This window comes from Panthera onca, chromosome D4, assembly GCF_046562875.1.
Source record: "Panthera onca isolate mPanOnc1 chromosome D4, mPanOnc1 haplotype 2, whole genome shotgun sequence".
Classification (NCBI taxonomy): Eukaryota; Metazoa; Chordata; class Mammalia; order Carnivora; family Felidae; genus Panthera; species Panthera onca.
The window spans coordinates 66,076,546-66,220,724 of record NC_138351.1 but is presented as its reverse complement, the minus strand read 5'-3'; the positions used below and the strand labels follow the sequence as shown (position 1 = coordinate 66,220,724).

The 144,179-nt window shown below is 36.8% G+C and overlaps 1 protein-coding gene and 1 long non-coding RNA gene across 4 annotated transcripts; both read right to left on the bottom strand.

The window, feature by feature from the left end:
- Positions 1–34,287: 34,287 nt before the first annotated feature.
- Positions 34,288–103,709, bottom strand: SMC2 (structural maintenance of chromosomes 2). 3 transcript variants are annotated; one of them, XM_060609144.3, is made up of 26 exons: positions 103,511–103,708; positions 102,088–102,313; positions 100,995–101,144; positions 98,926–99,048; positions 97,649–97,687; positions 94,524–94,634; positions 94,301–94,345; positions 92,974–93,207; positions 92,614–92,763; positions 89,739–89,972; positions 88,179–88,338; positions 80,451–80,568; positions 79,632–79,770; positions 79,156–79,275; positions 76,990–77,194; positions 67,362–67,497; positions 64,944–65,068; positions 60,967–61,160; positions 59,856–59,999; positions 56,419–56,613; positions 53,756–53,956; positions 51,462–51,578; positions 45,251–45,411; positions 41,396–41,543; positions 40,209–40,385; positions 34,288–37,542 (listed from the first exon to the last, which is right to left on the bottom strand). In XM_060609144.3, exons 2-25 carry the CDS (start codon positions 102,253–102,255, stop codon positions 40,227–40,229), a joined length of 3,576 nt encoding a protein of 1,191 aa, XP_060465127.1. In that variant the 5' UTR covers positions 102,256–102,313; positions 103,511–103,708; the 3' UTR covers positions 34,288–37,542; positions 40,209–40,226. The 3 variants fall into 3 exon arrangements, with proteins under 3 accessions (XP_060465127.1, XP_060465126.1, XP_060465128.1); XM_060609143.3 differs by having other exon boundaries at positions 34,288–40,385; XM_060609145.3 differs by lacking the exon at positions 51,462–51,578 and having other exon boundaries at positions 34,288–40,385; positions 103,511–103,709.
- A 2,164-nt stretch (positions 103,710–105,873) lies between these two features.
- Positions 105,874–121,324, bottom strand: LOC132663131 (uncharacterized). Its single transcript, XR_009602926.3, has 3 exons — positions 121,151–121,324; positions 108,780–108,870; positions 105,874–106,313 (listed from the first exon to the last, which is right to left on the bottom strand). It is a non-coding gene; the product is annotated as an uncharacterized LOC132663131 (long non-coding RNA).
- Between the last annotated feature and the right edge of the window lie 22,855 nt (positions 121,325–144,179).

Sequence of the window (144,179 nt, the reverse complement as noted above, 5' to 3'; positions counted from 1 at the left end):
GAATCTAGTCTAACATTAGGTCAATTATCTTTCTATCTCTAGAGGTATTAACCTCAAATTTCCAGTTAGCAAATGATTCTAAACAAAATAAGGCTGTTATGGAGGTAAACCACTCAATTTGTGCCTAAATGTTTAATAAGCTCTTTTTTAAAATATTATTTTAGGTAATGCTCAAATGCATATTAACAAATTCACAACAAAAGATTTTATATTAATAAACTCTTAGCTCAGAGGTGAGAATAACACCTCCAATAATTTTGTGAAAATCACAGGGCATAGAGACTGATAATAAGATATCAATAACTTTATCCTCTAAACTTCTGGTGAAACTAAGACAGTAATTATTTGAGTTGTTTATCTCTTCTGTACATATTTCCAAATTAAGATATAAAGATAAACTTTTTATGCATATACAGTATATACGTATATAGCCATTTAAATCAAAAGTCTTGTGAGATTATGGGTAATCTCTATTATCTTCTTAATCCTTTGCTTTTTTTTCAAAATATTTAATAACAAATTGGATTATTTTTGTAATCAGAGAAATGCATTTTTCAAAATATATGAATTCAAACACTTTGGTATTTTGATGCAGCTTTTTCTCAAGACTACCCACCCACCCACACTTCCTCATTCACATCCTTCAACTGTAGTTTCTTTAAAGATGGGGATCATATCATACTTACCATTTATTACCCTGTTACTACCTCTATCATTGAGAGCTTCTTTGAGGACAGAAATTCTTATTATAAATAAGCCTGATAGGTGTATGAACTACAAAAGCCTCTGCATTCCCGCTGGCAAAATTCATAGAGAAGCCCACTCCTAGTTTACTTTAGATACCCCTGCTTCAGCTAATGTGCACCAGGGTCTCATCCTCAATAATGCAATGTTCTTGTTTATTTAATATGATCTTGGGTTGTTATGTTGTCTCTTTTCTCAAAGCCAAAATCATTCAAACACTTTCTTTTTATGCACTTTTTATCCATTATTGTAAGCACACTACTCATTTCCAGAAATGCACATCCAGTTTTTATTATTCTATCCAAAGCAGATGTCATCTCTGCACAGCAGTTCACTTCTCATACAAAGCTTTAATAAAGTGGAAAGAAGGAAAAATAGGATTGGGTTTTTTTTTCACATTAATCTAAAATCTGGAACACCAATCTTTTCACTTGGTGTTCAATAAACAATTATAAAATGAGTCAATAAATTATACCATATTGCAATAATATCTTTATCTAAAATTTAGTAAAGGAAGGGGCGCCTGGGTGGCTCAGTCAGTTAAGCATCCGACTTTGGCTCAGGTCATGATCTCGCGTTTCATCAGTTCTAGCTGGCAGCTGATGGCTGGGAGCCTGGAGCCTGCTTCAGATTCTGTGTCGCCCTCTCTCTCTGCCCCATCCCTGCTTTTGCTCTGTCTCTCTCTTTCAAAAACGAATAAACATTAAAACAAAATTTTAATTTATGAAAAGAAACTTAGGAAAATGAAAGGAATACTTCTCTATTCAAACCATTGAACCCTCCATGTTTTGAGTACGCAGCATTTTGTGCACACACACACACACACACACACACACACAAACACATACATGTTCACACAACTCTCCAGGTAGGGCTGAGTGGCTCACCAAAGTCCTCATTTTGTTCTCCCAAATCTTTAGATTCAGGTCCTCCTTAAGTATAGTTCTCACAAATAATCCAAAATAATGTCATTATATTCCCCAAATTCAGGTGCTTTTGTTTCTATTACTCCTGGGACCAAGTTTATCTCCACCACAAAGGAGCTACCTGGTTTTTTCCTGAAGAAATGCAAAAAAATACATCATTAATACTTTGACAGAGCTGGTAGGAATATTTAATTCACACAGTCTTTTGGAGGGCAGTCTTGCAATATATCCAAAATGTTAAATGTCTACCTAAACTGTGACCCCAAATTTTTATTTCTAATCATTTATCCGAAGGAAATAATAATGGATGTATGCAAAGTTTAAAAGAATATTTATCATAGGGCGCCTCAGGGGCTCAGTTGTTAAGCATCTGACTTCGGCTCAGGTCATGATCTCACAGTTGGTGAGTCTGAGTCCCACATTGGTGAGCAGAGCCTCGCTTTGTGTAAAAACATGAGCCCTGGGTGAGCCCTGCTTCTCTCTCTCTCTCTCTCTCTCTCTCTCTCTCTCTCTCTTTCTCTCTCTTTCTCCCTCCCTCCCTCCACCCCTTGCTCACTTGCATCCTCTCTCTCTCTAAAAAAAACAAAAAACAAAAACACCTTATGTTGTTCCTGGAAAAAAGATCAACAGCTTTTATTTCAAGATATTGTGACTATGTCTTTTGTTTTCTTCTGGATGATTTTTTTATGTATTTAAATTTTCTTGAAAAAATTAATCAGACATAAGAATTCCAGTTCCTGATCTGAGGACAGGCCTTGCCTACAGGCAATCAGCAAACTGAGATGACTGACATGAGTAATTTCACCTTTCATGGAAGACTCCTTCCTCCAGAATCAGGAGGGCCTTGTCAAAGCCAACATTCAAGAGTGTTCATCTAAAGTAAAATGAGGGCCACTTACCCACATTGCCAAACAGGTTTTCAAATTCCCATTTGAACTATCTGAAGCAATTTCTACTAAAGTCCTTTTTTAGCTACTCAGTTTAATAATCCATATTTGCTTTCTTATACAGGTATAAGTCATCAGCCCCCTGGCTTAGTTTGAATTATTGAAAATGCCTCAGTAGCAGTGCAAATATAGAAATATTGCTTCCATGTATTAATGTTCCAGGGAATAATCCTGGCCAAAGGCTGTAGCTGACACCCAATAGCTAGTTGATGCCAGACATTTGCTGACAAATGTCTGAAACACTTGCCTCAATTTATAAAAATCTCTGAATTGCTATTTAAACCTCAGAGTTCCCTATGAAACTGACTGGGGCAGCAGTATGCTGGAGCCAGGTCATAGCTACTCAAAAACCCAATTTTTAAATATTCAGGGAAAGCACCCTGGACTTGGTGACCAAAAAACATGGGGGCTGGAACCTGGCTGGGTCATTACCTTATCCTCTTGAGTAAAGTTATTTAACCTCTTAGAGCCTTAGTGTCATTATTCAAGAATTCAATAATTGCTGCCTCATAAGAATATAGCAAGGATTAAATATAAAAATGCCTGGATCATAGTAAATATTTGCTGAAATAAGAATATGCTAGCAAATTAAACCTGACCACAGGAAAATTCTCCAGCATGTCCAGTGAGATCCTGGCCATTTTCCTTTACAGTGTCCCCCACCCCTCTTTTTTTTTTTTTTAATTTTCTCTCTATTTTTTTTTTAATTTTCTCTTTTTTTAATTTCTCTTTTTTAATTTTTTTTTTAATTTTCTCTTGACTGGAAAAAAAATGTTGCAGTAGAAATTAAAAAGACTTGTGTTTCAGTTCAAGCTCTGAACCTGTGGTATGGAGTAAAACTTTCTGGGTTACAATGATTATAACTAATATGAGGCAGGATGGTTATTTAAGGTACCTTCAAGTTACAAAATTGTATGTTCTCATTTTTTCAACTTTTCCATACAAACTTTCCTTGTGACTTGAGCTCAAACCCCTCTGGCTCTCCAATTTCTCATAAAACAGCATCCTTTTCCAAGTAGCTTTAAATATTGTAGTCCCAGCTCAGCTGTGATATAGGTTCAAAGAGAGACAAAGGGGAGCCTGGCTACCTCAGTTGGTAGAGCATATGACTCTTGATCTCAGGGTTGTGAGTTCAAGCCCCACATTGGGCATGGAGCTTCCTTAAAAAAAATTTTTTTTAATTAAAAAAAAGATAAAGAGACCAAGAACATTGTGATGCAACTTAGCTTAAGTTGCTTTCAAGGAAGTTGTTGCCAAATGGAACTTGCTCGTCTTAGTATTGCAGTTATGCATTGGGACTCACTGTATGTGATTACCGCAGGTCTCCACTGACCTTCTAGCCCACTGGCTAAGCTCAGGTTTGCCTTGAAATTGGTAAACCTTGGGTTCCTCTTGTTTCCAGTCTAGACCTTGGGCATCACACAAACATCTATTCACTCACCTTGATTGCCTTAGTAACCTTTCCCTTTCACTCACTGGAGCCTCCGGGATGTTTTCTTTTTATCCTCCACAGTAAAATATCTTTCACAATTGAGATCTCATGAGTCTCAGATAAGAAACCAATTAAGGTATGTTGGGTCATTTTCTCTGCACCTTGAAAAGATATTATTGCCATAATATGTTGTTGGCTAGTTTTTTCAACAGACTTTCCCTTCTGAGATCCCTGAGTGTCTCTTAGTGCCTCTAATTAATTACTCCTGACTTCGAATGGCAGCATTACAGATTTAATACAAAAGATAATACTGCCAAAAGTCCAAATTGCTTTAAAGACCATGTTTATAAATGTAACTGGCACCTAAAATGTATAAAATGTTATCTTTTAATTATGAGATCAATATTTTATTTTCAATATTTATTTCACAGCAGAATTTTTACAATTCACTTAAGAAGTAACTTGGTAAGGGGGAAATAATCTATTAGGCTTTTGAACTATAGTTTAGATCAGTTCCTATAGGTGCTAGAGAGTCTCCATGAGAGAAACCCCTATGTGAACCATGTAACAGCCCAAAGCTTCTCATTTTGGGGGAAGCTTGCAGGGTATGTATTTGAAGAGAAAAATCCAAGACAACTGTTGAACTTCCACCTGAGGAACAGGCACCTGAATGTATCATAAGATATAGTTTCTGCTCCATAGTATAAGCGCTCTCCAGCTATTCTCTGGGGGCAAAGCTCTTGCTAGCCAAGGAAGATTTTTACGGATACCAGAGCACTCAGTAAGCCTGGTGGCTCCCTGGAAGCAGCTGAGATTGTAGCAGTGACTGGGACAACCTTGGTGCCCTGGGCTACAGCAACAGAGGTATTAAGTGTAGGCCTAAGTGGACTACATAACTATGTGGTAGGTGAGTGATGTCCAACAGACACTGAACAAAATTCAAGAGGATTGTAAAATCATGGAGATGGTCCTGACAACTATTGGTGTTTAGCTTGGAGCTCACCGGGTCCCTCACTCTGGGCCCTGCAATGCTTATCCAAAGGTTACGCCTTTAGAAGACAATACAAAGTGTATGAGAGGATCTTATGTTGATGCAGCCCAAAGAAAAGCAAACTGAAAAAGAACAGTCACTGCTTCTTTTTTGGTCCTTGTGGGATAGAAGTGGGTTCCAATTCTAACACCGACATTCACCAGCAATATGATTTGGGACAAGTTCCTTCAACTTTCTAAGCCTTGCTTTCCTCATCAATAAATTAGATAAAATAACATATACCTTATAAGGTCATTGTAGGAATTAAACTTAATGGCATATGTAAAGTACTTACTATATAATAAGTCCTTAATTATGGCAGCTGTCATTACTGCCATCCTGATGATGAGATGGTGATGGTGATACTGATTTTTCAACAAATACTTATCACAGAGTTTGGCATACAGTAAAAAATCAATTACATTTTCCTTCCTTCTCATTTTGAGATTTCTTTATGTCAGATATTTATAGTGTAGTCTTCCTATAGCTTTCTCCCTGGTGCCCTAAAGAAAAACGTACTGCATCTTTCTCTCAAAAGTTATCACTAACCTCTCCATAAGACAGTCTATTGTAGTTGCTGCTAAGATGTGGGAACAATGGCCTTTGGAGGCAGAATACTTGAATTTCTCCTCTTTATTCTCCAAGTATTAATGGACATTTGTGTTAGAGTCATTTTTCTCTTATTAATATAGAAAACAATTAATTAAGTTAGATCATAGAAGGCATTAATTGCACCAAAGCTCCTGAATCTTACTACATCCAAAATATAATGACCATTTGAGAGCATCTACAGTGTATAGGTATACCACCTCATTTAATGCTTATAATTCTATTAAGTGATTATTACTGCCATTCTGAAGAGAAAAAATTGACAGATAAAGGTAAAATAAAACTGGACCAAGGTCACATAACTAATAGGCAGTACAGTTGGGATTTAAAACTTCTGTCTGACTCTAAATTCCATGCTTGTATCCGCTATGCCATTTATCTCCTTGTCAAAGATGAAAACTCTTAGAAAGCTTATTCTCTTAGCGAACTATGAAATAATAAAAATCGAGTGAACAAAATGTCAACTTGTTCATTAAGATAGGAAGTACACACAATATAAAAATGATAAATCAGTTGACTTTTTTTTATAACCTCAGTGTTCCGTGAAAAAACTAAACTCACCAATCTTCCTCCCAACTAATCTTTTCAACATTAATAATTTCCTAAAGTAAATTAGGAACCGGGAATTAATTTAATGAGTTTTTCTTCCTAATGACATAAGCCTCATATCATTGTAGTTTCCAAAGCAAATCACCATTTAAGTTATCAAAAGCTGTGGATTGCAGCCCTCTATGGAACTCAGAGTTAAAAACAGAATTTAATAATTAGAATTTCTCATTGAAGTGGACACTTTTCATTCTCAGAAAGAAATTATGTGTGTTAACTATGACAGCAGCCTGATTTCTGTAGCAACTTAAGGATGTTTGTTTCTTGTCATGTGTTACTGCTCTGCAAAACACATGCTGCTGATATAAAATACGGCTTGTATACATTTTTAAATACACAATTATAATTTTCAATGCGCCACGTACAAGAGATATATTGGTTCATGTCACTTGCATAAAATGTCAGTCAAGTTGGCAGCTAGTTCATCCTTTCACTGTCCTTGAGGCAGAGCACAGAATGCTGAATCTCACACTGTCATTAGTGATGCCAATCGTAATAAGAATCAGTCGCTCACTTTTAACTAAAAGAATGAAAAACTGAATTACCTCTGATTTGTCAAATCATTTCATGGAGTAACGATACTATTAATAAATCATATTAGTCCAACAAAAGGACCAGAATTCCCACCATAACATTCATGAGCCAATCATTATATTTGTGGATTAGGAGGATTAAATTGAAAGGTTTGGACATTTCTTTAAGTATATTAATACTTGAAAAGGATTAATTAACTTGAAGTATTTATCTGTCCAGTCAATCTACATTGGTTTGTTTGTTTGTTTGTTTGTTTGAATGTCCACCCTGGACAAGATGCTTTTGATAAGGGGATGACAGAACAGTACAAAAAGTTGAGTTGGGTTTATACCAAAGAATGAGAAGTTTACAAAGTTTAGAGGAGAGGTGGATCTATGATGGTAAGGAGTCTTGAAACATATTAGGAGTGGTTGATGAAATTGGATTTATTTAACCTCAAGAAGATTCAGCAGAGGACATGCGAGGTGCTTTCATTTATTTGAGACTGTCCTATGGAAGTTGATTAATAAACAAAAACAAAGGCAAATTGGTAGACACAAGAAGGCAGATTTCTACTCATCATGGCAGGAGACTTTGTAAACATCAGAGCTGTGCATTACTGTGTAATCCAGATACCGTTGAAAATATTCAAACAGGTGGAGGTTGAGAACATTATGGGGGGGGGGGATGTACACAAGAAAACTAATGTTTTCTTTCAGTAATGTTTCCTTCAAACCTAAACTTCTCTGGTCTGGAGAATAAGACACAGACAAGAAATTACCCAATACATTTTTTAAAAAGTGTTCCTTTATTTTGAGAGAGAAGGAGAGAAAATGTGAGTAGGGGAGGGGCTCAGAGAGAGGGAGAATCTTAGGCAGGCTCCAATCTCAGCTCAGAGCCCAGTGCAGGACTCAATCCCACAACCCTGGGATCATGACCTGAGCTGAAATCAGGAATCAGATGCTTAACTGACTAAGCCACCCAGGTGCCCCTACCCAGTAATAATTTTAAAAGAAAATGACAGAAATTAACAAATACAAAACAGAAAAATTCAAATTGAGTGTGAAATATTGTTACAGGTTGGGTTCTTCCAGAAGCTGACCCTAAGACTGGGTTTAGTTTGCTGAATGTTTATTAAGGGACCCCCTTGGAGACAATCACTGTGAAAGGGAGGAGAAGGAAGTAGGACTGAGCAGAGAGAGAAGTCCAGCGATGAGGCAGCCAGGGTGAATGGCATCCTCAACCTATTCCCAGAGTTGCTCTGGAGCTAGAATATCCCTTAGCAGTTGTCCTGAGTTGGGTCAAGATGGCCAGGCTTTATAGACTTATACCAATCGTTCATTAGACGTAGACTCCCGCAGCAAGGAGTTCAACCTTGGGCAAGGTGACTCACTGCAGCTGAGGTAGACCCTGAGATAGCTGGCAGCTGAAGGCTGTCAATCTGCGTCACTCCCAACACTTGGGGCAATAAGTTCTTCACCGAAGGGAGATCTGGGTGATATATCGTAGTGTCTACAAATCACCCCTTGTGCAAGTTGAATCTGCTTCAGATACAATTTGGGAGCAACTTCTATAGGATTCTCGTAGACCTCTCTTTTTGAATGAACTTTGCAGGAGAGGAAATTTGTTGGGACAACTGTAGCCACTTCAGCTGGTTTCAGAGCCACAACTGATACTCATTGTCTCCCTCCACCAATAGACCAGCACTCTCCATTCTAGATACCCCTCCCTAGCAATATTAGCTCAATCAGCAATGGTAACAGAAAATCTGTACTACTGGGCATAAGCATGGAGCCCTCTGTACTATGTTCTATTGTGTCAAGTGGCAGGAACGAGACTTAAAGGAGGAGTCTGGGATGAGAGACATCTGGCATCTAGAGCAACCAAGTGTTTCTCATCCCAGAACTCCCTTGCCACCCTCTCCCAATTCCCTTATATTTCCCGAGATTCCACAAGAGCAGGCTTCCTCTGTGAAGAGTGGTCATGGCACAGATTCCACCATTCTCTGAGCTGACGCTCAGCACATCCCAGACCATCCTCTCCCTGTGCCTCCACTGGACCCACGCTTACTCCCCCACACACCCAATACCACATAGTCCACCTTTTGGGCTCCTGTTTGCCTTCCTGGGAAGCTTCACATTCCCCTCCTCTCCCTGGTTCTGGCTTTCCGGTGTCACTCTTGGTGTTCAAAGGAGAACCTTTCCTGATGGAAGCACTTGGGTGGAGGGGCCAGCTCCTCCATATCAGGCTGCTGGCAATTGGGCTGGGTAGAAAGAGGACTGTGCTGAGGCTGTTCTGGGGAGGGCCAGAGATAGCAAACAGCGACGATCTCCTGTGATGAATTCAAGACAACTTTCAGCTGTTGGGAGGAAAAACTGAAGCCAAGGATAGTATAACCGAGTGATCAGGTTGAAGCAGACTTTGACTTTGCCGGAGGTAAGTCTTTCATCCCTGGAGCATGTGCTGTATCCTCAGACCTGGGCATCCTGGAAGGTAATAGACTTTAGGTATTTGCATGTGTCTCTCACTCCTTGCCAGCCACTGGGATGAGCCACCATCACAGTGTGACTCAGACCATTGGGCCGGGGTAGGTTTGGTGTAGGGCAATCGTTTTGACATGGTCTCCTGAGATTGAACAGGTGTGGATAAGATTAACCAGATGTGTAGGAGGATGGGAGTATAACTGGTGAATTACATGGAGGTTGTGTGCTAGATGATAAGGGATTTGTGATTGATTTTTGATGTTGCAATTTTATCTTAAGATGGATTGTTGCTGGGCCCACCTGACTTAATGACTTGTTGAGTCTGACAGAATCTAGCTAATGATGGGTGATTAGGGCCAAATGGTCACTTGGTAACCCATGGTTTGATACTCCATTCTCTGTAAGGGGTCAGTAGCACACCAGAAGTTGTTTTTCTACAGATATTGGGGTCTCTGCTGCAGGTGACTTGGCCCTGCCCCATGGGTCTGCGTCATGAATATCTCATTGGGGCTTGTGGTGGGTTCCAACATGTCATTTTCCCCCATAGCTTGTAATACCACATGTTCCAAATGGCAAAGCTGCTTCCATCATAGCCTGGGTTTGCTAAAGAGCTTTTACTGTTTTGGGGCCCACTCAGAGCTTCTATGTCATTTGGTATCTGGGTCAATACAGTACACCCAGTTGCTGAATACATTGCCTTTAGAATCTGAAGAGGCCTATTGGTCATCATTTTTCTTGCTTTGTATTGGAAGGTGAAGATGCATTAATTTATCTTTTACTTAGTACAGAATGTCCTGGAATACCTATGATCACTAAATTACTAAAATTTTCCTAATGCAGCATACCAGAGTCATCATAGGGTTTATCTTCCATCCTCTGGAGCACATGTGTCTTAGCAAGGTCCCTAAGATACTAGCCCTTCTTGCTCCTCTAGCATAATTCACATGATGTCATTGATATAGTAGATCGATGTGGTATTTTGTGAGATGTTTAGTTTGTCCAGACCTCTTCGTAATATATTATGATAGCAGAAGGAAAACTTAACATAATCCTGAGCTAAATTGTAAATATATCCTGTTGTCTGTTATGTAAATTCAAACTTTCTGATTCTTTAATTTGATAGTGATGGAAAAGAATACATTTGATAAATCAGTAGCTACATTTTCTGTACCTAGGGCTGTTTTAATCTTCTCAAGCAAAGATCTCCCACTTGGTGTGGTGGCTGTAATTAGGACTACTCTTTGGTTGAGTTTGCCATAGTCTAATGGTAGTTTCTAGAATCCATCTGGTTTTTGGCAGGAACTAGTGAAGTAATACTAGTGAAGTAAGTGGAGAAATGGCTAGACCACCAACCCTACACTCTGTAGATTACGATTGGCACTAATATCTACAAATCCCATGAGATATGGGATTTTTTATTTGCTGTATGGGAAGGGAGTTTTGCAGTGTCAGAAGCTTCCACTTAGAATTTCACATTAGAATGGTTTTTAGATGGTATGCCATTAGCAAGGATGTCTATTCTGAATACATTTGGAACCAGGAAAAGGACTGCTAGGTGGGTCCATGTACCCAGTGTCCCCCTGTGAGCCAGTTTTCATTTATTACCTAGCCTCCATATGTCTCCACTCTAACAGATCATGATGATACTTGAGGCCTCCAGGTATCACTTTAACTCAGATTATTTACTCATCGTTCCACAAAATGTTTGGCTATTTACTTTTCCCAAGGGCACAATTATCCTAGCATATAATTAGGTCATCTTTGTTTACTTAATCTGAAAAATATGTCCTTTAATTGGTGTGTTTGCATTATTTTCATTTAATGTTGTTATTAGTAGACTTGGATTTTGGCTTACCACATTATTACTAGTTTTCCCTTTGTCCTTCTGTTTTTCACTTTTCTGTTTCTTCTACTAAAAATTTGAGTATGTTTTAGTATTTCACTTTAATGTGGCTGTTTGGTTTATGTCTTAGGTTTTGTTAGTGATTGCTGTAGGGATTACTGTATATATGTATATAGTAGGATGAGAGAAGGGGGGGGGGGTGGTGAAGAGGGAAGAGGACATGAACCAGAAAGTAATGAACTAAAGAAAAAAGACCCTGCAAAAAGGAGCAGTGAAAAAGTACCTAGCCTCTAAATATTTGTGTCCTATTAACAAAAAAGACACCTTCAACTATTAGGTTTTTTTTAGTAATTAAAAAAAAAAAATTTTATCCCAAGAAGGCTCCACACTCAGCAAGTAGGGCTAGATCCCATGACCTTGGGATCATGACCTGAGCTGAGATCAAGAGTCAGACACTCAACTGAGTGAACCACCAGGCTCAGTTTTTTTTTTTTTTTAAACACCGAGATTTTAAGTGACATTTAAAATTCTTATTTTCATTCCTCCTATCAAATGTAACAATATCCCAACTATGCATGTTCCTTATTTCACTTACCTATATGCCTCTTTTATAATTTTGGCCATGGCTAAGAAAGGCTTAAAGGCTGCCAAGGTGGGGTGCAGGGGTGATGCTTTGGAGAAAATCTGTATATTTAAGATCAAGCAGACGCAATGAAAACCCCTGAAAGGAATTTATAAGCTTTCATACATATTTTAGAGAATTAAAAAGTTTATCTATTTACTATTTCTCTGTTTCTTCATTCTTAAATTCCAAGTTTCCCTCTCGTGTCATTCTTCTGTCTACACAACTTTCTTCTTTTGGAAAAGATGAGCTAAAGATAAATTCTCTTCATTTTATTTCATCTTAGAATGTCCTTATTTTTTCCTCATTTCTGAAGGCTGTTTTCTCTGGATAGAAAGTTTTCTCTCTTAGCCCTTCAAAAATACTTTTCCACTGTTTTCTGTCCCTCATGGTTTTATGATAAAAAACAAATGAGGTGATTTAAATTGGCATTTGCCTGTATGTTGTGTGTTTTACTCCTTGGATTGATTTTCAAGACTTTTCCCTCTTCATTTTCAGGTTTTAGTAGTTTGTTACATATTGTGATGTAGTTTGTTTTTGTTTGTTTGCTTTTTGTTTTTGCATTTCTCCTGGTTGTATGTCACCAAATTTCTTCTATCTGCTCAATAAGTCTTTCACCACTTTTAACTTATTGTTTCTTTCTCTTTTTTTTAAGTTTATTTATTTATTTGGAGAGAGACAAAGACTGTGAGAGCAGGGAAGGGCCAGAGAGAGAGGGAGATAAAGAATCCCAAACAGGCTCTGCACTGTCAGCACAGAGCCCTACGTAGGGCTCTATCCCACAAACCATGAGATCATGACCTGAGCTGAAACCAAGAGTCAGATGTTTAACCAACTGAGCCACGTGGGTGCTCCTAAATCACTGTTTCTTAAAACAAATTTTCTGCTTTGATTTTCTGCTTCTCTCTTGCTGGGACTCCAGTGACATGAATACTTACTTTTTAAATATTGTTCCACAAGATCCTTGAGGCTTTGTCCATTTTTTCCAGACTTCTTCTTTTTTCAGACTGGAAAATTTCCATTGGCCTGTCTTCAAGTTAGTTGATTCTTTCCTCTGTCATATCCAGTTTGCAAGTGAGCTATTTAAGCAATATTTTTAAATTCCATTGTATTTTTTAATTCTAAAATGTCCATATTTTTTCTATAAAGCTTCTACTTCCTTATTGAGAAATTTTATCTTCTATTCATTTTAATAATATTTGTCCTTACTTCATAAAACATGGTTAATTCTCTTCTAAATTGTTTCATAACCCCAGCATGTGGGTCATTTCAGGGTTAGCATCTGTGAGTTTTATTGAGATTTTACTGGTACTTCTCATCAAGTACTTTTCAAGTGTATCCAAAATTTTTTAGATGTTATGTTGTGAGCTTGTTAAATTCTTCAGAGAATGTTGATATTTTATTTTAGTAGCAACCAACCCCATTAGGTTCAGATGCATATCTTAACCTGTCTTTTGTGGGCCTTGTTTAGATGTCCATTTAGTTTTCAAAGTTTACACAGTGCTGTTTGTGCCAGTCTGGGAACTGGTCAGTTCCTGAGGTGTGACAGCACACCTCAGGTCAGATTTTTGTTTGTGCAATTCAGAGGGTGAGTGTTGGACATGATATACAGACAAATATCTTACTATAAATTGCTCCTTTATGTGATCTCCACAACACCCAACTTGATCTTCAGGAGATCCTTTTTGCTGATTCTATGGCCATGAAGCTAAAATATTAGTGTCCTATGATATCATATACTTCCTAGGATTGTGTCTACCTCAGCAGCAAAGTTGTGGGAGAAAAAAAGAAAAATAACCTGAATCCCACACTCTTTGGATAATAGAGACTTCTTTTCTGGGTTCTTCTGGTCAGAAAGAAAGATTTTATCTCACAGTTTTAGGTGCCTGAGTGGTCACCACTGCTATCCTTGCTAAGCAAGGGCAACTTCATGACTGGGGCTTGCATAAGGCTAGTCCGGGAGATTCTTTTGTTTTTGTTTATTTGTTTTTAACTGGAATTTCCTTTACAGCTGTTGTACAGGGCTCCCTTTCCTCATCCTTTGGCCATCCTTTCCTCTCTCCTTTGGGGAGAGAGTTTCTTGGTGGCTTTTCTGTCTATACCCACACATTTGGGATGCCCTAAAACGTAAGGTAGGAGTCATGGGAGGAAAAAAAAAAAACAACAACAGGATACTCAAGGCTGTATTGGTTATTCTTTAAGTTCGTAATTCTCTCTCAACTCTGCTTGCTATTATTTACTTTTCAGACTTCTCAGTGTCTTTATGTATTTGGTGGAGAGTTCTTAATAAGTTTTAATAAGTGGGAGCAATAAGGTAGAGTGTGTTCACTCCATCCTAGTTGGAATTTGAACCCCCAAAACTGGTTTTAAAAACTAGGAAATAAATTATTGTAAATCTCACAAACATTGTTAAGCATTACTAAGTCATTTCTATTTTGATTAAATTAGGGTCATGCCATTTAAGAAACCTAAAAAATATCAGGAACAGTCAGGTACTCTTTTCCTATTAGACCATTTTTACTTAGTTGGTTGGGTTTTGAATTATCTTATAGCTTCAGTTCTTCTCATGCATTAAATGATTTCACCACTCCTTGACATAATACTTTAAGTGTTTTGTTTGACAAATGGCTCATTTTGACCTATTTATGAATAAATGCAGCTGTTTCACATTTCTACTACAAAGAGTAAAGATTTCTTAATTTTTCTTCCTAAGCGAAATGACTCCTTAAATGTTAAGGGTTATAGTCATTTTTGAGTATAAATTGCTTTGTAGCAAAAATGATTTTAACATCTGCATCACAATAAATTATATAATAGCATCTATATGCTCTGTGTGCAGCTAAATATTTTCTAAAGGTACCATCACAAGCAAGAACATTGACAGTAATACTATGCCTTGATGATGCACTAAATTAGTTTTCATAATAAAAAGGGACAACTTCGCTTCTAATAATTGTGATGCCTTCTATAATTTCCTACCTTTTCAAATTCCCATAAATATTTTAGTCTCGATCATGACATTTAAATTAAAAAATAAAAAACTTTCTCTATTCTGCCTCTTACTAACCATTTTGAGCAAGTTGCTTCATCTGTTTATGCTGTGGCTTCTCTAAATGGTGGTGTCAGTGCAATGTATTCTTTCTTCAGTGCCTCCCATTTTCTCTTCGGTAAAAAATCTTGCCAGAACAACACACTATCATTACACTGAGCAAAAATCACAAATCCTATTCTTTGTTACATTTTCATTAAAATAGTGAGAGTCAGAGGCCTGCCTTGTAACAAGAAAAGAATTAAGGATGCTATCTGCCCTGAAAGCAGATGAGGTCCTAGCAGCTCCTATGAAGTCTCATGGACCACAGAGAAGGATACACTTCCATGGCAGATTTGCTTAAGCCTCACTGCTTGCTTATGGTTTCTCTAAGTGTGTTTCAGTGAGATACTGTAAATCCCAGTCACATCTATTCTGTCTCCAATTATTCATTTTAATCCATATAGCTCAGAATTCTCCTCTCTAAGTGCTCGATGGGAACAAATACACATATAGAGTGAGAGCAAGTTAAGCCTGTTTTCTAAGGGGATAGTGGGAAATAATTGAGTTTGAAATAATAAGAATGTTGATGGGAATATATTAAATGCTTAAGTGGGTTACAAACTGCTGAACATAGCCTCCAGCTCTAGCTGACCAGACAGCCTGGTCAGACACTCCAGGCAAAATCCATCAGTCCTACAGCCCTGCCACTGCATGAACCAGGGCAGAAGTCCTGCCCAACTGGAGTATAGACTCCAGCTCCACCTGACCACGGAGCCTGAAAAAGGACTCCAGGCAGCCAAGGGGCCCAGACTGTGGTACCAGTTCAATGTGTACTTTTTTTCCCCCACACCACTAAGAAACTCAATTCTCTATGGACACTGACCCCATGTCCCCCAAATTTAACCCCATTCTGACACTGTCTACCTGGGGGTGGTGTCCGATTCCACAGGTTAAGGACTCAGTTCCACAAGACTGCCCCCACTTTGGGTATCAATTTCAGGTCCAGACTGTTACCTAGGTTTTTGACCCTGGTTATAAAGGTCCCACAATCTTCTTGTGTTTCATTAATTTGCTCGAACGGCTCACCACTTTACTTACTTACCAGTTTCCTTACTTATGGGTTCATTATGGAGGATTTTAAAGGGTATGAATGAACAGCCATATGGAGACATCATAGGACAAGGTGTGGGTAAGGGGCCTGGAGCTTCCATGCCCACCCCACTGCATCACTCATTCCCCCAGCACCTCCACAATTCCTCATGCTGGAAGCCTGCCCAAGCCTAGCCTTTGGGGTTTTTATGGAGGCTTCATGATTAATTAAATCATTGGTCACTGGCAATTGAACTCACTCTCTATCCCCTCTCCCTTCCTCTGAGGTGGGGGAAGTAGTGGGGTTTGCAGGCTGAAAAGTTCCCACCCTTCCCTGGAATGGAACAGTTGGCTCCCCAGGCAACCAGCCCCAACCCCTTAGGTTGCCAGAGGCAGTTCAAAAGGCATGTCGTTAACATAACAAAAGACACCTTTATCATTCTCAACATTGAGCAAATTTTAGAGTTTTAGGAGCTCAGTGCCAATAATGGGGACCTGGCCAAATACAGGTGTCCTATAATCACAACATGATAAAAACCCACTCTGTAGAGAGCCCAGCCTACAGCTCCCTCAGCAGCCAGTCCAGGATAAGCCTCTACCCAAATGCTAAGCCCAGCCACTGACCCCACCCAAGAATAGCCTCCAGCCGCACTAAACTGCAGGTTGTAGCTAGAGGCCCCATCTGAATAGAGAGCCCAAGCAGAAACCTTCTCTAAATGCAGAGCATAGATAGCCAGCTGTCTGCCCCTTCAATAAGCCCAGCCTGTGGCTCTACCCAAGTGCTACAGCCTTCCTGTGGCCCTGTCTGATCTCAGAGCACAGCCTGTGTCCCTGTCCAATTGGGAAGCCCTGCCTCCTCAGTGATTGAGGAGTGCAGCGAGGGTCCCCGGCTGCCTCCCCACCTCAGAGCGTGGGCAGCAGCCTCACCTGACTAGAGACCCCAACAGCAAGCCCTGCCTGTTTGTGGATGCCCCCCAGGTGACCCAGCACCCCAAGCTGAGCTGACTGGAGGTCTTTCCCTAACAAAGCAAACCTGTGAAAACTGGTAGAGCAGATCGAGTGCAACAAGATGTTGTTCAAAGGGTACAAACTTCCAGCTACAAGAGGAGTAAGTTCTGGGGATCTAATATATAGCACGGTGTACTTGATAGTTGCTAACAGAGTAGATCTTAAATGTTCTCACCACACCCACACAAAGGGTAATCACGTGGTATGATGGATGTGTTAACTAACCTTATCATGATTAATGATTTTGCAATATGTATCAAATCATCACGTTGTATACTTTAAACTTCTACAATGTTGTATGCCAATTATATCTCAATAAGCCTGAAAAAGTAAAGTGTTGTAACTTTTTTATTCTCTCCATACGAGATTGGCAGTAAGACCGGTGTAGAAATAGAGAAAACTTAGTATTTGCCTTTTGTAACTCATTTTAGCATTTCCTTTTCTCTTTGCTCCTGTGTCTCTTCAATCCCCACTTCCCAGAACTTCCTTCTCCACTATTGTTTCCCCTCTACCCCCATCCCACCTCCCAACAACTCCTAGCATTAGTCTCTTAGGCTTCATTGGTAGCCAGAATACCTTAGCACATCAGTGATAAGCCCTGGGTCCCTCAGACTGAATCATAACACTCTTTATTCACTCCCTCCTTGGCCCAGTTCTTAGGACTGAGTTTCTTTCTTATTTACTATTCATGTTCTACTTTCCTTCAAGTCATGGCCCCAGGACTACCTCCCTCTCCGATAATATTTTCAGTCCCAACTGCCCTTGTACAGGTATTCTGGAGCCAACATGTCCCCAACCACTTGGGTAAACGCATTCATTCCAATTCATCAAGCTATACCCTTATGACTTGTGTGCTTTTCTTTAGCATGTTACATTTAACAAGATGTTTATTAGAGTAAAACATAGAAGCAAATAACAAGAGGGCTGAGTACAAAACACCAAGGTTGTGGAAAAGGTGATTTTATATCTTAAAGGAAATAAGATTTGGGAAGACAAAGTCTAGATGGTTGAAGGGACTAATAAAAGCTGCTTAGAGGGGTTGGATACACTGATCTCTGGCGTAGAGAGGTGTGTGTGTGTGTGTGTGTGTGTGTGTGTGTGTGTGTGTGTGCGTGTGTGTACAAAGGCAAACGGATAGAAAAGCCCCCAGAGATGATGAATCTTGCCTTTAGTTAACCCAGCAATGGTTTTTACAAAATGGCTACCTGATACTTTTCTAATGAGATGCTTCCATAGCCTTTTTGTGACCCCAGGTATTCCATCATGCCTAGATTTTCTTTACTATGTCCATAACTGCCTAATTGGCATCTCCAGGTGACAGAATAAGGACTCTTCAACCCTGGTGCCTTCTTAAGAATCAGCTTGCATCAGGGTCAGTTTTTGTAGGCCCTGCCCCACTTCCTGTGCCCTCTTGAACACCCAATCTTGTATTGACCCCAATATGACTAAATCAGCAGCCTTTTATAGCCATGTCAAACGTTTTCTCACATAATATAAATGTTTCCGTTCTCTACTGTTGAGGCAGGTCATAAAACATATTCACTACTGTTATTTAAAGTTCATCTTGACCTGACTCCCTTGTTGGCTGGGGTGAGCAAATGCTGAGTGTGAAAAGGTTACTAGTTCCCATGAATCAGGAAAGCTCATTTAAGGGATAAATCTGGAGGACAAGAGTAAAAATTGTCTATAGATAAATTATATCACAAGAAGACCGAATAACCCTAATCTACATAAACCACGCTATCTTAGATAAAACTTTAATTCTCTTTCCTTTAGGATGCTCTGAGGTTACTATGAACCATACTTTCTAAATATTGTAGAGATGTTGGTTTTTGGTTTTTGGTTTTTGGTTTTGGTGTGTGTGTGTGTGTGTGTGTGTGTGTGTGTGTGTGTGTGTATTTATCTCCTATTCACACAGAGGAATACAGAGCTCGATCAAAGAAAAAAAAATGAAACCATATTACAGAGGCTACATTTTAAATTCATTTTGTTTGAAACTGGAGATAGGTGAACTATGGAAGTCAGTTGTAGTGTCCTATCTCTTTGCCCAAAAAATGGACTTTGTAAATGCCAAGTTCCTGAGACTACCAGTTCTGCTCTGTAAAATGTAATGGGTTTGGTCACTTCGATTACTGAAAACGGGGTACAAAAATCATCAGAAGTGTGTGAAACATTGTAGTTACTATTTATTCTGAATACACAGTGAAGAAAATGATTATTCACTAACTGTCATGAAGGTGCTAGGGAAGCATAGGTGAATAGACTGTTCTTGAACTCAAGCAGTTGACAGTCTAGTTTAGGATATAGAAATATAAACAAATAGATACTGTTTAGAGTCATAAGGGCTGTAATAGAAGAACTAGCTTCTTGGAAGCCTAGCTGTATGGAGAAATGCATGATGCAAAGAAAGGCATGCTTACATTAGGCTTTCAAGAATAAGTGATCGGCAGGAAGAAATGCTGCCTGGCGTGTGGGGCAAGAATGAGTGTGTGCATGACACTGAACCTGGAGCAAGGTTTGCAGGAGCACAGGAGCCTGTGACGGAGGCTGGCCTGGCAGTGCAGACCACAGCTTAAATATGATTGCCTTGTATACTCAGTTTGTGGACATTAGGGAATGAATAGAGAGTTTTAAGGGAATAAGATAATCAGTTCTGCATTTTAGAAGGATACTGGAAGTAGAGTGAGCAATGGACTCATGAAGAAATCAAAGATGAGACTGTTACAAGGCCATAGCAAAAAATCTCAGAAATAGAAATACTATCATATTTAACATATTTTCAGTGTTGGAAAGATCTTATCAAAGGCAGAATGATGTTTGAAATTACATCTATAAAGGCTTTGAAAAATAATTCATTTAATAAACACCTGTTACATATGTATCATCTACCAAGCAGTGAAAAAAAAAAACAGATATATAGGATGAGTGCAAAGATTTAATTATAGCACTGTTCATTGCAAAGTTACTTAGAACTAAAAAATCTGCAAGTAATCAAAGGACCCACAATTATTAGGTTGCCTAAAAGAATCTATTTTTCTATTTTATACATACACACTATACATATAGTATGTATACATAGAATTTCTTTTTTAAAAGGCATAGGACTTTTATACATTCTTTTCTTTTCTTTTTTTTTTTTTTTACAAAATACGAACAATTTCCATAATTATTTGTCATTTAAATGTAAATGCATTCCATCATGTTACCAGATAGAGAACGATCTGGTTCCAAACTCAGGTTCAGCTGCTCACTGCTTAAAAGTCAATACTCAAGAGACAAGTGATAGTGGGAAAGAAAAGTTTGTTTTATTCAGGAAGTTAGCAATCTGGGAAGATGGTGGACTAATGTCTCAAAGTCCATCTTCTCCATCCAGGCAAAGCCAGAGGGTTTTAAAGGGGAAGGCATGAGAAAAATGGAGGGGGCTGGTGCAGAAAAAGCAGGTGCACAGGTAGTGACTCATATGTGGGCATGACCCTGAACAGACCTGCTGGCATCTTCAGCAGCTGTTTGAGAAGGTAGTCAGACTTTATCTTCTGGGGAAGTCTCTTACTTCACTCTTCAGAGGCCATTTGTCTGCAGATCTCAAAGTTCTGCTACAAACCAAGAGACTTAAGTCAACAAGCAAGGAGTGCATAAACTTGAAGCAAGTTAACCCTTAAGACCAGTTGGAGTGCTGTTATAATAGTTACAGCATGTATATATACTGAAACATATATGTGTATATTAAAATGTTGCATATAAAAATAAAGGCTATAACTGATGTATATGTATAATTATACATATAATTCTAAATTGCATAGTAAAAGAACATTGAAAGATATCAAGTTTTTATTTACGTGTTGTTAAAGAAAAAATAATGTAAAAATATGCACTAAAAAAAAAAAGAATGTATATACCATACATAAAAGAGAAGTACGAAAACATGACCATATGGAGTGGTTATAACTGGGTAATGATATTGCAAGTGATTTTTATTGTCTTCAATATGTTTTCTATAGTGAACCACATATTTTTGTACAGAGAAAAATATTGTTGAAAAATATATAGTCAAAAGTTTTCCCTCTTTTTATGAAGTTGCAAAGGCCAATAAAAATTTGTATCATCTATTTTATGACCTATGTATGGAAGATGAAGTGTGAATGTTTGCCTGTGTTTGAATTGGTGACTATTTGTGATGGTTACTTACAAATCTTTTCAACTTTATAGTATCAATATCTGAATCTTGGTTCCATCCATGCTTTTCCTGAATTTCTGAATGTTACTTTAGCTTTAGACCAGAGTGATTTATGCCAGACAATGACTGTCTCCAAGTTCATACCATTGAAGTATTCATTCTAAATCCAGATCCACAGGCACCAGTCTAAACCACATGCACTTAATTAATACTTAAATGCACACATGGAGTTAATTTGGCCTGCGAAGTCCACTTTTTCTTTTAACAGTATGTCAGTATATTGGGAGCTAAATTGTTTCTAATTTCACTTTAATGCTTCTAATAAAATTTAAAGCCCCAATATATTTAAGGTAGCATAATTATGATTATGATATTAACAAATTTTTATTTTGCATGAAACAGAGATTTGTGACCACTTAATAATTAGAATGTAGACTTCTAATGGAAATGTAGTAAACATTACTATGCTATATAGGTTCTCTGTTTTATGAAACTCAGTTGCGCATTGTAAATCTAGCCTGTTTGAATTCTTTTCAGGTAGTATGTCAAATTTAAAAATCAGAAGGAAAAGCATTTAAATTGGGCACCACTTGCATATAATAAGGACTATATACAATTAAAATTTTTTTAATTCCAATATAGTTGACATACTGTGCTATATTGGTTTCAGGTGTACAATACAGTGATTCAACAACTCTATACATTACTCAGTACTCATCATGTTAAGTGTACTCTTAATCCCTTTTACCTATTTCACCCATCCCCCCACCTACCTCCCCTCTGGTAACCATCACTTTGTTTCCTAAAGTTGAAAATCTGTTTTTTAGTTTGTCCTTTTTCCTTTGTTCATCTGTTTCTTAAATTCCATATATGAGTGAAACCATGTGTTATTTGTCTTTCTCTGACTTATTTCACTTAGCATTATACTCTCTAGATCCATCCATGTTGTTGCAAATAGCAAGATCTCATTTTGTTTTTTTATGGCTGAGTAATATTCTGTTGTGTATCTATACAACATCTTTATCCATTCATCTATTGATGGACACTTGGGTTGCTTCCATAATTTGATTACTGTAAATAATGCTGCAATAAAGACAAGCGTGCATGTCTTTCCAAATTAGTGCTTTCATATTCTTTGGGTAAATACCCAGTAATGGAATTACTGGATCATGTGATAGTTGTATTTTTAAATTTTTTGAGGAACCTCCATACTGTTTTTTCCATAGTGGCGACACCAGCTTGCATTCCTACCAACAGTGTACGAAGTTCATTTTCCATCCTCGCCAATACTTGCTGTCTCTTGTGTTTTGATTTTAGCTATTCTGACTGCTGTGAGGTGACCTCTCATTGTGGCTTTGATTTGCATTTCAAATGCAGTGATGAGTGATGTTGAGCATCTCTTCATGTGTCTGTTGGCCATCTGGATGTCTTCTTGGGAGAAATGTCTGTTCATTTCTTCCCATTTTTTTCAAGTTTATTTTGGAGAGAGAGCACATACAAGTGGGTGAGGGGCAGGGGGGTGGAGAGAATCCCAAGCAGGCTCTGTACTCACATTGCAGAGCCCAGTGTGGGGCTCAAACTCATGAACCATCAGATAATGACCTGAGCTGAAGTTGCACGTTTAACCAACTGAGCCCCATTTTTAATTGGATTATTTGTGGGGTTTTTTTTCTTGGTGTTGACTTGTATAAATTGTTTATATTTTGGACACTTTTTATCAAATATGTTGTTTGCAAATATTTTCTCCCATTCCATAGGTTAGCTTTTAGTTTTGTTGATTGTTTCCTTCTATCTGCACAAGGTTTTTATTTTGATGTAGTCCCAGTAGTTTATTTTTGCTTTTGTTTAATTTGCCTTGGGAGACATGTCTAGAAAATGTTGCTACGACCAATGTCAGAGGAATTACTGCCTGTGCTCTTTTTTTTAATTTTTAATTTTAATTTTTATTATTATTCTTGTGTGTGTGTGTGTGTCAGATCTCACATTTAGGTCCTTAATCTCTTTTGAATTTATTTTTGTGTATGATGTAAGAAAGTGTGCCAGTTTCATTCTTTTGCATGTAACTAGCTGTCCAGTCTTCCCAACAGTGTTGAACAGACTATCTTTTTCCCATCATATGTTCTTACCTCCTTAACTGAAGATGAATTTGCGACATAATCTATCTCTTGGCTCTCCATTTTGTTCTATTGATCTATTTTTGTGCCAGTACCATACTGTTTTGATTACTACAGCTTTATAGTATATGTTGAATCTGGCATTGTGATGCCTTCAGTTTTGTTCTTCTTTTTCAAATTTGCTTTATTTGGGATCTTTTGTGGTTCCATACAAATTTTAGGATTCTTTGTTCTAGTTCTGTGAAAAATGCAATTTTGATAGGGATTGCATTAAGTCTATAGATTGTAGACTATATGCAATTTTAAATGGCAACTTTGCTTTGGAATTATTTTGCTGTGTGAAATCACAAATAGGACTGTCTGTTTTAAAGGTGATATATATAGTGTATGGTTCTCTGTGATGATTTTTGGTAACAATCATCATGCATTTTAAAACTGGTCAAATAGGTATAACCTTGGAATGACTTATAAATTACACACTGTATATGGGGAAAAACTGAGTCCTCTCAATGTTAAACTGCTAAGCTTAGCCTAGGATGAGCTGAAGATAAAAAGTTTCCATCTTGAGTGATTGGTGAAATTATTTACTTGGACTTTGATGGGAATGGTATAATGTGGACAGGGAGTACCCAGGTTTTGGAATGACATGAACTGTATTCAAATCTCAGTTCTATCATTTATTATCCATACAACCTTGGGTACATTATTTAAACAACCTGATTCTTAAAAAAAAAAAAAAAAAAAAAAAAAAAAAAAGTTTTTTTTTAATGTTTATTTATTTTTCAGAGAGAGACAGACTGTGAGTGGGGGATGGGGGCATAGAGAGAAACAGAGACACAGAATCCAAAGTAGGTTCCAGACTCTGAGCTGTTGTCTACTTCTGTATAACAGACCTGATGATGCTACCTTTCAAGGATGTTGTCAGACTTAAGCACGCAAAAATAGCACCCAGTAGAGAGTAAAGTGCCTAGTAGAGATATTACACAAATATGAACTAAAAAATTTTTCTATCCACTTTATCCCATTTCCTGTGGACAAATAGGACATCAGTACTTGTTAGCATACATATATGGAAGCAGAATTAAAGCCCTTCCCTGCAACATCCAATTAACATTCCTGATAAATAATTCTTTAATAAAATTATGTGCTATTTTGGCACACATCAAAGATCGATTCTGCCTACAGTGCTCCCTTTGTTGGCCAGGTACATCTCATGGTCAATTGATTGCCTTCTTTCAGTAATTATTTTTACATTTGTATTGTAATTTTATTTTAGAATAATTTCAATGATGATTTCAGTGGTCACCATTAAAATCTTAAACTGTATCTTCCCTATTTGATACTGTATTTTGGCTTCTGTTTTTAATTTTTTTAATGTTTATTTACTTTGGAGAAAGACAGAGAGACAGAGTGTGAGTGGGAGAGGGGCAGAGGGGGACACAGAATCCAAATCAGGCTCCAACTTCTGACAGTATAGAGCCAATATAGGGCTCAAACTCAGGAACCATGAGATCATGACCTGAGATGAAGTCTGACACTTAACCCTACTGAGCCACTCAGGTACTCCTGATTCTGTATTGTAGCTAGACTATTTATTGGAGGCGTTTCATTGTTGGTTTGTTTTACTTTCCCAGGAAGACTAAGTAGGTGCCGTGTGTGTGTGTGTGTGTGTGTGTGTGTGTGTGTATACACACATGTATGTATGTATGCGTGTATATATATATATAAATATATAATTTTATAGGTGCCATATAATAATTTTGTAGGTGTCATATGTGTGTATATATATATATACACATATATGTACATGTGTGTGTATATATATATATATATGTATATATATATATATAAAACTTTTAACTTTGCACACCTCAGGTACTATTCTATTGCTTTCTCACCTGATTAACAAATTGGCTGAATATACAATTCATCTGTTACAACTTTGTCCCATGTAGATTCTAAATATCTTCTGATACATACTATTGTGAAGGGGATATCAAGGCCAGTCAAGAGGTTTTCCCCTTTGTACAACATCTTTGCCAAAATGCATATAAATTCTTTATTTATATTTTAAATAAGGTAATATTTCTATATTATCTATTTACATTTAAATTTTATATATTATTTATATATTTAAAGGATTTATCCATGTGTTTTTATTAAGCATTAAACATTCAGTTAGACATTTTCAGCTCAAATTTTTCTTCACCTCAGGAAAATATTCTTTTATATCTTTATTTTTTTGGTCCATGTGTTCTGGACTCTTCTTCAGGAACTAATTATTTTGTATTAAGTCTCTTTTGGCTAAACTCTACGTTATTATTTTAATTTTCTTTTTCTCTGTTCTTTTTCTGTGAGTAAAAGAGTACCTTACATTTTCTTTTTGTCCTATTCATTTGATTTTTCAGACTGACCTTAACTGCTTGTAATGGAAATTTTAATTCTATTTGCTTTTTAGTGTCACTATAACTTATCTTATGCAGTTTCTTTTAATTTGTCTGCCTCTCAGCACTATTTTATTTCAGTTTCTTGTTTCATTTAATAAAATTTTGTTTTATAATTTTTTTCTTGTTTCATATATATTGGGAAAAGGAATTACCTAATTCCTCAATTTAGTACTGTTTTAAAATTTTTGAAGCATTTTTCTCTGTATTATAAGTACTTTACTATTTTTATATTACATATTATGTTTATATTGTATATCATGTCATACACAATATTCTAAGTGATTTTTTGTTGTTAATTTTTTTACTAGAAGCTTCTGACAGCCTAGTGCTACTCATATGTAGGTGATTATTTCTTAGACATTCTATCCACTTTCATTGCTGTTAGAATCTTCCTTCAGATGATTGCTAATAAATTGCTACGACTATGATCAGCTCAGACTAGGCTGATTTGGAAAAAGAGTTAAGGATAGTTCAAGCAGAGAAATTTCATATTAGTCACTAGGCAGCTTCTATATTTAAATCAGTTTTCTTTAACTTGTTTTGTGTCCCAGCATCCAATTCAGATATAAACTATCATTGTTCCTAGACTTCTTAACAATGTTATCCTCAGTACCATAATTTTTGGGGCATCTGGGTGGCTCAGTTGGTTAAGTGTATGACTTTGGCTCAGGTCATGATCTCCCTGTTTGTGAATTTGAGCCCTGTGTCAGGCTCTGTGGTGAGAGCCTGCTTCAGATTCTGTGTCTCCCTCTCTCTCAAAAATAAACAAACATTAAAAAAAAACATTATTTTTGGGGGTCCCTGGGTGGTTAGGTCAGTTAAGTGTCCGACTTTAGCTCAGGTCATGATCTCGCAGTTGTGAGTTGGAGCCCCGCATTGAGCTCTGTGCTGATAGCTCAGAGCCCGGAGCCTGCTTCGGATTCTGTCTTCCTCTCTCTCTAACCCTCCCCTGCTCACACTCTGTCTCTCTCAAAAATAAATAAACATTTAAAAAATGGTTTTAAACCAAAAAAATTAATAAAAAAGAGAAACTTGCTCAAATAAAACCTTGGAACGTTGTGATACTGACACATAATACTAACACAGTAAGGGAATATTAATTAGGAAAGAAAGACTAAAACAGAAATGATCTCAAGTGGTGAGTATGGAAATAGGAATGTGGGTGGAGACGGGGAGAAAGAATTTTCTTTTCAATTTATAGATATAAATTTTACATTTCTTTTGCTATGCACATACATTTTTCTTATAACTTAGAATAAATTTTTAAAATTGTAATGATTTTAATGATGCAATTTAAAATAAAAAAAAATAGGAATACTCCAGAATAATTCTAAAATCCTAGCACTACTATTAGTACTTTTTTCATTTCATATATAAATGGAATGGAAAAACTATGTTTGGGGCTATTTTGCTTTCTTATGACATGGCAGATAGCATAAGTATTCAGCATATAGCTTGCCTCCATATTTTCTAACAGAATCGATGCACAAAGTGATGCCACTCCCTCTCAAAATAATTGCTGCCTACTTATTTTGTATCCTTTATCATGATGATCAAAATGAAGGTGTAGGTTTTAATAAAAATTCATTTTGAAACCTTTTAACATTGAGTAATATATACATGCTATGAGAAAATACAAATTGAAATGGGGTGTTTTCTGCAAATAGGAATTTGGATTAAGAATGGTAATTTGGGGGGCACCTGGGTGGCTCAGCCCGTTGAGCAAGTGACTCTTGATTTTGGCTCAGGTCATGATCTTGGGGTTCATGAGACTGAGCCCTGCATTGGGTTCCATGTTGCCAGTGCTTGGGATTCTCTCTCTTTATCTCTCACCCCTCCCACACCCCCTCCCACACCCGCTCCCTGCCCTCTCCATGCACACACACATGTGGTCTCTCTCTCAAAATAAACATAAAAAAAGAGAAAGAAATGGCAATTTGGGTGAGAAGTCAAAAATTAGGACTGCAAAGCTATGATGAGCATGTGTTCTCAGGAAAGATGTACATGAAGACTGCTAACTGCGTTTCAGTGGAATATGTAAAAACTGCACATGAATAAACGGGCCTTTGTACCAACACATTAATCTGATATTTTTCATCCTGAATGATTCTGTGCTAAGAAATTGCTCCATTTGTGGCAGTTGCTAAATAATATAAACGTAATGTGCAACAAGCATTTGTATCTGGATTATTTGCTAATGTTTCCAGTGATAGAGGGCATGATTTAAGGGATTCTGTAATAACTATGTTTGCTTAGATTAGTTGGCACTACTCTTTCAAACTTTGGATGTTCTTTTAGAGAAAGAAAAAACTTTATGACTCAAATTGCTTTTTAGGTAACTGTTGCTAAAAATATTTACAAGGGTCCATATTTCTTTCCCAGACAAGCAGGGGATCCAAGGCTTAGCCTAGCCGGTATTTTTGTTCTAGAAGCTAAGGTTGGACCTGGGAGTCTGGTAGGAGCAGAGCTTTGGGGAAAAAACTGGTTGTGGAAAAAAAAAAAAAGAAATGACCTGCAGAAATAGTGGCATGGGACCTACAAGAGCTTGGCAGTGTTGAAAGACCAAAAGGAGGCCCGGTGAAAATGTGAGATCAGGTTTGTCAGCAAGACTTGCCTGGACAGGCTCAGGAGGAAGGAAAAGAGGAGGGTACCTGAACCGGATGAAACAGAGAGGCAACTTAAAGCCACTTGTTGACTCTGATAGTGTGTCACCGTCTCCAGGGGTTAAGCACCTAATTTCGGCCAAACTTTATTCCTATAGTGGGTAACTGAGTTGGTCTGTTGTCATGTCTGTAGTTTAGACAAAGCAGGAGGCATCCAAAAAAGTGTCGTAGATTTTCAGTGTGTTGGGAGTTGAAGAGTTAGTGAGTTGACAATTGACATACATGAATTCGAGTTTGAATATATCAAACTTCAATTTAGTTGTGGATGATGCCTTTATGACAAAAAGAAAATTGGAAGTAGAAAAAGTGTGTTTTCTTTTCCACCAATTTTGCCCAAAATCCATGAATTATCTTTCACCTGCCTTTGCAGTATTTTTCTCCCCACTCAGGAAGATTTTAACCATGTCCCTAGTTACTATTTTTGTTAGAATTGTGTAAATTTCAAGGTTGGATCTTGGGTCCATATCCACATATTAATTATTTTTTTCACATTGTTTTTCTCCTGTTTGACTATTTTCCTTTTATATTTTAGGAGGGCGTTTCAATTTTATTTTCCTGATTTCTGATGAGGTTTTCTAGCATCAATTTTCCATTCAAACCAGAATTTGGTTAAGAGGACAGTTTAAAGTCAAATAGACTTCTGAGTCCAGTCCTTGACTGCTTTTCCAGCTTCTTACTGACATTTAACATTGTATTAGCTTCTGGTATACAACATAATGGTTCAATATTTGTATATATTGCACAATGATCACCACAATAAGCCTAATTAGTGATTCAATATTTTTATATAATGCAAAATGATCACCACAATAAGTCTTGTTAACATTGTCACTATACGTAGTTACAAATTGTGATGGGAACTTTTAAGATACCTCATAAGAACTTTAAAATATAGAATACAGTATTATTAACTATAGTCACTATGCTATACAACCCCATGACTAGATGTTTGTACCTTTTGACCCATTTCACACACACACACACGCACGCACACCCTGACAACCGCCAATCTCACACACACACACACAAACCCCTCCTTCCCCCCCCCCCCCCCCCCCCCCCCGCCAACCACCAATCTGCTCTATCTATGAGGTCGGGATTTTGTGTTGGTTTATTTTACATTCTACATATGAGATTATACAGTATTTCTCTTTCCCTGACTTATTTCTCTTTGCAAAATGCAAAGTCTATCCATATTGTCATAAATAGCAAGATTTCCTTTTTTATTGGCTGGGTAATATTCCACTGTATATACGCACACCACATTCTTTATCCATTCATCCATCGATGGACACATAGGTTGTTTTATTTTGGATATTGTAAATAACGCTGCAATGAACATGGGGATGCATGTATCTTTTTAAGTTGGTGTTTTTGTTTTCTTCAGCTAAAAACCCAGAAGTAGAATTGCTGGGTCATATGGCAGTTTTAATTTTTTAGAGACCTCCAAACTATGTTTTCCTTAGTTTCTGCACCAATTTATATTTCCACTAACAGGGCCCAAGGTTCATTTTTCCTCCTTACTCTTCAGCTTCATTTCTTGATTCTATTTATACAATCTAAATATAACCCAGGCATATAGAAACATTTTCATTTCTCCAACATTCAGTGTCCTGTTTTCATGCGTTATGCATGCTCTTCCCTTTTGCCTGGAATGGCATTGCCTTGTGATTTCAGTCTGGTTTTGCTCATGCTCTTCTCAATGTGAAGAAATCACCCTGGGTATGCTGTTGGAAAGAATGGTATATTCAAGGTTCTATTCAACAGACACCTCTATGATTCCTCTCTATTCCCATCCCCCCCCCTTTAAAAAAAATTTTTTTTTTAATGTTTATTTATTTCTGAGACAGAAACGGAGCATGAGTGGGGGAGGGGCATAGGGAGAGGGGGACACAGAATCCGAAGCAGGCTCCAGGCTCTGAGCTGTCAGCACAGAGCCCGACGCCGAGCTCGAACTCACAGACTGCGAGATCATGACCTGAGCCGAAGATGGACGCTCAACCGACTGAGCCACCCAGGCGCCCCTCCCATCCCCCTTTTGTAAGGCATCAAAAAAATTCCATAATAGTAACTGAACACATCTATCTTCTTGCATTAGTGTTTTTGTTTTCTTTGGGTAAATACCTAGCAGTGGGATGTTGGATCATATAATAATTCTATTTTTAATTCTGTGAGGAACCTCCCTGATATTTTCCACAGTGGCTGCACCAATCTACATTCCCACCAGAGTGCATGAGGATTCCCTTTTCTCCACATCCTCACCAACACTGTCTTTTTGACTTCAGCCATTCTGACAGGAGTAAGGTGAACTCATTGTTTTGATTTGCATTTCCTTGATGATTAGTGATGTTGAACATCTTTTCATTGTCTGTTTGCCATCTATATTGCCTTCTTGAAAAAAATGTCTATTGAGGTCTTCCGCCCATTTTCAATAGGATTATTTGTTATTTTTTGTTTTTGGTGTTGAGTTGCCTAGGTTCTTTACATATTTTGGATATTAACCCCTTACTGGATATGTCATTTGCAAACATCTCTTCCCATTCAGGAGGTTACCTTTTTGTTTCGCTGATGGTTTCATTCACTGTGCCCAAGCTTCTTATTTTGGTGTTGTCTCAATAGTTTATTTTTGCTTTTGTTTCCCTTGCTCAAGAGAACAGAGTTGTTAATATATACATGGGTAGGTGATGACTAAATGCCTTTATGATACACTGTACAAGGTTTTATTGTGGTGCATAGTGAGGGAAGTGTTGGGGAAAATTAATTGTGGTTCACATTAATGTGCTAAAATTAAAAGAATTTGCTCTTTAGAAGGTAGCATTATAGTCTCATTCAAAGCAACAACTTTATTTCACCCTTCATCTGCATAAGTAGATAAATGTTGAGCTAAATTTTGGTTTTGTGGTTTCTACTTATATTTTGTATTTTCCATTTATTTTGGTTTTATAAGAATACAAGTGAAAGGAATTCATTGTAAAGTTTATGCTCACACATGTCTAAATTTTGTATGAAAAGTTTCTCCCTTTAAATGGTTTTTACATTATTAAATAATGTATTGGAAACAACTGTGTAGTTGAAAGACCTGGATCCTTGGAATTAGATACATAATCAAATTATGACCAGCTGCACCTAACTGAGCAAGTAACTTCTCTGAGCCAGTGTTTTCTCATTCTGTGAAAATAACAGCAACTTTGTTGAGCTGTTAAAATCAGGTCATAGATGAAACTAGGTGCAGTAACTGTAGGCTTGTTTTCTTTTCTCCTTATCCTGAACCTAAAATTTTCAGCAGCAAGCAGGGAATAACACAGGCTATGGATTAGCATCACAGTGCATTTTTGGTTCATTTAACCCTGATAAAAATGATGGGAGAGGGAGTGGAAAATAAAGCTTAAAGTATTGGAATTAATAAAATACTCATGTTTTTCCTGGTCCCCAAAAGCCGTGGTACTCAGGATGTTTAACACCTGCTTCCTTTACCCCCGAAACCAAGAACACACTGTATACACTGTATGTTAGCTAACTGGAAAATATATTAAAAAAATAATACCTTATTCCTTTTACTGAGCTGGAAGCAATCTCAGGTAATAATTTTCAGATTTTTTTTCTCTCTTCTTCAAACATGCCTTGAAGTTTTAATCCCAAGTAATTAGCACAAAAGCAAACTTCTTTACCTAAATTACAAAGGGATTTAAAGTTCTGTATATTCTTGCCTCCTTTGTGTCAGATGAATTAACTAGATAAGTATGAGTTTTATTTCTAGGCGCTCTTTATCATTGCATTGATCTATGGGTCTACTTTTGTGCCAGTGACACACTGTTTTGATTACTACAGCTTTGTAATGTATCTTGACACTGGGGATTGTGATACTACCAGCTTTGTAAAGATTGCTCTGGCTATTTTGTAGTGCCATACAAGTTTCAATATCATTTGTTCTAGTTCTGTGAAAAATGCTGTATTGGTAATTTGATAGAAATTGCATTGGATCTGTAGATTGTTTTGTGTAGTATGGACATTTTAACAACATGCATTCTTCTCATCCAGGGGCATGAAACATATTTCTATTTGTGTCATACTCAATTTTTATTAAAGTTGACAAATGTGAAATAAAAACCTTTCAACTTTGGGACACAATAGTTCAGACTTTCCACACCTACGAAAATAGAGTAGGACACAACATATAAAAGGGCTGTTATAGATTCTATTAATTCTTTGGAGGAAAAGTCTGTTGCTTATAGAATTTTATTGGGAGACTTCCTTACAAGTATGATAGTATGACAAAACCCTAATAGGAACTTCTCAGAGTGAATATGGGTCTGATAATCTCATTCTAGTTAGTTTACTAATCCATAGTGTGGTACATGAGCTAAATACCATGGTCTATTTCATCTTGAACTTTTATGAGTTCTTACACTCTCATTAAGAAAATCACCTTTGGGGCGCCTGGGTGGCTCAGTCGGTTAAGTGTCCGACTTCAGCTCAGGTCATGGTCTCGCAGTCTGTGAGTTTGAGCCCCGTGTGGGGCTCTGTGCTGACAGCTCAGAGCCTGGAGCCTGCTTCAGATTCTGTCTCTCTCTCTCTGACCCTCCCCCATTCATACTCTTTCTCTGTCTCAAAAATAAATAAACGTTAAAAAAAAATTAAAATCATCTTTGAGCTCAAGCCATTAATAGGTTATGGGCTCTAAAGAGTTGCACTCAGGTGTTTACAATCTACTAGAACTAAGATGTGTTCATTTACTACTATTATCCAATACTCTTCGATGCCTTATGAAAGGGGGATGGGAATAGAGAATGATCTGTAGAGATGGTGGTTTCTAAGTACAACTTGGGAGGTTGACACAGCATTAAGAACATGAGCAAACACAAGAAAGCTGTATTCAGGAGTGGCAACTGTTGCAGACTGGGTGGCATGTAGGGTTCACAAAGGCAGTTAGTTTAGGATAAGCTGAAACTCCATAAAGTGGGCTGTTAGAGGCTTAGAATGCCAAACTGTTAAATGTGTAGTAATGTACGTGAGGAGCAAGATGCAGAAAGGAGTAATGAGACTTACACTAAACTCGAGAAGATGCTTATGACCATCAATAAGAGCCCATCCTACAAACCACATCAGAAAAGTTGTGTAAAGGATAATATGTAAAGCTTTAACCTATCAAAGAAAACTCTGGCCCTTAACTGATGGCAAGAAAAGGGGCAGCTTATGCCTACTGTTCTGTCATACAATTAAGGGATTATTAGCCACATTTCACTAGATTGGTATAAAATGACCAGTGGCATGAGCTTTAGGATTAAATCACAATCTTTGTTCTCTACAATGGATGTAAGTGTATCTCTCCTTGCTCCCACCCATGCATGACAAGTGTTTTGTCTATTAAAGGCAGAATGTGAATGTTAGCTGAGCTCCAGGCACAAACACAGGAGTATACCTAACACAGTTTGTTATAAGGACTAAGAGTATGGGCTCTTTATCTGGACAGTCTTGAGTTTAAATCCTGGCTCCCCTCTCCCACCCCTTATTTTCTAGCTGTGGAAGTTTAGACAAGTTATTCAAGTTTCATACCTAGAGTTATATGTACTAGGAAACCCCCCCAAATTTTTTTTGCTTTGTTTTACTTGCTTTATTGTGGTAGTATAAGACTGAACCCAAAATGTCCCCAGGGTATGCCTGGTTTATAGGATTCTGTTTGCTACAGTTGAGAATAAATATGTAGTTGGAGTATTACATAATGTAGATAATCCTTTCTTGATACAAATAACACAATGCAACAAGGGATCGCTTCTTAGTTGCCATGTGGAATCTGAAACTCCATTAATAAAAATATTGCCCCTTATACCATTAAAATTAACTGGTGATTCCTGTACTTAGAACGGCTATTTTACTTACCCATGCAGGATTTTGTAGCATCACATATTAGTCAAGGGAAACCACCATTGATTGGGTTATGCAGATCTTCAAAATGTTAACACATTTCACAATACAATATAAAAAAAATCCTGTTAATATGACCACCAGTATTATCAGAACAGTCTTTATTGAGATGTCCAGCTCACAATGACAAATACAAGTTTGCCAGAATTCTAATTTTCATTTGAAAGCTACAATTTTAGTATTTGCAACAAATGTCAGGTTAATATGACAGGTTCATTCTGTTCATTTTTAAGAAATGTCTAACCAAATGCCATAGACTTAATAACCATAGTTTGTCTTAGTCACCTGTCCAAGTAAAAATGCTTTTCCATGAAAAGTTATTTCAGACTACAACAGAAATAAGAGCATTTCTGCAAAAGAACCATGTTTTGGTATGCAGAAATGCTTTATAATATAACTCCCATTTTATCAGATTATTAAAGACGTACTCAGGAGGGGGGGGATAAAAAAATTTTATAGCTTCATTAAAGACACTTTTAAGTGAGACCACCATTAAAAAAACAACAAAAACATTCAAATGCATGGAGGTGAAAATGCTATCAGTATTGCTAGCACAGAGTGCTGCCCCACCCTGGTTTATGCCTAGGTGACAGTTCTGCCCACCATTCATGCCAACGTCAACATGTGAGTTGACACATTCTGCACCCAACTCTGTCAGCTCCGAACATTCCAAATTTCTCCTATTCTGTGCTTTGACTTTTCATTTTCTTAAGACTGTCTTTTGAAAATATTCTTAAAATTTTAATGTTGCTTGATACTTTTCTTCTTCTTTTGAGGTTTGTGTTTTTTTGGTGTGTCCTAGGAAATCTTTGCCTAATCTAAGGTCGCAAAAATTTTGTTTTCTTCTAGAAGTGTTATAACTACTACTTTTAGGCCTATGTCTCATCTTTAGTTATTTTTTTGTGTATGTTGTGAAGGGCAATTTTTTTTTTTTTTTGTATAAATACCTAGCTGTTGGTACCATTTATTGAAAAAAAACTGAAAATGGCTTATTATCGCCTGTAAATGTTATCAGATTCAGTTTGCTAATATTTTCAGGGTTTTTGCTCTTAAGACCATGAGGGCTACCAGGCTGTAATTTTCTTGTTTTATGTCTTTGTCAAGTTTTAGTATTAGAACCCTGGCCTTATAACAGGTTGGAAGTGTTCCCCTCCCCCCCCCCCCCCCCCCCCCGTCTTTGAATAGTAATATTTACAAATAAAACCACATGGAACTAAAGTTTTCCTTGTGAGAAGATATTTAATCATTTCAATTGCATGAACAGATGTGAAGCTATTCAAGTTCTGTCTACTCTTGTCAATTTTAGTGAGTTTTATTTTTCCAATTTTCCATTTTGTCTAAGTTATTGAATTTACTGGCATGAAAAGCATCACAATTTTGCATCCTTTTAATTTAGGTAAAAGCCACAGTGGCAACTCTTCTTTCATTCCTGATATTAGTGACTTGTAATTTCTCTGGTTTGCCTGAATGGTCTAATTACAGATACCTGGTTCTCAAAACAACAAAATCAATATGTCAGCTTAATTTTCTCCATTGTTTTTCTGTCCTGTATATGTTGACTTCTACCTTTTATTATTTCCACCTTTCTATTTAATTTGGGTTTACTTTTTATTTATCTAGAATATAGATTAAGGTAGAACCTTAGACCACTGAATTTGTACCTATTTTGTTTTCTAAATCTATCCTTTTTTAACAATTAAAACAAACGGATTCCTGACATAACAGAACAAACTAGAAATCAGTAAGAGAATGCTACCTGGAAAATCCCGAACTATCTGGAAACTTAAATAGATTCCAAAAGAATTCAATAGAAGAAATGTCAAAGCAAATTAGAATATATTTTGAAGTTAAAGTTGAAAATGCAACATATCAAAATCTGTGAGATGAAGCTAAAAGATTACTACCTAAGAGGGCCAATGATAGCATTAATTGCTTGCTACAAAAAGAAGAGATCTCAAATCAACAATCTAAACCTCTACCATAAAACTAGAAAAGAGCAAAATAAGCCCAAAGCAGAAAAAAGGAAATGAGACAAAATCAGTAAATGAAAACAGAAAGACAATAAAGTAAATGAAATAAAAAACTGGTTCTTCGAAAGACAATAAAATTGACAAACTTCCATCACGACTGACAGAAAAAAACAAAAATTACCAATATCTGGAATGAAACAAGTGATAACTTCAGAGCTTGAAGACATCAAAAGGATAATGAGGAAATACCATGACTGCTGCACACAAATTTGACAGTTTAGATGAAATGGAACAATTCAGCAAAAAACACACACTATCACAAATCACTTGTTGTAAAACAGATAATTTAAACATTCCCATAACTATTAAAGAAATTGTATTTCTATTCCCCCCATCCCGCCCCCTAATCTCCAGGCCTAGAGAGTTTCATAGGAGGATTCTATCTAATATTTGAAGAATTGTTAACACAAATTCTATATAATTATACAGAAAATAGAAGAGGTAACATTTCCCAATTAATTTTATGTAGTATTACCCCAAAAGCAAACAAAGCCAGTAAAAACAAAACAAAACAAAACCCATACAGACGAAAGCCCTTAATGAACACACACAAAAATCACAACCAAGCTATTAGCAAACAGAATCCTATAAAACAGGCATAACCTGGAAACATTTTGGGTTCAGTTTGATACTACAATACAGCAAGCAAAACAAGGCAAAAAAATTTTTTTGGCTTTCCCAGTGCATATAAAAGTTCTATTTATACCCCCCTTTACCATATATTCATCTGTTTTGATTTCTTAAAATCAGATGCTATTTGTCTTTCTCTGATGGACTTATTTCACTTAGCATAATACATTCTAGCTCCATCCACATTGTTGCAAGTGGCAACATTTGATTTTTGATGGCTGAGTAATATTCAAAAAGAGATCAAACCACAAAAGACTTACTGATAGAGAACAAACTGAGGGTTGATGGAGGGCCATGGGTTGGGGGATGGGTTATGGGTACTAAGGCAGACACTTGTGATGAGAACTGGATGTTGTATGTAAGTGATGAATCACTGAGTTCTACTCCTGAAACCAATATTTAAATTTAAAAGTTATATTTACACTGTAATCCATTAAGTGGGCAACAGCATTAGGTCTAAAAAAAGTATGTATCTTAAAAATAGCTTATTGCTAAAAAATGCTAACCATCATCAGAGATTTCAGTGAGTCATAATCACTGATCACCATAACAAATATAACAAGGAGAAAGTTTGAAAGTATGTGAGATCAAACTGTGACAGACTCAAAGTGAACCAATGCTGTGGGGAAAAAGGGTGCTGGCAGACTTGGTGGGTGCAGGGTGGCCACAAACCTTCAATCTGTAAAAAAAAAAACGCAGTTACCCGTGAAGCATAATAAAACAAGGTATGCCTCTACATAAAGAGAATTATAGACCATGACCAAGCAGGGTTTAATTCAGGAATACCAGGCTGGTTTAATATTCACAAATTAAGCAATGTAATTCATTCTCTTAACAGGCTAAAGCACTTACATGATCATATCAATCAATGCAGAAAAAGCAATGAACAACATTCAATAACCCATCCATGATAAAAGTGACCAAACTAGGAACAGAAGGAAACTTCTTTAACTAGATAAAGAATATAAACCAAAAAGCCTATGGCTAACATTATACTTAGGTGGTGAGAGACTGAATGCTTTCCTCAGAATTTTGGGGAAGAGGAAGATATGCCAGCTCTCATTATTTATACCACACAGTGCTGGAACTTCAAGCCAGTACAGGAAGAAAGGGGAATAAAGGCCCACAGATCAAAAAGGAAGAAAACCTGTCCTGATTTGCAGACGACATGATTGCGGGAGTGGTTGGCCTATTTGATTACCTCACTGTATCAGAAGAGAATGGATTCTCAAGTTTTTGCTTTTGCATTTGTTAGGGTACATGAAATGCCAAAACAAACCCCCCCCCCCGCCCCCCCGGCCCAAACCCAGAAGGAATCCTTTTCAAATGTTTGACATTCTTCCTAGAAATAATTTTCTCATGTTGTGCATACTGCTCACCCAGGTGTGTCTTAAATTTATTATGTACAATGAACACAAATGTTCAAACTGTCAGAAAGGTAATATTCTGGAACCCAACTGCCAAGACTGGTATCTTGGCTCTGCCTCTAACTACTATCACCACAGACAAGTCTGTTAACTTTTGTGCTCAATTCAATTTCCTCAATTATGTAATGCCGATCAACAGTACTTACTCAAATGTGAAAACAGATGCAAATACGAATAGCCTCTGATGTCTAGAAAGAGCTCTGTAAAGGTTACTTATGTTATTGCAGAACTTTAAAGGTCCCCGACTCTCCCCTTCATGTCGTCTTCTAATCACAATATACTGACATTACTCATAAAAATTTAATATGTTTGAGGATTATCATCAAAAAGCATGATATATAGGAGACAAAAATTAAGGAAGCAAATAGAAAATCTGAGGTAAATAAAATTAGTTCAGATGTCAAAATATTCAACCTCACAAGTTACTTATCAAATGTTAGTTAAAACAGCAATGAACTACCATTTTATAACTAGTAAATCAGAAATAATAAAACTAACAGCCAGTGCTGACTGGGTTGTGGTCAACAGATATGTGATCTTACTGCAAGTGTGAACCGACCGAACTGTTTTGGCAAATAATATTCAATACATTTGAAAGGAAATAAAAAACTCCTGTCTGTTATAGGTGAAATTAGACTTCCTGTAACTCAGCATTTATAACTTTGTCTCCCTCTCCTCCCATAGTGGACAGAATGAATTTCAGATTCAGTCCTTTCCAGTGTGTCCCATTGTATCAGTTACCTGGATGTTATCTGACATCCTCAGTTGTGTATGAGAAGGATGAGGAATGTTAAAGCCAAAGCCAAGAACCATAAGCATATATTAGGGAAAGGGTAACATAAAGGAACTGAGTATCAAGAAGGGATACAGGGCCAAAATAATATACTCAAGATCAGATTAGATCATGTGAGCGCTTTCAAAATTCAGAGTTTGGAGACACTCTGGTGATGCAGAACTACACATAGTAACCAAATGGTGTTTGTTAGCGCTTCTTTTGAGTTCTTAAAGGAACTTCAACCTTTTGACCTGGAAAGCAGAAATCACTAAGATATATAATAATCATCAAATTTTGAGTTCTTTCAGTAGAATGGGTGGATCTATTTATATATGCATCAGACTTCAAGGAAAAAGATATATTTGGTTTAGTCTGCTGGCTTCTACATTCTCATTCACCAAAAGACTGTTATTAATTGGATTATGAAAAGGCTAATAACAAAAATCTTTGAAAACATGAGGAGACTTAATGCAACATAACTTCTCCCAGGCTTCTATTAAAATACTAGTGAAGATTTTTTAAAAACTTAAGATTGCACAGACCAATTACTAAGCATACAGAAACATGATCTCCAAACATCATTAAAGTGAGAGAATCTTTCAAAAGGTTTCCCATCTGGGTCTCAATCAGGGCTCTGCCATTGTATCTTCACAGAACTAACAACAAATAGCTTGGTGCATGCCTAACAGCTTCCTGTGTGTTCCCTTTGTTGGTCCAGACACTTGCTTTATAATTCTTACCTAAATGACATTCTTAACAACAGAAAACACATTAATATTACCTTAGGAATTAAACTAATTAAAAGCTGACTATCAGCTATATTTATCTTATAACTTAATTCCATCTGTTTCTTTTTATTTTTAGCTTTTACAAACAATGCACCACCAACCAGGTATCTCCGGCTCCCTAGTATAAAGAATTGTGTAAGAAAAAACATTTGAGGACATGCATAAAATCACAATCACAGTAACTGGACCATAGTTACACTGATTAAGAGGCATCTATGTTCATTTATAAGTGATTACATAAAGGAAGAGAAAATACAGGTTAAGTAACAAAACAACATTACATTTTACATAAATAAGTAAATCCCAAGGTCTTTATGTTTAAAAAACAGGTCAAGGTAAAGGAGTAAATCTGTACTTTTAGCTTCAAAGGTGGTCATTTGGGTCCTTTTGCCTTGGATGTAGTTTCCTTAGGAATCTTTCCATTTTGACACTGAGTAAATCTGGCTACTGTAGAAACACCATCCACAAACTTGGTTTTGAATAGGACATTCGCATTGTTGAACATACCCTCCTTTAGGGACACCACAATGAACTTGAGGGAAAAAGAAAAAAAGCATAAAAGGTATTTTGTAATTTGAAGAAAAGCACTCCTGTTTTTATTCTGGAACTAAGAATTGTCTAGAGATATTTTGATTTTATTTCTTTCAATGTGTGGCTCAAAGCAAATGCAAGTAACAAATAGTTATAATATTAGGCACCTAAATGAATTCTAGCTTTCTATATTTGGGTTTTAGGAGTCTTAATTTTACCTTGAGTGCTTCATTACCCAAGTTTACTATTTCCTGCTGGTTGACTGCTTGTTGCTATCCTCTGCAGCTGGCATCACTGTTTTGTTGCTAGCTCTAAATGCTCTGGTGAAATATTTTTCTTTGTGATATTGCAAAAATATCAAAGGCTACAAGTTCCCACAGCACTACCACTAGTCAAATGGAACACTTATAGAATTCAAAATAGGTACCACTTCACTGTTACCTGGTAAAAATGGACCATAATAAATAAGTCTATGCTAACTACAATTAAGTGAAACCCCCGAGTTGTACACTGCATTATCTATATAACCATACTTGGCAGCCCCAGCTCCTGCAGCAACAGTTCAATAAAAACTAACTGTTCTTAAAGGGGCTTTTCTCTACTTCCGACCCAGGAAAAATGACGGGTACCCCATCAAGTACCACATGATTTTCTGATGCCTAGGTATGTTCCTAAGCCAGTCTTGCTTTGATTGTGTATCCTTTGGCAGCAAGCTAGAGAAAATAATGACATTAACCATATTTAATTTCTAATTATGAAAAACTTAGACTCTCCCTCATGATACAACCAACAATTGTCATGCCTGGCTCTTTCTGTAACAGTAAACCAAACCTTCTTTCCTTATTTGAATGTGCATACGTGTAAATAATCACTGTATACTTAAAGAGATACAATGCTTTCATATTCTTCAATCCTAAATATCTTCGTATTGGCCATTACTAAAGAATAGTTTTTGAATAAACACATACTATACGAAAACTATCATGGAGACATTGTCTTCCTGGTTCTCACCTGAGAATGCGTGAAATGAGTCCGCAGCATTTGTCCGATGTTTTGGGTGTGAGAAAGGTCCAAGGCTGCATCTACCTCATCCAGGATATAAATTGGAGCAGGTTTGAAGAGGAGCATGGACAATATTAATGACAAAGCCACTAAAGACCTAAGAAAAGACCAGAAGAAAAGTTATCAAAATTTGATTTTATCATTTTTTACCAAAATACTGAAGCAAATCTGCTGTCCTTTTACGGATAGTGCAGATTTAGCTGAAAGACTGCCATGGAAATAATTTAAAGTTTCAAAGTTCAACACTTTTGTTGGTATTAAAATGTTTATTTCAGCTTTTCAGTTTTTCTCTTCAAGTTTTATTTTGAAACTTATTTATCTTGAAACAGGTTTACATTCTTTCCTGTCAAATAATCAGGATATTATAATTGGCACTTATCCTTAAGGAAAGAGCATGTTAATTTTTTTCTTTCCTTCCCCAGTTGCTATTAGATGCCTTGGTAGCAGGCGAGTGAAGTCTTAACAAGTAAGTATACAGTCAACAGCTACTATCTTTGTAATAGAACTGGTTTAGGTACCCTCTTTCAAACTTTTACTATGTCTGCATGTGTGTGCACGTGTGTGCGTGTGTGTGTGTGTGTGCACGTGCGCGCACACACACACACTTTATTGGCACCATTTAAGAGTAAATTGTATAGATTATGACCCAGTAAGTAATTCCCAGTGTCAGAAATTCAAACAATTGTATGATGGTTAATCTTGTGTGTCAACTTAACTGGATCACAGAGCACTCAGATATTAGGCTAAACTTTATTTCTGGGTCTGAGAATGTTTCCGGGTGAAATTAGCATTTGAATTGGAAGACTGTATAGCAGTTTGCTCTCTCCAATGTGGTTGGACATCACATAATCTGCTGAAGGCCTGAATCGTAAGAAAGGTAGAGAAATAATTTGTTTTTTCCTGCCTCATTACTCAAGTTGGGACATGGATATTCAGCCTCAGTGTTCCTGGTTCTTAGGACTTCAGACTCGGACTGAATTATACCACTGGCCTGCCTAGGTTTCCAGCTTGCAGACAACAAACTGTGGGCCTTCTCAGCCTCCACGATAAGATGAAAATTCCTTTTATACACACAAACATACCCTACTAGTTCTGTTTCTCTGGAGAATCCTAATACACCTTATTTAAAATTTGCAGTTACACATCTGAGTTTCTATAGCTCTTTTTCAGTTCTCTTCTAGCTAACCATCCCCATTACTGTAGCTGTTTTTTTTTCTAATCGGGTATCATGATAATTCTTAGATTTTTTTCTTTACCATAAAAAACAACAGTGAGATTGATATCTACTTCTATAAAGGGCAGCTGAGGTCTCTCAAGCAACCTAAAGTTATTTTTTATTGGCTTTCTCTGTACCAAATGTTTAAGGCATTGCGCTTTCTTTCAACTTAATTTTGCAGGGGGGAAAAAAAAAAAACCTCACCAAGAAAAAAAAATTCTCATCAAGAGTTAAACTAGTATGCTGGGTATGTATGTAAAATAATGGTATTTATGTGAAAATTGTATCATCTTAATTATAGAAATAATTTTCAGGTCTCAAAAAGAAAGTAAGCATATATTTTCTGTTCTCCTCAAAACATTATCTAGGACTTTGGCAAAAAAGTTAGATGTTGGGATTTGAACTGTAGAATTCAACTTTGGTTAACGGGCACCAGAAGGTGTCTTAGACTGTTAAAATATTTAGGAATTTTATCATAATGAAATACAATCAGGGGAGTACTATTCTCATAAAAATGGCAAAGGCCTTCCTTAGGGAAATTAACAGGTCTTGGTATTTTCTACATACATAAAAGTTACATGATGGCATCATAGGGCACATGAGAACAATTTAAGAATTACAGATTGCACATCCTACAGGGGACAAAATACAAAATTAACAACTGTCTTTAATTATGTGAATATTCACAATTTTCTCTCAGTAGGCTTTAATTATTTGGCTCTATGCAGGTAAGGAGTTAGTCCACATGACCTCTTAAGTTTTTCCTTAGTATGCCGATTGTCTGAATCACCATGTAAGGCTGGGGAAAAACTTCCCTGAAGTCTACAGCATGCTATTTCCAACATTATTCATTCCTTTATGCAGATCTGAGTTTTTTCATCTGGTATCATTTGCCCTTCATCCAAAAACTTCGTTTAACTTGTACGGTTCTGCTGAGAGCAAATTCCTCCAGCTGTTGTTTTTCTGAAAAAATATTTACGTTGACTTCCATTTGAAGAATATTTTGATTAGACACAGAATTCTAGGTTGCCACGTTTTTCTTTTAGCACTTACTAGATGTTGTTCCAGATACCTAGCTTGCATAGTTTTTGACAATAATCCTAAAGTCATTTTTATATTTGTTCCTTGGTATGTAATACTATGCCTCTGGCTGCCTGAAGACAAATTACAATTTCATATAACATGGCTTGCTGTGTTACTGTATGTATGTCACGGGAGAGGTTGTGTGGTGTTTATCCTACCAAGGGTTCATAGACATTAAGTCTGTGGGTTTATAGAACTCATCAAAACGGGAAAATTTGGGGCCATTATTTCAAGTATTTTTCTTTATCTCTTCCTCTCTTTGGAACTTCAATCACATATATGTCAGATGGCTTAATATTGCCCCACAGGTCACTGTTTACAGTTCTGTGCTTCTCACTTTAGCTTTAACTTTCTATTGCTGTGTCTTCAAATTCACTCACGTTTCTACACTGTTTAATCTGCTAATGTCATGTGAGCTTTTCCTTTTGGGCATATTTTTTATCTCTAGCAATTCTACTAGATTCTTTAAAAAAATTTTTTTTAAACATTTATTTTGGGAGAGAGAGTACATGTGAGCAGGGGCACAGGGGAGGCAGAGAGGATAGAGAATTCCAAGCAGGCTCCGCGTTGTCAGTGCAGAGTCCAACACTGGGCTCAAACCTGCAACCCGTGAGATCATGACTTAAGACGAAATCAAGAGTTGGACGCTTAACTGACCAAGCCACCCAGGTGCCCCCTAAATTCTTTTTTTTTTTTTTTTTATAGCTTACATTTCTCATCACATTCTTTTCTCCTTGTAATTCTTAGATCTAATTAATGTAATACTATAACTTCCTTGTCTGCTATTTTCATCACCTGTCATTTCTGGGTCTGTTTCCATTGAATAATTTTTCTCTAAGTTACACGTCATTTTCTTGATTTCTGTCCAGTACTTTTTATCAGATACCAGACACTGTGTTCCATTACAGTCTCAAATTTTGTTGTCTTTCTTTAAAAGCATTAGGCTTTGTTCTGAGAAACACTTTAGTTACATGAGGATCAGCTTGACTTCTTCAAGGCTTACAATGAACTTTTGCTGTGTGTAAAGACTAGCCTTCACTTCAGGGACATTACAGACTGAATGCTAGGGTGCAGCTTACTGGGGCCTCCCAAAATTCTAATCTGTTTCTTTAATTTAGTGAAACTACTATGATTTGTGTTGATTCCCCCTCCCTGCATCTGCAATCCAGAAATTCTATGGAGAAAGGCAGACATGAACCCTGAGCTTAGCACTTTTGTTTTATTGCTCACAGGTTTCATACTCTTGGGCTACTAATTTCCCAATGTCTGAAATCAATTGTTTTTCATACATTTCATCTCATTTTCTAGCTGCTTACCCTTATTTCCTTTGTTGCCTACTATTTTAATCACAAGTTCTAACCACAATCTGCAGTCTTACATATTAACCTCCTTAAATTCTACATTTAAGATAGCTAAGCAAAACAAAACAGCAAATAGGTCGGCAATGAGATGATGGATTGTAAAAGAGGATTGAGAAATTCTAAATCTGTAAAGGGATTACTCACCTCTGACCACCACTAAGTTCAGTTAGGTTTTCTTTCCAAGTATTTCCTAAAGCAACCTTGAATTCCAGACCATCCAATACAGTTTGCCCCTCTGGTGGTGCAAGCATAGCATTAGCACCAGGCAAAAGAGTAGAAAAAATAGACCCAAAGTCCTTGTTAACCTGGATTAAATAAATAAATAAAATATTATAGAAGGCTTTCAAAGACTCAAATTTTGATATGTGTATATTCAATCCAGCAGATGCATTTTGTTGTCTGTTACTAACTCAGGTGTTGGCGAATTATGGCCTATGTGACAAATCTGGCCATGCCCATTCTTTTATGTTTTGTCTATGGCTGCTAGCACTAAAACAACAATCTAGTAACTGCAGCAGAGACTATATGGCTCACAAAGCCAGAAATGTTTATTACCTGTTCCTTTGCAGAAATAATTTACTGAGCTCTGCTCTAACTTTTGATACCTTTGTAGGCCATACTGTAGGAATCTTGAGAGACATACAACTGTATAAGACACTGAGCTTGGAGTTGGAGAAGCAGAAACAAACTTTTTGGCATAACATATTCTCTTCTAAATCTTGTTCTCGTTTGACTGCTTTGATAGGCCAGTGGTTATCAGCTAACCTTAAAAAGCCCAAGATGAGGGTAAAGTCTAGGAAAAAAAGAGTCATGAAATCAAACAACCAGATCTGTTCAAGGTGTTGACTGGTCCTTTTCTATAGGCTGTGTCTCAGCCAAAGAAGTTGTCAAAAGACAGGAAAAGGATTGGACCCCAACAGAAAAAGACTAAAGAAGCTGTTTGGCTTATCCCATCAAGCCCCAGTAGATTACAGAGAGACTTAGGGTCAATATTTTAGTTTGAAACTGGGTAATTTTTGTGCATACGCACTTGATTTGAGAATTTGGCCACCTGTCTTCAAATACGTGACTAATAACCTTAGTTCAGGAAATCTGAGAGTGTATACATACACATGCACAACCATGAGGATCTGACAGTCATGTTCTCTAGAGAAATCTCTAAATTCAAGTGCAAATAAACAGTTCATGAATATTTGTAGTAATAAGGACCTCTACATACCAACAATCAGTGCTACTGAATACAGATTTATCAAGGAATACAGTTTTAAGAGCAACTGAATACATGCTGGGCAGTACCCTACACAGAGGAAACAGGTTTTAGTTTTATCTGGGATACATTTCTACAGCTAAGTGAGGTTCACCACAATGGGAGAGGACCGCTGTCTTTTTTTGAGAATGATGAAGATAGCAGAGTATTCATAAACAGTTTTGGTTCTTTTGCTTTTCTTTAATTTTTTGGCCAGGCAGGAGAAAGACACTAAAGAGAGGATTAAAATAGTGGAATGCTACTCAACCCTGAACCCAAGTGAAAACTCCTCCAAAGAAGAAAAGAGAAACTTATTTATAGGCAAAATATAGCTCTATTCAAGATAGAAAATGCATTATATTCACGGATAGATGAAAGATGAAATGCAATCAAATTCTGGAAATCTAATATGGTTAAGAAGGAAATAGAAAAATAAAAGACACAGCCAGTGCTGAAAATACTCTGGCTCTGTGAATTGAGTATGCTAGAAGCCAGAAGGAAGTATATAATACTGATAACACTATTACCTCAATAGGTTATTATGAGGATTAAGTGAGAAAATTACTATGAGAATAGTCCCTGACATATAATAAGTACTCAATAAATTTACCTGCTTTGAGACAACTCTGGAAATTGGGGGAACATCAATTTAAAGGATAAATTTGTACTTGCATTAATCCAGGAATCATGTGGAAAACAAGAGACAAAACCTCTCAGACCTAGTGTTATATCCACACTTATACAAGAGTAATGGGGCCAACTTTATGCATCCATTTAAAAAGAGACAAACACCACAGGGAGATGGAACACTGACAATAAGTCCTAGGGTACTAAAAACCAGGTGACTGAAAGGGATAATTGTACTACCATTACTAAAAATGAAGTTTTCAGAATTCAGAATAATTACAGAATTAAAAAGCAAAAAAGAGGCAAGGTGCCCAATTAAATCCCAGAGGCATGGGACTGTTAAAGTACCAAACAGCATAGTAACTATGTTTGGAATCTTCTGAATGAGAGTCTTTTGCTAGGATGGATACAGGAAAACTTCCACATAAGTGGATAGGGAATTATCCTAAAGGAGACAAACATATGCAACTAGGGAAGCAGAAATAAAAGTAAAGAACTGTGAAATTTGCCAAAGTTGTCCTAAAACAAAACAAACGTACTTGGGATTTTGTTGAATGAGAATCTAGTGAAAAACAATTCTAAACCTCTTTGCTTACTGCCCCAAATTTAGAGCAACAAGGGTGACAGGAGTTGGCAACTAAAGACAATTTTAACTGGTCTTAATTTAGGAAAAGAGAATCCCAGTTTTTCCACCTCTGGCTATCTGATCTTAGGCTAGATCATCTATGTATGTATGCATTATCTACCCACTCATCCATCTGCCTTCCTACCTACCTATTCATTTTTAAATTTACATCCAAATTAGCATATAGTACAATGATATCAAGAGTAGATTCCAGTGATTCACCCCCTATGTATAACACCCAGTGCTCATCCCAACAAGTGTCTTCCTTAATGCCCCTTACCCATTTAGCCCATTCCCCCACCCCCAACTCCTCCAGCAACCCTGTTTGTTCTCTATACTTAAGAGTTTCTTATGGTTTGTCTCCCTCCCTGTTTTTATATCATTTTTGCTTCCCTTATGTTAATCTGTTTTGTATCTTAAATTCCTCACAAGTCATATATTTGTCTTTCTCTAATTTCACTTAGCATAATACCCTCCAGTTCTATCCACGTAGTCGCAAATGGCAAGATTTCATTCTTTCTGATTGTCAAGTAATATCCAGTGTGTGTGTGTGTGTGTGTGTGTGTGTGTGTGTGTGTGTGTGTATACCACATCTTCTTGATCCATTCATGGACACTGGGGCTCTTTCCATACTTGGGCTATTGTTGATAGTGCTGCTATAAACATGGGGTGCAGGTGTCTCTTTGAAACAGCACACCTGTATCCCCTGGATAAATGCCTAGTAGTGCAATTGCTGGGTTGTAGGGTAGTTCTATTTTTAATTTTCTGAGGAAACTCCATACTGTTTTCCGGAGTGGCTGTACCAGTTTGCATTCCCACCAGCAGTGCAAGAGATCCTCTTTCTCTGCATCTTCTCCAACATCTGTTGTTGCGTGAGTTGCTAATTTTAGCCATTCTGACAGGTGTGAGGTGGTATATCTCATTGTGGTTTTAATTTGTATTTCCCTGATGATGAGTGATATTAAGCATTTTTTCATGTGTCAGTTGGCCATCTGGATGTCTTCTGTGGAGAAGTGTCTATTCATGCCTTTTGCCCATTTCTTCACTGGATTATTTTTCAGGTGTGGAGTTTGATAAATTCCTTGTAGATTTTGGATACTAACCCTTTATCTGATATGTCATTTGCAAATATCTTCTCCCATTCTGCTGGTGCCTTTTTTGGAAAAAAAAAAATTTTTTTTTTTTACATTTATTTATTTTTGAGAGATAGAGCACAAGTGGGGGAGAGGCAGAGAAAGAAAGAGACACAGAATCCGAAGCAGCCTCCAGGCGCTGAGCGGTCAGCACAGAGCCCAATGCGGGGCTGGAACTCACAAACTGTGAAATCATGACCTGAGCTGAAGTTGGACGCTTGACCGACTGAGCCCCCCAGGCGCCCCAGTGTTGGTTGCCTTTTATTTTCTTATTTTTTACTGTTTACTCAGAGAGAGAGAGAAAGAAAGAGAGAGAAAGCACAGCTGGGGAGGGGCAGAGAGAGAGAGGGAGACACAGAATCCAAAGCAGGCTCCAGGCTCTGAGCTGTTAGCACAGAGCCTGACACAGAGTTGGAACTCACAAACTGTGAGATCATGACTTGAGTCAAAATCTGAAGCTTAACCGACTGAACTGCCCAGGAGCACCCCCACTGTTGGTTGCCCTTTAGTTTTACTGACTGTTTCCTTTGCTGTGCAGAAGCTTTTTATTTTGATGAGGTCTCAGTTTTCTTTTTGTTTCCCTTATCTCCGGAGATGTGTTGACTAAGCAGTTGCTGCGGCTGAGGTCAAATAGGTTTTTGCCTGCTTTCTCCCCTAGGGCTTTGATGGTTTCCTGTTTTACATTTAGGTCTTTCATCCATTTTGAGTTTAGTTGTGTGTATGCTGTAATAAAATGGTCCAGGTTCATTCTTCTGCATGTCGCTGTCCAATTTTCCCACCACCACTTGCTGAAGAGACAGTCTTTATTCCATTGGACATTCTCTCCTGCTTTGTCAAAGATTAGTTGGCCATACATTTGAGGGTCCATTTCTGTCTGGGTTATTATGTTCTATTAAACTGAGTGTCTTGTTTTTGTGCCAGTACTATACCATCTTGATGATTACAGCTTTGTAATACAGCTTGAAGTCTGGGATTGTGATGCCTCCTGCTTTGGTTTTCTTTTTCAAGATTGCTTTGGCTATTCAGGCTCTTTTCTGGTTCCATACAAATTTTAGGATTGTTTGTTCTAGCTCTGTGAAGAATGTTGGTGCTGTTTTGATAGGGATTGTATTGAATATGTACTGATTTGGGTAATACCAACATTTTAACAGTATTTGTTCTTCCAATCCATGGGCATGGAATCTTTTTCCATTTTTTTGTATCTTCTTCAATATCTTTCATAGGCTTTCTATAGTTTCCAGTGCACAGATTTTTCACCTCTTTGGTTACGTTTTTTTCCTCAGTAGTTTATGGTTTTTTGTGCAACTGTAAATGAGATCGATTCCTTGACTTCTCTTTCTGTTGCTTCATTACTGGTGTACAGGAATGCAACCTATACCGATTTCTTTGCACTGACTTTATATTGTGCGACTTTGCTGAACTCATGGATCAGTTATAGCAGTTTTTTGTGGAATCTTTTGGGTTTTCCATATAGAGTATCATGTTTCCATATAGAGTATCAAAGAGTGAAAGTTAGACTTCCTCCTCACCGATATGGATGCCTTTTATTTCTTTGTTATCTGATTGTTGAGGCAAGGACTTCCAATACTAGGTTGGATAACAGTGGCAAGAGTGGACGACATCCCTGTCATGTGCCTGACCTTAGGGGTAAAGCTCTCAGTTTTTCCCCATTGAGGATGGGGTGGGGTGGGTCTTTCATATACGACTTTCATGATCTTGAGATATGATCCTTCTATCCCTACTTTCTTGAGGGTTTTTATCAAGAAAGGATACTGTGTTTTGACAAATGTTTTTTCTGCATCTATTGAGAGGATCATGTGGTTCTTGTCCTTTCTTTAATTGATGTGATGTATCATTCTGATTGTTTTGTGGATATTGAACCAGTCCTGCATCCCAGGTATAAATCCCACTTGGTCATGGTGGATAATTCTTTTAATGTATTGTTGGATCTGGTTGGCTAGTATCTTGTTAAGGATCGATTTAACCTTTCTAAGCTTTGATTTCTTCATCTATAAAATATGGATGGTTAACTATCAGTTATGGAATTGTTTTAAGAGAAAACAGAGTATCTGCTTCATATGTGTTAACTAATAACATGTACAAAATGCTCTGCCAGAAATCTACACAATTCTTAATGATTTCTGAAATGCCATGAATAACTTGTAAGTGGTAAGGAATATGCCAATCTTGTTAGAAAAATGTCCTGATAACAAATATTTGAGCTCTGTTGAGTCTGGGTAAGAAAAACCAAGGAAGTTAGAACAGAACGGATCATTGGGAAGTTTCCAACAATCAGAACTTTCCCAGTGCAAAACCGAGCTTGCTTCCAGCTTCAAGCAGAGGGAGTGGGGTATGGCACATATTGGACAGACTCCAAGGTTTCAGACAAATAGCATCTCCCTTAAAGGTAACACAGACCTGGAAACAAGGTAAGAATGAAAAATAAAGAAAACTAGAAGGTCAGAAATTTAATATAACTTAAGGACCAGAGAAGTAGACTGTCAGACTATGATGTAGAGACACAAACTTAGCTTTGCATTATCAGTAGTACTCAAGTCCAAAAGTACAAAATGCATTTAAAAGTCAGGAGGTTTTAATTAAGGCGTGTGCCTCATTCAAACACAAATCAGCCATTTCAAATTCATCTTAGAGTATAAATCTATTGACAGTATTCTTCATCTTTGCCTCACAAAGAATAAATGATAATATTTTGGGTTCAAATACCTTTTGCCACGCAATATTTAGGGCTTGGTTTTTCTTCTGGTCAAGGTCTTCTATAGTTGCAAGGATTTTGGATTTATCATTTTCTACAATTCTCTTCTTCTTCATCAAGTCATTATACTGGTAAGATAAAAAGCATGCTTAATTGAAAAAATGTAAAATTTTCTATTCTAGAATTCAGTCAGGAATAGAGGTTTAGTTTGTATGTAGAATATATACACTTCTGTTTACCAGAAAGATACACTTCATTAAGAGTCATAACGTGAACCAAGTTATGAGAAAGGTAAATATATCGCCTATATGTAAAATTTAGCTGCCATAATTAAGAATTTATAGGACAAGCTCCTGGGGTACTTTGATACTGATATTCTCATATCCTTCTAGCAGTCAAGGCAAAAAGGAAAATGTATGTAAACTCAAAAGTAGCCTTGCATGCTTTCTTCTTGAGGTCAGTCTTAGCAGTAACACAAAGTTTCAGTTCTTCACCATGATGTCCAAGTCCTACATAATTGGGCCCTTATTTATCTCTGACTTTTTGACATCCCAATCCTCCCCAGGGGCCAGCCATGTGGTCTTTTTTCAGTTCCTTGAACATAAGAAGCTCATTATATAGCCTTATAGCCCTTGCATTGTTCTCTCTTCCCTGAATGCTCTTTTTCTGTATACGACAGAATTGGTGCTTCAAGTTTCAGCTCAAACATCACATCTTCAGAATGGGCTTTTCCTGGTTAATGTAGAAACTCTGGGAAAAAAATTTAAAGGAGGCTGCAAAGGGAGAATTATTACACCATAAGTAGCAACAGAACTTTATGAAAATCTTAACTCATTTCTCCTCAAAGCCTCACATTTCAAGTAGTCTTCAAATTCTCCCTTAAATTGTAACCAGTCCTGTTAGCTTCCTTGCTGTCTCCCTCCTTTATAGCAAAGCTCCTAAAACTTCCTCTACATTTTTCTCTTATTCCTTGCATAATTCAATTTCTTATGTGTACAGACACAAAATATAACAAAACAAAACAAGGGTCACCTGGGTGGCTCAGACGATTAAGCGTCGAACTCTTGATTTCAGCTCAGGTCATGATCTCACAGTTTGTGAGTTCAAGCCCCATATCAGGCTCTGCGCTGACAGTGAGGAGCCTGCTTACAATTCTGTCTCCTGCTCTCTGCCCCTCCCCCATGCGCTCTCACTCTCTCAAATAAACATTAAAAAAAAAAAAAAAGGCCATCTTGCTTATCAACAATAGAGCCTTCCCTTTGGGTAAGAAAGCGAGTTGGTGAATTCTTTAAAACAAACAAACAAAAAAAGACCCAATTATTATTATCTAATAAAACCAAACAAGTGAACAAGTTTCACGATACACAGTTCAAATTCAGACCAAAGATTTTCTTCCACAAAACATATATTGCAAAGCTTTAATGGAGAAATAAAAACCAGCGGGAACATTTATAGAGAGATCACAACACGGGCATTATTAGCCTGTTTGGTATCTAACATAATACAGGTTCTTTGTAGATAGTAATGTCAATAACAATTTAAAAAAACCCAGTACAGCAAAACTTTTTAGAAGTAATGGAGCTCATAAGTATTGCCACTTTTAGAGAGTTCTCATAACTCTCTGATACAAATTCAAACAGAATCTTAGAAAAAATAAAGTATAGGGCATTATATAAAATTAGACTGCTATCTCCTATGGAGCTGTTGAGAATATGGATTGCTTTTCCCTGTGGATTTTTCTAGTGACACAGCGGATTCAAAGTTCTGTCAGGGTTGGGGAGATGATAACATTGCGTAAGTGAACATTAAAACAGAAGATGATGCTGGATTTACAGATTAGGAAAGGAGTGGTTATGCATATAACAATTTTAGTCATTACTTATGTAATTACGGTTCTAGTATACCCTAGAGTCAAAAGGAACACCATATTTATGGAATGACTGGTAAGGAGGCAGACAGCAGAGTAGCCTTATTTTTCAAGGCCTTTTCAAGGCAACTGAAAGAAATTATAGAAATGGGAGGAGTAATCATGAAAAAATGTTTTTATTTATACCAAGAATAAGAAAAGGATAGATGGTATTCTGGGCAAAGCCAGGAGAAAAGCTTTTCAAGGGACAATGGACTATATAAATATTTGATGCAAAAACAAATAAGAGAGAACTGAAAAGGGAGAACAAGAAAACAAATCCAGTATCAAGAGCATCAAGCCAAAGATTGACTCTAGTAATTGCCACAAGGGTCACAGAGAGCTATTAGTGCTGCTCATGCCCTAAGGAGGCCAGAGAGTCCAAGGAAAAGGACTTACCCGCTCTTCAGCTTCTGTCAGTACATTCATAGCTCTCATGTTGACATTTCTTCCTAGTTTCTCCTTCATTTCTTGCAACTTCTGAAGTCTCTGACCAGCTTCTTTTGGGTTGTTGGTTTTGAAATCATAGGCACTATTAGGTTGCCCAAAGAGGTGTTTCTCTGCATTAATCCAGTCATAGTCCTTCAACATTTTGGAGACCTAGCCACGGAGGATAATGGAGGAATCTATCATTGTTTACAAACCGACATTTAAAAACTAGTTTCTGGGGCACCTGGGTGGCTCGGTCAGTTAAGCATCCGACTTCGGCTCAGGTCATGATCTCACAGTCCGTGAGTTCGAGCCCCACGTCAGGCTCTGTGCTGACAGCATGGAGCCTGGAGCCTGTTTCAGATTCTGTGTCTCCCTCTCTCTCTGCCCCTCCCCTGTTCATGCTCTCTGTCTCAAAAATAAACATTAAAAAAAAATTTGTAAACATTTAAGAAACTAGTTTTTGTTTTTGTTTTTTAATTTTTTTAAGTATTTAGGAGAAAACCCCACAATGACTCATCTGCAAAAATGAGGTTCACTGTTAGTATAGGTTTACTATTAAGTATGAATATTTTTACCTAGAGAATAGGCTAAAAAAAATTGTATAGGAAAAAGATTACTTAAGCATTAAAAGAAAAGCTAGCTCAGAGAAATTTATACATGTAAATCATTTCCATTAGAATAAATATAAGCCTCCTTCAGATTTTACCAAACTCAATCTATTGCTTCAAAAATAATTTGTGAAAATTAAAATTCTCCTAAGAATACTGAAGTCATAGATTTGGTAAACTTGTGGAAGCCTAATTCCGACTGATTATAATTCTTTTAATTTTTAATGTTTTATTTTATTTTTGAGACAGAGACAGAGCATGAACGGGGGAGGGTCAGAGAGAGGGAGACACAGAATCTGAAGCAGGCTCCAGGCTCTGAGCTGTCAGCACAGAGCCTGACGTGGGGCTCGAACTCACAGACTGTGAGATCATGACCTGAGCCAAAGTCAGAAGCTCAACCAACTGAGCCACCCAGGCGCCCCTGACTAATTATAATTCTAAATATACTAGGTAAATAAAAAGCTGCTCTAAACTTTGACTCCATTGCCTCGTCACCCTCTTTTGACAAGGCACAGTAATGTATTTCTTTATATGGTAAAAAGAGTTAAAAAAAAATTTTAGATTATAGTGCTTAAAGAAGACTTTCTTCTACTAAAATCGTTCAAGGTTGGTTCTGACTGATAGAGTCTAATCCTTGTCAGTCTGTTTATCCTCATTAATTCCAGGGGAACGGTCTCACCTCCAGGCTCCAAAGATGATCATTTCCAATCTACCTTCCCTGCTGATCCATAGGCTCAATGAAAGCATTCTGGGTACATGTTGCTCATCCTTATCATTAGTGCCTGGCCTACTACTATCTGATACTAGTTGGTATGTAATTAATATTTGACCAACTATAGACTTCAAAGAATCCTGGACTTTTTAGCAGTTCCACTTTTAACTCTCCTTTTCACCTTAACCGTAAATAAAATCCCCTAGCAATCACCACTACTAGCACTTTCAATTACCAAAAACCTATTAACAGTAATATTAACATTGGTAACATTTCAGTGAATCCACTAATACTAGGCTACCAGGCTAATGGAAAATCAATACAAAAAAATATTAGGAAATTAATGATGTGGCTATGAAAAAATATTTTCTTTAAGTGTGAGCCTGAACAGGCACACAGGGCTCTTTCAGAGGGTGGGGTGACTATTTTGTATGTTCTGACTTTTTTGAAGTTAAATCTCATACTTTTAAGATGCTAAACAAGATTTAAAAGGCATCAAACGGTTACACACTCGTAAGAAAACATGATGGGCAAATTACTAAGATTTCATGAGTGCAGCCTCTTAACCAAGCAGCGAATTTCTGCAAAAGCATGTATTCTCTTTAATGTTTACTTATTTATTTTTGAGGGGGATGGGAGGGATAGAGAGAGGTGGTGAAAGAGAATCCTAAGCAGACTCCCCATTGTCAGCAGAGAGCCCGATGGGGGGCTCGAACTCATGAACTGTGAGATCATGACCTGAGAGGAAACCAAGAGTCAGACGCTTAACCGACTGAGTCACCCAGGTGCCCCAGAAAGAAACTTTCAGGAGTGAACAAAAAACTGAGATAACTTCAAAAAAGACGGCTGCTAGCACAACATCAGATTTCAGATGAGGCTGCAAAACTGACTATACTGATCCTCTTAAGGACATCTGGAAGCCAATTAAGTCCAGGTTTTGGAAGTTGCCTGTAAATATATATCGTTTACCTTATTTCAAAATAAATTGAAAACTCACAGGCAACAAAATATATAATCACAACTAATATATTAATCTGAATATCTGGGGATTAAAAAATGGCTAGTTCTATGGGAGACCACTGAAACATCTTATACATAGGAATAAATACTTGAAATTTAGAAAGATTTATGCCAGGTGGTAAAAATAAGCATTGCTGAGAAGCCATTAAAATAGCAGTAAGCCTCAAAATTCTGTTATACCACATTTCTGCCATTTATACTGAATTCTCCATTGAGCACTTTACCAGAATATCTCAACAACTCAGAAGCAAAAATCTGATTACGAGTAGAAATAAGCAACACAAACGTGCCTTTGCAGCAGCATCTTCAGCTTCCCGTTTATGTTTGCTGATGTTGTGGTCCAGTTCCTTAATTTTAAGCTGAGAATCATTGTTTTGTTCCTTGTGTGTTGCAACTTCAGCATATTTAGCTTTAATTACATTGTCTTGGGCTGTTATCACTTCTTTTTGCTTGGTCACCTCTTCTTGAGCTTTATTTACGGACTCCTGGAACAAATAGAAGATGATATATAGCAAAGTAATGTGGGCATATTTTTAGTTTATTAAAAGATCATCTAAAAAGCGTCTGGGCAAGATGGCAATGTGATTACAGGCAGATGGTCACCTAACCCTCTACATTGTATATCCCCATTAAAATGACTAATTAATTGGCATACAGGAGAAAACTTGTTCTATCACTAGAAAAAAGATGGGATACAGTGTTCGTGCTGGAAGCAACAAAGTTTCTGGGGATACAGTGAACTACAGGAAACTGACTTGTGAGGTCTCAGTAAAGTGGCATTTCTGGGTAGTTAACAAGAAGATACTATGCCAGATCCCCACATGTCATTTATCAGGAAGGGAAGGATGTAGGCCAGGTTTTCTGCTCTTCCCTTTGTAGATATAAGCCATATTTATCGGTGCAACAGAAGGTCATAATGTTTGGTTCTAGCACAAGGGTCAAAACAGAAAAATACAAGAAACTTTTTTCAATAAATAGATTTGTGGCACAAAGAAAAACTTTCTTGCTTTGACTTTGAATATCCCCCAACCTCCCAAGGTTGGAGCTACTCAATGTCAGAAGTGGTAATTGTAACTGCAATTCAGTCTATCACCAACCTGCCCTGCAAATCCCATTGCTTCACCCAAATCTTGAAAGAACTCACACAAATATCTAAACCAAAAAAACCTAGTTCAACCCATATTTAGGTAGGGGGAAAACCAAAGTAGGACAACCTGCTTTAAGTTTCTGAGGAAGAATGGATCTTCATGATGCAAACCACAAGGAAAAATTTAGGAATGTTTTTAGGCATGCTCATTAGGAAACAAGATGAGCAACAAAGAATACCTGATGTTATGGTTAGGGTACTCAAAGTGCCTTAATTTCCCTATAATGTTTAATCTGTGTCATCAGAGGTCTTTTGAGGAAAGAAAATAAAACATGACATTCATATAAAAACCTGAAGATATTTTAGCTTTTTGAAACCTGTGAAGAGAAACTGAAAAATACTCTGCTTAAGATATTAACCAAAGGGAAATATAAGTTTATTAACTAACACTGTATCTTTAAAAAAAAAAAAAAAGTGTTTATGAAGAAGATTCTCTCATGCCTACAGGTTAAAAACTGCAATGCAATTTTCACTGTTTTAACCTTTTTTTACAATGATAGGAAATCTGTTACTTAAGATTGAACAGAAATGAAATTTTAGTTTTGTTTGTCTAATTAGTAGATAGTTTCTTTTCTTAGTTCCCTGGGAGTTTCCTTTGATATTCTTATCTGCAAAGGAAACAATTTAGAATGCAGAGCCCAAAAAAACAACCTTTAACAACCAAGTGATCTATTTTATACTTCTCCATAAAGAGAAATGAAGTATGTACATGTTCGGACTTTATTTAGATCAGGAAAGGAGTAGCTTATTTATTTTCACAATTATCTTTAAAAACATATCTAACTTTTAAAATTCTACAACATGATGTCCATGAAAGACAGCAAAAATATGCACGGGAAAAATGAGATTAAGACAACAAATCAGAAGGGAGCTAAAAATATTTTTAAAAACTAAAATTTACTTTGGAGGCAAAATAAAAACTGAACAGAAATTAAAAAATTTAATCAGTAACACAACACACAGCTGAAAAGCATTTTGATCTTAACTTCAAAAAAAGTAGTTAAAAACTGTTCTATTGATTTGATAAATAATGGGTTAAAAACAAAAAACTTGAATTTATCCATGAAGAGAATCAAGAGGAAAGACCTACTTTCCAAAAACACCATAGGCCACAACAATTACAACAATCATATCAAAGGAAAACATAAAAGCATGTAGAGGACACAAACAAGACAAAAATACCACACTGAAAACTGAATGGAACTACGCTGTTGAAAGCTATTACATTCAGTTAACATAAAAATCAATGTTAGTTACAAACGGTATCAATTAGCAACACAAAACAAAACTTAAAAAACATGATGAGTGTAGTCAGTGGTACTGTATATTTAAAAGTTGCTGAGACAGTAGATCTTAAAAGTTCACATCACAAAAAATATTTGTAACTGTGTGGTGAGGGATTAACTAGATTTATGGGTTGGTCTTTTTGCAACATATACAAATAACAAATCATTATGTTGTATACTTGAAATTAATATAGATCAATTATACCTCAATATGAAACAAAGCAATTCAAAGACAAAATCAAAGAAAGGGGCAAGAGAATTTCCAATATTCATTAGGGACAATCTCTAATAAAGATATACCACAGTATGAATTTGCAGGTGACAGAATGTCTTCATAACATTTGAAATACCCTCAGTCCTAAATCCATCCTTCACTTCCCTGCTTCTGATAGAACATTTCTCCCCAACCAGCTGCAACTATAGTCAGCCTCAACAGTAAAGGATGCTGTAAGGAAACTGTAGAAAGAAGAGGCTTTACTTCCCAGTTCTGGTGTGCTTTTCTCAAAGGCAAGTTTGTCATGTGCAAGGGCCAGCAACCTACATGGCTTCCCTGACATCCAGCAGATGGGGAGAGGGGAACAGGGCTTTGCAACATGTTCACATGGACTAATTTCCCCTACATCCCACGTGGCACTTCCCTATGGATGACTACCCATGGCACTCCAGCAAACTTCACAACCAGGGGGCCACAGTTACATCTTCAACTAGATCTGGTTTTCAGCCTATAGTTGCTATGGCTCTTTTCCAATTTGTTCCTTCCATGGGTGCACTCCCTCAGCCCTAAGGGTGGTAGTGGCTATTCCCTGTAAGGGCTGTTCCTATATAATTTAGAATTCTCTTTATTCTTTAGTGATCATCCATTATCATTCCAAACTCCTACTGTAGTTAAATTTTTTATTTAAACTCTGCCTGTTCAAATTACTGTGTAGTTTTCGTCTTCTGAGTAGACCCAGATTAAAACAATTAGTAATATTATTTCAGGACTCTTTCTGGATCAGGAATCATCATTTTTGCCTCTCATCAAGACAAGAATGAAGAGGGGCACCTGGGTGGTTCAGTCGGTTAAGCGTCCGACTCTTCATTTCTGCTCAGGTCATGATCTCAGGGTTTGTGAGTTTGAGCCCCACATCGGACTCTGCTTGAGATTCTCACTCTCTGCCCCTCCCCCACTCATGCTCTTTCTCTCTCTCAATAAGTAAAGAATGAAGAGATCAAGACTTCGAAAGTCAAACATCTTCAAGCCAACATTTCATAAGTGGATTAACATTTGTAATTTCTCCAGCACGGTAAGTACCTTATTTTTAGCCACCTCAGCTGCCATTACTTCAATCTGACCTTCATAGGATTTGATAGCTTCATTTACAGCTTCAAGCTGTTGTTTATAGGATGCATGCTCTCTCTTGAGCTCTTCCAGCTCCAGAGTGATAGCTTCAACTTCCTAAAAGAATGTTATTCAGACATTCAACAGACTATTAACTACTGAAAAATAGATACATGTCAACAAAATTATTAAGATTCCCATGCAAGTAACACCCACAGCTTATTCAACTACCAAAAACACATGTAAGCTGCTTCTCCAGAAGAAGTGAGGAGAAAGGAAATTTATTTTCCTTTAGTTAAACATTACAAATGTATGTACAGTTTTTACAGGTTCAAAGAACTGGGCATAAACTGTTTGTTTTTCCCTGGACAAATAACAAAATAATCTAGAATTCTACGTAACAGATAAATTAGCAAAGGAAAAGCCTTTTTTAAATGTCAAAAAAACCCAGCTGCTCAATTTTCTTCTTTCCCTCTATAGCCTTTAGTTTGTTAGAAAATACTTTGTGCAGCTATTTAGTGACAGAATATGAAGAAAAGCAGATTTAAATAGAATCATATAGAAAAGTGATGTAGAACAAAGCCTTTGGAGGCAGACAAGGCTAGGTTCAAATTCCATCTGTGGCACTATCGAAAGATAAAATCAGGTATCACCAGTCTACAACTGAATGGTACTTTGTAAATATAACATGCTTTGTCATGTATCAATCTTTCACAGGATCCATTCATAGATGATCACCAAACAGAAATGTCAACACTTGGAGCTGATAGGACATACCTCCACCACATGACATAAGCTTTGGTCTACTCTTAAGTGCAGCATTTACCAAAAGGCAATTTGGCTCTTTCTCTAAAATTAGAAAGACAATGCAACCTATCCTTACCATTATGACACTCCATTACAGGGTTTTCAGAACGGAATGTTTTAATTTGACTCATACGACGCATAATTATTTCCTAAAGAAGCATACTGTTGCTTTTAGATTTTGTGATGAACACTGATGAGTGAGGCTAACCCAAGATGCTCTACCACCTTCAGCTCTATACTGATGTTAAGATTGGTTCCATTTCAAGAAAGGTATTACCTGTTGTTTTTCTTTCATTTTCTTGCTAGAAGCATCTGCTTTTGTTTTGGCAAAATCCAGTTTTTTCTGAGCATCCTTCAGTTCTCTCTCTCTTTCAGCTTCTGCATTTTTCATTTTATTCTCCAATACTTCATATTTTTCTTCTGCTTTTTTCTGAATTTCTTTGGTGTTTTTTAAAGTCTCCTCACTTTCCTCTGCATCATAAAGCAGGCAAATGTAGCTAAATGAGGTCCTTGAACTATTAGCAGTTATAGGCAATGGTTTATGAGTGCCTTATGAATTCACCTTTTAATAGAAGATATGATCTAAAGAATTTAGGCTAAAATTTAAAAAAACTGTTCTAACCTTATTCCAGAAATGCTACGTTGAAACATAAACCCTGCCTAAGAACCACACTTGAATTACCTAAAGACTATGAGGAAATTATTTCCCAGCCTATGAAACTGAGTAACAAATTTTGTCTTTAACTTACTAAAAAGATCACAGACCACCTTTTAATATACTTGTAATATGCTTCCTAAGCCAGAATCAAGAGTATAACTATGGTATTTCTCCTTTACTTAGTGGACAAAAAGCTTAATTTCATAAACAAACTTACATTGTATTCTTTGCCTATTTAGCTCTAATTTGTACAGGAAAAAAAGCAAGATAAAATGAGATTAGTGTCACAATTGCCATACACTGTGTTAGAATGCAGATACAAATACAACCCTGGAGACCATTAACTACATAATATCCTATGCTACTTTTCAGTGCACAATATCACTGCAAATAAAAATCAAAGAAAAAATTTAAAAAGTACCTTCAAACAAATTAACATGGAAATACAACATACCAAAACTTAATGGGATGCAGCAAATGCAGTTCTAAGAGTGAAGTTTATAGTGCTGCCTCCATCAAGGAAGGAGAAAAATCTCAAAAAACCTGACACATAAAGGAACTACAAAGCAAAAAACAAAGCTCAAGGTTGGTAGAAGGAAGGAAATAAAGATCAGAGCAAAAGTAAAATGAAAGAGACTAAAAGATAATAGAAAAGATTAATGAAAGTGAAAGCTACTTCTCAGAAAGAATTGATACACCTCATGCCAGCCTAAGAACAAGAGAGGAATCAAGTAAAATCAGAAAAACGAGGGAGACACTACAACTGCTACCACAGAAACAAAGGATCCCAAGAGAGTATTATAAACAATTATATGCCAACAAATTGGACAACCTAGAAGAAACAATAATTCCCAGAAATATACAACCTATGAAGACAATCATGAGAAACAGAAAATCTGAACAGACCAATTATTAACAAGGAGACGGAATCAGTAATCAAAAATCTCTGAATTTTTGATTGAATTCATTTGAGTGAATTCATAAGAGAAAAAAAAAAAGAAAGAAAAGAGAAAGGCATCCAAATTCGAAAGGAGTAAAACTTTCTCTAGATGATCTATTATATATAGAAAACCCTAAAGATTTCACTAAAAAACTGTTAGAATAGACAAATTCTGTAAAGTTGCAGGATATGAAATCAATGTAAAAAAATCTGTTGCATTTCTATACAATAATAACTATCAGAGAAAGTAAGAAAATAATCCTATTTATAATTACATCAAAAAGAATAAAATACCTAGGAATAAATTTAACCAAGAAGGTAGAAAGAACTGTACACATAAAGCTATAATGCACTTATTGATAAAACAAACTGAAAAAGACAAATAAATGGAAAGATATTCAGTGCTCATGGACTGGAAGAATACTGTCATGTCCATACTATCCAAAGCAATCTACAGATCTGTTAAAAATCCCTATCAAAATTCTAATGGCATTTTTTCAGAAACAAACGAATCCTAAAATCTGTATGGAATAGCCAAAGCCATCTTAAGAATAACAAAGGCAGAGGCATCACACTCCTTATTTTAAATTATATTACAAAGCTATAGTAATCAAAACAGTATGGAATTGGCATTAAAAATAGACAAACCAGGAGGGGTTGTGGGAGAGGGGATGGGCTAGATGGGTAGGGGCATTAAGGAATCTACTCCTGAAATCATTGTTGCACTATATGCTAACTAATTTGGATGTAAATTAAAAAAAAATAAAATTATAAAAAAAAGACACACCAATCAATGGAACAAAACAGAGCCCAGAAATAAATTGTCATAAACCCATGCATGAATGGTCAAAGGAGCCAAGAACATACAATGAAGAAGGAACAGTTTCTTCAATTAATGGTGCTTAGAAAACTGGACAGCCACATGCCAAAGAATGCAACTGCACCATTATCTTATACTACATATCAAAATTAACTCAATAGGTTAAAGACCTGAATGTAAGTCCTGAAACCATAAAACTCCTAGAAGAAAACATAAGTGATAAACTCCTTGACACTGGTTTTAACAGTGATTTTTTTTGGACTTCACACCAAAAGCAAACACAACAAAAGCAAAAATAACTGGGACAATTATCAAACTAAAAAGTTTCTATAGAGCAACAAATTGAAAAGACAACATAATTAATGGGAGAAAATATTTGCAAATCATATCGATGAGAGGTTAACACCCAAAATATGTAAGAAACTCCTACAACTCAAAAGAAAAAGCCAAACAGTCTGATTAAAAAACGGGTAGAGTATCTGAATAGACCTTTTTCTACAGAAGATACATAGTCACCCAGTACATGAAAAGATGCTCAACATCACTAAGCATCAGGGAAATGCAAATCAAAATCACAGTAAGATAGATACACGTTAGAAGGGCTATTATCAAAAAAAAACCAAGAAATAACAAGTGTCAGAGATGATGTGGAGAAAAGGGAATCCCTCATGCACTGTTGGGAGGAATGCAAATTACTGCAGCAACTATGTTAAACAGTATGGAGGTTCCACAAAAAATTAAAAATAGATATGATGTAAAAGTTCTACTCCTGGGTATTTGAAGAAAACAAAACAGTAACTCAAAAATATATACACACCACAATGTTCACTGCAGCATTATTTACAATAGCCAAGATATGGAAACAACTTAGGTAAGCATCTACTCATGGATAATGGGTAAAGAAAATGTGTGTGTATATATACTGGAATATTACTCAGCTATAAAAAAAAGAATGAGATCTTGCCATTTGCAAAAACATGGATGGAACTCAAAGCCATTATACTAAATGGAAAAAAGAGAAAGATAAATACCATATAATATCACTTACATGTGGAATCTTAACCAATTAAAAAAATCTTAGTACAGAGAACAGATTGGTGGTTGCCAGAGGTAGGGGGTAAACAAAATGGGTAAATTTTTTAAATTTTATAAAAAGGAAAGAAAATATTAGTGGGTAATAGGTAGGTGGATATTGTCCTATGGAATGAGAAAAACTAAAACTACTCTATACAATTAAATTCTAATTAAAAGTGTAAGACAAGTTCTTAAAATGAGGGTTCTGTAGAAGCAGCTATAAATTGAATTAAACATTAAAAGTTTCTGTTTAACAAAAATCCTATGAACAAAATTAAAAGACAAGCACATAAACCAAAAGATATTCATAATGCAGATAATCTATAAGAAATCGTAACTCTTAAGTATGAGAATAGAAACAAACCATAAGCAAGTCAATAGGAAAAATGGTTGAAAGAAGTAGAATATTCACAGAAGTAGAAACCAAAAGGTCTGAGGAACAGATCAAATAGATTCTAGGCTTCCCCTGCAATATCTGCAGGTGAAAACAGTAATGTGCTACCTCTTTCTAACAATCACATTGGAGATATTTTAAAGACTTTCTAGAAAAGAAAGGATTTAGAGAACTGACAACTTTCATATGCCACTGGTGAAATGTATACTGCTCCAAATGGGCAGAACTTGGCAATATAATAATAGTATCTAATAATTAAAATATTTAAGGTAACTAATTCAAACAAATATATAATAAAGATGAGATCTAAATATCTAAAGTAAGGTTATCAGTATAAACAGAGGACGCACAGAATGTTTTTATCTTACCAATGGTTTTTTTAAGGGCATCTAATTCTTCTTGTTGCTTGTGATAGGAGCTTTGCTGGAGCTTGGTTTGTAATAAATCTGCCTCCTCAGTTTTCATCTCCCACTGTTGTTTTAGTTGGCGATACCTTAGAAAAAAAGAAGTTTACAATAAATGATCACAACTTTTCTGATATTTGAGACATGCATTCAAACAATAGGCTCTTACCTAAAATAAACTCACATACAATATAAACAATTTTTTTTATGTGTATTTATTTCTGAGACAGAGAAAGACAGAGCATGAGTGGGGAGGGGCAGAGAGAGAGGGAGACACTGAATCCGAAGCAGGCTCCAGACTATGAGCTGTCAGCAGAGCCCGATGTGGGGCTCGAACTCACAAACCATGCGATCATGACCTGAGCTGAAGTTGGTTGCTCAACCGACTGAGCCACCCAGGTGCCCCTCAATATAAACAATGTTAAGATGCCACTTATTACAAGAATAGTTTTGAAGACTCAGTTTTTGAGGAATCAAATTCAAGTCTGATTTGATCACCGAAGGTAAACGACTCTAAACGGCCAAGGCTGACAACTATTTACAGAAATATTCTTAATTTTAGAAAGCACTAAATATAACCTTTAAATAAATAGGTTTCCTTAAAAATGGTCTCTTCTACTGAGCCTTACCAAGAAGAAAAACTCCAAACTCCACAACAGCTTCCCACAAGAATACATTAATATGCAACAATCACACAAAATTTCAAAAATCTGGTTATCAATTCCTATTTTCAAATACTAATAAAAAGTTCCCCCCAACATTCTGTAATGAGACTGATAGTTTTAAAAGACCTAGTACTGAACTAAACATTACATTGTGCTCTTCTTGCAAACCCTGTAATCTAGCCCATTTCTAGCTGCTTAATATTTTCTTTGGAAGGTATTTAGCTAATTCAGCCGCAGTGAAATATCAAGTTGTAATAAATTCACAAGGCAGCTTGACACTAGAAATTCATGAGGTCTGAGGAAAAAGGAAGCAACTTATAAAACATAAATACTCCCTTGAGTATTCTTGGCTGAGAATGCTTGACAGCAATTAAAACTGTAATTTTAAAGCCATTTTTCAATTTATTTAAAAATGGGGAGTATAGAAACTTGAAAAAAAAAAGATAAAAGCTATTTTCCTGATATGGTCTGTGAAAGAATGGCTTTAGTTGATACTTCCACTCTCATATTTTTAAAAATCTATTTCCTTTCCTTGACCTCAATGCCACTATCAGTCCACAAGACAACTCTGCAAAATAAATGATCCAATACTACTGAATAAAGGTAACAGCACCAAGCCAAATGCCAGCTGCAAACTCATTGCCTTGCCAAAGTTTCCACAGATATTCACTTTTTGGTAATTTATGTTAAAGAAGGTAAAAGCAGGCTTTGTATGTATATGTTTGAGAGTGGACATTTTGATATAATATCTATGTTGGAATGACCACTTTGACTAATTATGAGCATCTCTTCTATACATATAATATTCCAAAAAAGTCTTGGCAACATTCTAAGTTTTGATAATTTCAGAAGATGAATGTTTAAAATTTACAAAACCATATATATTTTGAAGTTTATTTATATATGATTTTTAACCTTTGTTCAGTATTGTGAATTCTGAATAAAATGTCTGATTTTAATTTTAACTCAGTTCCCATTTGTCATCTTTGGAGACTGTAGGTTTGTGGCATTTTTCCTCTTAGAACTCAGTGTTACCTAACATGTTTTACCAATTTAACTTTGAAAGCAAGAAGAAGGAAGAGATTTATCTGTTTGGTTCACTGCTGTATTCCCAGCTCCTACAAGAGTACTGGGCACTGACGTTAAGTGATGAAAAGATACATGAGGTAGCATGACGCCAATTTAAAAAAAAAAAAAAATGTACCTGTATCATACACAAACAGAAGTAATATTGAAAGGTACACATACATATGCATACCCATACCCCTAGAAAAGAAACACAGTAAGGAAACACTTTAACAGTGACTTTCTTACATGCCTCAGTAGGCAGCTCAGTGATCTTTAATAATCTATAGGATAGCCACGATGCTACTAAACTTAATGTTGGTATCTGATCAATGCTACATTGTGTATCATTTCAAATCAAAGACTCCAGTACCCTCTGGTATCAACATCCAGAGTATGGATTTCCCCACCAATCCCAGTAAAATGTTAACAGTGTATCTCAACAGGGAAAGAAAAATATTTGGCTGATGTTTTTTCTTCCTTTTAATTAGCTTTCCCTAATTTCTTATAACAATGACATTCTTATCAGAAAAAGCTAACTGATAAAAGTCAGAAGTTGTATTTCTTTAGCTAAAATTCTTTCATCTTCTACCATGCAAATCTTTGACCAAAAAGAAACTTAAAAATACAACTTAATTCAACAAAGTCTTACTTTTCAGCTGTGTTTTTAAGACCTGCTAATTCCTCATCTAGAGCCTGTAGCTCATTCTCCTTAATTCTCAGCTCATCTTGAACACCTTTCAGTTCTTGAAACTTGGTTAAAATAGAAGCTGCCTGGGATCGAGCACCTGATTGAAGCAAATTGAAACAGACCTTAGTCATTAAGTTACCACATATTTAGTAAACAATAAAAAAATTTCTGAGAATTATACTTGAAAAGATTCAACAGCAAATCTTTTATAGTGAGCTTATGAAGATACAGATTTCAATGCATCATTGGAATCTCAGGACATACATACTTGATAAGAAATGCTTCTAAGAAGATGTGATGGATTATTCATTCAAATAATCACTGCCCCTGCCTTCTAGGCCCACCCCTCCCAGGGCCACTAATCTCTCCGATAGTATCAGCTTAGCCACGTGATTGGCTCTGGCCAATGAAATGAAAAATGTGCCTTTTTTGAAAGTAAGCTTAAAAGGCAGCACATAATTCATCATTTGTCTCCTCTCTCCCATGAGAAAAGCATGTTCAAAGTAAGGGCTATTTTTCCTTCAGTCTGGGTCCCACAATGAGAATAACACTGAACAGAAATAACTGATCTACAGGTAAAGAAGCATAATTATTGAATGAACTTGTAAACCATTGGGATTTGGGGGCTATTTACTACCACATCATAACCTGGCCTGAACTTTGATATAGCAGAGGAAGCAGCTAAATTGGTTTCACTTTACAAACAACTGTGAATGTCTGACAATACTAGGTTACATTGGCAAGAATACTCTAGGTTTGATGGGAGAATACAAAAGTCAATTAGCAATGCTATTATGAGCACTTTGTTATTTGTTAATATGATAAAGAGTTGCATATTTGCCATTCCTAAGTAGGAACTTCAAGAACATCCAAATCAATGAAATCTAAAGTTTCTCCTATTTTAGATACTTAATATTTGATCTCTCTTTATCCTCCAATTGCAGATACTAATCCTCTTATTGTATTCTTTGTTGGCTATTGTTTTCTTGGCCTAGAAAGAAATTATGTCACTTAGTATCTTAACAGGCATTACTCAGTCTCTTGGTTTGGTTAAAGGCACAAACTGTAAAAACAGACTACTTGAATTCAAATCCTGGGCTTTGCCACTTACCAGCAAGTTATTTCACTGCATACTGGAGATGACAGTAATATACTCCCCATATAGTTGCTATAAGGATGAAAAAGCACTGAGAATAGATCTTCATTAAAGGATAAAAATGTCCTCTATCTGCATTGCCCAGTTACCCATTAACTATTAATGGTCACTGGGTCCTTGAAATGTGACTAGTACAATCGAGGTTATTATTTTTATTTATCTTATTTAAATGTAAACAGCCACGTATGGCTACTGTACTGGACAGCACAGTCTTACAGTGTTGCCTGGTACTAAGTACTATTCAGTCTGTTATTACTCGACCACTCAACATAGATCTGCAAATTCAATGTGACAAACATAAGAAGAATATGATCATTATCTTATTCTCAAGGGTAGATTTAATTTTTTCTTTTACTTTTGAAAGGAGAAGTGACATACAAAAATTCGAAGTTAGTGTTTCCTGATGAAGTGGGCAAAGTAAAAATGTACTGAATAAAAAAATTTCCCAGTGGCTAGAATATCCTAATAGGGCAAAATGCAAGAAAAACAAAATAAAAACAAAACAGGAACAGACTACATAAGAACAGAAGAAAGCAATACTGTTGATTACTAAGCTGTGAGCTCCTTGAGGGCTATGACACTTTATAATTTCTCAGTATTATTAAGTAGCTGTGACACAGTAGGTATTCAAAAGAAAACCCAATCCTTAAATTAGGAATAGAACTCTGGATTAAGTCATTCCAAACCCACACTTTCCTATTTTAAAAACAAAACAACAAAAACCCCCATCCTATTTACCACACAGAATTTTGAGGACAAAATGATATAAAACCTACCTTCAAGATTTGTGGGGAAGATGGAAGCAGAGTAGGAAGACCCTAGGCTCACCTCGGCCCCTGAATCTAATCAAATCACCTGAAATACCCCAGAAATTGACCTGAACTGCAGAAGAAACTCCACAAGGAAAGGCAGAGAAGAGACCACATCAAAGAAGGCAGGAAGTGTAGAGACACAGTTTGGGAGAGAAACAGATTGTGGCCACTGTGGTGGGGTGGGAGCTGCAGTCACAGAGACGCACGAGCACATAGAATACAAATCCCTGTAGCAATTGGCTTCAAAAGAAAGAGGGACCAAATTTTGTGAGTTGTGGCAACCAGTGGGGATTAAAACCTGGAGTTCTAAAGGTCAGCATGCTTGGCTATGGGAAAGCCCCAAGGGTACTGGAGCCCCTCTTTGGAGACACAGTGGGGCAAACAGCCTGCTACAAACAGTATTGTAACTGCTTTCTGAAGAGCATCTGGGGCACATGGTGGGGAAGCTGTGAGCTCATCTGGAAGCTTGTCCCAGAGAGGCAGCATTCACAGAGAGATCCCTTTAGGACAAAGAACTAGCAGGCGCCATTTCCCTCCCTGCTCCTCAGCATAAACACAGGGCCATCTGTGGAAACCAATACAGCACAGACACTTGCTACCTAACATGCTTATACCAAGTTCCATCTCCCATGCCCAGGTAGATGCACCCTTCCCAGTCATGCTTGCCTCAAGTCCCATCACTGTAGGCTCCTACCCTCAAAAGACCAGTCCAACCCTTGCCAACACATATCTCCAGACATAGGAGTTTAAATTTTTTTTTTAATGTTTATTTATTATTGAGAGACAGACACAGAGCTTCAGCAGGGGAGGGGTAGAGAGAGGGAAGACACAATCTGAAGTAGGCTCCAAGCTCTGAGCTGTCAGCACAGAGCCCGACACGGGGCTCGAACTCAAGAACTGAGATCATGACCTGAGCCGAAGTTGGTCGCCCAACCAACTGAGCCACCCAGGTGTCCCTCCAAACCTATGATTTTATGCAGCCTCGACTCCACTGGCAATAGGTCTCATTTCACAAGGAGACTAGAGCATACCTAGTTAATAAAATGCTTCACATTCAGGCCAGAGACCAAACACTGCCCATGACAGGCAAAAAGAGCTGCTGTAGACCACTGGCCTGAAGGATAAAGAGGCCAGTACACAACAGCAGAACGTACACAGGACACACTGTAGATACTCCCAGAAACTCCAAACCTGGAGAACAGGGGATGCTATACTCCAGGGAACTCTTCTCCATCAGGCCATTACCATTAAGAACAGAAGATGTAACTGACTTTCCTAACACATGGAAACAGGTAGAGACTTAGACAAAATGAGAAGACATAGGAATTTATCCTAAATGAAAGAACATGACAATGCCACAGCCAGAGATCCAAACAAAACACATACAAGTAACATGACTGATAGAAAACTTAAAGTAATAATCATAAAGATACTGCACTTGAGAAAAAAGTGGAAGACATCAGTGAGACCCTTAACACAGAGATAAAAAGAACCAATCAGTGAGGAAGAGTGCAATAGATGAGATTACAAACACCCATGATGCAATGGAAGAGAAACAAATTAATTACCTAGAAGACAGAGGGGTGGAAAATAATCAAACTGAACAGAAGTGAGATAAAAGAATTATTCAAAAAGTGAGTATACTAAGGGAACTCAGTGACCCCATCAAATGTAATATTATTTGAATGGTAGGGATCCCAAAGAATAAGACAGAGAAAAGGGGGCAGAAATTTTGAAGAAAGAATACCTGAAGACTTCACTAATCTGGGGAAGGAAACATGTCTACTTCCAAGAGACACAGAGAACCCCCCAACAGAATCCACAAAAGCAGATTCACACAAAGATATATTGTAATTAAAATATCAACATGTAGTGATAAACAATTTTAAAAAGGAGCAAGACAAAAAATAACAGTAACATACAAGGGAAACCCCATAAGGCTATCAGCAGCTTTCTTAGCAGAAACTTTGCAGGCCAGAAGGGAGTGGCCTAACACACTAAAAGTGCTGAATGGGAAAAATAGGCAGCCAAGATTACTTTATGAAGCTAGGCTATCATTCAGAATAGAAGGAAAAGTAGTTTCCCAGAGAAACAAAAATGAAAGGAGTTCATGACCACTAAACCAGACGTGCAGGAAACTGACTGGAAAGGAAAGACCAAAAGTGACCATATGTAAGCGGGAGACACAGAAGTTACAAAAATAAGTATTTCTGTAGAAAATCAGTCAAAGAATTCACAAAATACAAAGATGTAAAATGTGACACTAAATACCTAAAAGGTGGGGAGGAGAGCAGTAAAGAATGGGTTCAAACTTAAGCAAATCACATAACATAGACTGCTATATGCAAAAGACGTTATATACAAATCTAATGGTATCCAAATAGAAAAGCAGAAATAGACATGCAAAGGATAAAGAACAAGGAATGCAAATATAGCACTAAAGAAAACCAGCACACCATGAAAGAGGAGAAAGCATGAGGGAAAAACTTCAGAAACAAAACGACAATAAGTACCTACGTGTCAATATTTACTTTGAATGTAAATGGACTAAACGCTCCAATCAAAAGACATAGGGGGACAGAATGCAAAAAAGACCCAACTATATGCTGCCTACAAGAGACACATTTCAGGGGCACCTGGGTGGCTCAGTCAGTTAAGCATCTGACTTGGGCTCAGGTCATGATCTCACGGTTCTTGAGTTCAAGCCCCATGTTGGACTCTGTGTTGACAGCATGGGGCCTGGAGCCTGCTTCAGATTCTTGTCTCCCTCTCTCTCTCTCTCTCGCTCTCTCTCTCTCTCTCTCTGCCCCTCCCCCACTCAGCCTCTGTCTCTCTCTCTCAAAAATAAACATTTTTAAAAAAAAAAGGAGAGACACATTTCAGACCTAAAGACACCTGAAGGTTGAAAATGAGAGAACGGAGAGACATTTATCATGTAAATGGATGTCAAAAGAAAGCCTAAGTAGACATATTTATATCAGACAAAATAGATTTTAAAACAAAGACTGTAACGAGAGACAAAGAGGGACACTATATAATAAGAAAAGCAACTATCCAACAAGGAGACATAACAATTTTAAATATTTATGCACTCAACATGAGAATACACAAATATAAAAAATAGTTAATAACAACATAAAGGAATTAATCAATAGTCATACGATAATAGTAGGGGATTTTAACACCCCACTAATGTCAATGGAAAGATCAAAAAATCCACAAGGAAACAGTGGCTTTGAATGACACACTGGATCAGATGGATTTAACAAATATATTTAGAACATTCCATCCTAAATAGCAGAATACACATTCATTTCAGGTACAAATGGAAAATTCTCCAGAACAGATCACATATTAGGCCACAAAAGAAGTCTCAACAAATTCAAAAAGACTTAAGTTATATCATGCATCTTTTCTGACCACAATGCTATGAAACTAGAAATCAACCACAAGAAAAAGTCTAGAAAGAACAATAAACATATGGAAGATTAAAACATGCTACTAAATTATGAATGGGTCAGCCGAGAAATCAAGGAAGAAATCCTAAAATACATGGAAACAAATGAAAATGAAAACAGTCCAAAACCTTTGGGATGCAGCAAAAGCAGCTCTAAGAGGAAGTTTAGGGCAATACAGGCCAACTTCAAGAAGCAAAAAAAAAAAAAAAAAAAAATCTCAAACAACTATATCCAAAGGAGCTAAAGAAAGAAAAAACAAAACCCCAAAACAGCAGAAGGGAGAAAATAAATATTAGAGCAAAAATAAATGATATAGAAATTAAAAGAACAAAACAGATAAATGGTTCCTTAAAAAGATGAACAAAATTGATAAATCTTCAGTCAGAACCATGAAATAACAGAGAAAAAGGACTCAAATAAAATTACAAATGAAAGATGAGAATAACCAACCTCACAGAAACACAAACAACTGTAAGAGAATATTATGACTATATGCCAACAAATTGGACAATGCAGAAGAAACAGATAAATTCCTAGGAACATATAACTTATCAAAACTGAAACTGGAAGAAATAAAAAATTTGAACAGACTGATTACAAGCAAGAAGACTGAATCAGTAATATAAAAATTCCCAAAGAGCAAAGGTCTAGGACAAAGTGGCTTATTCTACCAAACATTTAAAGACGAGTTAATACCTACATTTCTCAAGCTATTCTGAAAGTAGAAAAGGAAGGAAAACTTCCAAATTCATTTTACAAGGCCAGCATTAACCTGATACAAAAACCAGATAAAGGTACTAGAAAAAAAAAAAAAAAAAAAAAGACATCTACAGGCCACTATCTCTGATGAACATATATATATAAAAATCCCCAACAAAATACTAGCAAATCGAATCCAACAATACATGAAAAAAGTCATTGACCATAATCAAATTAATCAATGTGATCCATCATCAAGAGAAAGGATAAAAATCATATGATCACTTCAACAGATGCAGAAAAAGCATTTGACAAAGTACAACATCCATTCATGATAAAAGCCCTCAACAAAGTAGGTTTAGAGGGAACATACTTCAACATAATAAAGGCCATATATAAAATACCCACAGCTGATATAATATCCAATGGGAAAACAGATTTTACTGTAAGATCTAGAACAAGATAAGAATGCCTACTCTCACTACTTTTATTCAACATAGCACTGGCAGTCCTAGCTCAGGCAATTAGGCAACAAAAAGAAATAAAAGGTATCCAAATTGGTAAGGAGGTGGTAAAACTTTCACTATTTACAGATAACATGATACTGTATATAGAAAACCCTAAAACTCCACCAAAAAACTATTAGAACCGATCAGGGAATTGAGTAAAGACGCAGGATACAAAATCAATGTGCAGAAATATGCTGCACTTTCTATATACTAATAATGAAGCAGCAGCAAGAGAAATGAACAATCCTACCAAAAACAGAAAATACCTAGAAATAAACTTAGCCAAGGGGGTGAAACATCTGTACTCTGAACACTATAACACTGATGAAAGAAACTGAAGATGATACAAAGAAAGATATTCCATGCTCATGGACTGGAAAAAATATTATTAAAATGTCTATACTACCCAAAGTAATCTACACTTTTAATGCAATCCATTTTCCACAGTACTAAAACAAACAATCCTAAAATTTATATGGAACCACAAAAGACCCAAATAACCAAAGCAATCTTGAAAAAGAAAAGCAAAGCTGGAGGTATCAGCTTCAAGTTAGATTACAAAGCTGTAGGAATGGAAATAGTATGGTACCAGCACAAAAACAGATACCTAGATCAATGGAAAAGAACAGAAAGCCCAGAAATAAACCCACAACTATATGGTCAATTAATCTTTGACAAAGAAGGTAAGAATATCTAATGGGAAAAAGACAGTCTCTTCAGCAAATGGCATTGGGCAAACTGGTCAGCTACATGCAAAAAACAACAACAAAAACAACAACAAAAAAAACCTAGACCACTTTCTTATATCATGCACAAAAATAAACTCAAAATGAACTAAAGACAGAGCTGAGACCTGAAACCATAAAAACCCAGGAAGAGAGGACAGGCAGTGATGTCAATGACATAGGTCATAGCAACATTTTTCTACATACGTCTCCTGAGGCAAAGGAAAGGACTACATGAAAATAAAAAGCTTCTGCACAGTGAACAAAACAATCAGCAAAACTGAAAGAGAATCTACAGAATAGAAGATATTTGTACCTGACATATCTGATGAAGGATTAGTATCCAAAATATAAAGAATTGACAAAACTTGACTCAAAAAACAAAAAAATCCAACTAAAAAGTGGGCAGAAGACATGGAGAGACATTTCTCCAAAGAAATACAAACGGCCAAAAGACACATGAAAAGAGGCTCATCAAAATCACTCATCATCAGGGAAATGCAAATCAAAACTACAATGAGGTATCACCTCACATCTGTCAAAATGGCTAAAATGAAAACACAGGAGACAAGTGTGGCAGAGGATGTGGAGAAATAGGAACTCTCTTGCACTGTTGGTGGGAATGTACACTGGTGCAGTCACTGTGGAAAACAGTATAGAGGTTCCTCAAAAGGTTAAAAATGGAACCACCCTATCATCCATCCATTGCACTACTGGTACGATTTTGGTGTTTACCAAAAATACACAAAAACACTAACTCAAAGGGATACATGCACCCATACGTTTATTGCAGCTTTATTTACAATATCCAAATTATGTAACCAGCCCTACGTGTCTGTCAACTGATGAATGGATAAAGAAGAGGTGGTGTGTGTGTACATGTACATATGTATATATATACATATATATATATATATATATAGACATAATATTCAATCATAAAATAGGAAATCTTGCCATTTTCAAGAACATGGATGGACTAAGAAAGTATAATGCTAAGTGAAATAAGTCAGTCAGAGAAAGAAAAATACCATACAATTTCACTCATATATGCAATTTAAGGAACAAAGGAAAAAAGAGAGAGAAGTCAAGAAACAGACTCGTAACTATAGAGAACTGATGGCTACCAGATGGAAGGTTGGTAGGGTGATAGGTGAAATAGGTGACAGGGATTATTAAGGAGTGTACTTGTTGGGATGAGCACTGGGTGATGTATGAAATTGTTGGATCACTAAATTGTACACCTGAAATTAATATAACACACTATATTAACTACGCTAAAATTAAATTTAATAAAAAAAACTTATATAATCAATAGAGCATGATCATTTTTCTTTTAATACATTTAGTACTGAGTATTTTTTTGGTATTACTCTTGTCTTCTAGGCTTTCTTTTTGTTGCTGTTTATCTCATACCTTGTGTATCTTGTTAATATTTTACTTTTACCTTTTTGTTCATCATTTAGTTTTAAGCCCAAAAGTAAATAAAGCCAAAAAAACCACAATCAACCTTAAAAGTAAATAAACAGAAAGTCAAATCCATAGATCTTTGCACTTCAATAAAAGATTTTCAAGTCACTAGAAAACGAGTATGCTTAATAACTGTTTTCTACTTCTACTTTTTATAATCGTACCTATCTCATAGATAAGCTATAGAAACGTTAAATGAATTAATGGCATGGTTCCTGGAGTATCATAAGTTATCAATAAACATACAGAGGAAACCATAGTAGTGGTTCAACATTAGCTCTGTAATCCAACTGAGTTAAAATACTAGCTCTAACACTATTTGCCACTGAGTGAATTACTCAACTTTTCTCATTTAATTCCCTAAAAAAAATGGGGAAAAAACTACTTTATAAAATAGTTGTAAGGAATGAGAAAAAAGAGCAAATATGTATATCAGGGTGCCTGGGTGGCTCAGTCAGTTGAGTGTCTGACTTTGGCTCAAGTCATCATACTGTGGTTTGTGACTTCGAACCCCACATTGGGCTCTGTGTAAACAGCTCGGAGCCTGGAGCCTGCTTTAGATTCTGTGTCTCCCTCTCTGTTGCTCACCAACTCATGCCCTGTCTCAATCTCTCTTTCTCTCTCTCTCTCAAAAATGAATAAACGTTAAAAAAAATTTTTTTAGAAAAAAGAAAGCAAATTGTAAAGCACCTGGCATAATATGAATTAAATAAATGTTAACTATTTTTATTTTTTGCAAAAAACCAAACACATAACATACCTCCACTCAATGTTCCATGAGGATCAAATACATCACCTCCTAGAGTAACAGTTCTGGTCATTATCCTTTTATCAAAGGCCACTTTTTTTGCATTATCCATATTATTACAAACAAATGTTGTTCCAAAGACAAATTCCATTGCTTTCTGAAGTTCTGGTTTGTATTCAACAAGGGAAAGAGCTACATGAACATTGTTAGGGCCAACCTATGGAAAAACAACAGATCTATCACAGTAAATACTACTCCTTTCTTTTCAAATATTATTTTATAAAACAGAAGTGCTATACTAGAAATTTAAGTAATACTTAACCGAACACTATAATTCCTTTTGAACTATTTCTAAAATGCTATGGAAAACTCAAGAGTTTTAGAACAAATTTCAAGTTTAAACACTAAAAGTTCTACAGCTACATAAAATATTTAGCTAAGGCACCAGGCATTATGAGAGTGTCTATTAAGCAAGAGCCAGTACCAAGTTTCTAAATTCAAAATGGACTATGGACACATTCTCTTAATTAAAATACAACAGTTGCTTGGGGCGTCTGGGTGGCTCAGTCAGTTAAGCGTCCGATTTTGGCTCAGGTCATGATCTCGTGGCTTGTGAGCTTGAGCCCTGCATCAAGCTCTGTGCTGACAGCTCAGAGCCTGAAGCCTGCTTCCGATTCTGTCTCCCTCTCTCTGCTCCTCCCCTGTTCATGCTGTCTCTCTCTCTCTCTCTCTCAATAAATAAATAAATAAATAAATATTAAAAAAAATTTAAATACAGCTGTTGCTGGATCAACCCAATTATATAAAATGTTTTATTTCAACTATTAGTAATTTGGTTGTTCCACAGTGAATACTTTTTCATTCAAATTAAACATGCTAGGGCAAACAAACAGACCAACAAAAACACATGCTAGGGCAGCCACCTACCAACTACCAAAGTAAAAACACAACTAACAATTGCAAGATCAAAAAAAATTTTTTTTAATTCTTCATTTTTTTTTTTAATCCAACTGCCTCTTCTCAACCTTTGTTTATAATATTTTCTTCTGCTCATCTTTTTAAAATAACTAAGCATTCTTTAAGGAGCTTAGTAGTAGCAAGAGAAATCAAAATGAAGGCAGCTTTTAACAAATGTTCAGCATTGTTCTCTGACACAGCAGCTACCGTTAAAAAGGTCTAAGAGATCTGAATATAAGTATTTTTGCCATTACCTGAAATCCCAATTTACTACTTACACTCGGACTTGTCCGAAAGCTGAAATAACTTCCAAAACCTTCCAGACCCATTGGTAATTTTTTAAAGTAAATGAAGTACTAACTAGAACACCACCTTTTAATTACTCTGCACTCATTTTCCTTCTCCTAATAGTATACGTATCAATACAACTGTATTTTGAAATAATTTTCATTGAAGGCTTCTCAACATCAGCAAGAACACTGAGTATACATTTAGTATCTTAAATACAAATGCATTTCTAGGTTTCCTAACTGCCATTTCAACTGATGCTCAATAAAAAAATGGTATCACTGGTGAACATTAGGATTGGCTTCATGTTATTACCTACAGTCACACAACCATAACCAAATGTATGGTCTTGTACTCCTTTGGGGGGAGGGGGGGTTGTGTGTGTTTTTGTTTTTGTTTTTTAACTAATAGCAATACCACTTTAGGTCCACCTTAGCACCTGACTGGGTATCCCAGTTCCTGCCTTTGTATGCCCAGAGGTTGGAAGGCAATGTACAGATACTTTAATAGAGAAGCATCTCTGCAAGACTGATGGACACCTTCCAAAACCATTGTCACTGTGGGCACTTTGTGCCTGACAGGAAAAAAAAAAAACAAAAACTGAAGAATTCTGGTATTTATAAGCTTTGTATATCTAACAACTCAGAGATCAGAAATTTAATGTTATGTGATAGTCATGTGACCTCACTTAAGGTTTAAAGACATTTTAACATTACAACTCTGAAATATCAAAGGGAGTTTGTCTTCCCCCATTTCTATTCTCTTTCTATCTAATTTCACATAAGTCAACTCTTATTTTTTTGTAGCTTAACTATTTGAAGTATGGTAACAATACAATTTTATGGTTCCATATATGATTATGTCCCCCAAGTTAATGTCCCCTAACTAAATAAACCAAGTAAGATGTACATAAAACATATAAATAAGACTTACAAGATTCTGTGCGACCCTCAGAGTTTCTGGAGCAATACATCTGGCTGAAATCTTATTCAGTGGAATTATAGTGTATCGACGCTTCAATTCCCCCTTTTCTAGTAGCTTTTTTCCAGTCACCTAAAACATTGTGCATTTGAAATAAAGAAAATATTAATGACAGAAAATATTCAGATGGAAAGAGTACAAGTTTAGGAATCCACAATTAAATATTTAGTGCCTACCATCCTAAATAATCAAAAGTCTAAGACTGATAATAAGCATTCTGGGCTCCTGAATAAGCATGTGACTTCTTTGGGAATACAGTTAATCAAATACGATATAATCAGTAATAAAATAAGAGTCATTAACTGAATTACTGTACTTATAAACCTTAGGAACAGCTTAAAACATAAAGAAAGCACTCCATTGTAGAAACTCATGATTTTTCCAGCTAAAGAGCAATTGTAAATTTTCTTTCATTATAATTAATTTACCTCTGTGTCTACTACAACATTGTAGAGCCTTTCCCCAGCCACCAATTCTAAAGCTGTCGTTGCAGAAGTATCTTTCACACTAATCAGAGAAGCTACAAGTCCTTTCACACAATTTCTATTCCAGTTCTTCTCTGGATCCCTAAAATACAACAGATGACAAAAAATTAATGTGAAACAATAAAACAGATTAAGTTATATTTTACTAGTCAAGAGCTCTTTCTGACAACACATTCATTCGAAAGAGAAGCATATACAGTTTTAAGAAAAACAAAAATTTTTAAATGTTCCGGATGACTAGTCAGCTATTGCTTTAAGTCAATCAAAAACTCTTTCAGTATATATTGTTTTCAACATAGCAAAAATAATGTTGATGTTCTTTTTAACACATTACTTTGAGTATTCCATAAAAAAAACCCATGTAGCAAAACAAATTGTAAAATGCTAATATAGATATTTACAGAAACTGTGGACTAAATTTCCCTCATTTTGATCTTAAGAATTCCCCTGCCAACATCTGAAACGTTTCAGTAAACATCTAAGAAAAAAATACCAATTAAGGAAAAGCAACTTATAATATTTTTCATACAAAAATCATAATGTTAACAAAATTTTCGGACTGCCTTCCAGCTTAAATGAAAATATATCTTGGTTAACATTTCAATAAATGTTTAGGGAAAAAAATCCCAATTAAGGAAAAGCAGCTTACAATACTTTCATACAAAAAACTTGATGTAAATGAAATTTTCACTGTCTTCCAAGCTTAAATAAAAATATATCTTGGCTATTGCTACATTAAAATTTTAGGTTTAAATCTCTTACCTGTAGGCAAATTGAATATTGGGAAATCTGGCTAAGAGAGCTTCATATGTTTCTTTCAATCTACTGATATCACGAGATAACTGCCTGCGCTTTTCCAGAAGTCCTTCCTCTTTGTTTTCTGAATAGTAAATTACAAGTAAATTGAAACAAAATTTTAAAAATACAAATATTCTGTTTTAAAGAAACTATCAGTTTTGGAAACCTCTGTTTCCAAAGCATTCCTAGAAGCAAAATACAAATTTCTGGCATCAAATAAAAAGCATGCTTAACATGAAGAGTCAAGTAGACAATACTACCAACAAATAACAGTAATTTTCACTCTAAGAAACAATATATGAATTGAATAACCACTAATGTGGAAATAAATAACATTTTGGGAATTCTCTAGTGGCACTTCAGTAACTGAAGCAGGAAACTGTCAGTAGTAAGTTTTCACAACTTCAAAGAGCTAGAAAGATGATGGAATAGGAGAATCCCAACTTCACCAAGTCCCACAGATGCTACCAGATAACACCCACATAAGTGTAAACAACCCAAAATGGCCCAAACACTGGCAGAACAGACTCTCCACAGCTAAATGTAGAGAAGAGGCCACAAGGAAGAGGGTAGGAAGGACAGAGATAGAGTCAGGAGCCAAACAGAACTGCAGGAATGCCAATGGGAGGAAAGGACACCAAGGGCACAAACAGAAGAAATGGACCTTCAGTCACACCAGGCACCCCAAGCGCAAGGAACCCATAAGGGGAAGACAAATCCCCATAACATTTGCCTCTGAAAACCAGAGGGGCATAACTTCACAAGTTCTTATCATTAGCAGGGCTTAGCTCCTGGCACTTTAAAAATCAGTAGGGTCAGCTCTAAGAGAGCCAAGAAATTGAGAGGAAACTAACTCCTCACCCTTAAAAAGACAGCACAACAAACAGCCCCGCAGATGTATAGCATTTAACAGTAGCAGTTCGAAAAACGCCTGGAATATACTGGTGGGAGATTTGTTTACTAATCTCAAAGAATGTGCTGGAGGGGCAGGAATCCTTGAGAGACTTCTCCAGGAACAAAAGAACTGGCAGGCACCATTTCCTTCTTTAGTCCCTCGGCCTAGACACACAGACACTTACAGGAAACAGCACAGCTCTCTATCTAGCTTTGCTAACAGTGCTCAACCCCATGTTATAAAACTGTCCCTTCTAGTCAGACCTCTGTTCCAGGTCCCCTCCCACAACAGACCTGTGCAAACCTTGATAATTCTGCTGCCCCACCCCACTTTCGGCTGTGGACCTACCGCTTCCAATATGCCCTGGGTTGGAATTCATCCAAACCAGTGCTATAAGCCAGGCAGGGTACAAGTAGCCCTGACAGGGGACCCATACCACTCCAAAATAACAGCTACACTGTGGAGAAGAGAGGATAATTACACATATCAGTCCTACTGCAGCCCTAGCAGTGGGCTACAATCAGATATCTGGTTTGACTGTAGGCCTCACCCACCAAAGAAAGTTCTCAGGGTACAACATAGGGAAAGCAAGAAACACTTCCGTGCTACCGCATCTCTGGCAAACACTTGATCTGACTCAACTCAAGCCCACAATGGCTCCAGACTGGCCCTCTTAACAACACAGGGACCAAATCCTGTCCAAGACAGGCAAACAGAAACATTCCAGATGACTGGACTGAAAGCAAAAACAGCTTAGTCACAATACTAAAGTACATGCATTACACATAGGAGATAGAGCTAAAGCATCAGGTTCTAGTGCACAACAGACATTGCATTGCAGGGCACTACAGGAACTCTTCTTCATAAGGTCATTACTTTCAAGAGCAAGAGACATAACTAGTATTCCTAACATGTAGAAATAGACACACAGAGTTAGACAAAATGGACAAGAGAATATATCCCAAAGGAAAGAGAAGGTAAAACCACAGCAAAAGAGCTGAATGAAATGGAGATGAGTAATATGTCTGATAGAGAATTTAAAGAAATGGTCATAAAGATACTCACTGGACTTAAGAGTGAACAAAGAGATAGAAAACATAGAAAATAACCAATCAGAGATGAAGACCTCAATAAGTGAAATTAAAAATACAGTAGATAGCACACATAGCACACAAGAGGAATCTGACAAATGAATGGATCAGCAACCTAGAGGACAGGGTAACAGAAAACAAGGCTGAACAGGTGGTAGAAAAACATAATAAAAAATGAAAACAGATTTGGGGAGCTCTGCAATACCAACAAGTGTAATAACTTTCCCTTTATAAAGATCCTGGAAGAAAAAGAGGGGCTGAAAATTTGAAGAAACAATAGCTGAAAACTTCCCAAATCTAGGTAAGAAGAAAGAAATCCAGATCCAATAGGCACAGAGACCCTCAAACAAAATCAACCCAAGGAAGCCCACAGTGAGACACATGGTAATTAAAATGGCAAAAAACAGTGATATATGGAACATTTTAAAAGCAATTAAGAGAAGATAGTTACAAACAAAGAAAACCTCATAAGGCTATCAGCTGATTTTTCAGTGGAAACTTTGCAAGCCAGAAGGGAGTAGCAGGATACATTCAAATGCTGAAAGAAAAAAAAAACACCTGTAGCCAAGATTATTCTAGGCTATCATTCCCAAGAAAGAGACAAAGAGTTTTCTAGATGAACAACAGTTTAAAGAATTCATGACCACTAAACCAGTCCTACGAGAAATGTTAAAGGAGACTCTGAGTGGAAAAGACCATAAGCAGAAATAAGAAAAATAAGAAGTACAGAAGCAGTAAAACGAAGTATACCTATAATGTGGGGGTTGGGGTAAGAGGAGTAAACAACAGGTTCAAACTTAAGCGACTATCAACTTAACATAGACTGCTATGTGACTAAGATGTTATATACAAACCCAATGGTAACCACGAATCAAAAGCCAGTAATAGATATGCAAAGAATAAAGACATGGAATCCAAGTATATTCCAAAAAAAAAAAAAAAAAAAAAAAAGCCAGCAAGCCATGAGAGAAGAGCAAGAGAAGAAAGGAACAGAGAACTATAAAAACAAGTAACAAATTGGCAATAAGTATAGACCTATCAATAATTACTTTGAAAGTAAATGGACTGACTTCTCTAGTCAAAATATACAGGGTAATAAAATGGATAAAAAAACAAGAGTGCTGCCTACAGAGACTAATTTCAGACCTAAAGACACATGCAGATTAAGAGTGAAGGGATAGAAAAGCATTTATCATCCAAAAAGTGAACAGAAACAAAGAAGGGTGCTATATAAGCGATCAAACAAGAAGATATATCAGTTATATTTATGCATCCAACATGGAAGCATCCAAATACATAAAGCAGCTAATAACAAACATAAAGGAAACTAACTGATTGTAATACAATAATGGTAGGGGATGTTAACACCCCACTTACATCAATGGATAGATCATCCAAACAAAAAGTCAACAAGGAAACAGTGGGTCTGAATGACACACTGGAGCAGATAGATCCAATAGATATTATTCAGAACATTCTATCCTAAAATAGCAGTATATACATTCTTTTCAAATAAGTGCACATGGAATATATTCAGAAGAGATCACAAATTAGGCCACAAAAGAAGTCTCAATTCAAACAGATGAAAGTCCTACCATGCAACTTTTCCAACCACAGCACTTAAGAAACTAGAAATCAACCACAAGAATAAGTCTGAAAAAAAAAAAAAAAAAAAAAGAATAAGTCTGGACAAATATATGAAGGATAAAAACATGCCACTAAATAATGAATGGGTCAACCAAGAAAATGCATAAATGAAAACATAATGGTCCAAAATCTTTGGAATGCAGCAAAAGCATTTCTAAGAGGGAAGTTTACAGCAATACAGGCCTACATCAAGAAGCAAAAAACATTTCAAAGGATCTAACCTTATACCTAAAGGAGCTTTGAACAACAAACAAAACCCAATACCAGCAGAAGAAAGGAAATAATAAAGATTACAGCAGAAACAAATGAAATAGAAACTAAAAGAACAGTAGAACAGACAAAAGGAACCAGGAGTTAGTTTTCTGAAAAGATCAACAAAATTGACAAACCTTTAGAAAGATTCAGCAAGAAAAATGATTCATGAGTTTGAGCCTGTATCGGGCTCTGTGCTGATAGCTCAGTGCCTGGAGCCTGCTTTGGATTCTGTGTCTGCCTCTCTCTGCCCCTCCCCCACTCATGCTCTGTCTCTCTCTCTCTCAAAAATTTCAAAAAATTAAAAAAAAAAAAAAAAAGATGGGGCGCCTGGGTGGCTCAGTCAGTTAAGCGTCCGACTTCAGCTCAGGTCATGATCTCACAGCCTGTGAGCCCCGCGTCAGGGTCTATGCTGACAGCTCAGAGCCTGGGGCCTGCTTCGGATTCTGTGTCTCTCTCTCTCTCTCTGCCCCTCCCCTGCTCATGCTCTGTCTCTGCCTCAAAAATAAATAAAAACATTAAAAAAAAATTTTTTTTTAAGAAAATTTGAACAGGCTGACTACCATCAATGAAATTGAATCAGTAATCAAAAAAACTCCCAACAAACAAAAGTCCAGGACCAGATGGCTTCACAGGCAAATTCTACCTTCTCTTAAAGAAAAGTTAATACCTATTCTTCTCAAACTATTCCAAAAATAGAAAAGAAAAACTTGCAAATCTCCTCCTAAGAGGCCGGCAATGCTTTGTTACAAAACGAGATAAAGACACTAAAAAAAACCAAAACAAAAACAAAAACACTACAGGCCAGTATCTCTAATGAATACAGATGCAAATATTCTCAACAAAATTTTAGCAAACTGAACCCAACAATATGTTAAAAAAAAATCACTCACATCAAGTGGGATTTATTCCTGAGTTGCAAAGAACATTAAATATTCACAAATCAGTGAACTTAGCACATTACATCAACACGATAAAGGATAAAAACCATATAATCATTTCAGTAGATGCAGAAAAAGCATTTCACAAAGTACAACATCCATTCATGATAAAAGCCCTCATCAAAGTAGGTTTATAGGGTATATACCTCAACATAAAAAGACCTTATATGAACAACCCATAGCTATCATATTAAATGGGGAAAAACAGCTTCTCCTCTAAGATCAGGAACTAGACAAGGATGCCCACTCTCATCACTTTTACGCAACATAGTACTGGAAGTCCTAGTCACAGCAATCAGGCAACAAAAAGAAATAAAGGCATCCAAATTGGTAAGAAAGAAGTAAAAGTTTCACTATTTGCAGATGACATGATACCATATATAGAAAACATTAAACACTCCCTCAAAAATCTACTAGAACTGATCAAAGAATTCACTAAGGTTGCAGAATACAAAAATCAATATGCAGAAATCCGTTGCATTTCCATATACTAGTAACAAAGTAACAGAGAAATTAAGAAAACAATCCCATTTACAGGTGCACCAAAAGTAATAAAATACCTAGGTATAAATTTAACCAAGGTGGTGAAACACCTGTACTCTTAAAACTATAAAACACTGATTAAAGAAAACTGAAGATGAATGGAAAGATATTCCATGCTCATAGACAAGAATAAAAATAACATTAAAATTTCCATACTACCCAAAAGCAATCTACAGTTTTAATGCAATACCTATTAGAATACCAACAGAACTACAACAAACAATCCTAAAATTTGCATGGAACCACAAAAGACCCTGAATAGTGAAAGCAATCTTGAAAAAGAACAAAACAGGGAATATCATAATCCCAAATTTCAAGACACACTTCAAAGGCATAGTAATCCAAACAGTATGTACAGGCACAAAAATAGACACACAGATCAACAGAAGACAGAGCCCAGAGACCCATGGTTATATGGTCAACTAATCTTCAACAAAGGAGGAAAGCATATGCAATATAAAAGACAGTCTCTTCAAAAAATGGTGTAGGGAAAACCGGACAGCTATATGAAAAGAACGAAACTGGACACTTTCTTAGACCCTATACAAAAATAAACTCAAAATAGATTAAGGACCTAAATGTGAGACCTGAAACCATAGAAGTTCTGGAAGAGAGCACAGGCGGTAATTTCTCCAACACAGGCAATGGCAACATTTTTCTAGTCTCCCGAGGCATGGGAAACAAGTAAAAATAAACTTGGGAGTACATCAAAATAAAAAGCTTCTGCACAGCACAGGAAACAAATGATAAAACTGAAAGACAACCTGGAATGGGAGAAGATATCTGCAAATGACATATCTGGTACAGGGTTAGTATCCAAAATATACAAAGAACTTATACAACTCAACACCAAAAAAACAAATAATCCAATTAAAAATGGGCAGAAGACATGAAAAGAGGTATCTCTAATGAGGACATACAGATGTTCAACAAACACATGAAAAGATGCTCAACATCACTAATCACTAGGGAGATGCAAATCAAAACCACAATGAGTTATCACCTCATACCTGTGAAAATAGCTAAAATCAAAACCAGAAGAAACAAGTGCTGACAAGGATATGTAGAAAGAGGAACCTTCATGCACTGTTTATGGGCATACAGAGTGGTGCTGTCACTGTGGAAAGGAGTATGGAGGTTCCTCAAAAAATTACAAATAGAATTACCATACAATCCAGCAATTCCACTACTGGGTTTTTACCCAAAGAAAATTAAAACATCAATTTGAAAAAATATAAACATCCTGTGTTTATTGCAGCATTATTTGCAATAGCCAAATTATGGAAGCAGCCCACATGTCTATCAATAGATGAATGGAAAAAGATGTGCTATACATATACAATGGAATATTACTCAGCCACAAAGAATGAAATCGTATCATTTGCAATGTGGATGGATCTAGAGATTACAATCCTAAATTAAATAAATCAGTCAGAAAAAGACAATTACGATATGATTTTACTCACATGTAGAATTCAGGAAACAATAAAAAAAGAGACAAACCAAAAAACAGACTCTTAACTATAGTTAACAAACTGATGAGGAGGTGGGTGGGAGGATGGGTGAAATGAAATAAGTGATAGGGATTAAGAGTACACTTATGATGAGCACTGAGTAATGAACGGAACTGTTGAATCACTAGGTTTTATACCTGACACTAATATAGCACTGCAAAAAAAAAAAAAAAAAAAAAAAAAAAAAAAAAAATCAAAGACCTGTTTTATACTTAGTTGACCCTTGAACAACCGGGTTGTTCTGCAGGAGATCAGGGGCACTGACAGACACCTCCTCCCTACACAGTTCCAAATTCATGTTTCACTTTTTTTTTTAAGTAGGCTCTACACTCACTGTGGAGCTTGAACTCACAACTCTGAAACCAAGAGTTGCATGCTCTACCAGTTGAGTCAACCAGGTGCCCCTAAATCTGTGTTTAACTTCTGATCCCCAAACTTAACTACTAATAGCGAAATGCTGACAAGAAGCCTTACTGGTAGCATAAACATTACACACACATTGTATATGTATTGTATATTGTATTCTTACAATTAAGCTAGAGAAAGAAAATGTTAAGAAAATCATAAGGAAAATACACTTACAGTACTCAACTGTATTTATCAAAAAAAAAAAAAAAAGCCTCAAGTAAGTGGGCCCATGCAAGTTCAAACGTGTTGTTCAGGGATCAGTTGTATTTATGAGTATGCCTTATACTAACACCCATTAATACGGTAAAAAAAACAAACTCCTACTTGCTATTTCCTTTATTTAGTTTTTATCAACAATCACTACCTCCTAATGATTTAATATCATGTGTTTCAATGCAAACCTTCATAATTTAGCTTTTTCATTTCAGCTTCAAGTTTTTCTTTAAGTTTCTTCACAGCTTCTAAAGCTTCTTGATCCTTCCTATAGCCACTATCCATCTTCTTAACTTCAGCTTGTTTAGTCTTTAATTCTTGTTGGGCATGTTTCAACTTCATCTGAGCCTGTTATTGAAAATTTAATAGACTATGTGAGGCAGATAGTGCTAGTGATTAAATGGCCACAGATGCAGATTAGTTTAAGAAACGTCAGCTTGGAAAATGTAACTGGTCACTTGCATTAATATCTTAAAGAAATCAATCATTTCCCAATACTTTCTGCTCATAAAACTACTCAGAGTATAAAATATATGCTTAACATAAATCACTAAGTTATTTACTCCATATTTTTAATACTTACAAAGGATGACATTAATGAGTCCAAAAATTATATGAAAGAGTAATTGTCATTAGCTGATTAAATTAAAAACACATCAGAAAGCTACTAATCAGAACACTAACTAGTTCCCTTCCTTTCCACTTAGGTATGCATATTTGTACTTGTATACTACTTGTGAGTGTTGTTCAATTAACAGTGGAGAGACTGTATTGAGCAGTAAGAAAATTATACAGGAAAGTGAACTTAAGCTGACAAGAGAAATTTCAATGCTTGGAGTCTGATATGCGAATGCTAGTTTATATAAATGAGTACCGTTCCTTAAAAGCATGAACTAGTACTTTGAGATCTGGCTGGATGTCTCCTCCCCCTAAAACTGAGTAATGGCTTTTTCCCAACATATAATAAGTTAACAGAAAAACTGAGAGGATTTAAAAGTTTTTCTGTTATTGATTTCTTACAAATTTTTTGTGACCTTCAGCGTTGAGTGGAAAAGTTGCAAACATTTAACAGAAAATGCTGAATATGATTAATACAAACACACACAGGAACATGTATATTTGTAAAGATGAGCCCTCTGTTAAAAAAATAAAGACTGTGTGTATATATATATATTTTTTTTTCTGCAATCAAAACTGTTGCATTCATAGGACTTTAAAAGATGCACAACTATCTAAACAAATTTGAAAGTCTTTACTGACAAGCTTCAAAGGTTATGAAATCCGTATAGGGAAACCAAAGACGAGAAGGGGTAAGTGGGAGGGAGAGATACTTCCAAGGATGAAAGGTAAGAACTAAGTGTGGTGACCACAGAAATGGAAAGGATGTTTGTTTTCCTGTTAAAGCTTAAGACTTCGACTTTATGTTGTCAATAAAAAAGTGAAAAGAGCGCAAAAAAAAAATTAACCTCAAATATTCCGTACAATACTACAAAATAGAATAAAGCATTTATTGCATTTATAATTTCAACTAACCTATAAGGGTATTTAATATTTTATAGCATCTTAAACTATCATCAATATTTAGCAGTTAGCATATTTGAATTTCACTGCATTGAGCGCTACTGAGTAGCAGAGTAACAAATTCCTTGACATTGGCAATGGTTATAAAACGTTGAAAATAATCAGATCACCATAATGTGGAGCTTCTAAAAAAATGCAATCACACAGCGCTGAATGTCTATATTTACCTGTTTGGCTTCTGTCTGAGCTTTACTTATGTCGTTTTTACAGGCCATCATTTGACCAGCAAGAGTTGCTTCTGCTCCATCTTCATTACTAGACAGTCCAGCGGAAACAGCGTTGAAGTGCTGCTGTGCCGCAGCCAAAGCTTCAGCATCTTTATTACTTGCTTCCTGAAGGGCATTCAGCCCATCTGTTATCTTCTTAACCTCTTTTTCCTTTGCTGCTAAAGTTTTAGAATCCTTCAGGAAGATTTTAATATTGAAGAGTATTATATTTTAGGAAACAGATCCATTTTTTCTTATCTACCCATACCCTTATGCCATCAAATTTCATAGCAATTTGAAGTGGGCATGGTTAAAAGGAAAATAATTTAACCATCCCAACTTTAAATACTTAATCCTCATTTTAAAATTCACCCTGTTTTTAGGATAAATGTGTCCTTAGTATTCCAAATACTACTGGAAATACTTTCATTCTGTGTGTTACGGTCTAATCTAGAAATTAGCTAAAACAGCATAAACAAACGATTTGAAGCAACTAAAAATCACTTCCTAAAGCTCTAAAATTGAACTAATAACTATCCTACTCCAAGCTTCAAAGCAGAGATTGTAGGATGAAGAGCATGTACATGAAAACATATTTATAAACTATTAAAGACCATAAAATTTAAATATTAAATACTAGTGGAAACAGCATTATTAATAATTAACCCCTTTTAAGTTATATACACGAACACCATAAACACTAAGATACCAACACTGGAAAAAAAAAATCCAGCTATACTATTTACATGAGAGTGACCAGAAATTTTGGCTCACAAGTTTAATTCATGATTCATTAAATATTTATTAGAGGTTTACCATGTATCAGTCATTGTTCTAGACATTAAAGACACAGATTCCTCAGGAACCCTATATTCTAGAGAAGCATAGTAAAAAAATAAAGCAATGTAAAGGGATAGAAACTGATGGAAACTATTTTAAGAACAATGAAGGAAGGCCTTTTTGTGATGACATTTTGAGCAGAAACCTAAATGAAATAAAAGGAGTGATCGATCATGCTAATACTACGGGGACCCACACTAGGCAAGCTCTGTGAAATATGCTTGGGTGTTTGAGGAACTATTTGGTGTTGGACCACCGTGAGCAAGTGGAAAGGAGCTAGGGTCTCATAGGCCATGGTGAAGACTAAATTTAATTATACATGTGACTTTGAAACCATTAATGAATTTTAAGAACAAGAGTGATGTGATCCAGTTTATATTTTAGCTTTTGTAAAGAACAGATTGTAGAATGGCAAGAGTAAAAAGCAAGGCAGCTAACAGGGACATCATTACAGCATCCCTCCTAAGACATGAATGATGGCCTGCAGTAAAGCAGCGATAGACATGAAAAGTGGCTATATTCAGGAAGTACTTTTAAAGTCAAGAGAATTTGCTGATGGATTAGATATAGAGTTTGAGAAAAAGGGGGGAATGCAAGAAGACTCTAGGATTTCTGGACTGAACAATTAAATTAATAGTGGCGCCATTTTCTGACATAGGGAAAAATTCAATAACTCAAGGAGGTTTGGGTAGGTAGAGTTTTATTTTGGATATGTAAAGTTTTAGACTTTTTGTTAGTCATCTATGTAAAAATATCAATTAAATAACTGGACAAATAAGTTTTAGACATTTTTTAGTCACCTATGTAACAATGTCAATTAAATAGCTGGACAAAAAAATCTAGAATTCAGGGAAGGAGTCAAGGCTAATTATAGATCTGAAAGGCATCAACATATAAATATTATAGGGCTACAGGCCTGGATGGAATTAGCTGAGAAAGGAGTGTATATAAAAGAAGTCTGCACTAGCCCAGGGGCATGCCAACATCTGTTATTTTGATTTCTATTTCTAGACTGGCTTCAATATTCCTATATTCAACTACCTAATCAACAGATCTACTTAGACGTCTAACAGGCACCTCAAGCCTATTATGTTCACACCGTACTTCCTCCTATTCTCTACTAAGCTAACGATATTTCCAATTGTCAAGGAGAGAAATCTGTAGTATCCTTCAGTCCTTTTAACAACCAACTCAACAACCAATCTGCCAGGTCTAACTCGTTGGACCTACCTTTACAATACTCATAAAATCCCAAAACTTCTCTCAATACACCTGCTTATATACTGCATTTATCCAAGGGCTATCCTCTAGACTGGTACCTACTACCTGGATTTCCTCCCTGCTTCTTCCCGTTAGGTTATTCTCTAAACATCAAGAAAAGTACTATTAAAATATAAAAAATGTTGTTCCTCTGCTCAGCCAACTCCAGTGGCTTCCCATGTCACTCAGAATAAAGGTCAAAGTCCTTCACGTGTCTTATAAAATCACATGTGATCCTACACCTTTTACCTTTCTGCATTCCTACTACTTAGTGCTGAAGAGCCACATTGATCAATCTTATATTTCCAATATCTTTGGCACCTGGGGCAATTGCTCTTCTGCCTCGTACATCTTCTCCCACAACCAATTTATTTACATGGTTCTCTGACTTCCTTCAGGTCTTATTAATGAAATAGCACCCTCTCAATGAGACCGTCAGTGGTTACCCAATTTAAAATCCCACACCTTACCCACCTCCCTTATATTCCTAAAACTCTACCCTGCTTTTTCTCCAAATCTGTTATCACTATATAACACACTGCAGATTTCATTTATTTTATCATCATTCTCCTCATTGGAATGAATACCCAAAAGGCATTTTGTCCATATTTGTCATTTTGTCCACTGCTATATCCCCAGCCCAAACAACTATACTGTCCGTAGCATACACTCAATAAATATTAATAAAATGGATAAGTGTTAACCAAGAGAAATTAAATCAAGCTTATTTACTTACCTCAACCATATTTTTTTCCAGCTCTTTGCGTTTGTTCTCTTCACTTGCCAGATTTTTCTTCTTGAGATCAAAGGCACTTTGAGATTTAGTATTAACTCGCTGAGCTTCTGCAAGAGCATCTTCTAAAGATCGGAGTATACCTCCAATTTCCTATAATCAAATGCAGCCAATCCAATCAGCATACTTGTAATTTGTTCATGTCATCATGTTCTTGTATAACTTCTGTAAGATTTACTTTTTATAAGCTATGTTATTATCACACGTTAAGATGATCAATACAGAAGACAATGCCAGTGGACCTCACTTATTACAATTTTTTTTCCCACAGTATATTATCTGTTCTTACATATTATGTCTGACCTTATCTTTTCTTCTTTCCAACTCTTCTATTTCATGGCTAAGTGCTTTTATTTTTTTATCATTCTCAGACAATTTTTCTTGAAGCTTTACAACTTTATCTTGCATTTCTTTTAACTCCTCAGCTGAGCGTTCTTTTGTATCTTCAGCCAGCAAAAACTGATAAGCAATATATAAACGACTCAAATGTTCTATTTCCCTCATTACTTTTTGGTACTCCAAGTAGGAAGATCTTTCCTGGAAGAGAAATCACCAATAAAGTATAACTCAAACTTCAAAATTTTCAACAAACTTAGAAAGACTCAAACTACAGCAACATGTATAAAATTTCCCATCACATAATAGACTTTGTCTTAGATTAGTGATCATGGATTATAGAAATTTTAACATTAGATCTCTAGCTTTTCAGATACCATTATACCATCTCCAGTGAATCCTGTGTGGTTGTTTCTTTTAATATATAATCAGGCAGTTGAGATTAACAAAGAAATGTGGACACAAGGTTCACAGACTGGGGGGTAGTAAGTAGTCTACAAACTACACAACCACCAATGATACATTATTACATGTATTTTGAAATAGTATTTACCAGGATGCCTACCCAACATTCAATCATGTAACTATTTACAAACATTTGCTCACACATTATTAAACTTGATTCTGATAAGGACCCCCTAGGGCAGACAGAATAATCAAAATCCCTAACCACACCTTTTCAGATTTGCCAATAACATCCACATTATTGGCAAATCCATAATACTTTATGGATTCAGAATACAACTCTGAGAAGTATCAAATTTTAATGAGCATTTAATGAAATCCTAAATGTGAAAGTTTAAAACCAATGTGCTATAAATGCATTTTTTCACTGAAATATTATGTCAGAAGCTACAAAGATGATAGAAAAGACCTGGACATTTGTTTTAGTACCTTTCACTTATCAATGGTCTTGACAGCAATAATTGCAGTGGTAGCCCCTACTATCCTAGAAATTATTCACTCTACCAACAGGATTACTAGGAGTGTCATGTCCTCAAGAAATGTTGTTCTGCTCAATTCTACCTCTCCATCTGGGAGATCATTTTCTGAGATTATGAAGAGCAATCTCCAAAATCACTATGATTAATAGGTATGAATGAAGTACATGTCCTCTATAAGCAGAAGTCTGATTAACAAGTACCAACTCTAACTCCTTATCTTATCCCATAGAAAAATTCCTGAGAAGTGGTGTACATTTCATCTCTATGTGTATGATCTTGAATACAATGAAAAACTGTCACCAATTTTGAGAGACATTCTAGATGGCTGTCCTCACATACACAGTATATACCTCTTTTAATTTTTGAATGGTTGGAGTAATCTCTTCTTCAAGTATCTGGAAAATAAAGGAAAATCAAAATTTTCAGTATGTAAAGTACCATTAAAAAATCTGAAAGGAAAAGTAGCATGGAAGTTTAAGGAAAACTGGGGGAGGGGAAATTTCCTCTTTACAGCAGGGAAACTCTAAATGCAAAATTACTCTCTTTACAAACATTTTATATAAATTTAATTACCGTCTTAATTTCTTTCAGCTTAGCCTCTTTTTTTTCTATAGTTTTCTGGGCAGCTATTTTTTTGTATTCATACATCCTGGTTCCAGCTGCTTCTTCTATCATGGATAAAATCTGGAAAGATAATTACATTAATGTTTCAAGAATACAAGATAAATCTCATTAGAGTTTACATTAAGTATATCATTTAAGGTCTTAACCTCACTAAGCATGCTTATCAAAAAAAAAGGCCCAAATGGACCAGAGACATTAAGTACATAAAAATGCACGTATTGCCCACAGCCCTAACATTCAAGAAACATTTCTGGCCTTTACTCCAATTCTAAAATTGAACTTCATGCAACACTGAGGCAGAGTAAATCTCTTTTAAAATTGAAGCCAGGGGCATCCGGCTGGCTCAGCAAGTAGAGCGTGCAACTCTTGATTTTGGGGTTGTTGAGTTTGAGCCCCATGTTGGGTATTTAGATTACTTAAAAATAAAAATTTTTAAATAAAAAAATAAAACTGAAGCCAATAATTCCTCCTCTTTTCCTTCAAACATAAGTTTAAAAAAAAATAAAGGCTACCAACATTCAGTTTTCATTTTAGAAGCTTCTACTTAAAATTGTTCCAAGAGACTTCAGCCATTTTGTGCCAACAGGATGAAGCATGACATAACATGTGCATCCCAACTGTGGCATGTGCTTTAAGAACTTGGGCAAATAACTTAATCTTCTCTGTGCTGCGGTTTCTTCATCCATAGCGTATGGATAATATCTCACAACACTGTTGAGAATTACACAAAATAATTCATGTAAAAAGCACTCTAAAAAAGGCAAGTACTTATCAATTATAATTTCCTAAGTAAAACAATTTTACCAGCACTCCCTTTTCAGAAGCTTCTACACACCATCAATCCTTATCTCAAAAGGATTATTTCTCTCAAAACTATTCTCATTTCTATGTATTTGGCAGGTTTCAAATTAGAAGTTTCCCTTAAGACATTATCTAAAGAAAATATGCATGACCTACGTTCAAATCAGACTGCTATTACCAATTATCAGTTTTCCCCTTAGTTCTCAATAAAAAATAGTAACTAAAGAGCCTTTGTTCTTGTTGAAAACATTCATTCCTTTACACCAACTCTTTTCAAGGGGGCTCCAAGAAAAAAAAACTTTAAGTCTTAATACCCTAAGCAATCCACTGAATGCAATGAATTAATTTCACTGAAATCTTTTTCTGTAGGGTTTAAGTCTGACATGGAACACTGGTTGAGAAAGGCTGCTTGATACAGTCAAAATTTCTTTTAATACTGGGCAATAAAACTCTTAGAAGAAAACACAGAAGTTAAGCTCCTTGACACTGGTCATAGTGAAAAATTTTTTGGATTTGACACCAAAAGCAAAGGCAACGAAAGCAAAAATTAACAAGTGGGACTCTATCTGACTGAACTACCTTCTGACTGAAAACCTTCTGCATAGCAAAGGAAAACATAAACAAAATGAAAAGGCGGTAACCTAGAGAAGAGGAAAAAGTAGTTGTAAATCATTAATCTGCTAAGGGGTTAATATCAAAATACATAAAAAACTTGCATATACAACACAATAGGAAAAAAACAATCTAATTAAAACCTGGGCAGAGGATGCGAACATTTTTTTCACAAAAGATAGATGAAAGGTATATGAAAGGTATTCAACATCATTACATCAGGGAAATGCAAATTAAAACCATGAGATAACTACCTGTTAGAATAGCTATTATCACAAAGACAAGAAATAACAGGTGCTGGTGATAATGTGGAGAAAAGGGAAACCTTTTCTATATTGTTGATAAGAATGTAAATTGGTGCAGCCATTATGGAAAACTATGAAGATTCCTTAAAAGATTAAAAATAGAACCACCATATGATATAGCAATTATATTTCTGGGTATTTAGCCAAAGAAAACAAAGACACTAACTTGAAAAGATACCTGCATCCCCATGTTCACTGCAGCATTATAATACCAAGACATGGAAACAACCTAAGTGTTGGTGATGAACAGATAAAGAAAATGTGGTATATATACACAATAGACTATTATTCAGCTATTTAAAACAAATGCAATCTTAAATTTTTTTTTTTAATGTTTATTTATTTTTGAGACAGAGAGAGACAGAGCGTGAGTGGGGGAGGGGCAGAGAGAGAGGGAGACACAGAATGTGAAGCAGGCTCCAGGCTCTAAGCTGTCAGCACAGAGCCTGACGCCGGGCTCGAACTCACAGACCGTGAGATCATGATCTGAGCCGAACGTCGGATGCTTAACCGACTGAGCCACCCAGGCGCCCCTAAAACAAATGCAATCTTGCCATTTGTGACAATGTGGATGGAACTGGAGGGTTTTATGCTAAGTGAAGTAAGTCAGGCAGAGATAGAGAAATACTGTATAATCGTATTTGTATGTAGAATCTAAAAAGAAAAAAAATGAGATCCTGGAGAACATATTAGGGGTTGCCAGAAATAGGGGTTAAAGGGTGGACAAAATGGGTACAGGTGATCAAAGGTACAACCTTCCAGTTACAAACATTCTGGGGATATAAGGTATAGGATGGTGACTACAGTTAATAAAACTGTAAAAATACAGTTAATAATACTATATTTGAAAGTTGCTAAGAGCTAAGAAGATAAACCTTAAAAGTTATAAGAAAAAGAAAATTGAAACTATGTGGTAATGGATGTTAACTAGACTTATAAGGATCATTTTGCAATGTCTACATATATTAATCACTATATTGCACACCTGAAACTAATAGGTCACTTATACCTTCATTAAAAAAAAATGTTAAAAAAATCTGCTCGACAATGTTCCACCCGTGCCTTTTCTTATACATTCTCATTTAATCCTCAAAAAATACCTGAGGTAAGGACTCTTGACTCTAATTTATGGATGAGGAAACTAAAGCTCAGAAAGGTAATGTCATATAGCTTTAAAAAGGTAGGGGGCCAGAGTGCCAAATAATAAAAAAAAACAAAAAACTTTCTTTACTAATTATTCTTAATAATGTTCCTAAGAATTTTAAGAATAGAAGAAATTATGTTTAAAAATTGACTTAGAAGATTAAAACAGTATCTACAATTATTACTTTTATTGTCTACAAATAGTATCTTTACCTCTGGAGGTTTCATGTTCAATACTTTTGTAATTCGGCCCTGAAAAATAAAATGGCAGTTACTGTAATGATAACAAATTAGAGTCAACTAAAGGCATACACATTTACCTGCACTGAAGTTGTTATATCCTAATATACCAACCTTTTGGGAATTCTTTCTCTTACCTACATGAAAAGATGTTTCTTCTAGAATTCTGCTATTCACACTTTCACTTACCAGTAATATAGTTTTTAAATAACACAAAGTCAACTCAGATCATATTTCTGAAACAATATTAATGATACAGAAGTCTCCAATAAGTATATAAATACATAAGTATATACAATTTAGCATAATTGTTGGACATCTTTTGATTTTTCTTTTTACTTGCTGCACTCCAAGATAATTTCTAGAAATAGAAATTCTGGGCCTCAAATAGAATAGTTACATATTTTATTTCAATGCCAGATTATCAGTACCAAAAAAAACCAAAACAAAATTCCACTACCCAATTCTCAGACCATCATATTACTTATGATTTCGATTCATTTAAAATAAATTTTCAGCCTTGAGGCTGTGATATACTGAAAATAACATTATTTTGGTCCCATCAGGATCCTGCCATTGACCTTGCTGTAACTTTCTAAGAGGACAGTTGGATGGGGCAAGTAAGGACAAGATAATATTAGCACTTAATTTTCATTTGAATAAGTCTCCATGTAAGAAAATTTTTTTTTTTTTTTTTTTTTTAGTGTTTAATTTTGAGACAGAGACAGAGCATGAGCGGGGGAGGGGCAAAAAGAGAGGGAGACACAGAATCTGAAGCAGGCTCCAGGCTCTGAGCTGTCAGCACAGAGCCCGATGTGGGGCATGAACTCATGAACCCGTGAGATAAGGACTTGAGCGAAGTCCAACACTTAACTGACTGAGCCACCTAGGTGCCCCTAAGTAAAAACATTTCTTAAAATTTAATATATATTTGAAATAACAAAATGCTTGAGTCCAACACTCAAAGGAATTCCTTTAAAAGGAATATATTATGACAATATCTTTTTAAAAAATTTTATAATGTATTCTTGTAAGTCAAGGAAAATTATTTCTAGACATTCTTCAAACTTCAAATGTGTATGTTAGAACACATCAGTACATATTAACTAAATCAACCTCTTAACAGGTGCCCAAACACCAGTGTAATGGTATATAAAAAACGGAAAACCCAAAAAGAAGCAATTCCCGTATTATAGTATCATAAAAAATAAACAATGTCAAAGTGTATATAAAGGCCACAAACAAAATACCTGCATGATGAGAAAGTGAGGGTTGTTAACGTTAAGGCCAACAGAACAGAAGAGATCTTGTACTCTGGTATTGTTTGCATTTACTCCATTGATTAAATATTTATTTCTACCACCAATAACCACCTAAAAGGGAAATATTTTAAAAGATATAAATGAATATATAAATCTTGAAGTAAGATGATACCTTTCCAAATATATTTCACTTGTTTGTTCTGTCCTACTAATGATAAATAAAACCAATCCTGAATAAATAATGGAGGAAGTGTGACATGGTCAAAAAGAATACAGAGTCAGGTCAATTGGTTTCTAATCCAAGGACATTCCACACACAAGCCTCCTAATCTCTCATGCGTTGGACTAAATCTCTAAGGTCACTTTTGACTTTATGTTTCCTAGTATGTATAAAACATATTCTATACCTAATCATTCTTTAGAATTTTCCCACCCTCAGAGGTTAACCCCTCCTTCCTCCACTTTTTAATTTCCAAAAAACAGAAGTCAGATACTAAAAACTAAAGACAAGGAGTTTGATAGCAGTGTGATAGTTTGATCCTTGACAAGATTCTAAAATGGGTCAATAAAGACATGACTTGTGAATACTTGAAAGAAAAAGAGTAATTATGGAGCTTCAAAGAACAACTTATACCAGACATCAGCGTGTTCACACTCTGCTATAGCACTTACATTGTCACTTATTGGGCATAATCATCTCACCCATCCTATTTTGAGGTCCTTCTTCTATCTGTATTTCCCAGGGCTTTCAAGATTGCCCAGCACATACCAAACACTTAATAAAATACTGAATGAGTGTTAATTCAGTTCTTTTCTTGACAGAAGCATTAAGCTGATAGATCACATACTACTATATTTGGAACAATAAACCTAGTATACACGTAAGTATTTTAACAAAGTCCTTCTAACAAAAATTTGGTGAAAATATAGGCATATGGATTATATGAGGACAGGAATTTTAGGTAGATTAGTAGGAGACTTACTAAAAATTCCTAAAAGGTGAGTATTTGATGGATGCTTAATGACAAAGAACAGGATTTTGTCTCAAACTAGTCAATGCCTTACTTTTTTTTTTAACTAGAGGTTTTTATTAAAATAGAAAAGGGAATCAATAAATTACATAATGCTAAGATGGAGAGTCAAAAGGACTTAACAGAATTTTTAAACATAAAACTGACAAAGTAAAAACACTGTAGGACTATAGTAAGAAAAAGGGACAATGTATGGTCCCTGCTTTGGTTTCAAAAACCTGCTTACATACAGAAATGGCAGTAACACAGCTAATAACACACATTTAAAAAATCAGAGTTTAAGTGAAGTGGATATGAACTCATAACATATTATGAACTCTCCAAAGACATACTGGGGAAAATAGAAGAGTACGTAAAATGAAAGAAGTGACAATTCTGCTTAATCCTGTCCTAAGGAGACCAATTCTGGGACATGCAATTTGATATACCATGCATTAAAAATAATTTAAAAAAGGCATAAAGAACCTAGAGCAAGTTTGTATTCAGTGTGATCAGACAAGTTAAGGAAATAGAAACAATTATCAATTCAAATACCTAGAGAGATTTAGCTTAAATATTAAATATTTAAACACCTAAATATTAAAACATGGAATACATTAGATTTGCTTTTTGATGCTCTCAAAGAATCAGATTTAATGTGTAAAATTTGATGACAGTACTTCAGCTCATTTTATAGGAATAACTTTCTAATTAGACTCATCCAGTAACAATAGGTTACCTCAGAAGATGGCAAGATCCCAACTATTATAGGTACTCCAGTACAGAGAAAATTCAAGTATAGTTCAAGATTTAAAGCATAGTTATTAGTGCTTATCCTGATTGATGGCTTTTTAGATCCCTTTCAATCCTCTTGGTAAATGGTGGAATTTGCACGATCAAATTTTTAACATAAGGAAGATATTCTTAAGAAACCTAGTCAGTTTTTGATCAATTTTGCTCATAAACTTTCTCTCTCCAGCAGTCTCATTGCCAAAAACCGTGTCAGACAAAAGTTCTTAGATATCCAAATATTTAGGAGTCACTCACCTGCCTCGTTACTGTAATTTCATCATGAACCTCAAATCCTAAAGGACTTTGCTTTTTGTCAGAATTATCAAATGTGATTGACACGGAGGCTTTGGTAATACCAGCCTGCCCATTTTTGTAAACTAAATCTTGTAAATTAGAAGCCCGAACCTAAAACAAAAGAAAAGTTTGTCAATTACAAAACCCCATATTGCATAAAATGGCACTAAAAATGGGTTTCTTACTGTTGGAAAACCACCCATGTAGTATCCACTAAGTAGCCAGCCAGGCAAGGAAAGCAAGGAAAATGGGAAACCACATAAAATGAGTGCCTTTCCCCACAAAACTGTTCCAACCCTGCACTGGATTGTTTTCTATTCATTTCGTAGCTGAAGTTCATTTGAAAGATTTAGGAAGACGGCATCTAAGAATTTCACTATTCATCCAATCCCATTAGATCCTGAAAAGGCATTATAACGCAGAGTGAGCGGGTAGGAATACAGCTTCTGGAATAAGACTCCCAAATGCCCGAGTTTGAGGGTTGCTCCAAATACCTTAAGGGGATGAACCTTAGGCAACACTAAATTTCTATTTTCTCATCTATAAATAGAGTAGAAAAAAAAGTAGAGTAATAACATCTACCTCTAAAGGACCGCAGTGAAGTATATGCACTGTATTTAAACTCCATATAAAAACATATTGAATAATTCTGTATGGTTATTTCAGAATTTGGTAAAGTACTAAAGTACTCGTAAGTTGTTTGACATTATAAGACAAGTTATTTGATTCTTACAAAAAACTTTACTGACCCCCCCTCCTATAGTGAATGCAGTCAAGGCTTTTAAAAGTGCCCTAGATTATGACAACTATACTTCATTCAAAAAAACAAACAAAAAAAAAGTGTCCTGGATTATAGAAAACTCAAGCTTTATTCTAATTTTAAACAAAGAATGGTAGGTTAAGTTCAGTAAAAACCCAATAGAAATGAAAAAAAAAAAAAGATAATTCACATAAACTTAAAAATGCAAATGAAAACTGGCAATAGTGTCCAAATTCAATGAGGATTCTCTTGAGGTTCCCCAAACTTATAATTCATATATATCAGAAAGTTTACCTGAGACAGGTTGGAGATGCCCAGCAAAAAGCAGATGGAGTCCAATATGTTGGATTTCCCACTACCATTTAAACCGGTGATAGCATTGAAGAGGGGGTCAAAACCATTGACTTCAGTCCTCTGAGCATAGGACTTAAATCCCTCAAGAATGATTGACTTAACATGCATCTTCACTACTGACTTGGACAGGTAAACTGCTAGGAATCAAACAGGCCACAAAGCAGTTCTGTACAAAACAGAAATACAATAAGTGGAACAGAAATCTGGAATCATGACGTATGTAGAAAGACTAAAACATAAAAACGACTTAATGGCTTAATATAAATAAAAGAGCCACTTGCTGAGCTACTTCCTCTGAAGTAAGGACACTTTTTCCAACTTAATTAGAAGTTAATTAAACCATTAATTCAACCTGGAAGTCAACGACTTAATTTTCCAGCCTTCCCTTCCATCTTTATCATACTCTTAACAGAAACTACCGATTATTTCATATCCCACTCCCTCTGCCCCCAGTGTCCTTCTCCCTGATACAGACATGACTCACTCTCCTTTACTACACTCACGACTTTGCTTAAATGTCACCATACTGAGGTCCTGACTTCTCTATATAAAAACGCACCTGTCCCCATCCCCTCTGCCTTTTCCTTCACTGTACTTAAAGATGACGCTAAACTGGGGTGCCTGGGTAGCTCAGTCGGTGAAGCCTCTTGATCTCAGGTTCGTGGGCTCCAGCCCCCCATGGGGCTCTGTGCTGACAGCTCAGAGCCTGGAGCCTGCTTGGATTCTGTCTCCCTCTCGCTCTGCCCCTCCCCAACTCGCACTCTGTTTCTCTCAAAAATAAATAAACATTTAAGAAATTAAAAAGATGACGCTAAACAGTATTTTTGTATTTGTCTACCCAAACTACCATAATGAAAGTTTCTGTAAAATCTTCGCCTGTTCCACCGCTGTATGCCCTAATAGTGCCTGACTCGAGGGCGCGGGGAGTCAGTCAACATTTACTTAAACAGATGAATCCCATATATTCTCGAGATTCTGTTTTCACTCAGCCTGTTCCCTCGCCCCACCAGGCCTTTCTATCAACAATTGTTTGCACCACTCCAAGGCTGGAGAGAAAGTAGACATTCTTCCAGGAACCCTTTAGGACTAATTTTAGTTCGAGGTCCAGTCTTGCTAATCCCTCCTTACACACACACACACACACACACACACACACCACACACACCACACACACACACACACACACCACACACACACCCCCCCCCCCACCCCCCCATCCTCCTCTCCAGCCAGTCTTGCTAATCCCTCCTTACACACACACACACACACACACACACACACACCACCCCCCCCACCCCCCCCCCCCCATCCTCCTCTCCAGCCAGGAATGCCTGACTAGGCCCAACCGGCCCCGCTCACCCACCTGCCTCACCACTGCGCCAGGCCCTCCGGGCTTGAGGCTCCCCAGAAGCTACTCCTGGTCACAAGAACAGAGACTGGGTTCACCCTTGCCTGGCCTTGGGCGCTACTAAGCGAATTGCAACATAGTGGCTAAGACACCCGCTCCGCGATCTACACCCAGGCCGGAAATGTTTATGCCTTTGAATTTCGGCGCGAGCAAAGGACCCCACCTCCACTGCAGATTTCATTGCCAGGTGCCTACGAGATGCCTAACTCAGAGGTTCTAATTTTCCCTCCCATCGAACAATCAAAGTGACAGAGGGATAGGAAAGAGCGTCACGACAATGGTAACTCCAGGGATGCAAGAGCTGGGACCTGAAGACTAAAGGAGAAAGCGGCATTTGCTGAGCTCGGCGTCCGGCACCCCACGGGCAGCCCCGTACTGCAGCCAAGGGCCTCGCGTCTCGCCAACCCCACCCCACTTTAAGTCCCATCTGGCCTCTGGCTGTCCCGGAGGCCCCGCCCCGTCCAGAGTCTCGCGGGTTTTGCGGGGGGAGGGAGGGGAGAAACTAGCTGGTGCGGACGGCAGCTTTCTCAGAGTCCTGAAGGCAGGGAGGCGGGAAGGCTTCTAAGTAGTGTTACCAGTGTATTTCAGAAGACTCAGAATTTATCCGATTTGGCTCAGATTTGTCAAAAATAGAATCTGTGCTTTGTCGGTGCTGGAAGGCGCGGAACTTCGGGGCACTGTTGGGGGGGTGGCGTTCTGGCTCCGCCCCTCGCGGCTCCGGTCTCTGGCGGGCTTTTTCATCTCAAATTTCGCGTGGGGGCGGGACGTTAGTACTCGCTGTCGAGAGCTGTGCTGATCCCATAGGAAATTGTGTGGGGCTGGCAGGTGGTGGGCAAATAGGTGTTTCCTTCCCTGCACTTCCGTTAAAGCAGTGGCAGAACTAACATTTCACAGAATTTCTTTGGAAACCGGATTGTTAATATTTATGCCAGGCTGGGTTCCAAGGGCTTTCAAATCCTGTCGCAACTCTGTGAAACCCGTGACATTGTTTTCATTTCACAGGTGAGCGAACACAGGTCAAGCAACTTACTCCAAGTAATAAGTGGAGAAGCTGGGATTTGGTCCCAAGCAGTGTAGCTTCATATCGCGTATTGTTAAATGGTTATATACTATTCCTCTTCGTGTTCAGAATCCAGTACCATTAATAGGATTCTGTATTTATCAGTGTGGGCTGTTATCAACAAACAAAACTGACCAGTTTACTCACAGTTGAGCGTTCTGATACTACTAAGGAGGGACAGCGGCAGATTGCACTGTCGTGCTGTCCCTATGTGAGGTATAAAAAGATGGTGTAGCTGGTATGCTATTTTAAGCCATATGTTTAAAATTTCTTCACCCAGGAATGGCTTTGCAGCATTGGACGCCAGTAGAACTATCAAGAACCGCCAATAATGGGCCTATGTTTTGAAATTCATTCTCTTCCTAAGAGGATAAAATAAGTTTTTTTTTTTTTTTGGGGGGGGGGGTTAGTTTTGTTTCCTTAAGAACTATGTATTGTCATATCCCACCTCCTTCTGTAATGTCAGTGGTTACTGGCCTAACATCTTTTAGTTAAGCATTTATCTCTTTGCCTTGGTTTCTGCATTCCCTACATTCTACAGCTCACATATGTTGGTTCTATTCAATTTTTTTTTAAGTTTTTAATTCCAGTATAGTTAACATATAGAGTGTTACATTAGTTTCAGGTATTCAATATAGTGATTCCTCACATCTATACATCATTCGGTGCTCATTACAAGTGCAATCCTTAATCCCCCGATCACCTATCTCACCCATTCCCCCCACCCACTTCCCTTCTGGTAACCATCAGTTTGTTCTCTAGTTGAGAGTCTTGTTTCTTGGTTTGTCTCTTTCTCTCTCTTTGCTCGTTTGTTTCTTAAATTCCACGTGAGTGTAATCATACGGTATGTCTCTCTCTGACTTACTTCGCTTAGCATTCTACTGTCTGGCTCCATCCTGGTTACAAATGGTGTATTCAATTTTAATATACATTTATTTTCAACTATGTCTCCATCACTTTGTGAGTAAAGAATTTTAATTTGCCAACAAACCCTAAAATGGGTTTTACCTAGTTGTGAAATAAACATTTCTTTGGGGTGAAAATGGACACAATTAGCCTTTGCACTTATTTAATAGATTAATAATTCACATATATTTAAGTCAAATGAATGAAAACATACGCAAATGCACTTCTGGATGAGCACTTATGAGTAGTTATAAGACTATACATACCTACTCCCACTGAAAGTACTTACTTAAATGAAAATTGCTTATAAAGGGAGAGATATGTATCTGTTTTAGTTTTCCAGCAGGCCAGGAACAGTAAGGAATTTCTGTTCGTATGGAACGATGACAAAATAACTAATGGCTTACTTACAACTGCCTCCTAAGATCACAGGGAAGTGAAGAAGACCAAGGCACAAAGCCACTAACACTCCCCTCATTTGGAAAGGGAAAGTCTGGAAGTAAAGATAGGCTGCAGAGTAAATGTAGTAAAAATAGAGCACTGTTGTTGTTTCATTATCATGGATCAAAATCTTTTGAAAGCTTCAAGATGGGCAGGCTGGTAGAGTTTTAGTCCTTATGTACAAGGCAGCAGTACCAACAGGGGCACTGATCAAGCCATAAGAGGGACCTAGGAAAAAGATTTGGTCTTTTCTTCCAGAGCACTGGGAAGGACCCTCTTTCCCTGGATGCACATTTCTAATTATAGAGTCCTAAAGTAGCTCTTCTTGGGACGTTGATGAATCCTCTCTCCCTGCAATTTAGGACAGAAGAAAAAAATAAAAGGACTTTACCTTGACTGCAGATGTAAGGAAAGGTTGATTCATTTTGTTGAGAGATAAACGGGGGTTCAAGGGCATGAACTGATAATGATGGGAAGTTCATATTGTAAAATTGTACTGCATGGCAGCACATTTTGAATACACCACATATAGCCTGTATGACAAGAAATATAGCTGAGCATAATTTGAAATAAGGAACAGAAAAAGAGGTGACTATATTCATTCACCTATGGGATCTGGTTAGACCCATTCATTTTCATTTCAGTGACAATATTATTTTTAGTACTACATGTTCTGTTTGGTTCTTTGTGAAATCTACCTATATTCTTTCATCATAATTTCCATTAGTTGGCCTCTTTAATCAAGTGTCTTTATCTTCTCTTTCAGGTACTTCTATTATTTCCAGCTTTTGAGTTCCTAACTCTACTGTTTACAACATTTGCTGAGTTTTACTCATAGTGATTTATATCCTCCCGTGGTGCTGTTCTGGGATGGCGTTGTTTTGTTTTATGGAAGTCTCTTATGCCCTGAGTTGTGAAAGAGTCCCTTCAGAACAGTTATGTATTTGTTTCTGCCAGGGTTCTTTGGCTCTTAAATATCCTGGGGCATTTGTAAATGATTATTTCTCAGTTTGTAGTTCCTGAATTATGCAGATACTGTAAATTTATATCTTGCAGGCCGAGGTGTTTTATTTCTCACAGGTACCTTTTGTTTTTAACCCCTATTCAAAGCCCCAAGCAAAGAACAAGCTTCTTTGCTTCTTCCAGACTAGGAGGTGGAATTTTTCCAGTCCCAGTGACTGGCTGTTGTTTAAGCCTCCAGGATTTTCCTGCTTCTCTGCCTCACTGAGGCTCAAGGCCTTGTTCTTGTGCACTGGAACCCGGCAGCTGGCTCCTGGGCCGTATAACTAAGGATAAAATGTTGGGAGGGCTGCCATGGCATCAGTTTCTGCTCTTCTGTTTTTCAGTTTATTTCTGGCACTGTGAGTTTCCTATATTTTTTTGTTTTTTTGCTGTTGAGTTTGGCATATGGCTTATATAACAATAATTATATTTTATCCAGTATTAGTTTATAAAGGGAAGTTCAACCATATTAGAGGAGGTCTCATTTTTGAAAACGTAAGTCAGATCTTTGTTTTGCTCCTTCAAGCCTTGCTTTCACATTCTTACATTCCATATAGAAAGTAGCTTTTCCTAAGAAAACAGAGAAGTCTTGTGCCAACCAGCTCTTTAAGAAAATATTTTCACACAATATTCATAAAATGCAATATCTTCTTATTTCATATATGTATATTTTTAAGTTTGTTTATTTTAAGAGAGAGAGAGAGAGGAGAGACAGAGAATCCCAAGCAGGCTCCTCACTGACAGCACGGGGCTCAATCTCACAAATCTTGAGATCATGACCTGAGCTGAAATCAAGAGTTGGATATGATACTGGAGCCTGGATGGCTCAGTTGGTTCAGCACCTGACTTCAGCTCAGGTCATGATGAGTCTCGCATCAGGTGAGCTCACCCACTTCGGGTGACCCCTGCTTCTCTCTCTCAGCCTCTCCCTCTCTCTGTCCCTGGCTCACTTGCGCCCTCTCTCTCTCAAAAAATAAAAATAAGTTAAAAAAAAAAAAGAGAGAGAGAGATGGACGCTTAACTGACTGAGTCACCTTGGCACCCCTTCTTATTTCATATTTGTAATTTTAGTTTTTCAGCTCTCCAGGCTTTTATCACTTCCATGGTTTATGGCCAAAGCTACTCAGCTTACCTCTTCTGTTCTGCCACACCCCTTCCTTTATAGAGATAATTACTGGCTCCTTTGTCTCAAATACAATTCTCATTTTATTCATTGTTCTCTATGTCATGATGGTATCTTACTTTTTATTTCAAATCCATACACATCTGCTTTATCTTCTTCCAATTGGTTCCCTTTTATTACTATTATTTCTTATGAGATCCAAACACATCTTCACCCTTAGATTTTTATTTCACAAATTCTGCCTCTTCTGTAATTAACATTTTCTCTGTAGTCATCTACATTGTTTTTCAATTCTCTAGAGTCACAAGTATTTCTTATTCTTTGAATTCTGACTTAAATTCCTACTTCTGTAGTACTTATTAGTGCCACTCTCTGCCCTCTCTAAAGTTCTACAAAATACTTATGTTACTCTATCAGAAATATGATATCTCTTCATTCTGTGTAAACCCTTGGTGAAAATTGCCTACAGAATTAATTCTAATCTCTTTAAGGTGGCATGCCAGGCTTTCCATAATTTATTCTCAACCTACTTTCCCAGTCTCCTCTTTCTTCCTTAGATCACCTTGTCTTTTTTTTTTTGTGTTCCTTACTGTAAACCAAGCACCAACCAATGACAAAAGATAATGTGATAACTTTGTTAATGGATGGATGAATGAATGAATGAATTCAAAAAGCATTTATAGAATGCCTACCTTATGCCAAGGAGTATGTTAAGTGTTGGGATACAAAGATGAATAAGATGTGAGTCTGTCCCTAAGGAGTCCATAGTTGAGTAGAGATGACCTGTATAAAGACATAACCAGAGAAAAAGAGTAGAATGCATTATAAATAAAGTAGACTGCACAGTCAAGGGCATAGAAGAGACATAATGTTTGATGCAAGAAGTATCAAGATTTAGTGTAGGAGATCACAGAAGCCTCAGATAATGGAGCATTGTATGTGCCATTTTATTTTTTAAGTTTCTTTACTTATTTTGAGAGACAGCACGAATGGGAGAGGGACAGAGAGAGAGGAAGAGAGACTCCCAAACAGGCTCGTCGCTGTCAGTGCAGAGCCCACTGTGAGGCTTGATTTCACAAACCACGAGACACCTGACCTGAGTCAAAATCAAGAGTCAGAAGCTTAACCGACTGAGCTACCCAGGTGTCCCTGTATGTGCCATTTTAAAAAACTTTGTGTCATTTCTGAAATGTTGATGTTCTCCATCTCTGTGTTTTTGCACACGCTGAACTTGAAATACCCATCGTCTCTATATCTCCCCCCATGTGCATTTCTATTTCTATTTCAGTCCCCAGATCTGATCCATTTCTGGAGGAATTACTTGCACCCTATTTAATCTCTTAGTCCTTCATTCAGGTTTTTCTTCTGACCTTTATTCCTATTGTGACGTATCTTTGTGACATACCTCAATGCTTAGCACATGGTAGACAATAAATATTGGTTGTATATGAATAAGTTTAGAGGGTTCATTTGCCGCTTTCTGATTAAGGTAAAGGGAAAGAACAGATTTCAAAAAAGACTTGAAAATGCAGAATATTGCAATATTTAATATATTCCACAAATTATTCAATATTTTAAAGTTCAGCAAGTTAATGGTAGTGATTATTTCTCACTGATATAACATTGAAGCAATTTTTTTATGCCAGCTAGCAGTGTTCTATTTGTGTAATACCATCAGTGACCACTGTGATAATCACAAAACTGAGTAATCTGCCATGGAATACACATTCCAGTGTTTCGCTTCAGAGGGCTGTCAGTACCATATAGTTTCCCCATCCTACTTTTTTGACCTGTAAAGTAAAAACAGGCATCTATTATGCAGAGGAACAGCTGCAGTTTCAGACTGAAAGAATATGATTCAAATATCACCACCTCCTGCTTGTTGCCCAGTATAATTACTACTCCTCCTTTGTGCTCCTTTATTACACACACAGACTCCTGTTAACATGTTATTGTATTTAATCATTTATATGCTGTTTCTCCCCACTGTGAGCACCTTGATATCAGTGGTCTTGCCTTATTAGTCTGTAAACTTAGCATCCAGCCCAGTTGTTGACACAGTTGTGCTCCATAAATATTTACTGAACTGTTGAACAGCTACAAGGACATATAAAGATTATAAAGGTGGTCGTTCTTTCTAAACCAGAGAATACTCATTCTGTTTTTTAGATTTTTCAGATGAACATTGGTTGTTGTTTTGTTGTACTTTTGCCTTTTTTTTTTTTATTTTTTTATTTTTTTTATTTTTTCAACGTTTATTTATTTTTGGGACAGAGAGAGACAGAGCATGAACGGGGAAGGGACAGAGAGAGAGGGAGACACAGAATCAGAAACAGGCTCCAGGCTCTGAGCCATCAGCCCAGAGCCTGACGCGGGGCTCGAACTCATGGACCGTGAGATCGTGACCTGGCTGAAGTCGGACGCTTAACTGACTGCGCCACACAGGCGCCCCTGTACTTTTGCCCTTTTAAAAATTCCTAGAGTTACCTGTATACTCCATCAAACATTAACATGCACAGAACCTCAGGAATTACCTTGATCACTCTCCTCCCTTTCCCATTCTGACCCTATCTCTAAACATTGACTTCCATTCTACCTCCTCCCCACTCTGGGTGGGTGGCAGATAGAGAATCCACAGCCCTCTGGCTATTCCCTTTCAGTCTCCATTCTCTGAATACTCCATTCTCCCCAAATCCCACTCCCATCCATAAGGGTGGGGTCTTGCCCTTTGCTTCCCAAGGGACTTCAGGCCAGGATAATGTAACATTAATACATTTCTAAGAGTTTGAGGTTGTTGTTGTTGTTGTTTTACTTCAAAATACAGCATTTGTGGGATATTCATGTGGGGCTTCAGCAATCCAAATTAAATTCTCTTTATGTCCTTTGTGACAATGTGTTCCTATGGCAATGAAAATCATGTCTTTCACTCTTTTCTGCCATTTCTAGGTCTCCTCTCCCAATCTCTATGGGTCACTGCTTGGAAAAACAAAATGCTTATCGACTTCTATAAGGACAAGCAATAATGTACAGACATAGAATAATTGAGATCGATACATAGTAGGGAAACATATTTTTAAGACAGATTCTGCCTAAATTAATAAAAATGTTACAATATTAAGCATGCTGTTTATTTTCTTTATGCTGTATATCTAAAATCTTTCTATTTCAGCAGAGAGTCATTGTTCTACATTTGTATAAACTTGAATATCCATTCAGAGGATTCTCCAAAAACAGAGTCTTTTCAGGCCTAAAAGTTTAACTAATCCTTCACATTTTAGGGGAAAAAACAGTGCTTGCAAATTTCAAACAGTTTTGCCCATCATTGTCCTTCAAGGGATTTAAAACAATCTTATTTCAGACTTAGCTTGAGGCATCTTATTAAGTTATTAAAAATTTTATTGTTTAAAATATTGATGTATTTATACTTGTGCTGCACAAGTTCCAAACACTTCTCCAAAGTTACTTTATGTAACTCAACAATTCTTTTATTTTTATCTCCATTTTATAGATGAAGAAGCAGGATCACAGAACTAGACTTTGGTCATAGAAAAAAGCCAGGACTAAAGTCCATCCATTTATTCAACAAATGCTTGAGTGCTTACAATGTCAGTGAACAGTACAACAAAAAATTTCTGCCTTATGGAGCTTATACTGTAGTGGCTATCAGTTGTTATTTTATTGATTACAAAGCATGACTTTTTGCAATAATCTTACACTGCCCTAGAAGTAGCTAGCAGTCTTAATGCCTCCGGTCATTTTCCTTTCTCTGTGATTACTGAAGCCCTCGAGTCATTGAAACCTCAGCTGACCTATTTTACCAGATGCTGGACATTCTCAAGTCAAGTCTGGATTTATAGTGGGTACCCAGGTTTAGGTCAAAACATAAAATCTAAACAACTTTAACCACTGTTCACAGGGAGTAGATTCTCAGTGAAGGAGCAATATCCCACCAAGAATAAATGACAGGCTAAAAGGCAGATTTGTAAATGTATATAAAAAGTAGGTTGTATTTAACATAGGTCAAAGTGCTGAGCAGGGGCAACAGGAGGAAATATTCTTCATAGTGATGGTCAGTGGCATCTTCTTTTTATATAAAGAAATGTTGCCAGCAATCTTGCTTGAGCTAATTTGAAGTCATTTTTATTTTGTATAGTTTTTATTAGTTAATGGGATCTAGGAGTGTAATAACCTGGTGAGAATTTCTCTACAAATGGCAATCAAATTAGTCTTATTCATGAAACTCATAAATAAGCTATAATTCAACTTTTTATGTCTAGGGAAAATAAACCTGGGGTCATGCTGTTTAAGGGTAAGGGAATTTAAGGGAACACTGGGGGATTTATAGCAGATTTATGATGATACATTCTAACTGGAAGCTTAATTGTGATTTAAATTATAGGACAAGCTGTGCAATGTGTTTTCTTTTTAGGGGGAAATCTTTGGGGAGATAGACTGTGCTTATTTAAAGAAGAAACAGGAAGCAGAAGAGAAAACAGATTGCATTTTCTGTTTTTCCTTTAAAATTTCAAGCTGCTTTAAGTCAAATTGCCCCTGAGTTCCTGATGATGGCTGTTGTGCAATTTCTTTGTTTTACTTTCTTTGTGTTATTCTCGCCCTCTGTTCCAGAGCAGTTATTTTGCTTGACAGTAACAAAAAAATGTAGGCAGCATATCTGCCAGCAAACTAATATGGAAACCAGAGATAAGGTATTCTCAACCTTTCTAGAATTGTGACATCCTATCATTTTAGGCTGACTCACATAAAATTAGTAACTTCTGCAGATAGAAGAGCCCTTGAAGAATTATAGCCACTCATTTTGCCAATGGGAAAATTAAGTCTTCCAGTGATTTCCCCAAATTTACTGTTTATCTCAAGTAAATTAAGGTCTAATGAAGAAATAAAACGTGCATATGAATAATGTTAATTTAAAGTATAAAGAAATTACTTCCCTGCAAAATAAAAATTAAAACAGATAAGCAGAGGTTGACTCTCTAGGGAGGAGTTCTACTTAGAAAAGAACAGTTAGACCTGACAGCTCAGATTCTTATTCTCTGACATTTCCCTCACCCTCAGCAAAATTTTCAATATCTAACACCACAACCATCATGGGATGGAGTCAGGGGTGGGAATGGGGGCAGAAGGCCTGGAAACTACGTGTTCTCCCTCTAAGTCTCTGAAACAAGGCCAAGCTCTCCCTCTAAGTCTCTGAAACAAGGACAAGTCAAGAATGGTACATGTAAACAATCTTCTACTGAAGCTTTAGGATAATAATAAGGAAAGTCCACAGAATATGGAGAAAGAGAGAAGAACCTAGCTTACAGGACATAACATGGAACAGCAGATACTCTGGGTCTCCCAGGCTTAGTGTCATCTGTGTGGGACCCCAGAGAAACAAATGGCACTAGAATGTCCTATCTGAATTTCTCATGTTATCCCCCCAACCCTACCATCTTCCATCTTCAATTCTCTACGCCTCAGATTTGATGAGCAGCTTCATAGTCATTCACTTAGAGGACCTTTTCCCCATTCAAAGCAAACTGATAACACAGGACTGGCGTCGAGTGTCAAGAGAGTCCAAAAGAGGAAAAACAATCATAGCTGAAAACAACATCAAGAGGTATTTCCTGGTAGGGTTTTCCTGGATGGTGTCTGAGCTGAATCCTTAAGGGTAAATATGCTTCTGACAGTTGGAGTTGGGAAACAACAGTCTAAGTGCACAGATCATTGTGGACAAAAACTAAGAGGTAGCAGTTTCCATAGGAGATAACCTAGTATAGGCTCCAGTGATCTTATTAGGAATTTCTATTACTCTTGTACCAGATGCTGGGTTGCACCACAGACTCCCCTTCAGGACAGAGGCAGAAGTTCCTTCAGCTGCCAGGAGTGGTGGCTGCTGATAGCTCACAACTGAGCCCCTTCCCAGTTTGCTCTCCTCTGAAGCAAGCTGCCCAGCTGAAATGACACCTCTCTGTGATCAGTTACCGCCAGTGAATGGTTGGTGCATAGACACAAAAGCTCCTTTGCTTCAACTAGGGCAAATAGAAAGGGCCATCTAAATAGCTGTCCATACAGTCAGCTGAGGCCTTGTGATTGCATCGTAGTTTGGCATCTCCCTGGGGCCACTTCTGTTTTCTGCACTTGGTCACAGGTGTTGTTCTGGACAGCACTCTCGCATTAACTTTCTGCATACCAATCTCTAGTCTCACTGTATTCTCTGTGGAACCCACCTCGGGAAACTCCAGATATAATTTGAGACACTATAGCTAGCCTATTTTAGCAACGTTTAACATAGAATTTGGAAAGCCTAAAGAGTACATATGATTAGAAGTGCTGGCTTGTGCTCGCTGTGGTAACAAGTTGGCATCTCAAATTAAGTGCTGAATTACTAAACCAATTTATATTCCACTGACAAAGAACTGGAAAGGAGAGAAATTGTACTTGAGCTGTGATTCAGCTGTCCTCAAGCTTTGCCAAGCCCATCAATCAGTTCTGGTCACTAAGTATTAGGGGCTCTATCAGTAAGATTGTATCAGGAAGTTATGTTATGGGAAAAGAAAACAGAACAAAAACAAAAAAATATCACAGGTTTAAAAAGCAACGACTGTTTATTTCTTGCTCATGTTATAGATCCACTGTAGGTCAGCAGGGGGAAGAGGGATCTCTTCCAGAGGGAACATGAGCTCTGGGATGGTCTAAAACCAGAATTAAATTGCCCCACCCAACTTGGGCACCTGGGTGGCTCAGTCAGTTGGGTGTCTGACTCTTGATTCTGGCTCAGGTCATGGTCTCATGGTTTGTGGGATCGAGCCCCGCATCAGACTCCGAGCTGACAGCACGAATCCTGCTTGGGATTGGGGTTCTCTCTCTCTCTCTGCCCCTCTCCAACTCGTGTGTGTGTGTGTGTGTGTGTGTGTGTCTCAAAATAAACAAAATTTAAAAATAAAAACTAAAATAAAATGTTCCACCCAAAGTAAAATAATTTACACTCACAATTTACCACAACTGTTAGCCATAAGGGGCTCAGGAAGTGCAATCCCAGAGGTGCCCAGAAAGCCAAGGAAGGAGCAGAAACTGGAATAATTGGCAGGCTGCATTAATGAAGATTTGGGGAAAATCTTGGAATCTAGAAAATCAATAAAATTTTTTAAAAATCTGGTCACATTGGTAGTTGAATTCCCAATTTTCAAAGAAATTTTTAAAAAGCTTGGTAGTAAGTAATCATCGATCCTTTATTATCTTTCAAATCACATTTGCACTATTTAGATTTTATATTTATTTTATAAGCATGTGTTATGTAACTCCTATGGTTGTTTATGAAAAATCTCTGGAATGTTTCTTTACATACATTTATATCAAGTTGGAGATACAGGCATTTGAAGTATATAGGGGAAGAGAACAAACACAGGATGGGGTGATGCTAAGTGAGTGCAAAAGAGCAAATTGTTAAGTGCCAAGTTTCTATGTTTGAAGCTGGACAGGACAAAATTGTACCCTCTATAAGTATACTTGAAAATACTGTTCTGATCTGAGACATATGGAAGAGCTAGATAAAGAAAAGTGAATGTTACATTATTGTTTTTAAACCTACTTCTTGACTTCCATTCCCCTTCCCATTTAAGACCCTTCTATTTACATTTAATTTTTCCCCATATGTAGACCACGAATCTTTATGTGCTTAGGATAAATTATAATTAACTGAAAGCTGGTATCATTGTCCCTTGAAATCAGAAGCCATGCTCTTCTGGTATTCTGTACACTCGCTTCCCAGTTAATGATGATTTATGGTGATAATTATAATAAATTGTACCTCTAATGCATCTTACAGCTTATAAAGCAAGTTTACATACACTATTAAGGTTATTTCCACAACATTCTCATGAGATAGGTTCAGAAGTTTTAATAAAATGATTCCCATATCATAGAGAGATTGAGGCAGAAAGAAGTAAAATAATTCAATTATACTTGCAGTTATTCATAGCTGTGAACAAACCACCTTGAAATGGTGGCTTAAAATAATGACACTCATTTAGTTTGCTCATCTGAGGGTTGACTAGGCTTAGCTAGTCAATCCTCACTTGGGGTCATGCAGTGGTAGTTAGGTGATCACTGGGGCTGAGGTCACCTTAAAACTTTTACTCACATATTTGATGCCTGGGCTGGGAAGACTCAAACATCCAGCATGAGAACTGTTGGGCTTCTGAGGCCTAGCTCTCTCTGTGGTCTGTAAACAGTCTTTCCACTTTGGATGTGGGCCACCCCAGGAACGGTTGTGAGCTTAGCAAACATGCTTGTCTGCAATGGAAGCAATCCCTGAAGGTGACAGCTGAAGACTGTCTGCCAATAGGACATCCAGCAGCTGAGGCAACATGTTCTTCATTCAAGGAGAATTACCTCACTTTGGCTCCAAATCCAGTACTCTCCTATTATACCACACTGTCTCCACTAATATAACATCACTAACCTGGAGACAGTAATGTTATGAATTACTCATACTGTGAAAACACACAATCGCAGTGGGACACTTTGTTACATAATTACATGCAACACTTTGCATGTGCATCTATTACCAGAACACACCATACCTTACTAATTTGTAGGTATCAATGAGATCACATGAGCGTTAGCACTCAAATCTTGCTCCCTTCAAGTTCCCACGTGCTCCTCAAACAATTCCAGCTCCTTTCCTTTCAGAGCAAACATCCTTGAACATATGTGGGAATACCCCTAGACGGGATATAAGGACAACAAGTCAGTCCAGGGAGCCGCTGGCTGTCAGCCTTTACTTACTGCTCCAGGCTGCACTACCAATGTTCTTAGCCCTAATTTCAGGCTTTCTGCAGTGGAAATTCATTGCTGTGATCCAACTGGTTAATCCTTTATCCAACTGGTTAATCAATGTTTCCATGCAAGTCAACGTCTCAAAATTTACTTATCCAAAATCAAACATTGATTTTGCCCACTGAAACCCCAGCACTCTGTGTTTCAGTAAACAGCATAATCGTTCTCCAAAACCTAGAAGTCATCCTGGATTCCGTTCTTTTGCATCCTGGGTGTAAACACCTGAAATTACATTATTTATTTACTCATCTATTTATTTTCTGTTTCTTCCTCCTAAAATTATAGCTCTATAAGAAAAGAAAATTCATTCCACTCCTATGTGTCCAGCACCTGCAAAAACTTAGGACTATGATAAATAAATTGGTAAAGAAGTTAACTTCTAATTAAATTCTTTTAACTAATTCAGGATTCCACAGCCACCACCAGCCTTAACAATTCTATAGAGATGCTGCCCCAAGAAGATGGATCTGCCCTAAGAAGAGATAGCTCTTGGTGGCCTTAGAATCAGGCCATCTATATCACTGCTATTTATTGAATACCAGCTACTCTTAAGATTTGCTGATGTCACAGCCAGGATCACTAACATGATGGAGATTTCCCAGCTTCTGTCCTCCAAAACTGTTTTGTCTTTATTTTAATGGCACCATGTCCAGTGGCCTATGGTGGCAAAAGCCAGCATTACTACCGCCACTACGCTAATGCCTCTGCACTGGTGAAGTATGTTATGTTCAGTTGTAAAAAGAAGCATTCCACAGCAGAGATGGTGGAGTCCCAAATCATTACTGAGTCTAGTGAAACAGACCTTTCAACTGACACACAGCCCCTTTTATTCTCCCTGGACCTATACACAATCATAGCTGGGTTAGGATGGATACAGATAAAAACTTAACACTGAAAGCAGCCAGATTCCTTTCAGACTAATTCCTGCCATTCTTAAAGAGAATTCTCTTGACTGAAGCCCTATTGTCCATTACAATAGCCTATTTCCAATTTAACACAATCCATCCTTCATTCCCTCTCCCTCTTTCTCCTTTCTACTTTAACAAATATTCACAGAGCACCTATTCTGTTAAATACTGGGGAAACAAAGATGAATTACAGTCTGTAATCCCAAGGTACAGGTATCTCCTTGGAAAAGTGCAAAAAAAAATGGTTTCAGCTTCATGATAAATATATTTATGTTCAAGCCACAGTGGGTCACAAAGATAGGAGAGGTCAATTCTTGGTAATTAATAAGATCTCAAATCAGTAGGAGAAACAAGTTGTACCTGGAGATACGGTTAAATTTTCTTCTTTAAGGTGATACTGGAATGTTGGAGGCAAAAGGAGAAAAGGGGATACAGGCAGTTGCAGCAGCACAGTCAAAGCCATGAAGAGGCAGCCTAACTCATGACATAAAGTATTCCGTCAGTCATGTATTGAAGTATTATATCAATTTGGACACCTGCAGACTTGTCTTTGTCTTCCATTAAAAAATGTATTGGGGTGCCTGGGTTGACGCAGTCAGTTAAGTGTCTGACTCTTGATTTCAGCTCAGGTCATGATCTCACAGCTGGTGAGACTAAGCCCCGCATGAAACTGCTGGAGATTCTCTCCCTCTCTCTCTGCCACTCCTCTGCTCCTGCTCACTCTCTCTGTCAAATAAACAAACATTAAAAAAAGTATTATGTTTCAGATATAAACAATTAACAGAGGGGAGAAGACATCCCTTTACTTTTCTTTTATGAATTTTCTTATTATAAAAGTACCATAATTCATACTGGGAATTCAGAAAATGTAGAAAAGTACATGATAACATTCTGGCATATTTTCTCCTAATTTAAATATATGTTTGTGTATTATACACATATTCTTAATATTAATATAAGTCATATTTTATAGACCTTGTCACTTTTTTCTGATCTGTAATGCACATATAAATCTAACTGCTCAAGAGGAAGTTGTGGTTTGGTGTGTGATATAAATGCTTCCACCGAACTGGTTGTCTTTCCCACGACATAATTACTTTTTGGGTGTGGCCTAGCAGGATGCCAGTTCCTAAGATAAAATTGTGTCAACATAATCAAGTTTTTGATTGATCTGATAGCTTGCTTTATAAAAAAGGAGAGAGAGGGGTGCCTGGGTGGCTCAGCTGGTGAAGTGTCCGACTCTTGATTTCAGCGCAGGTCATGATCTCAAGGTTCGTGGGATTGAGCCCCACATGGGGATCTGTGCTGACAGCACTGAGCCTGCTTGGGATTCTCTTTCTCCCTCTCTTTTTCCCCCTCCCCCACTTGCACTTGTGCTCTCTCGCTCAAAATAAATAAATAAACTTTAAGAAAATAAAGGGAGAAACACACAGCACATTGAAAAATACAGAGTACTCTATGTAAAACTATGTGTATACAGCCAAATAAAATATACATGAAATATAAAAATATCTTTCCTATCGTAATGAAGCACAATCTACGTTTTCACTTAGAATAAGAGTTAGGCTTTATCTAGCACTGATAATTGGCAGATATTGTTCTCAGTTTCTAATGTATTACATCTAATCCTCAAAACTATTTCCCTGTATTTACAGATGGGGAAACTGAGGCTCGGGGAGATTAAATAATTTGCTCAAGACATTTTAATAAATGCCTAGACTGAAATCAAACCCAAGAGGATTATGGTAATTATTGTGGTGTTAAGTAAATACCCAATTTAGTTATCTATTCTCCTGTTAATGCTTCCTTCAGTTGGAGAAACAGACACTGATATTTTAATAGTTATCTCTGTTTGGTAGGATTTTGTAGTTTAGTTTTATTCTTTCTTTACTGTTACAATAAGGAAATATTAATATGACTATGGCTCTGCATGTTTCTAGCAGACACCCTCTTCCCATATTTAATTTTACCAGATGTCTGGGCAGCTCAGTCAGTTAAGAATCTGACTGTTGGTCTCAGCTCAAGTCTTGATCTCAGGCCTGTGAGCTCAAGCCCTGTGTTGGGCTCTGTGCTTGGTGTGAAGCCTACTAAAAAAAAAAAAAAAAAAAAAAAAAAAAAATATATATATATATATATATATATGTATATGTATATGTATATGTATATATATACATGTGTGTGCGTGTGTGTGTGCATGTGTGTATACATATATATGTGTATATATATGCATATATACACACACACACACACACACACACACATATATATATATATATATATATATATATATATATATATATATATACACATACATACATACAGGGTTTTTTGAGGATCTTTTTGAGGATCCCTTCTTGCTCTGAAATTCTGTGTCTTGTACGACTTGACAGGAGACAGAATACTGTATGCAGAGGGTCTATATAATATTGAGTCTAAAGTTCATGCTTATATATCATTTCTAGAAATATATCATAAAACCCAATTTTCTCTAGAAAATACAAAAAAAAAGACACAAAAAACACCCACCTCAGAGGACAAACTAGAGAAACTGAAGGGAATCATTTTGGAAAAATGGTATAGTAGAAAAAACATTTTTCTAAGAAGCAGGACTGAGTTACATTTCAGGATTTGCTACATTCCGGCTGTGTTGAGATAATGCTTTCCCTCTGATTCCCAACTCTCCCTCTGATTCTCCTATCATCAATGAGGCAGTTAGGAAGTGAAGAGGTTAATGTCTTGCTGTAATATCAGGCAAACTCGATGCTACCTGGAACATCAGAATGAGAGCACTAGGCAAAAGAGGTGTATCACTTTCTGGGGGATGGAGGGAGGATGGGGAAATTTGCTGACTCCCGGATGGTCACACAACGCATACCAAAGGTGCCTCATTCCAAAGACAAAATGAGCTTTTTAATATAAATCTTTCTAGGAGAATCTGGGGGTGAAGGGGTAAGGATGTTTAGTGATTCCCAGGCTACACAATTCCGTGAGTCTTATCCTGTGAAATCTGTATGTTTATTTGCAGAGGACTCACTTGGAGATAGTCAATCTTTAATCACACATTCCCTCCATATGGAAGCAGGGAGAGGTGCCCCTTTTCAATATTCCTGATATCTTCCTCCCACAGAATGAAACAAACCTCTCTTGCTGCAAACCATGGTGGAGGAATTGATATGGTTCTTCCCTACTGTGTAATGATGATCCATGATCTTGATGAAGAAAATGTCTGGCAGCTACGTAGCTGAATATACCCTGAGGTCAAAGAGGAGAAAGGGATCACAGTATGTTACTTTATAACAAGAAAGCATGTAACTTACTTTAAGGAAAAAAATGTGGATAAAGGGAACTCTCATATGCAGTGAATGAGCTGTAAATTGGTAATGTCTAGTGAAGTTGAAGGTGTATATTCCCTACAACTCGGCATCTTCTTTTCTAGCAGAGAAATTCTTCCATGTGTATACGAAGAGAAATGTTCAAGATTTTACGGCAGCACAGCACTGGTTGAAAATGGAAAGAATTAGAAATAATTGAAATGTCCATCAATAAGAGAAACAATACATTGTGGGATACAGTCACAAAATAGAATGCTATAAATATATAACAGTCAAAATAAACAAACCAGAGCAACACATACGTTAATACAGGCGATGCTCACAAACATAATGTTAAGTAAAACAAAGCAATTTGCAAAATAATACCTGTAATAGGATATCATTTATATCAAGCTCAAAATTCTGCAAAATTAAATTATATGTTATTAGAGATAAATGCAAGTATGGAAATATTAGAAAACCTAACTATAAATGATAAACATTGAATTAATGAGACCAGATTACCTCTGAGAAGGAGCAAAGGTAATAGAAATACCAAGGATTTTAGAGAGAACCCCAACTACAACAAAAGCAAATATGGAATAATGTGAAAGTGTGAAAAAACCAGGTCCTGAGCATATGATTTTTATGTTATTCAGTATTGTTGTCTGAGTTTTTGAACTACTTCATCTTGAAACATTAACTTAAAAATCTTAAACATTATATGTAGCACATTCAAGCTTGTGTATTTTTTAATGGGTATAAAAACTTGCCTTTGACATGTATAAAAGATGAGATGCCAATCACATGGTAGAAACACTGAATTACCACCTCAGGATTCTGTAGAAACATATGAACCTATAAAAGGAGATAAATTAGGGAAATTATGGGTTTCATTATGATAGAAGATTTTATTCTCTTATTGAATGAGAGAAATTTTATCCATTTGTATGACTCATATTCCAGCTCTGAGTTTTACTACATATATAAACACAGGTATTTCAATTTTCTCTAATTTACCCATTTCTAAAATTGACATATTGGTTTGTTTGGTTTTTTTTTCAGATTATTGTTGCAAAGCTCTTTGACAAGAAAAGGTAGCTTCTAAAATCGTAAGTAAAGTCAGCATATTTGTTTGGCTACTAAACCCTATGTGTGCTTTATTTCAGCAAGTAAAACTCACAGGAATGCATTCTCACCATGTCTGTCTAAGACACATTGAGGCAGTGAAGTTCGAAGGTGTTATGTTCCTGTAGATTTCTATTATAGTAAAAATCCTTGAAGCATGAGAAGTGTGTAGCCATACTGATTTTCTCCCAGCGTGCGATGCAGAATTTATATACTCTATTTCACTCCCATAAAAGAAAATCTATTGCCAAAAATAATGGTCCTGCACAAATTATATATTGGAAATGATCAAATACCTCCTTTTAAAATTCCCACTTTTTATATGACATAAAAATATGAATTAGGAAACAAGAGTTTAAGGAAAAATGGTTAAAATTGTCATGCTTTTAGGATCAGTTTTTATTTTGCTAGGTATTTTACATAACTTGAATTAAATATAATTTTGAGACAATAATGTGTCTATTTAATTGCGTATTTTTATTAAAATATTTTTTCAACTTTTCAAATTTTATTAAAATATTTTTTCAAGTCTTCTAAATTATAGATTTCTATAATCCATTCATTTGGTACTTCTTGTAGACTTACCATGTGCAGGATGTGGGGACCAAGATGTATAAGGAACACATAATTTAGCATGTGTTGAATTTATATATTCAAAGGATTTGCCAAGTACTTTTTACTCATATACCTTATTTTATAGTAGCTCTGAAATGTAGATATTCCCATTACACTGATTTTGGCAGCTCCTCCCATCAAGTAGAGTTTATTTCCCATGACTTGAATGTGAACTTTCCTTTTGATTAGTTTTGGTCAATAGAATGCAGTAGAATCGACTGTCATTTCTGAGCTCTGCTCTAAGAAATCTTCCACTTACTTTCTCTTGGCATTCTCACCTCCGTGTGGGAAAAGCTGAAGCTAGCTTACTGGAGGATGAGAAATTGTGTGGAAAGAACCAGTTGTCCTGAGAGGTTATCCCAGATCATCTTATTGCCAGCCAACTACCAAACATGGAAAGGAACCCAACCAAGATCAGTAAAGTTGCACCCTTGATATAAGTCTCATTGCAGATGCAGAAATAAGCCCAGCTAGCCCATTAGCCACCTAGCTTACTCATAGATTTAAGAGAACTAGGACTATCAGTTAATTACAAGACTATAATTAATAATACTGGGGGTAGCTGGGTGGCTCAGTGGGTTAAGCGTCTGACTTCGGCTTGGGCACGACCTCAGGGTTCATGATTTCAAGTGGGATCACTGCTGTCAGTGCAGATCTGCTTTGGATCTTCTGCCCCTGCCCCCTCTGCCCCTCTCCCACTTGCACTCTCTCAAAAATAAACAAACATTTAAAAACTGCAATTAAAAATAAAAATACTGACTATATATTTGACAGTTGCTAAGAGTAAATCTTAAAAGTTCTCATTTTCTAAAAAAAAAAAAAAGCATTCAGAAATGCTTATTGTCTTAAGCCACTGGATTTTGGAGTGATTTGTTACACAGCAATAGTTAACTGACACACTGATCTTTAAAAAGTGATATAATTTAGATTAGAGGTGAATATTTAATCACACCTGTAAAAGTTCAAAGCTCACGTTCTTTCCATACACTGCATGGGATATAAATAATGGAGAAGTGTTATCGGCTAAAGTAGTATGGCTATTCCAAAGAGGGAAGACCAACTTTGATTGACATGATTTAAAAACCTATTACAAGGAAGATAGTCTTTGGATAGTGCCCTTAATAGTGGGAGAAGGAGGCTTGCAGTTGAAAATGAACTAAGATACAAAAGCAGGAAGGTGAAAATCGTGTTCAAAGACTAGCCAATGAGGCTGTTACCCACAAAGCACAGTTGTCAGGAAAGAGCACTGGGAGATAAGGCTCCCAAAGTGGTTTTTATTTATACTAGTTCTTTTTTTCATTCATATGGAAAGACATTTTTATTAGTTTATAAGCAGAAATAATAACTGGTTGAGTGTTTTGATTACTTTGGTTATAATTCATCATGTTTTGAATTAAAATATACAAATGTCAAAGTGTTATTTATAATAAAAAATAGGTGTTTAGAGAAGAAAATATACTTATATGACTTCAATATAAATGAAAGGTTATAGATGTTAGAGAGACAACATTGGATGTGAAATTCAGCTTAGCCATTTCCTGCTTGCACCTGGACAACACCCCTAACATCCCTGAGTCCTTTTTTCCTACCCTGCACAGTGGGGACAATGAATGTGTATTTCATAGGATTGTTGGGAAAATTAGATATAAGGTATATAGAAATATCTAGCATGTAGTCAGCACGTGGTACATAGCAGTTATTTTGACAAAATTTCATAATTTAAAAACATTTCAACATTTCATGTGTTAAAAATCCCTGGGGTGCCTGGGTGGCTCAGTGGGTTAAGCATCCCACTCTTGATTTCAGCTCAGGTCGAGGTCTCATAGTTCGTGAGTTCAAGCCCCACAAGGAGATCTGTGCTGCCAGTGCAGAGTCTGCTTGGGATTCTCTCTCTCTGCCTCTCTCTTGGCTCCTTCCCACCCCCCACCCCCACTTGTGCATACATGTGCATGTTCTCTTTCTCTGCCAAAAATAAATAAAACTAAACAAATTAAATCTTAAAAAAAATAAATCCCCTTAGAATCAAAGTGTCAATAGTGATCTCAAAGATGGACACAATCATGAATAATTTCAGTGGCGCTCATAAGTGCAGGGATTCTTCTTATTGTACTTCTGTAATTTTAGATTATATGTCAAACAGAAATACGTACACTATTATGCAATTATGGAGCCTGCAAAAACTCATCTTAATCCCTACTTCCTCTACAACATGAAGTGCAAAATGATATATATCATGTTCCAACATCAGAAAATACTGAATTGGTGATTTTGTGGTAAGAATACAGTGTAATATGAGTCCCTATCACACACACTTAAAGAATGAACCAGCAAATTGGAAAGGGGTAAATTAGGGGTGGGATCGCTTTCCCTTCAGAGGATTATCAGCTGCCCTTGTAAACTTGTCATTGTCTTAAGAGTTCTTATATCAGGCGGCTACAATCTACAAAGGGATAATGAGTCCACACACCAACAATCGGATACAGAACAAAACTAATGTGACTATTTATTAAAGGAGTAAAATCCAGTGCTGTATCTTTTCACAACTATTAGCAAATATATGCGAGTTTATGTTGAAACCAGTGCACTACTGCACACCACTGAGAGTATAAATTGTAGTCATTTTTTGAACACAAAGTAGCAAAAACCTTGAAAATTTTCAAGTTTTTTGACCTGCTGTTGCTATTGTTGACACTCGGTATTATTTTAAGGAAAGAGTAAAAATCACATGCAAAAGTACTCATTGCTAACTTATTTATAACAGTGACAATCTGAAAGCAGTTTAATGTCTGAAAACTAAGAACTGGTTCAGTAAATACTAGGATATCAATTTGTAGACTAGAAACCATGCAGTAAAAAGTATTATTGTGGGGGTGCCTGGGTGGCTCAGTAGGTTAGGCATCCGACTTCTGCTCAGGTCATGATCTCATGGCTTGTGGGTTCGAGCCCTGTATCAGGGTCTGTGTTGACAACTCAGAGCTGGGAGCCTGCTTTGGATTCTGTGTCTCCCTTTCTCTCTGTCCCTCCTCTGCTTGTGCTCTCTCTCTCTCTTTCTCTCTCTCTCTCTCAAAAATAAATAAACATTAAAAAAAGTATTATTGTGAAGAAGAGGAACATATAAAAATGTTTATAACATAATGTCAAGTGAAAAAAAAAAAAAACATTAAAATGTACACTATCCTTCCAAACACACAAAATTGTTTTCCTTTGATCAAGAGAACACAAAATGTGAAAACACAGGATTTGTTAGTGAGGTGGGATTGTAAGAGATTTTCCTCTTTATTTATTTCTTCCATTATTAGTATAATGCCTTTAGTGCTACAAATAGAAGACAGAATTAGAAATTAATAAAATGGAACTAATTACTCCTATGTCAGATCTTAGAGGCACCTATAAGTTGATTCTTTACAGTTTACCAATATCAGTGTAATTTCTTATTTCCAGAAATGCTTCATCTCCTTTCTTCAACAGTTCAATTAAATGTTCTTGTAGCTGTAAATTGACATCAACCTGAAATAAATACCATAGGAATAATAGGCTTGAATTTATGTAGTCTGCACTGTGTAGAGTTTAGAATGAATGATGAAACAATTACTCACCTCAACACTTCACTACATCTTGGATTGGGAAAAAGAAAAAAAAAAAGAATTCTTAAAAATGGTATTTTCAATATCTTTTGGGCCATGTTTTGAAAAAATGAGAACACCCTTTTTTAGCTGTGTGAATTTTAGCTGATTACATCATTCACATTCCACATTAACATATATAATTCTTTTCTTCTAAGCTTTTTAAAAGATTTATTTATTTTGAGAAAGAGAGAGAGCAGGGGAGGGGCAGAAAGAAAGGGACATAGAGAATCCCAAGCAGGCTTCATGCTCTCCACTGAGCCTCACGAATGTGAGATCATGACCTGAGCCAAAATCAAGAGTCAGATGCTTAACTGACTGAGCCACAGAGGCACCCTATAATTCTTTATATGAAATACAGAGCTCTTTCTTTTTCTATTCACATCACAGAAGGAACCATCATAATATTGAACATTTGAAAGAATCATTTTTGTGTGTTGAATGCTGACTTTTAGGAGATTTCTATCTGAAAGCTAGCACTAACTTCTAAAAGAGATATTACTCGCTTTCAGCTTCAATGATCTTATTTGTAAGCTGAGAGCAATTTCTCTTTTTCTTCTGCTTCTCAGGAAAAGTTATAACAAACGATAAATTAATGAAAAGAAGTGTCAATTCACTGGAAAACATAAAATAAAATTGTATTTGCTACCCCTTAGAGAGGTATTAATAAATATTGAAAACATTCTATTATAAAAAGAAAAAAATTATATTACTCTATTCTACATATCAATTCCTTGGTCATGCAATAAATATTAATTTGGGGCCTACAGTCCCTGTGCTAGATACATGCAATACGACCATAAAAATGGCAAAGATCTTGTTCTGCAGTCCAACAGGAAGGTAGAAAAGTGAATAGGTAGTAACAGTAGAATTTGACACTTTGTGGTAGGGTAGTATGGTAGTGCTATGGATTGAATGTTTCTATGCTCTCAAAATTGTTATGTTGACTTCCTAATCACCAATGTGATGGTATTGAGAAGTAGGTCCTTTAGGAAGTAATTAGGTTTACATGAGGTCATAGGAGCGGAAACCCCATGATGGGAGATAAAACTACGATGGAAATAGGTACCAAGAAGCGGGGTTCCACTGGAATGAATACCTAAAAATGTAGATAGAAGTGTCTTTGGAAGTAGATAGTGGGCAGAGGCTAGCAGAGTTTTGAGGTAAATGCTAGCAAAATCCAATATTGCTGTAAAAGGATTTTTAAAGGCAATTAAAATTGTCCTGGTGAGTGCTTGGAATGGAAAGAGGAAAGCTATAGAGGAAGCTTCTATCTTCTTAAAAATACATTAATAATCATGTATGGAATGTTGGTACAAATACAGATGGTAAAGGCCATTCTGATGAGGTCCCAGATGGAGATGAGGAACATGTCACTGGACAATAGAGAAAAGGTAATCCCTGTTATAAAGTAGCAAAGAACTCCACTGAATTATGTTTGTGTTCTAGTGTTTTCTGGAAGATAGGACTTACAAACAATAAGACTGTATTTTTAGCTGAGATTTCTAAGCAAAGTATTGAAGGAGTGGCTTGGGTCCTCCTGGCTACTTATATTAAAATATTACAGGTGAGAGATAAATTGAAGATGGAATTGGTTAGCAAAAAGAAATCAGAACATGGAGCTTTGTAAAATTCTCAGCCTGTTCATATTACAAAAAAAAAAAAAAAAAAAAAAAAAAGAGACCACCAAGGGTTTGTCATTTTTTTAAGAATATTAAATATGGGCTTGAACCACAGATCTTATTAGTCATCTTAAAAAAAGAGTAGAAACAGAATAGGGATGACATGGGGCGCCTGGGTGACTCAGTCAGTTAAGCGTCCAACTTTGGCTCAAGTCGTGATCTCGCAGTTTGATTTCGAGCCCCACGTCAGGTTCTGTGCTTACAGCTCAGAGCCCGGAGCCTGCTTTGGATTCCGTGTCTCCTTCTTTCTCTCTGCCCCTCCTGCACTCATGCTCTGTCTTTCCCTCTCTCTCAAAGATAAATAAACATTAAATTTTTTTTTTTTTTAAAAGAATAGGGATGACATTACACCAGAGAAGACACTGCCAGTTTGAACTTAAGAGGACAGAGAAAGTGGGATGAAATGAAGGAAAGTTGCTGGACTTTTTAATCCCACAGAACTGGACCATAGAGCTATTTAGCTGTGAACTTGTGCTGTCCTTCAAAACAAACAAACAAACAAACAAACAAAAAACAGAGAGAGAGAGAGAGAGGACTCCAAGAGTGATCCAGAGATCATTGGGATGACCACCTCAACAGGCCAGATGACCTCCAACCAAATTCTTGCTGCCATCCCAGTGGGTCTGGAGGGAAGAGCTTCAAACCAAAGAGGATTATTTTTGAGCCTTAAGGTTTAATGGAGTTTGCCTTACTGGGTTTTGGACTTAACTTGAAATCTGTCACTCCTTTATTCTTTCCCCTTTCTCCCTTTTGGAATGGGAACGTCTGGCCTATGTGTGTCCCATCATTGCTGGCATTTTGAAATGATTGCCTTCTATATATAGACCTCATATCCTATGACCTTGTTAAACTCACTCAATTATTTGAGCTACTTTTGTGGATTCTTTGCAATTTTCTAAATAAACCAACATGTCTTCTGTGCATACATTTTTTCTATCCAGGCTACCAGTCTTTTCTATTTCTTGCTTTATTGCACTAGTCAGAACTTATAGTTTTGTGTCGATTAGGGGTAGTAAGAGTACATCCTTGTCTTCTCAATCTTAGAGAAAAGCACTCAGTCTCTCACCATTAAGTATAATAGTAACTACAGGTTTAGATTTCGATGTTGTTTATCCTGTTAAGGAAATTCTTCTCTTTTTTAAGGTTATTTATTCATTTTGAGAGAAAAAGACAGAGAACAAGTGGGAGAGGGGCAGAGAGAGGGAGAGAGAGAATCCCAGGCAGGCTCTGCACTGTCAGCACAGAGCCCAATAGAGGGCTCAAACTCACAAACCATGAGATCATGACCTGAGCCAAAGTCGGATGCTTAACCAACTGAGCCACCCAGGAAATTCCTTTCTATTCCAGTTTTTTTTTTTAAGATTTTATTTTTAAACAATCTCTATACCCAACATGGGGCTTGAACTCACAATCCCAGGATGTTCCAGAAAATTCCTTTCTATTCCAGTTTTTTTTTTAAAGATTTTATTTTTAAATAATCTCTATACCCAACATGGGGCTTGAACTCACAATCCCAAGTCATACACTCTACTGACTAAACCAGCCAGGCGCCCCTATTCCTAGATTCTTATTGAATGTTAAAGTTTGGCAAATGCTTTTTCTACTGAGATAATCATGTAGGTTTTCTTAGTCTATTTATATGGCCACTTAATTGCACGTGATGTCTTATCCTTTTTATATGTTTATGGGTATTTTATATATTGTTAGATTTGCTAATGTTTTGTAGTCTTCTGATAGCAGGTCTGATACTAGAATTTGTGCTGGGGCAACCAAACCTTTTTGTTTTCCATTAAAAAAATTTTTTTAATTTCTTGAGAGTCCAGTAATATTTTAAAGAGCATATATACATACAATATCTATCTTGTTTAGTATTTAGAAGTCCCTTCAGAATGAAGTCTCCTGATCAGTTGAGTCAGAAGTACACACCCTGCCACGTTTTGATAAGAAAACTGAGAACAAAGATGATATATAATCTGCTCACAATCCTCGAACTAGGAAGTATTATACATAGGATAATATTTTTGTGTCTGCACCAAAGTCCACATTGTCTTCGTAAAACCATCTTCCCATCTTCTGTTGGGTACATATAATGGGAAATATGAAGCCTTATGACATTCTTCATTCTTGCGTGTGTTTTCACATTATCTTATTTGCAGGAAACCACTTGTTGGTTTTATTAGGAAATCAGAATATTTTGTCTGAGCACTCAACCACAGCTTTTACTATTACCTCTGCTTACTCTTTCTTTCAGACTAACCAAATTTAGATTTGCAACAGCAAGAGTTTCTACTTCTCTGTCAGGATTCCATGGCTCCTGTATTCTGGTTGTAGTCATTTTTGTAGTCATTCATGTGCTCAGCAACTAGAGAATCTAGTTTTGGTTTCCTCAAACCTATCCTGAAATCACTAGTACTCTCCTGTAATTGGCGTGCATTAACATTAAAGACATGATTTGAAGGCTAGGATGAAAGATTTTTAGCCAGAGATTTTTTTCTCCTCATACCCATTTTGTCATTCAAACATCTGAGCATGTTGCATTATTGTGTGCTATTTTTTTTAAGTAATAAAAATCCACACCTAATTTGACATGATTTCTTTGGCAGTTAATAAGAACACATTATACAGTTTAATGAATCTGCAAACTAAATAATGGTTGTAGTGGGTGTGAAAATAGGGATATTTAAATGCATAAGGAAATTTAGCACACATCCCAGTGGCCATGTAAATAGACTTCTGATTCTTTTATAAATTGCAAATACTTTCTTGTGCAGAAACACACTGAAAAATATAGTCCTGCATCCATACATAGAGCTCATTATCATACCTCAGAATGCTTACTGCATGTCTATTATCCACTTCAAAGCCCCATTAAAACAGCCACTCTGTTTTAGCAGCAGCTAAACAAGTCAAAAACTAAGCCTCATTTGTCACTATTTATCCCCAGAGATTAAAGACAGCTGTATTGATGAGTGTATTTAAGATTACATCTTCAGTTATTTTGATAAAAAGCTTTCAAATATGACCTTGTGTCATATAAAATCAGTATTCAAAAGCTCATTATCAGCATAAATTCTAGAATAGACAGAGCCAAGAGGAATGTACATGAAAAAAAATGATTGTGGGTAATGGACATTTGGTAGATTATACTGTTAACTTGCTATAAGAAACGTAAGCCTTTTGGTGTAATAGTTATTTATTGTTATTTACAATGTATGTGTGCACGGATATCTAACATGTTCAATGCTTTACATGAAAGTAAAATAATTAACAAGATAATACATTGCTGAGAAATAGAAATTGGGCTCCAGCTTAAGACCAAGTAAAGAAAACATAACACAGAGGCTACTGACATTCAGAATATGTCATACAACGCATTTTGAAACCTGTGGTTTTAAAAGACTGTGATAGTCTCTTCTCTTCATTTGGCTCCATCTACCCTTTATTTGGAAAACATGGACCATTGCTGTGAGGCCTATAAATGGGCAGATGGGAGCAATAGAGACGCAAATCAGAATGTGTTAGATTAAGCTTCTAGAATGAATATGAAAAGAGTGACAGTCATATGGAGATCAAATAATTTTTTGAATGCACTATGCCTGACCTTTAGATGAATGACATGAGGTGAACTGTATGATGTCTATTTAGATGAGCATAGATCTAACCCCATGTGTGCACATGTGCTTTCCCATGTTTAAATATAAAAATGTATCACTATCTTGATCCATTCCTCTGTATCTTTATGCAAATATAATTATTGGGAATTCAATGCACATATTTTCCAGCAATATAAAAACTTTATCAGAATGAGTGTTGAAAGAACCTTCCTAAAAATAAAGATGCATGTCACTGTTTAACCAGTGTATTTAAGCATTTCTTTCTCTTTATTTATTTTTTACATTTGGAAGAAAGTTACCATCTTGCTTTTTCTTTTTACGTATGTATGTATGTATGTATGTATGTATTTATTTATTTCAATATATGAAGTTTATTGTCAAATTGGTTTCCATACAACACCCAGTGCTCATCCTAAAAGGTGCCCTCCTCAATACCCATCACCCACCCTCCCCTCCCTCCCACCCCCCATCAACCCTCAGTTTGTTCTCAGTTTTTAAGAGTCTCTTATGTTTTGGCTCTCTTCCACTCTAAACTCTTTTTTTTTTCCTTCCCCTTCCCCATGGGTTTCTGTTACGTTTCTCAGGATCCACATAAGAGTGAAACCATATGGTATCTGTCTTTCTCTGTATGGCTTATTTCACTTAGCATCACACTCTCCAGTTCCATCCATGTTGCTACAAAGGGCCATATTTCGTTCTTTCTCATTGCCCTGTAGTACTCCATTGTGTATATAAACCACCATTTCTTTATCCATTCATCAGGTGATGGACATGTAGGCTCTTTCCATAATTTGGCTATTGTTGAGAGTGCTGCTATAAACATTGGGGTACAAGTGCCCCTATGCATCAGTACTCCTGTATCCCTTGGGTAAATTCCTAGCAGTGCTACTGCTGGGTCATAGGGTAGGTCTATTTTTAATTTTTTGAGGAACCTCCACACTGTTTTCCAGAGTGGCTGAACCAACAGTGCAAGAGGGTTCCCGTTTCTCCACATCCTCGCCAGCATCTATAGTCTCCTGATTTGTTCATTTTGGCCACTCTGACTGGCGTGAGGTGATATCTGAGTGTGGTTTTGATTTGTATTTCCCTGATGAGGAGCGACGTTGAGCATCTTTTCATGTGCCTGTTGGCCATCTGGATGTCTTCTTTAGAGAAGTGTCTATTCATGTTTTCTGCCCATTTCTTCACTGGGTTATTTGTTTTTCGGGTGTGGAGTTTGGTGAGCTCTTTATAGATTTTGGATACTAGCCCTTTGTCCGATATGTCATTTGCAAATATCTTTTCCCATTCCGTTGGTTGCCTTTTAGTTTTGTTGGTTGTTTCCTTTGCTGTGAAGAAGCTTTTGATCTTCATAAGGTCCCAGTAATTTATTTTTGCTTTTAACTCCCTTGCCTTTGGGGATGTGTCGAGTAAGAGACTGCTACAGCTGAGGTCACAGAGGTCTTTTCCTGCTTTCTCCTCTAGGGTTTTGATGGTTTCCTGTCTCACATTCAGGTCCTTTATCCATTTTGAGTTTATTTTTGTGAATGGTATGAGAAAGTGGTCTAGTTTCAACCTTCTGCATGTTGCTGTCCAGTTCTCCCAGCACCATTTGTTAAAGAGACTGTCTTTTTTCCATTGGATGTTCTTTCCTGCTTTGTCAAAGATGAGTTGGCCATACGTTTGTGGGTCTAGTTCTGGGGTTTCTATTCTATTCCATTGGTCTATGTGTCTGTTTTTGTGCCAATACCATGCTGTCTTGATGATTACAGCTTTGTAGTAGAGGCTAAAGTCTGGGATTGTGATGCCTCCTGCTTTGGTCTTCTTCTTCAAAATTACTTGGGCTATTCGGGGCCTTTTGTGGTTCCATATGAATTTTAGGATTGCTTGTTCTAGTTTCGAGAAGAATGCTGGTGCAATTTTGATTGGGATTGCATTGAATGTGTAGATAGCTTTGGGTAGTATTGACATTTTGACAATATTTATTCTTCCAATCCATGAGCAGGGAATGTCTTTCCATTTCTTTACATCTTCTTCAATTTCCTTCATAAGCTTTCTATAGTTTTCAGCATACAGATCTTTTACATCTTTGGTTAGATTTATTCCTAGGTATTTTATGCTTCTTGGTGCAATTGTGAATGGGATCAGTTTCTTTATTTGTCTTTCTGTTGCTTCATTGTTAGTGTATAAGAATGCAACTGATTTCTGTACATCGATTTTGTATCCTGCAACTTTGCTAAATTCATGTATCAGTTCTACCAGACTTCTGGTGGAGTCTATTGGATTTTCCATGTATGATATCATGTCATCTGCAAAAAGTGAAAGCTTAACTTCATCTTTGCCAATTTTGATGCCTTTGATTTCCTTTTGTTGTCTGATTACTGATGCTAGAACTTCCAACACTATGTTAAACAACAGCGGTGAGAGTGGACGTCCCTGTCGTGTTTCTGATCTCAGGGGAAAAGCTCTCTGTTTTTCCCCATTGAGGATGATGTTAGCTGTGGGCTTTTCATAAATGGCTTTTATGGTGTTTAAGTATGTTCCTTCTATCCCGACTTTCTCGAGGGTTTTTATTAAGAAAGGCTGCTGGATTTTGTCAAAGGCCTTTTCTGCATCGATTGACAGGATCATATGGTTCTTATCTTTTCTTTTATTAACGTGATGTATCACGTTGATTGATTTGCGAATGTTGAACCAGCCCTGCATCCCAGGAATGAATCCCACTTGATCATGGTGAATAATTCTTTTTATATGCTGTTCTGTTGAATTCGATTTGCTAGTATCTTATTGAGAATTTTTGCATCCATATTCATCAGGGATATTGGCCTGTAGTTCTCTTTTTTTACTGGGTCTCTGTCTGGTTTAGGAATCAAAGTAATACTGGCTTCATAGAATGAGTCTGGAAGTTTTCCTTCCCTTTCTATTTTTTGGAATAGCTTGAGAAGGATAGGTATTATCTCTGCTTTAAATGTCTGGTAGAACTCCCCTGGGAAGCCATCTGGTCCTGGTCTCTTATTTGTTGCGAGATTTTTGATGACTCATTCAGTTTCTTCGCTGGTTATGGGTCTGTTCAAGCTTTCTATTTCCTCCTGATTGAGTTTTGGAAGCGTGTGGGTGTTTAGAAATTTGTCCATTTATTTCAGGTTGTCCAGTTTGTTGGCATATAATTTTTCATAGTATTCCCTGAAAATTGCTTGTACCTCTGAGGGATTGGTTGTAATAATTCCATTTTCATTCATGATTTTATCTCTTTGGGTCATCTCCCTTTTCTTTTTGAGAAGCCTGGCTAGAGGTTTATCAATTGTGTTTATTTTTTCAAAAAAACAACTCTTGGTTTCATTGATCTCCTCTACAGTTTTTTTAGAATCGATATTGTTTATTTCTGCTCTGATCTTTATTATTTCTCTTCTTCTGCTGGGTTTAGGCTGTCTTTGCTGTTCTGCTTCTATTTCCTTTAGGTGTGCTATTAGATTTTGTATTTGGGATTTTTCTTGTTTCTTGAGATAGGCCTGGATTGCAATGTATTTTCCTCTCAGGACTGCCTTCACTGCATCCCAAAGCATTTGGATTGTTGTATTTTCATTTTCATTTGTTTCCATATATTTTTAAATTTCTTCTCTAATTGCCTGGTTGACCCACTCATTCTTTAGTAGGATGTTCTTTAACCTCCATGCTTTTGGAGGTTTTCCAGACTTTTTCCTGTGGTTGATTTCAAGCTTCATAGCATTGTGGTCTGAAAGTATGCATGGTATGATCTCAATTCTTGTATACTTATGAAGGGCTGTTTTGTGACTCAGTATGTGATCTATCTTGGAGAATGTTCCATGTGCACTTGAGAAGAAAGTATATTCTGTTGCTTTGGGATGCGGAGTTCTAAATATATCTGTCAAGTCCATCTGATCCAATGTATCATTCAGGGCCCTTGTTTCTTTATTGACCGTGTGTCTAGATGATCTACCCATTTCTGTAAGTGGAGTGTGAAAGTCCCCTGCAATTACCACATTCTTATCAATAAGGTTGCTTATGTTTGTAATTGTTTTATATATTTGGGGGCTCCCGTATTCGGCGCATAGACATTGATAATTGTTAGCTCTTCCTGATGGATAGACCCTGTGATTATTATATAATGCCCTTCTTCATCTCTTGTTACAGCCTTTGATTTAAAGTCTAGTTTGTCTGATATAAGTATGGCTACTCCAGCTTTCTTTTGACTTCCAGTGGCATGATAAATAGTTCTCCATCCCCTCACTCTCAATCTGAAGGTGTCCTCAGGTCTAAAATGAGTCTCTTGTAGACAGCAAATAGATGGGTCTTGTTTGTTTATGCATTCTGATACCCTATGTCTTTTGATTGGCGCATTTAGTCCATTTACATTCAGTGTTATTATAGAATATATGGGTTTAGAGTCATTGTGATGTCTATAGGTTTCATGCTTGTAGCGATGTCTCTGGTACTTTGTCTCACAGGATCCCCCTTGGATCTCTTGTAGGGCTGGTTTAGTGGTGACGAATTCCTTCAGTTTTTTTTTGTTTGGGAAGACCTTTATCTCTCCTTCTATTCTAAATGACAGACTTGCTGGATAAAGGATTCTCGGCTGCATAATTTTTCTGTTCATCACATTGAAGATCTCCTGCCATTCCTTTCTGGCCTGCCAAGTTTCAGGAGAGAGATCGGTCCCGAGTCTTATGGGTCTCCCTTTATATGTTAGGGAACGTTTATCTCTAGCTGCTTTCACAATTTTCTCTTTATCCTTGTATTTTGCCAGTTTCACTATGATATGTCGTGCAGAAGATCGATTCAAGTTACGTCTGAAGGGAGTTCTCTGTGTCTCTTGGATTTCAATGCCTTTTTCCTTCCCCAGATCCGGGAAGTTCTCAGCTATTATTTCTTCAAGTACCCCTTCAGCACCTTTCCCTCTCTCTTCCTCCTCTGGAATACCAATTATGTGTATATTATTTCTCTTTAGTGCATCACTTAGTTCTCTAATTTTCCCCTCATACTCCTGGATTTTTTTATCTCTCTTTTTCTCAGCTTCTTCTTTTTCCATAATTTTATCTTCTAGTTCACCTATTCTCTCCTCTGCCTCTTCATTCCGAGCCATAGTTGTCTCCATTTTATTTTAGTTTTCTCCATTTTATTGCAGTTCATTGATAGCATTTTTTAGCTCCTCCTGGCTGTTTTTCAGTCCCTTGATCTCTGTAGCAAGAGATTCTCTGCTGTCCTTTATACTGTTTTCAAGCCCAGCGATTAATTTTATGACTATTATTCTAAATTCACTTTCTGTTATATTGTTTAAATCGTTTTTGATCAGCTCGTTAGCTGTTGTTATTTCCCGGATGTTTTTCTGAGGGGAATTCTTCCATTTCATCATTTTGGATAGTCCCTGGAGTGGTGGGAGACTGTGGGGCACTTCCCCTGTGCTGTCTTGAATAACTTGCATTGGTGGGCAGGGCCACAGTCAGACCTGATGTCTGCCTCCAGCCCACCACTGGGGCCACAGTCAGACTGGTGTGTGCCTTCTCTTCCCTCTCCTAGGGGCGGGATTCACTGTGGGGTGGCTGGCCTGTCTGGGCTACTTGCACACTGCTAGGCTTGTGGTGCTGGGGATCTGGCGTATTAGCTGGGGTGGATCGGTAGGGTGCACAGGGGCAGGAGGGGCAGGCTCAGCTTGCTTTTCCTTCAGAGATCCGCTTCGGGAGGGGCCCCTCTTCTGTGGGCCTCTCGTCTGCGCTTGGCTCCGGAGACTCCATTCTGCTAGTCTTCTGGCGGTTTTCTGGGTTATTTAGGCAGGTGTAGGTGGAATCTAAGTGATCAGCAGGACGCACGGTGAGCCCAGCGTCCTCTTACACCGCCATCTTCCCAGGATCCTCAAGATCAGTCTTGACAGCAAAATGTAGGAAGAACAGTATTTCACAAATTTACTTCATATTCTAACATTTTCATTTAACCTCCATATATATCCTTGTGAAATCTCCTTCTATGTCCATTTAGAGTCAGCAACTCTTTATCAGTTCTTAATGGGTAGTGGAATATAGTGATCAGATGTCCAAGTTTGGTTCATAGAACAGCACTGGGTTAATGGCCTCCATTTTTTGGTCAGGGCAGGCCTGCCTTGCAAAGGACCATCAGGTGCAGCTGACTCCTCCCCCCATCTTGCTTTTTTTTGATTTCCAGACGCAGCAGGTGTTGGTTGTCTATAAACCATCATCCTTATTCACACACCTTTTTCTCCTTTCATTTAAAAAAGCCTGGTTTATGTCATGGGTAACATGCTAAGTTCATAAAACTAAGCATGAGTAATCTACACTAATCATTTCCCTATGTTAGTGGATGGTGAAGGAGTGAACATCTGACCTGGTCCTGGTCAATAATGTGCTTGGAAGGGTACAGTCCCTACAAGGGAATCTGCCCCCTGATAAAAGGAGAGAAAGCAAGGTGTCTCTTTCCTGCCTCAAAGGGATTTTGTGGGGACCTGATGCCATGTTGGAGCAATGTTATTATCATGTCCCCTCCGTGCTAGTGCAGTGGATGGACTGGAGGGAAGAAGATGCATTAATGAGTAAAAAGTTATTCTGGGAGTCTTAACCAAAGAAATGGCAGTGGATAGAGAGTGGATGGAATAGGTTCCAGAGATATCTGAGAAGTAGAATGGACAGGAATTGGTGATGGATTTGATATGAGTGAGAGAGCAGGAGTTGTTGAAGAGGACATGAGATTTCTGGCTTAGAAACCCAGGAGTGGTAGTTCTATTAACCAGGAAGATAAAATGTAAGATTTAATAAGCCTTTAAATGTCAAGGTAGTGTTCTCCAGAAAATAGTTAAGTAAGGATCCCAGCTCAGGTTAGATTATAAGGACTAGAGCTAGAGTTATAAATTTGGAATTGTTGGTTTATAAATATTAGTAAAAGTTTTGGATATAAATGAAGTCAAAAGAAATGGGAATCTTCCTTAAATTATTTTTCATTATAATTCCTTCCTGCTTGTTATTTATTTTCTATCTTTGTGTGTCAACAATCCTAATCCATTTCTCATATATCCAACTGCCACTGAATATCTTTTTACTTGTCAACTTATAGGCACAGAATATCTAAACAGAACATCTAAAATCAAACTTGCACCTTTACCAAATATAATCCCTCTTTTCTATTTTTTTATCTCCAAGAAAAATAAAAACATCCTCCCAATCACAGAATTTATGAGTCACTTAGAATTCTACTTTTTAGTTACTCCATATTTAATCATTCTACTTCCTTAGTGTATCTTCAGCTTATTACTCTTTCTCCATTTCATTGACTCGTTTAGCTAATAAACATAGCATTTGTTGGCTGTATTATGGAGATAGTCACCAAATCAACTTACTTCTAATTTCGGCCCTTCCTCCATCCCAATGGTTGTTGGAGTGGAAAGCTTAAAGTGCAAAGCTAATTGTGAAATCTCTCTGCCTAAAATCTCTCAGTGGACATTAATGTCATTCAGGATAAAATTTAAATTTCTTAGCTTGACATACCAGACACTTCACTATCTTCTACCTCACTGCACACTCACCTTTCCTCCCTTTAGTTTTCCCTATGTGTACTATTCGTTTTTTAATGCTGCCAAAGAATTAGTATAAATTTAAGGGTACCTGGGAGGTTCAGTCAGTTAAGCATCCAACTGTGGCTCAGGTTATTATCTCATAGTTCATGAGTTCCAGCCCTGCATTGGGCTCTCTATTGTCTGCATAGAACCCGCTTTGGATCCCGTGTCCCCTCTCACTCTCTGCCCCTACCCCACTCACGCCCTCTCTCTCTCAAAATAAACACACATAAAAAAAATTACTACAAATGCAGTGGCTTAAAACAACACAAATTCATTGTCTTACAATTTCTCTCTGTCGCCCTCTCTCTGCCTCCCCCCACTCTGCTAGCTCATGCTCTCTCTCTCTCAGAAATAAATATTAAAAAAAATACTACAGATTTAGTGGCTTAAAACAATACATATTTATTGTCTTACAATTTCTGAACGTCAGAAGTCCAAAATGGGTCAGTAGGGCACATTTCTTCTGGAGGCTCAAGGGGAATCCATTTCCTTGACTTTTCTAGCTCCTAGATGCCACCTGCATTCCTGGGTTTATGACCCATTCCTCCATGTTCAAACCCAGGAGTGTGCTTTCCTCAAATCTTGATTCTCTCTGACTTCTGCTTCTGGTCATCTTCTCTGATCTTCCCTTTTCTACACCCCTCCCCCCCCCCTTTTTTTTTTTTACCTTTTAATCACCTTGTGATTAGATTGGATCCACCTGAATAACTCAGGATACTCCCCTCATCTGAAGATCCTTAAGTTAATCACACCTGAAAAGTCCCTTCTGCCATGTAAGGTATATTCTGGTGATTAAGATATGGAGGTGACAGCCAACAGACACATGAAAATATGCTCATCATCACTTATCATCAGGGAAATACAAATCAAAACTACAATGAGATACTACCTATGAGAATGGCTACAATCAACAACGCAAGAAACAACAGGTATTGGCAAGGATGTGGAGAAAAAGGAACCCTCTTACATTGTTCATGGGAATGTAGACTGTGGAAAACAGTATGGAGGGTCCTCAAAAAGTTAAAAAGAGAACAATGTTATGATCCAGAAATTGCATTACTGGGTAGTTACCCAAAGAATACAAGAACAGTAATTCAAAGATATATGTGCACCCCTATGTTTGTAGCAGCATTATTTACAATAGCCAAAATGTGAAAGTAGCCCAAGTGTCCATTGACTGAAGAATGAAAAAGATGATGTGATATATATATATATACACATATATACATATATATGTGTATATATATATATATACACACACATACATATACACAATGGAATATTATTCAGCCATGAAAAAAGAATGAAATCTTGCCATTTGCAAAAAGCTAGAGTTTATAATGAATATACTCTACATATACTCATATATATACTTGTGAAGCTGGAGTATATGATGCTAAGTGAAATAGCTCAGTCAGAAAGACAAATACCATGAGTCCACGAATGTGAAACTTACAAAACAAAACAAACAAGCAAAAGAAAAAAAATAATACAGAAAAAGACAAAGCAAGAAACAGACTCTTAATTATGGGGAACAAACTGATGGTTGGGAGGAGGGGATGGGTTAAATATGGGATGGGGATTAAGGTGTGCATTCATTGTGATGAGCCCAGGGTGATGTATGGAACTGTTGAATCACTATATTGTACACTTGAAATTAATATAACACTATATGTTAATAAACTGGAATTAAAATAAAAACGTAAATAAATTTAAAAAATAAATATAAGATAGGTATGACAATATTCTGCTACCACAATTACACCTGACAGTAGCTAGAAACTGTGTTATTATTGCCTTTTTCCTGGAATGCCATTCCCTTCATCCCTGTTTCACCTAACACCTAATTTCAGATGTTTCTAAGAAAGAATGCTCAACTTCAGGTTTCAATTTCCTTTCCTTATGAAAACCACAAGCAATAAGGAGAATAAGAGACAGAAATACATACTCTAAACACATAGTCTAGATAATTTCTCTAACTCTAAGGTCAAACGTAGGAACATGGAAATGGGAGTGGAGTAGCACCTGATGTAACAGAATGAAAAATTTCAAATCTAAGAGTTTGCAGAGAGATACCATGAGAACAAGATTATTGCTTTCTCCATAGCATTCTGGAAAGGCCTAAAGAATCAGAAGCATCACTTACCACAAAGGTCAGGAGGGAAGAAGTGGGTAGGGTAAATGAAAATGTTTATGAAAATGTTATGAAAAACTTCCTCTACACTCTGTAGGAGACAAAATATTGTTACTGAAGAAACAGATCCAGGGAGTCTCTGAATCAGTGTAGGAGTCTCAGTGTGGATCTAACAGAGAAGAGTTTAAGCCAAGCATGAACAACTAAATTGTCTTACTCAGTTGTTTAGTTGATGCTGAAGCTAATTTGGGCACAGACACAACCGATCAGCCCTGTGTAAGCCTGGACCATTCACACTGCTCTAATTTCACCAGTGTCCCAGTCAGTAATTATCCTCAGCATGTCTGTTTCCCACCCATCTTTGGTTTGTAAGTTTTCTTTGTAGAATTAAAAAAAAATGTGACCAAAGAGAACTTGGTACTAGGAAATACACTAAAGACATGTTTTTTCAAATTCTTTTTGAAAACAATTTCATGTGAAGTAGATACATAAAGACAGCTTCTGGCTAAAGTAGAGACAGAACCGTAACTGGAGGGAGGAAAACAGCCACACCATATTCATAAGAGATGCCTTTTAGCACTTGTAATTATTAAGATAAAAAGACATTAGAGATTGCAGTGTGAAAGAGGCAATGGAAACATCAGTGGTCAGACAATGAGACACTTGCAGCAAGTCATCAAAGGGCGGTAACATTTTATGTGTTTCATTCTTCACCAACTAAAGGCACAGCATTCCATCAAAGGATTGCTTTTCATAGTTTTGGCCGCCCCCTGCTGTGCTGTAGTCCACAAGGGGACTCTGCAGCAGCTGGCTTAAATAAAATCCACTCAGTGCTTTTCCTTTCTTTTCACACAACTCTATAAAATCTGGAATTGCTTGATGTCTAGATTTACCACTGGGCTTTGATATTTTTATCTGATGACATTGCATCATCACTGGTGAATCCACTGTTGGCAAACCTCATTAATTGGGTGGAAGCATAATCGGTGACAAATCGAAATTATTGAAAATTTAAAAACCCACTTGTTATACTTTCGAGGAAACTAGATGATAGAATATGAAAATGCAGTTTAAGAGAATGCTTTAGGGAAACAGTTTCAATGAAGAAATAAAAACTGTTGTAATTAGCCTATTACCCCAGGTATTTACATGTAAATGATGTTTCTAAAGTATTCGAGGTTGCTTAAAATTTCTTCCTTGAATTAGTTATAAACTTTACGCATTCTGTTCACAATGGTTTTCCTCTATTAATTTGCTTAATAAGCCATTTCCTCATCATTAGCACAAAGGTAAACGGCAATGTAATTAAGAAAATTTCCAAATTATGGTGCTTTATATAAGTGGATTTCATTTTGCCAAGGTGAAGCAGGTGTAAACTTGATGTCAGAAATGGACATGGGCTGTGACTAAACATATATTACGTCTGTCTGATCTCCAAGAACTAGAATATGTATCAGTTCTAGCCAAGAGATAATCTTGCTTGCAAGACTGCTTAGAACACAAAATCAAAAGACAGTGTCCACATCTAAAGCCTTTGTATCTCACAGTTCCACCCAGTGTGGGAGGAAAATCCTCTGACATATTAGGGCAGAAGAGTGAGTCCCAGGGAAAGCAGACTCCTGAGTTTAGTAGTGATGTTAAGGGCACTATTGAGTGAGTGCGAGCTGCCAAGTAGAATCAGCTCCTGTAACAGATGCTCTCAGTTTAAAGAAGTAAATGCAAGGCTGCAAGAGAAATAACTTCTCAGCACAGAAGCCTAGAGGCCCTTGAGGATAGATGATGCCAGAAAAATGTGAGATTATCATGCCTACTAGAGTATATTAATACTATAAATACAGATAATTTCCTGAGGAAAAAGATCCTTGAAAAGATGCTGCATATCACGTTAAAACAGCAGACACAGAGTGGTAAGCACGCTTAGATTGCTGCCCTTCTCCCTTCCTCAGGGTACTGAAACAAGACTGGGATGTCTCACAGGTATGTTGGATTCAAACGGGTCCCACACTAAATACATTAATTTTTTTCTCATGCTTCCTTCTCTTTCCAGATTCTCCATCTTCATTAAAGTTAGAGATAGGCATCCAGTAGCTCAAGAGCTGAATGATAAGGTTGATTCTTTCACTCAATGAATATTTATTAAACAACTAAGTGCTGGGCACTGTTCTAAGTATTTAGGATACATTAGTGAGCAAAACAGACAAACATCCCTGCCTTCTTGGATCTTACATGCTAGTGAAGGTGAGTAGTATGGACAGTAAGCAATAAATATAACAAACAAATAATTTGTATCGTGTATTAATGATTACTGTAGAAAACCAGTACATCAAATAAGTGGGGAGGAGTCAGGATTGTGGTAAGGAATGGCAGGAAGGGTGGGAGGCAATTTTAACTTGGGAGGTCAGGGTAGACTGAAATTGAACAAAACTCAACTATACTTTCTTCTGCTTCTCTTTCTCACCATACCTAGCGGAGTTAGATTCTACTCATCCTTCAATGTCCCTGTTTAGAAGTCATCTTCTCTGTGATGTCTCCCTGGTTCCCTCAATATTCCTTAAACATTCTCTCCTTGACATTCCCACATGTGGCTGTACTGTTGCTCACCCCATCCGTCTCTGAGGAGCAGAAAGGTCCTATGCCTGTGCATGGGTGCAGTCTGACAGGTTCCCCCCTCCAGTGCTTGC

Bases quoted from the DNA above. Each gene is read 5' to 3' on its own strand.
- SMC2 (XM_060609143.3), bottom strand. From the start codon at position 102,255: ATGCATGTTAAGTCAATCATTCTTGAGGGATTTAAGTCCTATGCTCAG. The intron at 79,771-80,450 runs GTAAGAGATTTA...GTTGTATTTTAG, and splicing joins AATATTCAATTTGCCTACAG to GGATCCAGAGAAGAACTGGA. The intron at 45,412-51,461 runs GTATTTGAACCC...TATTTAATCCAG, and splicing joins TAAATATTGCGTGGCAAAAG to GTTAACAAGGACTTTGGGTC.